Source organism: Trifolium pratense, linkage group LG3 (genome assembly GCF_020283565.1).
Source record: "Trifolium pratense cultivar HEN17-A07 linkage group LG3, ARS_RC_1.1, whole genome shotgun sequence".
Taxonomy (NCBI): Eukaryota; Viridiplantae; Streptophyta; class Magnoliopsida; order Fabales; family Fabaceae; genus Trifolium; species Trifolium pratense.
The window spans coordinates 42,558,591-42,675,660 of NC_060061.1; the positions used below are offsets into that span (position 1 = coordinate 42,558,591).

Below are 117,070 nucleotides of genomic sequence, written 5' to 3' on the forward strand. Positions count from 1 at the left end.
ACAAAAATAGATTATAAAAGTATTAGAACTACTACCATATAAAAATATTTTTGAAGCCCCTAAATAATAGAGCCCCGACACCTTAGGGCACCATGCACACTCTAAGCCCTCGTTTGGTTCTATGGAAAGAAAGTAGGAGGAAAAAAATTACGCAAACCAATGCATGAATTTAGACTATTTTTAGTCCAAGTTCATGCATTGATTTGTGTAATTTTCTTTCCTCCCACTTTATTTCCATAGAACCAAATAGAGACCGTCCCCGAATATTAGGTATGGAGAATTACACTGTTATATTGTATCATTTTATTGAAAGGATCAAACCAATATTTCGATGACAAGTTAAAATAAACCACCTAAATATGATGACAAATTGAACCAATATATTTGTGTACAGTTGGATGGCAAATGCTAATACACAAATAAAACTTACGTATAATTTTAGAGATTAACTTTTTTGTCACTCCTTCTAAAACTAGCAATTGGCTAATCCAGAAGAATAAAGAATTCACTTGATGTATGTGGAAAGATATAGAAGCATCTTTGGTTATGATCATTATGTTCCAATTTGTACATTACTCATTGGTTGAAATTCTTTATCAATTTGTTCTTGTCCGCTACGGACTTCGTACTCTACCAAGTCATTTCAATCAGCATTTAGAGAGATTTATTTTTCCACCCAATCACCTTCTTGTGCCTCCTTTTAGTTTTTTATTCTACTCTTCTGCTGTTAAGTAGTAGATGTGTAAAATATTAAAATTTTCATATTAAAATTTTCATGAACAACACGCCATTCTCCAATTAAATGAGCAGCAGTTGTCGCAACACCCTTCGTCGTGTCTTTGACGCCGTTCCACACCCAATTGTTTCTGTTATGCCATATGCTCCAAGCAATTGTAGCAACAATGCCTGCAATATCATCTGTCTCGATAACCCCACCCAATCCAGCTTCATTCCACACTTGTCTACTCTCACTACATCCAAAAAACACGTGCCAATCATCCTCCGTATTATTTACGCACAATGCACATTCACTTGGACACGGCACATACCTTTCCCGTAACCGGAGTCGAGTTGGCAGACAATCACGATACACTCTCCAAAGTAAGTGTTTTGTCTTTGGGGGTGCCCTGCTTTGCCAAAGAGCTCCCCAATCGCCTTCCAAAGTGTAATTATTATTCACCGACTTATTCTTGATGTAGTGTATGTATCCGGATTTTACTGTGTAGACTCCATGGTTCTCATATTGCCACACTAGGTGATCCTCTTTGATACACAAAGAGGATCAACTATATTTGTAATTTTGATACACAAAAAAAATATGGAATCACCCAATAAAACTTATGAATTATGCAACATCAAAATTAAGAAAAATAGGGTAAACATATGAAAATGTATTTGTAAAAGAACTGCTTGGTATTTCTCATTGTATTCATCGATCAGTATATGCATTTGGATCTTTTGACACTTTTATCCTTTAACTCAAATCAGTTGAACTATCCATCTTATAATTTTATTGTGTCATTTGATAATCACTTGACATATAATATAAGCAGGGCCGTTCCGAGCAATTTGGAGGCCCGATACCAAATATTAAAAATGACCGACTTAATAATAGAAAAACACAGAATAATACTCATTTAAATTGTAAATAACATCAATAACATAAAAAGTAGTCTCCCTTATAACTAATATACAAAATATTTATATTTTAATTAATAGCAACAAAATATCTTCTAGCTAAAAGCACATTCCTTCTAGTAATGAGACGAAAAGGAGAAGATACATGCATTTTGTTTTTGTTTGAGCCATGACAAACCATTTTTTGTTTATTTTATGTGTCTGAAAATTTGACATGGCCACTTTAAATTTGGGGAACAAAAATAGATTATAAAAGTATTAGAACTACTACCATATAAAAATATTTTTGAAGCCCCTAAATAATAGAGCCCCGACACCTTAGGGCACCATGCACACCCTAAGTCTTCGTTTGGTTCTATGGAAATAAAGTATGAGAAAAAAAATTACGCAAATCAATGCATGAATTTAGACTATCTTTAGTCCAAGTTCATGCATTGATTTGCGTAATTTTCTTTCTTCTCACTTTCTTTTCATAGAACCAAACAGAGGCCGCCCCCGAATATAAGGTATGGAGAATTACACGTGTTATATTGTATCATTTTATTGAAAGGATCAAACCAATATTTCGATGACAAGTTAAAATAAACCACCTAAATATGATGACAAATTGAACCAATATTTTTGTGTACAGTTGGATGGCAAATCCTAATATACACAAATAAAAATTACGTATAATTTTAGAGATTAACTTTTTTGTCACTCCTTCTAAAACTAGCAATTGGCTAATAAAAAACTACAATATAAAAGTGGAGGAAAAATAAATTAGGTTTTGGGTTTGCTTGTGTATACAAACTTATAATATAAGAGATAAGTATTTATATTTAGGGACATATATTACAGGGGTTAATCACAATTTTTGAATGAATCTTTATATTACAGGGGGTAATCACAATTTTTTTTTTACAGGGGGTAATGCAAAATTCGTCCATTTTGCAGGGGGGTAAAACCCTATTTACCCCAAAAAAAATATGGAATCACCCGATACAACTTATGAATTATGCAACATCAAAATTAAGAAAAATAGGGTAAACATATGAAAATGTATTTGTAAAAGAACTGCTTGGTATTTCATATTGTATTCATCGATCATTATATGAATTTGGATCTTATGACACTTTTAACCTTTAACCCAAATCAGTTGAACTATCTATCTTATAATTTTATTGTGTCATTTGATAATCATTTGACATATAATATAAGCATGGCTGTTCCGGGCAATTTGGAGGCCCAACACTAAATATTAAAAATGACCGACTTAATAATAGAAAAACGCAAAGAATAATACTCGTTTAAATTGTAAATAACATCAATAACATAAAAAGTAGTCTCCCTTATAACTAATATACAAAATATTTATATTTTAATTAATAACAACAAAATATCTTCTAGCTAAAAGAACATTCCTTCTAGTAATGAGATGAAAAGGAGAAGATACATGCATTTTTATTTGTGTTTGAGCCATATGACAAAACATTTTTTGTTTATTTTATGTGTCCGAAAATTTGACATGGCCACTTTAAATTTGGGGAACAAAAATAGATTATAAAAGTATTAGAACTACTACCATATAAAAATATTTTTGAAGCCCCTAAATAATAGAGCCCCGACACCTTAGGGCACCATGCACACTCTAAGCCCTCGTTTGGTTCTATGGAAAGAAAGTAGGAGGAAAAAAATTACGCAAACCAATGCATGAATTTAGACTATTTTTAGTCCAAGTTCATGCATTGATTTGTGTAATTTTCTTTCCTCCCACTTTATTTCCATAGAACCAAATAGAGACCGTCCCCGAATATTAGGTATGGAGAATTACACTGTTATATTGTATCATTTTATTGAAAGGATCAAACCAATATTTCGATGACAAGTTAAAATAAACCACCTAAATATGATGACAAATTGAACCAATATATTTGTGTACAGTTGGATGGCAAATGCTAATACACAAATAAAACTTACGTATAATTTTAGAGATTAACTTTTTTGTCACTCCTTCTAAAACTAGCAATTGGCTAATCCAGAAGAATAAAGAATTCACTTGATGTATGTGGAAAGATATAGAAGCATCTTTGGTTATGATCATTATGTTCCAATTTGTACATTACTCATTGGTTGAAATTCTTTATCAATTTGTTCTTGTCCGCTACGGACTTCGTACTCTACCAAGTCATTTCAATCAGCATTTAGAGAGATTTATTTTTCCACCCAATCACCTTCTTGTGCCTCCTTTTAGTTTTTTATTCTACTCTTCTGCTGTTAAGTAGTAGATGTGTAAAATATTAAAATTTTCATATTAAAATTTTCATGAACAACACGCCATTCTCCAATTAAATGAGCAGCAGTTGTCGCAACACCCTTCGTCGTGTCTTTGACGCCGTTCCACACCCAATTGTTTCTGTTATGCCATATGCTCCAAGCAATTGTAGCAACAATGCCTGCAATATCATCTGTCTCGATAACCCCACCCAATCCAGCTTCATTCCACACTTGTCTACTCTCACTACATCCAAAAAACACGTGCCAATCATCCTCCGTATTATTTACGCACAATGCACATTCACTTGGACACGGCACATACCTTTCCCGTAACCGGAGTCGAGTTGGCAGACAATCACGATACACTCTCCAAAGTAAGTGTTTTGTCTTTGGGGGTGCCCTGCTTTGCCAAAGAGCTCCCCAATCGCCTTCCAAAGTGTAATTATTATTCACCGACTTATTCTTGATGTAGTGTATGTATCCGGATTTTACTGTGTAGACTCCATGGTTCTCATATTGCCACACTAGGTGATCCTCTTTGATACACAAAGAGGATCAACTATATTTGTAATTTTGATACACAAAAAAAATATGGAATCACCCAATAAAACTTATGAATTATGCAACATCAAAATTAAGAAAAATAGGGTAAACATATGAAAATGTATTTGTAAAAGAACTGCTTGGTATTTCTCATTGTATTCATCGATCAGTATATGCATTTGGATCTTTTGACACTTTTATCCTTTAACTCAAATCAGTTGAACTATCCATCTTATAATTTTATTGTGTCATTTGATAATCACTTGACATATAATATAAGCAGGGCCGTTCCGAGCAATTTGGAGGCCCGATACCAAATATTAAAAATGACCGACTTAATAATAGAAAAACACAGAATAATACTCATTTAAATTGTAAATAACATCAATAACATAAAAAGTAGTCTCCCTTATAACTAATATACAAAATATTTATATTTTAATTAATAACAACAAAATATCTTCTAGCTAAAAGCACATTCCTTCTAGTAATGAGACGAAAAGGAGAAGATACATGCATTTTGTTTTTGTTTGAGCCATGACAAACCATTTTTTGTTTATTTTATGTGTCTGAAAATTTGACATGGCCACTTTAAATTTGGGGAACAAAAATAGATTATAAAAGTATTAGAACTACTACCATATAAAAATATTTTTGAAGCCCCTAAATAATAGAGCCCCGACACCTTAGGGCACCATGCACACCCTAAGTCTTCGTTTGGTTCTATGGAAATAAAGTATGAGAAAAAAAATTACGCAAATCAATGCATGAATTTAGACTATCTTTAGTCCAAGTTCATGCATTGATTTGCGTAATTTTCTTTCTTCTCACTTTCTTTTCATAGAACCAAACAGAGGCCGCCCCCGAATATAAGGTATGGAGAATTACACGTGTTATATTGTATCATTTTATTGAAAGGATCAAACCAATATTTCGATGACAAGTTAAAATAAACCACCTAAATATGATGACAAATTGAACCAATATTTTTGTGTACAGTTGGATGGCAAATCCTAATATACACAAATAAAAATTACGTATAATTTTAGAGATTAACTTTTTTGTCACTCCTTCTAAAACTAGCAATTGGCTAATAAAAAACTACAATATAAAAGTGGAGGAAAAATAAATTAGGTTTTGGGTTTGCTTGTGTATACAAACTTATAATATAAGAGATAAGTATTTATATTTAGGGACATATATTACAGGGGTTAATCACAATTTTTGAATGAATCTTTATATTACAGGGGGTAATCACAATTTTTTTTTTACAGGGGGTAATGCAAAATTCGTCCATTTTGCAGGGGGGTAAAACCCTATTTACCCCAAAAAAAATATGGAATCACCCGATACAACTTATGAATTATGCAACATCAAAATTAAGAAAAATAGGGTAAACATATGAAAATGTATTTGTAAAAGAACTGCTTGGTATTTCATATTGTATTCATCGATCATTATATGAATTTGGATCTTATGACACTTTTAACCTTTAACCCAAATCAGTTGAACTATCTATCTTATAATTTTATTGTGTCATTTGATAATCATTTGACATATAATATAAGCATGGCTGTTCCGGGCAATTTGGAGGCCCAACACTAAATATTAAAAATGACCGACTTAATAATAGAAAAACGCAAAGAATAATACTCGTTTAAATTGTAAATAACATCAATAACATAAAAAGTAGTCTCCCTTATAACTAATATACAAAGTATTTATATTTTAATTAATAACAACAAAATATCTTCTAGCTAAAAGAACATTCCTTCTAGTAATGAGATGAAAAGGAGAAGATACATGCATTTTTATTTGTGTTTGAGCCATATGACAAAACATTTTTTGTTTATTTTATGTGTCCGAAAATTTGACATGGCCACTTTAAATTTGGGGAACAAAAATAGATTATAAAAGTATTAGAACTACTACCATATAAAAATATTTTTGAAGCCCCTAAATAATAGAGCCCCGACACCTTAGGGCACCATGCACACTCTAAGCCCTCGTTTGGTTCTATGGAAAGAAAGTAGGAGGAAAAAAATTACGCAAACCAATGCATGAATTTAGACTATTTTTAGTCCAAGTTCATGCATTGATTTGTGTAATTTTCTTTCCTCCCACTTTATTTCCATAGAACCAAATAGAGACCGTCCCCGAATATTAGGTATGGAGAATTACACTGTTATATTGTATCATTTTATTGAAAGGATCAAACCAATATTTCGATGACAAGTTAAAATAAACCACCTAAATATGATGACAAATTGAACCAATATTTTTGTGTACAGTTGGATGGCAAATGCTAATACACAAATAAAACTTACGTATAATTTTAGAGATTAACTTTTTTGTCACTCCTTCTAAAACTAGCAATTGGCTAATCCAGAAGAATAAAGAATTCACTTGATGTATGTGGAAAGATATAGAAGCATCTTTGGTTATGATCATTATGTTCCAATTTGTACATTACTCATTGGTTGAAATTCTTTATCAATTTGTTCTTGTCCGCTACGGACTTCGTACTCTACCAAGTCATTTCAATCAGCATTTAGAGAGATTTATTTTTCCACCCAATCACCTTCTTGTGCCTCCTTTTAGTTTTTTATTCTACTCTTCTGCTGTTAAGTAGTAGATGTGTAAAATATTAAAATTTTCATATTAAAATTTTCATGAACAACACGCCATTCTCCAATTAAATGAGCAGCAGTTGTCGCAACACCCTTCGTCGTGTCTTTGACGCCGTTCCACACCCAATTGTTTCTGTTATGCCATATGCTCCAAGCAATTGTAGCAACAATGCCTGCAATATCATCTGTCTCGATAACCCCACCCAATCCAGCTTCATTCCACACTTGTCTACTCTCACTACATCCAAAAAACACGTGCCAATCATCCTCCGTATTATTTACGCACAATGCACATTCACTTGGACACGGCACATACCTTTCCCGTAACCGGAGTCGAGTTGGCAGACAATCACGATACACTCTCCAAAGTAAGTGTTTTGTCTTTGGGGGTGCCCTGCTTTGCCAAAGAGCTCCCCAATCGCCTTCCAAAGTGTAATTATTATTCACCGACTTATTCTTGATGTAGTGTATGTATCCGGATTTTACTGTGTAGACTCCATGGTTCTCATATTGCCACACTAGGTGATCCTCTTTGATACACAAAGAGGATCAACTATATTTGTAATTTTGATACACAAAAAAAATATGGAATCACCCAATAAAACTTATGAATTATGCAACATCAAAATTAAGAAAAATAGGGTAAACATATGAAAATGTATTTGTAAAAGAACTGCTTGGTATTTCTCATTGTATTCATCGATCAGTATATGCATTTGGATCTTTTGACACTTTTATCCTTTAACTCAAATCAGTTGAACTATCCATCTTATAATTTTATTGTGTCATTTGATAATCACTTGACATATAATATAAGCAGGGCCGTTCCGAGCAATTTGGAGGCCCGATACCAAATATTAAAAATGACCGACTTAATAATAGAAAAACACAGAATAATACTCATTTAAATTGTAAATAACATCAATAACATAAAAAGTAGTCTCCCTTATAACTAATATACAAAATATTTATATTTTAATTAATAACAACAAAATATCTTCTAGCTAAAAGCACATTCCTTCTAGTAATGAGACGAAAAGGAGAAGATACATGCATTTTGTTTTTGTTTGAGCCATGACAAACCATTTTTTGTTTATTTTATGTGTCTGAAAATTTGACATGGCCACTTTAAATTTGGGGAACAAAAATAGATTATAAAAGTATTAGAACTACTACCATATAAAAATATTTTTGAAGCCCCTAAATAATAGAGCCCCGACACCTTAGGGCACCATGCACACCCTAAGTCTTCGTTTGGTTCTATGGAAATAAAGTATGAGAAAAAAAATTACGCAAATCAATGCATGAATTTAGACTATCTTTAGTCCAAGTTCATGCATTGATTTGCGTAATTTTCTTTCTTCTCACTTTCTTTTCATAGAACCAAACAGAGGCCGCCCCCGAATATAAGGTATGGAGAATTACACGTGTTATATTGTATCATTTTATTGAAAGGATCAAACCAATATTTCGATGACAAGTTAAAATAAACCACCTAAATATGATGACAAATTGAACCAATATTTTTGTGTACAGTTGGATGGCAAATCCTAATATACACAAATAAAAATTACGTATAATTTTAGAGATTAACTTTTTTGTCACTCCTTCTAAAACTAGCAATTGGCTAATAAAAAACTACAATATAAAAGTGGAGGAAAAACAAATTAGGTTTTGGGTTTGCTTGTGTATACAAACTTATAATATAAGAGATAAGTATTTATATTTAGGGACATATATTACAGGGGTTAATCACAATTTTTGAATGAATCTTTATATTACAGGGGGTAATCACAATTTTTTTTTTACAGGGGGTAATGCAAAATTCGTCCATTTTGCAGGGGGGTAAAACCCTATTTACCCCAAAAAAAATATGGAATCACCCGATACAACTTATGAATTATGCAACATCAAAATTAAGAAAAATAGGGTAAACATATGAAAATGTATTTGTAAAAGAACTGCTTGGTATTTCATATTGTATTCATCGATCATTATATGAATTTGGATCTTATGACACTTTTAACCTTTAACCCAAATCAGTTGAACTATCTATCTTATAATTTTATTGTGTCATTTGATAATCATTTGACATATAATATAAGCATGGCTGTTCCGGGCAATTTGGAGGCCCAACACTAAATATTAAAAATGACCGACTTAATAATAGAAAAACGCAAAGAATAATACTCGTTTAAATTGTAAATAACATCAATAACATAAAAAGTAGTCTCCCTTATAACTAATATACAAAATATTTATATTTTAATTAATAACAACAAAATATCTTCTAGCTAAAAGAACATTCCTTCTAGTAATGAGATGAAAAGGAGAAGATACATGCATTTTTATTTGTGTTTGAGCCATATGACAAAACATTTTTTGTTTATTTTATGTGTCCGAAAATTTGACATGGCCACTTTAAATTTGGGGAACAAAAATAGATTATAAAAGTATTAGAACTACTACCATATAAAAATATTTTTGAAGCCCCTAAATAATAGAGCCCCGACACCTTAGGGCACCATGCACACTCTAAGCCCTCGTTTGGTTCTATGGAAAGAAAGTAGGAGGAAAAAAATTACGCAAACCAATGCATGAATTTAGACTATTTTTAGTGCAAGTTCATGCATTGATTTGTGTAATTTTCTTTCCTCCCACTTTATTTCCATAGAACCAAATAGAGACCGTCCCCGAATATTAGGTATGGAGAATTACACTGTTATATTGTATCATTTTATTGAAAGGATCAAACCAATATTTCGATGACAAGTTAAAATAAACCACCTAAATATGATGACAAATTGAACCAATATTTTTGTGTACAGTTGGATGGCAAATGCTAATACACAAATAAAACTTACGTATAATTTTAGAGATTAACTTTTTTGTCACTCCTTCTAAAACTAGCAATTGGCTAATCCAGAAGAATAAAGAATTCACTTGATGTATGTGGAAAGATATAGAAGCATCTTTGGTTATGATCATTATGTTCCAATTTGTACATTACTCATTGGTTGAAATTCTTTATCAATTTGTTCTTGTCCGCTACGGACTTCGTACTCTACCAAGTCATTTCAATCAGCATTTAGAGAGATTTATTTTTCCACCCAATCACCTTCTTGTGCCTCCTTTTAGTTTTTTATTCTACTCTTCTGCTGTTAAGTAGTAGATGTGTAAAATATTAAAATTTTCATATTAAAATTTTCATGAACAACACGCCATTCTCCAATTAAATGAGCAGCAGTTGTCGCAACACCCTTCGTCGTGTCTTTGACGCCGTTCCACACCCAATTGTTTCTGTTATGCCATATGCTCCAAGCAATTGTAGCAACAATGCCTGCAATATCATCTGTCTCGATAACCCCACCCAATCCAGCTTCATTCCACACTTGTCTACTCTCACTACATCCAAAAAACACGTGCCAATCATCCTCCGTATTATTTACGCACAATGCACATTCACTTGGACACGGCACATACCTTTCCCGTAACCGGAGTCGAGTTGGCAGACAATCACGATACACTCTCCAAAGTAAGTGTTTTGTCTTTGGGGGTGCCCTGCTTTGCCAAAGAGCTCCCCAATCGCCTTCCAAAGTGTAATTATTATTCACCGACTTATTCTTGATGTAGTGTATGTATCCGGATTTTACTGTGTAGACTCCATGGTTCTCATATTGCCACACTAGGTGATCCTCTTTGATACACAAAGAGGATCAACTATATTTGTAATTTTGATACACAAAAAAAATATGGAATCACCCAATAAAACTTATGAATTATGCAACATCAAAATTAAGAAAAATAGGGTAAACATATGAAAATGTATTTGTAAAAGAACTGCTTGGTATTTCTCATTGTATTCATCGATCAGTATATGCATTTGGATCTTTTGACACTTTTATCCTTTAACTCAAATCAGTTGAACTATCCATCTTATAATTTTATTGTGTCATTTGATAATCACTTGACATATAATATAAGCAGGGCCGTTCCGAGCAATTTGGAGGCCCGATACCAAATATTAAAAATGACCGACTTAATAATAGAAAAACACAGAATAATACTCATTTAAATTGTAAATAACATCAATAACATAAAAAGTAGTCTCCCTTATAACTAATATACAAAATATTTATATTTTAATTAATAACAACAAAATATCTTCTAGCTAAAAGCACATTCCTTCTAGTAATGAGACGAAAAGGAGAAGATACATGCATTTTGTTTTTGTTTGAGCCATGACAAACCATTTTTTGTTTATTTTATGTGTCTGAAAATTTGACATGGCCACTTTAAATTTGGGGAACAAAAATAGATTATAAAAGTATTAGAACTACTACCATATAAAAATATTTTTGAAGCCCCTAAATAATAGAGCCCCGACACCTTAGGGCACCATGCACACCCTAAGTCTTCGTTTGGTTCTATGGAAATAAAGTATGAGAAAAAAAATTACGCAAATCAATGCATGAATTTAGACTATCTTTAGTCCAAGTTCATGCATTGATTTGCGTAATTTTCTTTCTTCTCACTTTCTTTTCATAGAACCAAACAGAGGCCGCCCCCGAATATAAGGTATGGAGAATTACACGTGTTATATTGTATCATTTTATTGAAAGGATCAAACCAATATTTCGATGACAAGTTAAAATAAACCACCTAAATATGATGACAAATTGAACCAATATTTTTGTGTACAGTTGGATGGCAAATCCTAATATACACAAATAAAAATTACGTATAATTTTAGAGATTAACTTTTTTGTCACTCCTTCTAAAACTAGCAATTGGCTAATAAAAAACTACAATATAAAAGTGGAGGAAAAACAAATTAGGTTTTGGGTTTGCTTGTGTATACAAACTTATAATATAAGAGATAAGTATTTATATTTAGGGACATATATTACAGGGGTTAATCACAATTTTTGAATGAATCTTTATATTACAGGGGGTAATCACAATTTTTTTTTTACAGGGGGTAATGCAAAATTCGTCCATTTTGCAGGGGGGTAAAACCCTATTTACCCCAAAAAAAATATGGAATCACCCGATACAACTTATGAATTATGCAACATCAAAATTAAGAAAAATAGGGTAAACATATGAAAATGTATTTGTAAAAGAACTGCTTGGTATTTCATATTGTATTCATCGATCATTATATGAATTTGGATCTTATGACACTTTTAACCTTTAACCCAAATCAGTTGAACTATCTATCTTATAATTTTATTGTGTCATTTGATAATCATTTGACATATAATATAAGCATGGCTGTTCCGGGCAATTTGGAGGCCCAACACTAAATATTAAAAATGACCGACTTAATAATAGAAAAACGCAAAGAATAATACTCGTTTAAATTGTAAATAACATCAATAACATAAAAAGTAGTCTCCCTTATAACTAATATACAAAATATTTATATTTTAATTAATAACAACAAAATATCTTCTAGCTAAAAGAACATTCCTTCTAGTAATGAGATGAAAAGGAGAAGATACATGCATTTTTATTTGTGTTTGAGCCATATGACAAAACATTTTTTGTTTATTTTATGTGTCCGAAAATTTGACATGGCCACTTTAAATTTGGGGAACAAAAATAGATTATAAAAGTATTAGAACTACTACCATATAAAAATATTTTTGAAGCCCCTAAATAATAGAGCCCCGACACCTTAGGGCACCATGCACACTCTAAGCCCTCGTTTGGTTCTATGGAAAGAAAGTAGGAGGAAAAAAATTACGCAAACCAATGCATGAATTTAGACTATTTTTAGTGCAAGTTCATGCATTGATTTGTGTAATTTTCTTTCCTCCCACTTTATTTCCATAGAACCAAATAGAGACCGTCCCCGAATATTAGGTATGGAGAATTACACTGTTATATTGTATCATTTTATTGAAAGGATCAAACCAATATTTCGATGACAAGTTAAAATAAACCACCTAAATATGATGACAAATTGAACCAATATTTTTGTGTACAGTTGGATGGCAAATGCTAATACACAAATAAAACTTACGTATAATTTTAGAGATTAACTTTTTTGTCACTCCTTCTAAAACTAGCAATTGGCTAATCCAGAAGAATAAAGAATTCACTTGATGTATGTGGAAAGATATAGAAGCATCTTTGGTTATGATCATTATGTTCCAATTTGTACATTACTCATTGGTTGAAATTCTTTATCAATTTGTTCTTGTCCGCTACGGACTTCGTACTCTACCAAGTCATTTCAATCAGCATTTAGAGAGATTTATTTTTCCACCCAATCACCTTCTTGTGCCTCCTTTTAGTTTTTTATTCTACTCTTCTGCTGTTAAGTAGTAGATGTGTAAAATATTAAAATTTTCATATTAAAATTTTCATGAACAACACGCCATTCTCCAATTAAATGAGCAGCAGTTGTCGCAACACCCTTCGTCGTGTCTTTGACGCCGTTCCACACCCAATTGTTTCTGTTATGCCATATGCTCCAAGCAATTGTAGCAACAATGCCTGCAATATCATCTGTCTCGATAACCCCACCCAATCCAGCTTCATTCCACACTTGTCTACTCTCACTACATCCAAAAAACACGTGCCAATCATCCTCCGTATTATTTACGCACAATGCACATTCACTTGGACACGGCACATACCTTTCCCGTAACCGGAGTCGAGTTGGCAGACAATCACGATACACTCTCCAAAGTAAGTGTTTTGTCTTTGGGGGTGCCCTGCTTTGCCAAAGAGCTCCCCAATCGCCTTCCAAAGTGTAATTATTATTCACCGACTTATTCTTGATGTAGTGTATGTATCCGGATTTTACTGTGTAGACTCCATGGTTCTCATATTGCCACACTAGGTGATCCTCTTTGATACACAAAGAGGATCAACTATATTTGTAATTTTGATACACAAAAAAAATATGGAATCACCCAATAAAACTTATGAATTATGCAACATCAAAATTAAGAAAAATAGGGTAAACATATGAAAATGTATTTGTAAAAGAACTGCTTGGTATTTCTCATTGTATTCATCGATCAGTATATGCATTTGGATCTTTTGACACTTTTATCCTTTAACTCAAATCAGTTGAACTATCCATCTTATAATTTTATTGTGTCATTTGATAATCACTTGACATATAATATAAGCAGGGCCGTTCCGAGCAATTTGGAGGCCCGATACCAAATATTAAAAATGACCGACTTAATAATAGAAAAACACAGAATAATACTCATTTAAATTGTAAATAACATCAATAACATAAAAAGTAGTCTCCCTTATAACTAATATACAAAATATTTATATTTTAATTAATAACAACAAAATATCTTCTAGCTAAAAGCACATTCCTTCTAGTAATGAGACGAAAAGGAGAAGATACATGCATTTTGTTTTTGTTTGAGCCATGACAAACCATTTTTTGTTTATTTTATGTGTCTGAAAATTTGACATGGCCACTTTAAATTTGGGGAACAAAAATAGATTATAAAAGTATTAGAACTACTACCATATAAAAATATTTTTGAAGCTCCTAAATAATAGAGCCCCGACACCTTAGGGCACCATGCACACCCTAAGTCTTCGTTTGGTTCTATGGAAATAAAGTATGAGAAAAAAAATTACGCAAATCAATGCATGAATTTAGACTATCTTTAGTCCAAGTTCATGCATTGATTTGCGTAATTTTCTTTCTTCTCACTTTCTTTTCATAGAACCAAACAGATCGAGGCCGCCCCCGAATATAAGGTATGGAGAATTACACGTGTTATATTGTATCATTTTATTGAAAGGATCAAACCAATATTTCGATGACAAGTTAAAATAAACCACCTAAATATGATGACAAATTGAACCAATATTTTTGTGTACAGTTGGATGGCAAATCCTAATATACACAAATAAAAATTACGTATAATTTTAGAGATTAACTTTTTTGTCACTCCTTCTAAAACTAGCAATTGGCTAATCCAGAAGAATAAAGAATTCACTTGATGTATGTGGAAAGATATAGAAGCATCTTTGGTTATGATCATTATGTTCCAATTTGTACATTACTCATTGGTTGAAATTCTTTATCAATTTGTTCTTGTCCGCTACGGACTTCGTACTCTACCAAGTCATTTCAATCAGCATTTAGAGAGATTTATTTTTCCACCCAATCACCTTCTTGTGCCTCCTTTTAATTTTTTTATTCTACTCTTCTGTTATTAAGTAGTAGGCGTGTAAAATATTAAAATTTTCATATTAAAATGATGTTTTTTCTTTCAAATATTTCATTTTTATAATGTCCGCTACTTAAATAATAAACATGGATATTTTAATAATTTTATAGTGGGTTTCTTGAAGAAACTCTTATTTCTCATAAGAAACTCTCAATTCTGACTATGATTCATATTCATATAAGATATTAGAACCAAGTTGTCTCGGTTTATTTTTTCTGAAGGACTAAACAAAAATTTTATATTTTTGGAGACTAAGGGGGGTGTATTGGATTAAGATTTCACAAGACAATTTTAGGAAAAAAAATCTTGAAGATTTTAAAAGACTTTGTGAGATTGTATTGATTTTATGAGATTTTAGAAGACTTTTTTGAATGACTTTTTCAATCAAGATTCTTAACACAAGAATTTGTTAGACTTTATGACACAGACTTTTGAGATTTTGAAGTACTTTATAGACTTTTAAGATTTAAATGAGTCAATAAATTCGATATAAATTCCTTCTAAAATAATAATGAATCAATCAATGAAAATTAATTTTTCCTTAAAAAAATCAACAATCATTAATATAATAAAAAAAATCAATGAATAAAATTCTACCAAACAAAATCAATGAATAAACAAAAAAACAATTTATACAAAATTGTGTATAAATTGCCGTAAAAAGTATGAAAATAAATAAATAATGTGTTTAGGAAGTTGCCGTAAAAAGTATGAAAAGCTAAACAAAATGACAAAATTTGTTTGTGGTTAAAATTTTATTTATACATTTGTGGTTAAAAAAAATATGACGAACAAGGTTCTGTTGTTATTGTTGAAACATGTTGTTGTATATATTTTCAATGTCTATATCTTATAATGAATCGTGACACTATCTATGGTAGCAGGACCACCATGAAGAGGAAACGTGATAGAGAGGTAGGGAGAAAATATAAGTGATTATAAAAAACATGAGATAATCAGGAAACATGAAATAGAAATATGAGGAAAGGTGAAAGAAATAAAAAAAAATGAGAATCCATCAAAATCTCATGATATGAGGAAAGACTTTTTGTAGCTCAAAATTTACTAAAAAGTCCATCAAAATCCATTCAAATCCTATTTTTTAAACAATCCATCGAAATTAGAATACTTTTGAATACCACAAGACTTTTTGTAAGTTGTAAAGAGTCTTGATTGAATACCACTAGACTTTTTTAAAGTCTTTTAAAATCCTAATTGAATACCACTAGAATTTTTTAAAGTCTTTTAAAATCCTAATTGAATACCACAGGATTTTGTCAACATAAAAAAGTCTTTTAAAATCCATTGAAATCCTAATTGAATACACCCCCCTAAAATTGAGTCTCAAATTTTCAAATTTTATGTACCAGAATAAATCTTGGATTTGGATTCCCTACATTTGATCTCCCTAAATTCATCTGCATTCAACCAAAATTTAACTACGAAAGAAAATTGGTTAAAAAAAAAACTAAGAAAAATATGGCATATGTAAGTACATTGATTTATGTTTGTGTGTTAACTTTGTGTTAGATTTGCTAAATGTTAGATCACAAACTTGTATGTGTGTCTCAGACAAATCTAGTACTTAGTGTACTGCAGTACATTGTTCAAATGCCTGTTTGCTCTATATATTAGACTTTCTACAATTTGTTAAGAATGCAGAAATAATTGAGTAATCATACATATATAAATATATATTGCTTTCAATAAAATTGTAAGCATGCATCAAATAAAAATACATAAGATATGAAATTCTTACAACTGAAAATTCTTAAATGATTGAGACAAAACAAGACAAACAAAAATTTCATGTCAAAAAGCTGTTGGTCTTTCATCCATCACATGTCTTCTTGCCACATATCAATGGAGGGACTTTAGGGAAACCAACAAACAACGAAGATGACTCTACCTGTACAATGCATAATCATAATACAATTAGTGCTTTAACATTTCAAAATACAATCCAATAAAATACAGTATACCAATATGGAAGGAAATTAATTTGGCAGCAATTTCCATCGGCAAAAAGATAGTGTCTTTGGTGTCTATAGGGAAGATATGAAAATTGATTTTTCCTTCAATGATTTGACTGGAAGTGGCTTTTATTAGTTTGAAAAAAATTATACTTCAGAGTATAAATACAAAGCAGAAGACGGCGCCAACTTAAAGTTTGAACTAACCTGTTTCTCCTGGGTTTTGGAACAATCAACCCTCTCTTCTCTATGCTTTTATACCGGTCCTTTAGAAGGGTGCAACAACCCTACATGTACACCAATAAAAGTAGGAAAACTTATTGCATGTTTAAATAAAGAATCAATAATTTTATCAAAATATAATTTACAAGTCTACCTTAAGCTTTCGGATCGATCCATTTATCTCTTCGCTTAATAGAACTTGAACGGGAGCAGGCTGAAACCTGTTACAATAATGGAATTGATGTTAAACAAATTTTGTTGTAGAAATGGAGTAATTCACTAGAACGTTACACTAAAAATCGAACAACTACACCTGTTCCCATAAATATGACAAAGGAAGCACAAAAAAGACTGCTTACTTGTGCTTTCCTAAGCGGGGTGGACATGCTTTTAACTTCTCTTGTTTAGCAACTTGTCGCCTCAGATGTCTTCTCTTTTTTTCCTTATCTTCATGCTTAATTTCCTGAAAGATTTTTGGGATGCTGCATCCAGAAGAACCAGAGATGCGTAAATATCATCTCATATTTTAGTAGGGGAGAGAGAGAGAGAGAGAGAGAGAGAGAGAGAAGAGGAAGTGAGGGAGGATGAGAGAATGGTCATATTACCTATCAATTTCTTTCGACAAAATCTTCAGCTTCTTTGCTTCAGCTTCTTTTCTCAATTGTTCTCTGCGCCGAACTCTCTTATTCAACTCAACTCTAGTCACTTTTTTTGTTTTAACCGGCCTGTCCCATAGTGATTCAAACAATACAAATACATCAGATGTTTAGACATTATTGGGTTTAGAAAATAATAAGCTGCAGAATTATATGATTGAATATATTATTTACAAACAGATCAAGTGGAGCTATTTTCCAGTATTCAAAATGAAATTGAGACATCAAAATGAAATTTGACATTCACATCCTTCTTTCAAAAGAAGAATAGCGGCCACGGGGTCTTCATAAATAAAAAATTAGACAACTAAGAAGTTTAATTTAACATTAGCCATCAACATGCATTTGCATGTCTTAATTCAAATTATACACGAAAGCTTGAGCAGAAAAGAACAACGAAAGAGTTTGAATGTTATTTATTTAACCTGATTGGTAGTGTAAACAGTTATAAAAAACTGGGCAAAAATATCATTAAGAAAGTGTTTAAACTGAGGCTAACTAAGGTTATGATAGTCTTACTTTTTCTCTGACGCAGCATCTCCATTTTCCCCATCATTGTCATTATCACCTTCATCATCCTCACTCCCATCATCCACATCAAGAAAATACATCTGACCAAAAAGCAAGGTTACTGAATAAGCAAGAATAGAGACTCGAGACATAAATTCACATATCAACAGCTTCATAAATCATAAATGGGGAAAACTTTTCACAAGTACAGTATTTACATTTACATATTACATATATTGAAAACAATGAGACTCACATCTTCTTCGGAAATGAGTTCTCCAGGAACAGTTAAAGGCACCGGTTCAGGGCCCAATTCATTTTTGTAGACTTTAATCATTTCTTCCGCAACAGCAGTAGCTAATGTATCCTGATTAAACAATAAAGTTGTTAAATTTCTTCACCATAAATCATAACAAGACAAATATCCCTAACAGAAAAGGAACAATAATTTCTCTAAAAAAACTACCTGATGACTTTCATGTGTAGGATTAAATGAGCATCCTGGAGGATCAACCTCAACTGCTGGAATATGAGCAGGCTTTGACATCTGTAAATCAGGCAGCAATGATATTATCAATATCAACTGAAACACTAAATGTGCAGCAACAATGAAATGGATTAAGATACTCTAATGCAATAATGTGTACCTTTTTCACCTTCTTGTTTTCCTCATCTGCATGACAATATAAAAGAATCATAAGGTTAACATCCCATTAATTTATTATTAACCAAAAGTATACTAAATGCTTTAGAATAAGTACCTTTATCACCCCACATATCAAACACGTCAGATTCTAACTCTGAAGCATCCTGATATAGATTATTTAAGGTTAAAATAATCAATAAACAAATTTAAAAGAGATTTGTGATGAAAAGAAAAAAGGAGTAATTGCCCCATTTTGTAAAAAAATTCAAATATGATTGCAACTGAGAACATTATACATCCTTGCTGTATTATCGAACAACTTACTGACCTTATTACTATCTTGATTGGCAACTAAACTTTTAGGCACCACTTTCCGGTTTTTCAAACGTTTCTTTAGAGTAGAAGATGGCACTGGCTTAACAAACTGGTTTTTTTCTAACACGCTATCAACCCGAAGCACTTTTTCTCTATGCTTTTCAATCTTCTTCTTTACAGCAAGATCTAGCCATATGAAATTTCACATAAGTTCACATCCAAGGATTAATAATAATGCAAATTCAGGTTAATTTTTTCTACAAATACAGCAATCTCCAACCAACAAACCAAGCAGGAACTAGAAACACAGTTAATTATAACTCATCATCATCTTCCACAACAACATAAAAAAAGCCTTATCCCACTAAGTGAAGTTGGCTACATGGATCAAACTGCACCATAATGTTCTATCATGTAGCATGTTTCTATTTAACTCATTAATCTAATTCTTCATCTTCCACATAAACTAAAATTATAAATCTTTCATGGAAATACACATACATCTACAGTAAGTCAGCTTCCACATAAAGGCCTAGTTTGGATGAACAATTTAACTAAGAGCCCGTTTGGATTGACTTATTTTTGAACTTATGTGAAACAGCTTATGCAAATAAATAAGCTTTTATGTATTATTGTAAGTTTTTCAAGGAAAGACACAATTTTTGTTAGTGAAAACTAAGGAATAAACAAAAAAGTTTATTTATTTGCATAAGCTATTTTAATAAGCTCAAAAATAAGCCAAATTCAAACGGGCCCAAATAAGCACTTATCATATAAGCTATTTCTATAACAAAACATCAAAGAGAGTCAAACTGATTTCATACAAATTATAAATTTTTTCATAAGCTATCTTAGATAGTAAAATATAGCTCTCTCTCTCTCTCTCTCTCTCTCTCTCTCTCTCTCTCTCTCTCTCTCTCTCTCTTTCTCTCTCTCAAACCGCCGTGGACGTGCTAAAGCCACTAGATAAAAGCTCGAAAAATTCAATCCAAACAGTTAATGCCACTAGGTAAGCTCAAATAATCCAATCTAAACTAAAAATGGCTTTCATATACAAGCTTATGTAATCGATTACAAAACAAATAATCATCATATAAATTACAAGTCCATAGTAACAACATCTTGAGCTAATTAAAAACCTAATTTACTAAAAATGACAACAATAATGATAAAATTTGTACCTTTGGATTTGTCCTCAAAAAAGAGAGAATGACTTTCAAGTGCTTGAACAGAACCACCAGAAAGAGCATCTTTTGTTGATTTCTCAAAGAAATCTTCAATTTCTTCAGTGCTTATGTTAGTTCTCCATTCTTTCTTACCCTTCCTTGAACTCTTCGATTTTTTCCCCATTTCTGATTCAACGATTTGACGAGAGAGAGAGAGAGAGTCGAAAGGGAACGGAAAATTTGAGAAAAGGCGGTGGTTTTAGGGTTGGTTGGGAGAAGTAGATAGTCACTCACTCACTGTGTTGTTGACTTGAGTGGTGGGCTGAGTCATCAAGGCCCATTTATCCAATGAGGAGAAGAGAATTTCTTTTCGCACCTCCTATTGGTTTCAATTATATATCCCCTCGTTATTTAACTTGTGAGTGTGTAATACAATAAATAAAGTGGTTAGAATATTTGGTCTGTGGTAACAATAAATGGTCTTTGATCGGAATCGGAGTGGTTTTTACATGACATCAATCAATCAATCACATGTATTCAAAAATTTTATAAATTCAAACTTTTCTTTTATCTCATTCTCATTTGTCTTAGTTATTTTGTTTAGTTTTCTTTTTCTTCGTTATTTCAAGCCTAAACGATCGTATAGTGCATTATCAAAAAAATAAAAAATAAACGATTGTATAGTGCGGTGTCAGTTGGTCATAACGATTTTATCTATCATCCTTAGTGATAGTGATTGAGAGTATTATGCTAATCCACGATAGACTTTTTGGGGTCTACGAGGATTGTTATGACTAACGGGGAGGGGGATTACTGAATGTTGCATCCCCCAAAAGTGGCAATTTGACCTCCATCATCTTGCACTCCTAGATGGAGATGTCAATGACGAATACGTCTTTATCACTATTATTATACTTTTGATTATTTTCTTGTTAGTTTATTTTACGTTGTAATAAACATAGTTGATAGTTCAATGTAATTTTTCTTTCTATTGTAATGAAATCAATAAACAATATTCATATTCAATCTGCAATTACTTTGCTGATATTTTTGCTGGTTTTTGACATCAACCTTAGGTTTTTTTTTGTTCTTTTCTTGGTTTTATATCAACTATAATAACAAAAAAATAAATAAATAAATAAATTTTTTAGTGTTGTTGAATATATTGTTGTGTTGTTGCGGTTTGTTTGAAGTCCCACATTGCTTAGGTTCCCGAGAGGTGTATAAATATGTGAGGACAACCTCACCCTTTGAGCTAGCTTTTGAGATGAGATCCTATTCCCAGCATATTTAACAAGTGTTATAGTAGTTTGCTACTTAGCGAAATGTTCCATAATGGTTCTTAAGACAACTTGTGAATTGTACCAGTACAAAAAACTTGACGTGAGGAAAATGAAAAGTATGAGAAATTGAATGAGGAACATTTTTTTTTTTTTTTTGATAAAGAATGAGGAAGGTTTTAGATTGACATTACTTTTGTATTCAGCTCAATGTGATATTTGTGGAGTCTCTTCATACTTGGATTGTGTGTTGGAAACAAGATTTCTTAAAAAATGGAGTGATTTTGGAGGATTTGGAGTGGAGGAAACATGTTGGTTTGAGCCTTTGAGGCCTCACAATTCAATTGGTTTTACGTAACATGTTCAATTTTTAAATACATGAATTTTGAGTGATATTTGAACTGATCAAGTCTTAGTGTGCAAATTAACTCCCAAATCCATGGAAAAAGTGGAACATCTGGTGGTAAACAAACAATGTTGGGAAGAGGAGCAAAGTGGGAAAATGGTTTGATATTGCTTTTCTCTTTGAATTTTGTCACTACCTCTATAAACTGGTTTCTGTTGTCATCCTTTATTTCAAATCGTCCACCGACTTGAATAGATTTTTCACGTCATTCATGCCATTTTTTCATAAGTTTTTCAATTTCTTCAGCTCTTGTTTAACTTGTTCAACCTAGTCTAGCGAGTTATCTCGTTTAGGAATCAGCTCTTTCTTTTCATTTTCAAGATCTTTGATGAATTTATTAACAAAAAGGCATTGTTTCACTAGTTGTTTTATTGGTCCGGCCAAAAGCGTTTTGGCTAAAGGTTTGGTCGGACCAGCAAAACAACTAGTGGAACAATGCTTTGTGTTGATTAATTCATCAAAAATCTTGAGAATGAAAAGAAATAGTTGATTTCTGAACAAGATAATTAGCTGTTCTAGGTTGAACAAATCAAACAAGGCCTGAAGAAATTGAGAAACATATGAAAAAATAGGATGAATGACATGAGAAATCTACTCAAGGAGGTGGTTGATTTGGAATGATGACAATAGAAATTAGTTGCTTGCCAAACTTGAAAAGTATATATTTGAATTGTCTGGCAAGTTTTATTGATGTCTGCAATGGTTTGAAGTTAAAGGCGGTGAAACTTGAAATAGCCAAAATGTTGAATGTCTTAAGGCTATTGCAAGTTTGATAGAAATTCAAGTGACTTCTCTTTCAACATATAACGTTTTTACTTGCTCATATTTTGTTTTTTCCGAAGAGGATTCACAGGACTTGAATTTATGTTGCATTGGGCTCAAAACCGTGCGATGTTTTGTTTGCTTCTCTGTTTATCTTCAAAACATGTTGAGAAAGTATTATAAATGAGCCAAAAATAAAATTGGACTTTTAAAAGTAAAAACTGGGTGAAATTGTGCGAGTTTTATTGCCGGAGTAGCTTCCTTAAAAGGCGAAAAGACAAAATTGAGGAACTCCGGAGAACTAGGGCAAATAGGAAGGACAAGAGGCGGATTGATGTTTAACATTTAGATAGAGCTAGTTATATGATTTCATATTTAATTTTCAGTGCAGAGGGCATGATTAGTTTGTTTCCAATTATACACCAATTCAACTGCATTATTGTTTTAAATTATGACAACTTGTTGATAATCGGATGAATTATCTCTTTATCAAGAGTTTTGCTTGATTTGTGTCATTTGTGCTCCAGAGTTGCGCCTGAGTGCAGATTAGACAGTAACCCCAGACCCAGAGTCATATGCGCCTCAGGCGCTATGAGGGCATGCTTGGGAGCCGACATGACAGTGACACCAAAGTCAAACCAAATTAGCATCAACACAGTCAAACCCCACATAACCCTCAGCTAAATAAAGAGATGTTTGTCTCAGTCATTGCTTGTGAGAGACCATATATACTATCACTCATACTTTGGTGAAAATGAAATTTGTTATTTATGAAACTGTGAGTAAGAAAGATCATCAAACAAATTTGTTTAACTTGATGTGTACCCTTTTAAAAATCATGAAAATCAATGTTTTTTAAAGCAAACAAACTTAACTCATTTCATTATTCAAAAACGGAAGAATTCAAAGAGAAGCATAATCATAAATGTTGCAGCTAGCATAAGAAATGACCGCTCTTGTAAGAATGTGAGCTGCCATATTCGCTTTTTGCTGGACAAACTTGACCTCAACAAAGTTGTTATTTAAAACTAAAAAGTTTCTAATACTAGTAACCATGATATTAAACTATAAACTGCCCTCAGAATTTGATTTAATAGCATCTATGATCAAGCAGCCAACACATAGCATTTAGCATGACAGTCGCTTCACCTTCTGTTACTGCTTGAATAAAAGCTCCATTTCTCTGTTGCAAGCAGCCACCGTAACATGTTAGTCTCTTTGCTTGAAGGAAACTAGCATCCACATTACATTGGTATTCTTTCTGCATCACTTTAGTTCTATTTCCTGCCGTTGTATCAGTACCACCAATGTTTTTAGCAGCTTGGCATTCCATCCATAGCCTTAGCCCCGAGTGTACAATCTGGTTTGCTGCCAACCGTTGCTGTCCCATATTAAGCCCTTCTGGTGCTGCCATATACTCCAAATTAGCATCAACACACGGCTTATTATCTCTTCTGTTTTATGTCCAAAATAACTGCTCTACCGAGGCCAGGTTCTGCATACGCGCTTGCATAATCGACTCCAGCCCTGCTACATTCCAGCATTGCAAACATATAGTGCATTGAAAAAATATGTGCCAATCACATTCAATCTGATCTTCACAGATTTCACAATGCACCGGGCAGTCACATGCCTCTACAAATTCTCCAAATTAAATTACAAACTTTTGGAGGAACTTGTGCCTTCCACACACTATTCCACTCCTCCTCCACAGACCTCTTTTCCGCATTCATTATTGCTTTCATCGCTAAACTGGTTTTAAACTGAACTGAAACCGGTGTGAAAATTAACCAGTTCAAATGTTAATTGATTTTTTACAAAGTGACTTTAGGAATTGAACCAAACCATTAATTAATATTGTTAAGTTGAGGTTGGTTTATGAATCATGCACATAACAATCACCAAATTTATTGGAATCCGCTTCTTTGAAGTGAATTATGCATCAAGCAACTTATATATTATTGCATGGCTAGTATAATTCATCCCTTAAATATCTTAATCCCTATCTAACAATTATGAAAATCACTAGTATTACATAGAAACTAAATTACATGAACCAATCTACAACCCACAAATAAAGTAACCATTATCAAGGGCTAATAATGTCATTAACCTTTTCCACTAATTTTCTCACTTATGATACCTTCAAATGATCCAATAAATCCCACCATTGTGACAAGAAAACAAGCAAAGCTAAATATCCTTAGAACAATCCATTTTCTAGTCCATGCTCCAACTTTCTTCTGTACAAAGTACATTTCCACTGGAAAATATATAGCCAATGGCCAGAAATTTATGGCTCCTAATACTCCTAAGACTTGGTTGAAGTAAGGAAATAAAATTGCAAGTCCTGTTGTTGAAATCACATAGCTTGTTCTAAAACAGAACCTGAAAAGATTGATTTGAAAAGCTGGTAAAAGTGGAAGTTTCACTTTGTGAAAATCATTCACAAAGCCACTGTTAGGGTATTTTTTTGAGAACCATCTATCAGCTGTACTATATATTGGTTGACTGTATATCTGTTGACAAAAACATAAAAATGTTTTAGTTAGTACATAAGTAAAAGTTAATCTATAACTAAATGGCAATCATCATAAAACAAAATCATAGTACAGCATAGTTTGGTTTTTTGTATATAACTGCACATGTTTGTGTCAGATTACAGGCAGAACTATGTTCCAACTATGTCTCTTATGTTATTTATTTAATACTTTTCTCGTACCGTTTATTTAATATATAATCTAGTTGGCTACTCAACTGCATGCTGTGATGTACTAACACAGACATGATACCGCGATATTGACACATCGACATATGAATAATATGTGCCAGTGTCGTATTAGTGTCAGAAACCAGCGACATTCAATCAGAAGTGTCGGAAATGCTGAGACTGCATGTTGCAATTTGCAAATAATTGTACTTTTCGGATGAGCAAAGCAAGCACAACCCATGATTATATTGTAAAAATGTGGCAATTTTGATTGATAAGAGTAGTACCTGATATCCTCCAACCAAATGAATGATAATGCAAACATTCGCGAGGTCAATAAGCCAAAAAGGCTCGTAAAATCCAAACCCTGTCAAGAGATTTCCTGGTGTAGCATCTCCAAAAGCTGCATATCCAAAGCATCCACAACATAGGTAGAAGAATGTTGTAATGAAAATTGCAATCATGGAAGCCTTTTTCATTGTTTGATTCTCTGGTGGAGGTGACTCTAGAGTGTCTTGTATCTCAAGAAGGAGAATCGAGTATGGATATGAAAATGCAACATCACCAAGTGCTTGGAAGATTAACCAGATTTTATCAGCAACACTAGCAGTTTGTACTCCTGTCACACTTCCCATAATTCTTCCATTTTCTGAAAATGCAACACAAGTCCTATGAAGTATGAACCAATACATAGTAACATAATATGAATTTTCGGTTACTAATATTTTTCTTTCTTCATGATGTTGTCTCTTGATTTAAATGATATATTTTCATTTATCGACAAGTTCATTATCCGTGATAAGTTATATTCAGGAACTAAATTGACCGACCAAAAAACCAATCATTAGTTGGTTCAGTGTTGATTGATGTTGAACTTGGTAGGAAGGATCACGGTTCAATACCTTGCAACTACGATCCGGAGGGGGCTGGAATCACCTGATGCCAGAACCGACCCCCGAAAAGACAAAGATTAATGTGATCTTACTCGAAGTCTATGATTTCAGGGACTAAACTTGTGATTCAAACATTTTTTACAAATGTGACAAAGATTATGGGACGGAAAGAGTAACAAATAATCAGAAATTGAGTGAAGACGAAGCTTACTTATGACCGTTGATATGCCAAGTCCTAGTCCAATGAATGAATACGTAAAGGACATTATTGCAGCAACAACAGAAACCCATGCCATGTTATGGAGATCTGGTATGAATGACATTACAATCTGAACAAGTCCAAACAACATCATATACAAATTACCACTATAACTACAAGGATATTGGTGCCCTTTCTTGTGATAACAATTTGATTTCATAATAGCCCTGTATTAATCAGTAAACATGTTTCATTAGCTTGTTACCAATAAAAAGTAAATCAATAAAGGGACCTAATATCACATTAAGGGCTTTTTTAGATTGAGTTATTTAAGCTTAGCTACTAATATAAGCACTTGAGAGACTGTTTGAGGCCTTGTTTCTTAGACAACTTCATCAAGCGCTTATGACATAATTGCTTATCATATAAGTGCTTATGTAGACTATTTTTATAACGAAAGATAAAATAAAGTTAAATTGTTTTCATATAAGCTATTTTCATAAGTAATTTTGGAGAGCTTATGTAAATAAGCTGAAAACAACTTATGGACATGTTATAAGTTGTTTTCATATGCTCTCCCAAATAGTCTCATAAGTGCTTATCCTGTTAGCTAATTTCAAATAAGTCAATCCAAACGGTAAAAAAAAAAAAAAGTCAATCCAAACAGACTCCTAGAGAACTTACCAAAACAACTTATGACATGTTCATAAGTTATTTTTATCTTATTTCTATAAGCTCTCCAGTATAGCTTATGAAAATAAGTACGTTCAAATAAGTCAATCCAAATAGACTCTAAGAGAACTTATCAAAACAACTTATGACATGTCCATAAGTTGTTTTTAGCTTATTTCCATAAGCTCTCCAGTATATCTTATGAAAACAGCTTATAGCTTATACGAGTTTTACTTTATTTTATCTTTTGTATAAATTCTTAATTAAGCTGTTAAGCCAAACAAGGCCTAAAAAGAAAAGAAAAAAGATTATTTCCATTTGACAAGTAGTTGAACAGGAGAAGTACCCCAAACAGGTTGCTGTAGTAATTACATAAGCAGTACCAGTTCCATACAAGGTCAAAAACTGAAGGAAACCAGCCACATAAGTCCTTTTATTACCTGAAAACCATTTTGAACTTATAACTGTTAAGGTAGAGTTCATGAAAAAACATATATCTATGTTTTCTACATAGTGAAGAGTTTAATATAATGTGTTATTACCAAGATTAACTCTAACAGCATCCATGTAAGAGTAGTTTCTTTTCCCAGTTACAGAATCAGGATTTCTATAACAATCAGATAACAGGAATGAAGAAATATAAGTAACTATTGCACAACAAAGTAAGGCAACTGGCCCTCCAATCCATCCTAATTGAGCAGTACTCCATGCCAATGACAAAACACCGGAGCCGATAACCGCCGTTATGATATGAGCCACAGCACTCTTTAAATTTCCTGCAGAACAAAAAAAACATCACTGTTCAAATTCATGTATATAACAGAAAAAATGAGTTGGTTATTTATGATGCTATAGGGAATTTTCTTTTACCTGTTCTTTTGGCATGTCCATCATCATCATAAGCACCAGAAGCTTTTGTTATTTGAAGAGAGTTTTTCACATCCATTTTAACCAAGCTTATAATTCAATGGAAGCTTATGAAGTTTTCTGCATATATGATGGAAACAGCTTGAGCCAAAAATTATAAAGACAAACTACTAGGCTGCATCTACATTAAATTGAAGTTTATTTATATACTCTCTCCGGTCATTTTTATCAGATACATCAGTTATTCAATGAATCTAAAAAGTCAACTATTTCTTATAAGGACAACAGACGTAGTATATAATATAATTTGGTATGTATGGGACAAACTGACACAAGTTTATGCATATGGTTATGTGATTGGACAGCTATACTAAAGTTTACTGTTTAATTAAAATAACAGCACATGGTAAGATTGTTTGATTGATAGTTCAAGTTTAATCTCAATTATGCTAAAAACATGTGTTTGTTTGGCTTGTGTATTATCAATAATCAATATGTTAGGTGAGCAACTAAATAGGACATTTAATAATCTTTGGAACTTGGAAGACAATAGTATTTTTTTTCTTAACTAAAGTTGTGTGAAATAAGTTACCTTGGCACAGCAGAAAAATCAGGAAAATGTCTTTGTACTTGAACCAATGCAAATGGTTTTATTTGCATATAAAATTATACTACTATAGTAATTATATTTATATAGGCTTGTAGGAAAATAAGATGATAAGGCTGACGTAATTTATATGAAGCTACATGATGTATGATTATGAGGCAATTATTATAAAAGGCTTCAATGTAGATAAATTTTGAGATTGACTGATCATAGTTACTGGTAAGTGATCAAGTTACTTCAGTACTTTTTAGGGTCTGTTTGGTTCAACATAGGGGGAGGGGAGGGGAGGTATTTTAATGAAGGGGAAGGGAGGTGAGGTGAGGGGAGGTGAAATTTGTACTTACACATATGTTTGGTTCAAAAGAAGGAAGGGGAGGGGAGGTGAGGGATTTTAATTAGATATATGTTTGGTTCAAGAGGGGGAGGAGAGAGATTTTAAAACTAATTTACTTTTTTATCCTTATAATTTTCATGTAGTCCGAAAATTTTATAGCTACTTGGTGCAAATTAACCTATATATCCACAATATTTTCTCAATTTTTATGATTGATCTAACCCAAAAATAATATTTATAAGTTTAAATTACCTATAAATATATTTAAAAGAATTTTTTGATAATTATTAAAAAAAAAACCTTGTACTAATACTAATATTGTATAAAAAAAGTAATATTTATTTATAAGTATAAGGATCTTGTACTAATACTAATATTGTAAAAAAAAAAAAAAAACTCTTGTATTATAAGTTATAACGTAACAAACTTAATGATATTTTAAAAAATATAATAGTGCATATAAATACTAATATGATGCGGGTACAAAGTAAGTAACAACGTTGATTTTCTATAAAAAAAATAGCAACGTTGATTCAAAAAATTATATGAACTTTACAAGATAACAATGTAATACAAAAAAAATTAGCACAATAATTTATGAATATAAAAAGACATGCGTAACAATCAAAAAAAGTTTGGAAAAAAAATATTAGAACTAAAAAATGTATAATTTTGGCATTTTAAAATAATTATGAGGACAATTATGTCAAAATAATTAAAATGGTAATGATATCTTTCTCCTTCCCTCCCCTCCCCTCCCCTCCAAATCCCCCCAATTTGGGGGGAAGCAAAAATTGGGATTTGGAGGTATTTTGCTCACCTCCTCTCACCTCCCCTCCCCTCCTAAAAATTGAACCAAACACAATTAATTTAAAATTTCCCCTCACCTCCCCTCCCCTCCCCTCCAAAACCCCCGAACCAACCAGACCGTACGGTTTAGAGGTAATACTGTAATCTGGACTGTATTATAATTTAAATACATGTTTCATTGAATAATGAATGGATTTGGCCTAAAATATAAGTCAGATTCATTCATTATTCAATGAATATGGAAAGTGAATTTTTGCTCATATTTAAAACTAGAGGGGGTATATCCTAAGTTTGAAATAATAGAAAGGATATGCAGTAATATGGACTGTATTATAATTTAAATACATGTTTCATTGAATAATAAATGGACTTGGCCTAAAATATAAGTCAGATTCATTCATTATTCAATGAATCTGGAAAATGAATTTTTGCTTATATTTAAAACTAGAGTGGGTATATCCTAAGTTTGAAATATAATAGAAAGGATATGCAGTAATCTGGACTGTATTATAATTTAAATACATGTTTCATTGAATAATGAATGAACTTGGCCTAAAATATAAGTCAAATTCATTCATTATTCAATGAATTTGGAAAGTGAATTTTTGCTTATATTTAAAACTAGAGGGGATATATCCTAAGTTTGAAATAATAAAAAGGATATGCAGTCCTAAACGTAAGTACAATTAGTCGAACTTTGTTATCAAGCATCGCATATTATTTTTTTTGTATCTTTATTGAGGATTATTAATGTTCTAACCGTAGCCTTGTTTTATCAGCAAATACAATGCATGCTATTCAAGATATGGAGGAATCAGGTCTTATATTCACTATGGAATTATTTTATTAAATCTATTATTATTTTGAATCTTATTTTGTATTGGAAATAGTTGAAAGGTTCAGCATCTATGGACCAAATTGCTAAGTAGACTTCAAAAAACTAAGTGGTTAAAAATCAAACATTTTTATGACCATAGAATTGAAAGCAAACCAATCCTTGTAGATCATACTGATAAATCAAAGTTGTCTTATGCTGTAATGGAAGTTGGTTTCAAACCTATCCTCATCATACTTTAGATAGCATCTTTTACCATAGAAGGAGCTAGCACAGAATCTTGGATAATATATTTCAAAAATTTAAGTACAATCTTTGGCCTAAAGGCAACAACTTTATTCATTTGTGTCACATCTTGTATTTGTGTTGAGCTTCAAAGTGATTGAATGGAATATCATTTGATTTATGTCATTTTCTCCTAATTAATAGGAAGTCATTGGCCTAATTTCTAGAAGTTTTTTTCAACTCTTCCCCCAAGCTTATTTTGCAGATACGAAAATTGCAAATAAAAAACTTGTGAAATTTGATCACAAAGTTCGACCAATTTATGTTTAAATACTACAATTCAATTTACAAGTTTGTCGACCACGCTTATAACTAGGCCTAATATTGAGCTTTCGCCTTTTTACTATGTTAATTCAGAAACCCACATGGATTGGTCAGGTGGTGAAGATTTGGATTTTAGAGTGCGATCATCTTAAAGTCTCAGATTTAAATCCTCATGTTCTGGTGTCGCTTCATGTACTAGGTCAGTCCATATAGAATGGTGCTCTGACTTTAAATGGTCCCCTCATTAGTGGATAGTGGGATTGATGTCCATCAGATTAGTCGGTTCTTGAACTGAATCCCGTCTTAAAAAAACACTATGTTAGTTCCTTGCATGCCAAATGGGACCATCTTATTAGATATATCACCGGCTAAGTAGAGAATCTGATGCTAGATTCTATTGGAATTTGGCACAATGCTTTGTGCATTTCACTCTAAAAGTTTCTATTGTTGATGAATCAAAATTTGTCAGAAATTTTAGCCTATAAAGCATGTTGGTCCCGGACCTGGAACATGGACCATTTGTTAATTATAGTGATAAACTCTATTAAGGTCTATATGTTACTTCAAGAAAAGGCAACCGCTACATGATATGTTGATTTAGATCATTTTTAATGGTTGGAATTAATTTGAGTTCTTAACTCTTTTTTAGTTGAATTACAAATACATGACACATGATCTGCTATGTGTTTTTTGTTTCCAGCATATTGAGGATAGTGCACACCTTTTCTTCTCGTGCCATTTTAGTAATGGAGTATGGAACAAAGTTTTATCTTGGTTTCAAAACTCTCTTCCTTTGGGAGTGGCAGGAATCGACCATTTTATGGCATTTGGCGAGTTGTTCAATGTTAAAGATAAGGGGCGTATTCATCATTTGGTTTGGTTGGCCACCACTTGGAATTTATGGAAAGTCCGTAACAACGTTATTTTCAACGGTGGCATTATGGATGCGTCAACGCTTTTGGAAGAGATTAAGCTTACTTCTTGGTTATGGTTCTCCCGTCGGTTTGGTCGTAAAGCTTGTATTCCTTTTTCTAGTTGGTGTTTAGATCCGTTGTCGTGTATCTATAACTCTTGAGTACTTGTTCTTCGTTGTAAGGGTTTGAGTAACCCTTATATTATAATATAATATCATTTGATTATAAAAAAAAAAAAAACAAATACATGACACATGAGTTTAAACCTATTAGCTTGTATAGCCCAACTTAAATTCTTAATTTACTTTTAGAAATAAAAGTAGTTACTTTTGGTTGACCAAATAGGTAGCTTATCGTTTCTCTACTAACTTTGTATATAGGACGCTTGATGTAGTTTTTATTTACCATCTTATATCAATCAATTAATGTGAATTTTAAGAAATTTTTCTCTTCATCAATACTCTGAAATTTACCCGATCGTTAGTTGGTTTAATGATTATTAACACTGAACTTAGTAGGGAGGACTTCAGTTCGATAATCTGCAACTGCGATCGGGAGGAAACTGGAACCACTTGATGCCATAACAGAACTGACTATAAAACGAGATTAGGCGGTCTAGTGGACCAGATACCAGTGATGAAAAAAGAAAAAAAAAACTCAAACTTTTTTTTGACAGTAAAAAAAATAAAAGACATCTAGATAAGTGTTGCTTGTTAATACAGTTACCATTTGCTGCAAATGAAAGAAAATAGAAGCCACCTATTAATAATTAATTAATAAATCTAATATCAAATCCACATCAAAGTGTAGTCTCACTCTGAAAAATAATCCTCAATCAACCAACCACTATTTATTTTATGGTCATAACCATGCTAAAGAACAATAGGCATGCCAAACATCATAATCTAAGTGGTCACCCCAATCCCTCCCATTTCAAAATTCATCTCCAAATATTGTAGTTTTCATTTTCAAGCAGAGGTCCAGCATATGCTTTTTGTGTGCTGTTAGAATATACAATATGAAGAATGAGTGGTGCATATTAATATGGACATGGTGCTACAAAAGTAGTTTTACAAGGACTTTAGACCCCTTTTTCTTTCTTTCCTTAGGTGTGTTTTGAAATGAATAAGAATATTTGCTTTCGAGCATAACGGTCCAAGAACTTTTATGTTTAGGGGTTGTTGGCACGTGGATTTGGTTATGTGTTGGCGGATACATTCGTTAAGTTTTAAACCCTTTATTATCTTGCTGATGCTCTCACTTTTCATCTTTTTTTGTAACTTGGTTTCGCGTCTTTACACGGGTTCGCTGAGTTGTGCTCGTGATGAGTATTTGTATTGGTATGATTGATTAGGGATGTTCGACTTGGTTTTGTATGATCACGATGTATTCCAAATTAAATATTCTCTATCTTTTTTTTCACTATATGATGTTGCCAATTCTTTCCTTTAACAATCTCTCCTCTCACTTTCTTTCATTTCACTTTCATTTGTGATCCAAACAAAGCCTAAAAGACTACATGAGAAGATTTTTGGACATTCAACTTCTTTTGTGCGAAAGAGTTATAAAATTTAGAAAGAAAAAGAGTAAAATAGAAGTGTAGGTTTCCATGATTAAAAAAAAAGTGTAGGCTTTGTTTGGATGAGAAGAGAAAGTTAAAGAAAAGAAAGTAAAAGGAAAAAATGTTGAAGGAATGAATATGAGTAGAAAGTGAATGAAAAATGAGATGCTTATTTAGTTGTTTGGTATGAGTAAAAGTGAATAAAAAGTGAGAGGAAAGAATGTAATATTATTTGATAAATGACATAAAAAGCTATTAGTGACAAACTATTATAACCATTTCATCTTCCTTAAGTCTTTCCTTCCACAATCAATTCTTCCCCTTTTTCTTAAACCAAACATGCTATTAGTGACAAACTAAATCTCAAACTAACTAACAATTTAGTCATATAATTATATTTTAAAATAGTTGATGAATTTTAAAATCATCTATCATACTAGTCATTTTATTATCTAATGACGATTTTTTTAAAACTGTTTAAATTAATCTCTAAAATTATATGAAAGTGATCGGTATAGTATAATTACAAATTTTCAGAGAAATTAACGACATCTATAATTTCAAAAAATAAATTGAAGATTTGTGCGAATTGACAATAATTGACCTTCGAAATTGTAAATTTAGTCAAAATAGTCAATGCTTTTGACAAATTGACAAATATATCTAGGCTTAAATGATCAATTCATCCCTGTTTGCAAGTTTTTCGTTTTCGTCTATGTATCTTTTTTTAAATTAAAATAGTCTCTGAATGTTTAAATTCTTTTGGTTTTAGTTCCTAACGTTAAGTGCCGTTTCAAAAATGATGACGTGGAAACCAGAGACTAGCGTGGCAACGTGTGACATGACAAACGAGGATGATGTGTCAATGATGATGCCCAATCATCCACTAAGAGGACCAAATCCAAAAATAAAATTGCAGAGAGGGGTCAAAACCAAAAAAGCGAAATTAAACCCAAAAACATATTTTTCTTCTTTTTTCTCTAAACTCGGAAATTGACTCATATTTCTCTGAACCCATAAATTGCAAAACATGTTTTAATTGATGCGATTTGAGAGATTCAAAAGAAAAAAAAAAGGAATAAAACCGAGTCATTTTATCTTAAAAGTTTGTGAATTTTTTGGTTGACATTTGAGGATATAATGGAACTCAAATTTTACAATATATAAAGTTGTTTGATTAAAAATTCATGTCAAATTTTGAAGATGGTGATTAGTAAATTAGTCTTTTGATTAAATCAAAATAAATGGTGTATCAGGAAACTCAATTTTTTGTTGGTTAAAAAGTTGGCTTAATTACACTTTTAGTCCTTTATCTTTATTTTAGGTTTCAAGTTGGTCCCTTATCTTTTAAAAGTTTTAAGTTGGTCCCTTATCTTTTATGCAGGTTTCAAGTTGGTCCCTGCCGTCAAATTTTTTAGGCTTAATTAGTCTTTTGGTCCCTTAAAGATATTTTAGGTTTCACAATGGTCCCTTAAAGAAAAAAAGGTCAGGATTGGTCTCTTAAAGACACATCTATTTTTCAATTGGTCATTTCCGTCAATTTTTTACAAAAAACGTTAGTTTTAGTAGACTGAATTGTGGATGTCATTAAGTGTAAGTGGTCCACCAAAAACCTTATTAATTTTAAAAATTTTAACCATTGGAATTTTTTGTTATATTTGGAGTTAAAATTTAACGGAAAGGACCAATATGACAAAAATATATGTCTTTAAGGGACCAATCCAGACATTTTTTCTTTAAGGGACCAATCCAGACATTTTTTTCTTTAAGGGATCATGGTAAAACCTAAAATGTTTTTAAGGGACCAATAAACTAATTAAGCCAATTTTTTACTATTACCGTTAAATTTGGACACGTGTCATCTTTTCAAGTGTGATTTCGTTTGCCACGTGTCAAAATTTAACGGTAATAGTGAAAAATTTGACGGGATGGACCAACATAAAACCTGTAGAAAAGATACAGGACCAATTTAAAACTTTTAAAAGATAAGGGACCAACTTGAAACATAAAATAAAGATAAGTGACCAAAATTGCAATTAAGCCTAAAACGTTTTATGGAATTTTAGGTTGGGGAGAAGAAAGAAGAAGAAAATATCGTTTTAGTACATTCAACACAAATTTCTAGATTTAGAGAAATATGAGTTCATTTTTGGGTTTAGAGAAAAAAAGAAAAAAAAATGATTTTGGGTTTAATTTCGTTTTTTTGGTTTTGATCCCTCTCTTCAATTTTATTTTTGGATTTGGTCCCTCTAAGTGGATGACTGGGCATCATTGTTGACACATCATCCTCGTTTTCCACGTCGCATATTGCCACGCCAGCCTCTGTTTGCCACGTCATCATTTTTGTAACGACACTTAACGTTAGAGACTAAAACCAAATGAATTTGCACATTCAGGGACTATTTTATAACAAAAAAAGACAAAGGGATGAAAACCAAAAACTCACAAACTTACAGGAATGAATTGATCATTTATGCCATATATCTATCAGTGAAAATGTTCAATCTGTTAAATTCTTATTGAAAAATATGATGTGACACGTTAACCGAATATGTGACCCTTAATATCACACCAATGTTATAGAGACTAATTAATTTGTCCAAAATTTTTTTTTGAATGAAAGTACACTAGTTACAGTACGATGGAGTATTTTGAGTGACAATCATCTTATAGTTTCAAAAATAATGATTTTTTTTAGATAGACGAAATACTCAAAACTAACCCACTCAAATGAAAGAAATTGAGGTTTAAACTCTCGATTATAACATTTAACCTAACAATCTTAACATTTTTGGGAAATGATTTATGGTCAATGAAAAATTATTTTAATCAATATATTTACAAATTTTTTGGACCAATATTCATGTAATTCAACGCTAAAATCGTCACGTTCAACAAAATAAGGCCATGCTTTGGACAGGTTGACTTAAGAGTCTTTAATTTAGATAGGTAGGCTGAATATCTGACCTCAGAAACACATAATTTACGGACCCAGTGTTCCTTTACAATGACTTGTGAGTATGGGTTGGTTGAATTGAATATTATTCAGAGTCTTCATTGAAGAAGACAAAATAAAACAGGTCCCAATCATATTCAAATTTCTCATTTTTAAGTCCATGCACCATATGTCTATTCTCGATTCGATTATTGCCTTAGCGTATAAATTTCAATGTTCCCATTCACACCACTTGTATCCTCTATTTTTTTTATCGGTATCGATCTAAGGACCGACTAATCTAAATGACATTAATCTCACCGTCTATTAACCGGTGTCTATTAAAGTCAAAGGTTTATTCTATATAGATTAACCTAATACGAAAGAAAAGTAACACGAAGATAATTTGAATTTGAAATCTGTTTCAAAAAAAAAAATGAATTTGAAACTTTGAGAAAAGTACACTATAAAATTTCATACGTAACTTTATCGCTAGATCAACTCATGTTGTTCCACTTGTGTCATGTTTTTTGAAAACAGCCAAATTGTATTGATGTCTCATGATCAAAGAAGGACAAGGGATGCTCAAGTATGTACATGCATCACCTTAATTATATGGGACTAATTATATTTCACCTTAGTACAAACATTTTTTTTTGCGTGTGTTGATAATTAAGATTAATACAAACATATCTATTTTAACATCAAATTATTATAAAAAACACAGCACCTTTCAATAAGTATATTCCTTACATATATATTTGAATGAAGGGTTCATAAACCCACCCTCCATTCACACCACTTTGTCCTATTGATTTGTATCAAAGAGACAAGAGAAGACAGCCCTAGTGGCAGTCCTATTCAAATAAATTTCCTTCATATTTTTTATTTTTCCCTTATCATCAAATCACTTCGCACGCATCTAAAATATGTAAGTCCTATAAGAGTTTCACTTATAATTTTGAGGAATATAGTTCAAAGCAAGAGGATATTCTCTCCAGAGGAGTTTCACTGGATATTATCCGGTGTAAATCTACACCATATAAATAACGCTTAAATAATTTTGGTTGTCGGTGATGCACATGATGGACAACCAACATTGAACTGCATACAAAATATCACCGTAGAGAATCCTTACCCTAATTAAAAATCCACATGATTCATTTGTGATATTGTTATTAATAATATTTTTTTCTTTTCTAATTTAAATAACCTCAAATTATAAAAGGGTAGTTTAGAAAAAACCAATATAAACCCATTCTACACGTATTGTTCTTTTCTCTATTTTTTAATCTCTATTTTCTCCTTAGCTAATAGCTACACCATTTTTTATCATAATAAAGGAATCACACATTTACACGTAATAATAGATATTAATCATTAAATTGAGATAGAACAACTCCTATTATACAACAGTTAAATCTTTGGCCTCGATTACTTTTTTATAAGAAAAAAGAATATATGCACTATTTTTTTAATAAACCAAGTGTCAACCATGCATAAGTAACTATGTATTCCACCACTTTATCACATTTTCATGACATGACAAAGAATATTAGACAATTTTTATTGAATGTCACTATAAAACTATGCGGATTGATGAGGTAACATAATAGAATAACCATTGGTAAGTGATAATGTGCATAAACCTTTTTTCTAGCTAAGTTTAGCACGTATGATTCCTTCAAATGACCCAATAAATCCCATCATTGTGACAAGAAAGCAAACAAAGCTAAATAATCTGAGAACAATCCATTGTGTACTCCAAGCTTCAATCTTCTTCTGTACAAAGTACATTTCCACTGGAAAATATATAGCCAATGGCCAGAAATTTATGCCTCCTAATACTCCTAGAACTTGGTTGAAGTAAGGAAATAAAATTGCAAGTCCAGTGGTTGAAATCACATAGCTTGTTCTACAACAGAACCTGAATAGATTTATCTTAAAAGCAGGTAATAGAGGAAGTTTCACTTTGTGAAAATCATTCACAAAGGTACTCTTAGGGAATTTTCTTGAACACCATCTATCAATAGTACTATATATTGGTTGACTGTATATCTGTTCACAAGATCATACAAATGAGAAAACAGTGAATATAATTTTTCTATACTCCTTCCTTCTGGTCTCATATATAAGCAAAAATTTCATTTTCAGGTTCATTGAATAACTGATATATATATATATATATATGGTTAGTGATATAGACCAGATACACATATTATTCAATGAACCTGAAAAAAGAATCTTTATTTACATTATTTACCTGATATCCTCCAACCAAATGAATGATAATGCAAACATTGGCAAAGTCGATAAGCCAGAAAGGCTCGTAAAACCCAAACCCTGTCAAGAGATTTCCTGGTGTACCATCTCCAAAAGCTGCATATCCAAAGCCTCCGCAACATAGGTAGAAGAATGTTGTAATGAAGATTGAAATCATGGAGGCCTTTTTCATCGTTTTATTCTCTGCTGGAGGAGACTCTAGAGTGTCCTTTAATCAACAAAATTCAATAATTTGTTTCAGATATAGTCTTTTTTCTTTCTGCTTTATATCAAGCACCCTTTACTTATTCAATTTGAATATGAAATGTTTTGTTACCTGTATCTCAAGAAAAAGCATTGAGTATGGATAGGAAAAGCTAATGTCACCAAGTGCCTGGAAGATTAACCAGATTTTGTCGGTAACATTTGCAGTCTGTACTCCTGTCATACTTCCCATAAATCGTCCGTTTTCTGCATCAATATAGTAGCACGATATGGATTTTAAGATAATAATATTTTTCATAAATCTTTAATTGATTCAAAAAAGAAATTGAGTGAAGATTAGGCTTACTTATGATTGTCGCTAAGCCAAGTCCAAGTCCAATTGACGAGTATGCAAAGGACATTATTGTAGCAACAACAGAAACCCATACCATGCTATGGAGATCTGGTATAAATGACATTACAACCTGAACTAGTCCAAACAACATCATATACACATTACCACCATATTTACAAGGTGCATGATGCCCTTCCTCGTGATAACAATTCGATCTCATAATAGCCCTGTATTAATTAGTAGCATAAACATGTGTCATTATCTTGTTGGCAAAAAAATAACATATAGTTCTTCTTTTGGTATTAACCCTCTAGTTTCCAGGGGAAAGGGCCCCCGGTAATCCAGAGTTTGGCAGTAAAGTAAATAAAGCCACACCAAAAATTGTTCCCACCAGCATTTGATGAGTGGTCCAACAGGAGAATTACCTCATACTTGTTGCCGCTGTAATTACATAGGCAGTACTAGTCACATACAAGCTCAAAATTTGAAGGAAACCAACTGCATATGTCCTTTTCTCACCTGAACAAACATTAAACTCAATTTGAAGTTATAATTTGTTGGTAGTTCATGAAAAGCATATCTGTGTTAGCATAGTGATTGCAAATAGTGAAGAGTTTAATGTGTTCTTACCAAGATTTACTCTAACAGCATCCATAAAAGAGTAGTTTCTTTTCCCAGTTATAGAGTCAGGATTTCTGTAACAATCAGCCAAAAGACATGAAGAAACATATGTAGCTATTGCACAACAAAGCAAGGCAATTGGCCCTCCAATCCATCCTAATTGAGCAATACTCCACGCCAAAGACAAAACACCGGAACCTATAACCGCGGTTATGATATGAGCCACGGCACTCTGTAAATTTCCTGCAGAATAAAAAAAACTTCAATGTTCAAATTCTTGTATATAATAATTCAATGGTTATATGCTGTAGAGAACTTCACCGGTTCTTTTCGGACGTCCATCATCATCATAGGCACCGGAAGTAGTCGTTAATTGGAGAGAGTTTTTCACGTCCATCTTTATTCAAGTATATAATTCAATGGAAGTTCATGCAGTTTGCTGCATATGATAGAAAAGCCTGAGCTAAAAACTATAAAGACATAGTAAAGTTAATATGAATTATGCTAAAGACATTATTCTCTCTTCTTTTTCTTTGTTTTGTTTTTTTAATTTTGTGGTTCAATTAACCATTGGATTAGAAAAAAAAAATGAGCGAGGACTAAATATAAAAAAGGCAAATTCTATGGTACATGTGATAATTCTTAATGTACCGGTATATCAGGTAATTAAATTAATATGTAAATGAATATTTTTTAAAGGAAATCATTTTTCTTATCATTAAAATGATTATAGTAACTAAATATTATTCATCAAAATTGGCAAAAATATTAAATTTGATATTTTTTGAATTTTTATTCATCATTATAGTCAATATTGAATTTTTTTTCTAAGAAAATATTAGAAAAATTAGTATCATGCTTATAAACAATATATCGTGTTTTTTCTTGTGATATTATTATTTTTAAAATATAATAATCGGTTAATAGTTTTTTAATTCATAAAAATAATCGTTAATTTATCAATTTACTGACTTGATGTACCGATACATTCAAATTATTCGAATGTACCGTAGAAGCTCCCTATAAAAAAACCGGAGAGGATCCAAATCTTCCCGCTTTCAACAAAAACTATACTTATAGTAAAATAAAAATAAAAGGTTCAGAATCAATTATTTGAATGGTCAAGATTAACCCTGTCGTCACTTTTGAGTTTTGGCCGAAGGAATCTATATCGAATTTAGATTCTCTACATTCAAAAATTGTAAATTCACCTAGATTCACTTGTGAGAATGGAGAATAACTTGTTTGAGTATGTAATGTAACATTAAAAATTGCATATGAAGTTGCTTGAAACATAAAATGCCTATAATTAGATTAACCTGTCAACCAGATCGGTTACTAGTTGGTGTGATTCCATATTTCCATTTCAGAAAAAACAAAATGATTGAGAGATCCATATTTCCATTTTTTAATTAATTTAGTTATCATAATATTTTTATTTAGTATATTTTTAGTCACATAGTGAATTTTTTGAAATCCTTTTATTATAAAAAAATGTAAAACAGTAAATTCAAATGAAGTTTTTCTTTTCCTTTCTACAATAATCTTTCTCGATTATATTAGAGCCAATCAGATATGAATTTAGATCGTGACTTAAATTAAAATTTAAAATGAAGGAATAATGCCTGGGCCCAAAATGGGAAGATCTTAGACTCACACAAACACAATGAAGTCTCATGTTCCTCATCATGCTGCCATGATGTTAACCTTTCATCTAACACTTCCTTCAAAAAAAAAAACCTTTCATCCAACACTTCCTCTCTCTGTTTTTATTTTTTTGGTACAAATACTTTTTTTTATTTTTATTAATTTTATTTTGTGGCTTAATTAACCATTGGATTAGAAGAAAAAATAAATGAGGGAGAAATGATTATAAAAAAACTGGAGAGGATCCATATCTTCTGGCTTACGACGAAAACTATCCTTATAAAACAAAAGTTCAGAATTAATTCTTTTAATGATCGAGATTAACCCCTGCTGTCACTTCTGAGTTTTGACCGCAGAAATCTAAATCCACTGTAATTGTGAATTTGTGATGGTGTAACATTTTATAATATATTAAGTAATTTTTTTTGTCTTAGATGAAGTGGTAAATCCACTGAAATTAAACTCACATAATTGTGACTTGTGAGATCCCGGTTCGAATCCGGGTCACGATATCCAGCCTAACAATTTCGGCATTTTTTGCCAGTTGAGCTAAGATTTATGGGACTATATTAAGTAATATTAATACCAATGACAATAACAAAGGAGAAAAGATGGAGCATAAAACCATATTGAAAAATAACTCATTCGAAGTTTGAACAATGTAAATAAATTTGCATGCGACAATTCATAGTTTAAGTTTAATCAAACAATGCACATTTATTTTCATAAACACTACTCACTTGGAATTCTTTCTCCCCCGTTTTCTTTATCCCCTTTCTAGCTCTGTTTTTTATATTTTATTTTCTAATTTTAAACTTTGAGTTTCTTGCTCTTATGGAAAACTGTTGGATATGGCACTCAAGTACCGTTTTTATATCCCTCTCTTTGTTTTTTAAATCATCAGATATCTCTGTTATCTTATTTTTAGGAAATTTTGGTTAATGACATTTAATTAATCAATTCTCCAGATTTTCATCTCCATATATTAAGTGTATTAATTAACTTATGTTTGTATTTTATAGGTCATTTGTTGTGCCTTGTGTGTGCCTAAATTTAAACTATTTTAGTACTACTCCGTCCCAAAATATAAGCAAAAATAGGTCAACAAAAGTTGATGAATTTGGTTTAAAATTTAGTCCATATACATTCACTTTTGTTGACCTACTTTTGCTTATATTTTGGGACGGAGGGAGTATTTTGTTACGTAAGCATTTGTTAGTTAGCACATGAAATATACAAAGATAGAAAGAGTAAACATGAAATTTTAAAATTCGTCACATTTCCTCATGAAATTTGGAAATAGGCAAATACTCCCTGAAATTTTTAAAAGTCAATCAAATTGCCCCCCGGCGGTACCAGTCAGAGTCCACGCCAGGGGGCAATTTGAGTGGTTTTTTAAAATTTCAGGGGAGCATTTGCCTATTTTCAAATTTCATGGGGTATTTGACGAATTTTAAAATTCCAGGGGGTATTTGATAGTTTACTCATATAGAAAAGTAAACTCAATATATTAATGGTGGAAAACCACAGCCTGTAAATTACAAGTAGCAAATACAGAATATAGTAAGAGAGAAAAAAAGTCTGGGAAGATTTAACCAATATTTCTAGGTACTATATATCATCTCTTTCTCAACTGGACACTTCTCAGGCGCATCACACATTCACACCTCATTATGCCATGATCAATAGATTCCCTCCTATTAGGCAATCTCTCATAACAACTTCAGTCCATTTTGGACCTGGGTTTGAATTAGGGGTGTCGTAGTGCGGTGCGGTTTGGTTCGGTTTCCTAACAGCGAGATAAAAATGTATGCGGTTCGGTTTAATTCGGTTGATTTTTAAAAATTCATCCAAACCAAACCAATGAGGTTAGGGATGGTTCGATTTGTGCGGTTTAGCAAATTTTAATTTATTGTTTACATGATTATGCATATACAAAATTGGATATACATAAGAATTTATTTTTAATACCAGCAATATAGTTCTGGATCGCTTGAAATGATATGTTTTGACAGCCTACTGTTTTATGACTCAATTTAGGTTGGACTTCCTAAGTTGGACTAGGTAATAGGTTGATTGCTACTAGTAGATAGAGTTAAGTTAAATATTGCGGGTTTGGTTTTCTGAAATGAAAACTGCAAACCAGACCACGCGATTTAGAAGAAAAATGATCCGTGCGGTTCACATTAAATGTAGTTTTGGTTTTTATTGTCTTCGGTTTGCGGTTTTACTTTTGGATTGATTCGGATACGATCACCCTTTTCACAAAAATCATTTTTTTATTTTTACAAAATGATGATTTTTTTTTTGTTTACAACGTCAATGAGGATCGAACCCAAGACCTCATGCATACTACCCAAATCTCTCATCACTAAACCAAATCTAATGGTTTAAATGATGAAATATTTAAAGCGACATTACAAGATAAGCTATTTAAATCAATTTTTCATTGATTGTAAAAAAAAAATCAATTTTTCATTTGAAACTTTTATAAAAAAATTCTTTATTAAAATGTGGAGGATGAGGGTGAGAGATGGCGTAGGCGTCTCTTTGCTTGAATGGAGGAGTTGATTAGGGAGCGTTGTGCTATTTTGCAACATGTATTTTGCAGGAGTTGGTTAGGTAGCGTGGTGGTATTTTGCAACATGTATTTTTTGCAGGTCAACGTCCAAGATAAGTGAATTTGACTACCTGACCCTGACTTTGAATATTCAGTGAGATGCACTTATCAATTATTATCTCATGTTGTCCCTTCTATGATGTACGAGGATAAAGAGGTTATATGGAATAAGGTTGTCCCGTTGAAGATGTCGACCTTTGCTTGGAGGCTGTTAAACCAGTGGCAGAGCCAGGACCCTGGTTCTGGGGTGCAAACTTTAATTCAAAAAGTTATACCATACTCAAAATTACTTACATATTATACAATTGTCCTATGCGCAATTTCAGGTTCTGAAATAAAAAATAATCAACTCATTATCAGTGTTGTTGAACATAAGCAAGCCATTAGGAAGAAAATTTTGGAATACCGTAAATTTTATATAAACTAATTATTGTTGAATCATGCTTTGCAATTTTGTAATTCTTTTGTGTTTGGCAAAGAAGTTCATTCGGGTATTCAAGTTGTGTGGTTGACTAGTTGTTGGATCATTTGGAAAGAAAAAAATAATGGAGTTTTTGCTCACAAGCAAGTACCGGTCGAGGTGCCTCTTGATAAGGTGAAAACTATATCTCGGTGGTGGTTGAAGTCTAGCAAAAAGGCTTTAGTTACGATTTGAATGTGTACCAAACAAAATATCGGGGTACCATTCGATTAAGCCCAATACGCCCAAACGGGCCACTTTAGAGGAGGCCCAAAAAGACTAAGTTAAGATACTCGCCTAGGGTATCAACGAAATATCCCTAACCCTGAGAAGATAAGACCGAAGTTATAGCTCACGTGGGATAACTAAAACTCCTAGAATAATGGAGTTAGTGGCTCCAGGATGCAGGAGAGGGTGTCTCGCCTGGGACCATTGTATCCTAGCTTATATACAGGACCCCTATTATCTCTAAATGATCACGCCATTCTACATACATGCATACATACTCTCAGACTTAGATCTAGAACACCATCTAGCTAAGTGTATACCCCGCAAAATCATTAAAGGGGATTGATTGTTCGTGCTGTTTTGCACTGTGAATTTCTTATATTATTTGTTAGGCCCCGTGCCCATTTTCTACGTATTTAGTAAGCAATTCCGACGTTGTACCTCAAGATCTTCTCTATCTCCTTTTTAGTAGATTTTTTGCCTAGGAATCGAACCACGTAACAAGTACATGTTCAATACTTCTGCACTTTGCATCTTTTGTATCATACCAAATTTTACACTTTTTTTTTTAATATAACTACCAAAATATATTTTGTCAAAAAACTACCAAAATATATAAAATGTAAATATAAGCAAACAAAAAATAGCTAGTACAATGATAATTAAAACTTTTGGTGGAACTTTTTCTTTGAAGATAATGATGCATCAAGCAACTCGAATTATTTCATAGCTTAATACGTTTCTAACTCTGGAAAACACTAATATTACATGATATGAAACAAACTTACAGGAATCACTCTATAACCAAAATAAAATAACCATTGGCAAGTGATAATGTGCATAAACCTTTTTTTAGCTAAGTTTAGCACGTATGATTCCTTCAAATGACCCAATAAATCCCATCACTGTGACAAGAAAGCAAGCAAAGCTAAATAATCTGAGAACAATCCATTGTGTACTCCAAGCTTCAATCTTCTTCTGTACAAAGTACATCTCAACTGGAAAATATATCGCCAATGGCCAAAAATTTATGCCTCCTAATACTCCTAAGATTTGGTTGAAGTAAGGAAATAAAATTGCAAGTCCTGTTGTTGAAATCACATAGCTTGTTCTACAACAAAACCTGAATAGATTGATCTTAAAAGCAGGTAATAGAGGAAGTTTCACTTTGTGAAAATCATTCACAAAGCCACTCTTGGGGAATCTTTTTGAACACCATCTATCAATAGTACTATATATTGGTTGACTGTATATCTGTTGAGAAGATCATACAAATGAAGCATATGTAATAGGTAACATAAGAAAACAGTGAATATAATTGTTCTATATTCCTGGTCTCATATATAAGTAAATATTCATTTTTCATGTTATATCTGGTCCGTATTACGGACCAGATCCATCAATTATTCAATGAACCTTAAAGAAGAATCTTTGCGTATATATGAGACCGGGAGGAGTATATTAGTAATTTATTTACATTATTTACCTGGTATCCTCCAACCAAATGAATGATAATGCAAACATTGGCAAAGTCGATAAGCCAGAAAGGCTCGTAAAACCCAAACCCTGTCAAGAGATTTCCTGGTGTAGCATCTCCAAAAGCTGCATATCCAAAGCCTCCGCAACATAGGTAGAAGAATGTTGTAATCAAGATTGACATCATGGAGGCCTTTTTCATCGTTTTATTCTCTGCTGGAGGAGACTCTAGAGTGTCCTTTAATCAACAAAAATCAATAATTTGTTTCAGATGTAGTTTTTTTTCGGTCTGCTTTATATCAACCACCCTTTACGTATCCAATTTGAATATGAAATATTTCATTACCTGTATCTCAAGAAAAAGCATTGAGTATGGATAGGAAAAACTAATGTCACCAAGTGCCTGGAAGATTAACCAGATTTTGTCAGCAACAGTTGCAGTCTGTACTCCAGTCATACTTCCCATAAATCTTCCATTTTCTGCATCAATACAGTAGCATGATATGGATTTTAGAATACTAATATTTTTCTTTCTTATGTCGCTTTAATTAAACAATTGGTTGACCGACCAAATGATTCATGACAGTTCATATTCATGACCTAAAGTGACCGGTCCCCAAAAACTAATGCAATAAAACTCAACATCTATAACTTTGGGACTAAATTAGTGATTCACTCTAACATTGTTTGACTTATGTAGCCAACTCATTTAGTGAGAAAAGGGTTTTGTTGTTATATGATGTTGCTTTAATTATCAAGAGGCTTGAAATTAACAAATAAGCATAATCTTTAATTGACAGAAATTGAGTGAAGAGGACACTTACTTATGACTGTGGCTAACCCAAGTCCAAGTCCGATTGACGAGTATGCAAAGGACATTATTGTAGCAACAACAGAAACCCATACCATGCTATGTAGATCTGGTATAAATGACATTACAACCTGAACTAGTCCAAACAACATCATATACACATTACCACCATATTTACACGGAGCATTGTGCCCTTCCTCGTGATAACAGTTTGATCTCATAATAGCCCTGTATTAATTAGTAGCATAAACATGTGTCATTAGCTTGTTGGGAAAGGAATATGGAATTGAATTTGATGAGGGGTCCAATAGGAGAATTACCTCATACTTGTTGCTGTGGTAATTACATAGGCAATACAAGTCACATACAAGCTCACAATTTGAAGAAAACCAACCGCATATGTCCTTTTCTCACCTGAATGCATTAAAATCAATTTGAAGTTATAATTTGTTGGTAGTGATTGCAAATAGTGAAGGGTTTAATATGTTCTTACCAAGATTTACTCTAACAGCATCCATAAAAGAGTAGTTTCTTTTCCCAGTTACAGAATCAGGATTTCTGTAACAATCAGCCAAAAGACATGAAGAAACATATGTAGCTATTGCACAACAAAGCAAGGCAATCGGCCCTCCAATCCATCCTAATTGAGCAACACTCCATGCCAAAGACAAAACACCAGAACCTATAACCGCGGTTATGATATGAGCCACAGCACTCTTTAAATTTCCTGCAGAATAAAAAAAATCTTCAATGTTCAAATTCATGTATATAACAGAGAAAATGAGTTGGTTATTTATTATGGTACAGAGAATTTCACCAGTTCTTTTCGGACGTCCATCATCATCATAGGCACCGGAAGTAGTCGTTAATTGGAGAGAGTTTTTGACATCCATCTTTATCCAAGTATATAATAATTCAATGGAAGTTCATGTACTTCGCTGCATATGATAGAAAAGCGTGAGCTAAAAACAATAAAGACAAACTAAGTCGCATCTACACACACGCACGCATAGCACATAGTAAAGATAATATGAATTATGCTAAAGAACATGTTGTTTGGTTTGTGTATTATGAACAGTCGAAAAGTGTTGAATCATTTGTTAGCAATGTCGAGTAGTATCATTCCATAAAATGGTCATCGATCAATTTGAAAGCATAAAAAATTACAGATTAAACATTATTGAGTACCTGGAGAATATCCATTGTCGTATAAGAGGTAAATTACATTGAAAAATGGAATTCATAGCCTCAATGTAGCTGCTGGTCATTTTCAAGCTTTGGAACTGCAAATGTAACGGACTAATAGCTACAAAACCGACCAAGCCGACAAACCAAACTAAACTAAACCAAAAAACTCGGATAAAAAACCGAACCGAAGAAAATTGAATTAGTTTGCTTTAACTATCGGTTTTCAATTTTAAAAATAGGTGAATTGCCCACACCAAACCTCTTACTAATAATCTTTTTTAGTCTAGGGTCATGCCCAACACAGACACCTCACTCAAAACCCAACCCAATACCTAACACTACCATAGTCAGTAACACAACTGACAAACTGAACTCTTCACTTCTTCTTTGTCAACAAAATAAATCCAAGCTAGCTGTCGCAGCTGATCTGCTTCGTCTGTTGTTTTCTCTGCGCTGTCACCGCCTTCTGTTGGATGTATTTGTCTTTGATGGTGAACTATGATTTTGGGGATGTAGTATGGTTTTATTTTATTTAAATGCAACATGCATGTATTGTGAAGTTGTTTAAAAAATATAGGTTCCCTTTGACCTGAATGTACCATGTTTAGTGGTCAAAGAATTTCAGTTTTTGTTCTGTCTCATGGCCCCCAGTTTGTCCAGGACTGGGGACATTTTAAAATCAAACAAGTTGTCCTGTCAGGTGCTTTACTTTTCAAGAGATCAAACGCACTCATAGAGCACATTAAATATATTAGTTTGTTTGAGTACTCAGAGAATCCAAATATTAATTTATTATAATTTTTATAATCGTGACGAATCAGCCAACTAGATCAAACCAAATAAGTTAGTTTGGTTTCATCTCACTTCTGAAAAAATAAAAATAAAAACAAATATTGAAACCAGAACAGATGTAGATCTCATCAGTTCAAACATTTTTGTCACATAGTGAAATTTTTTGGAATCCTTTCATAAAACACAAAAATTATTATAAAAAACGTAAATTTTTTACTTCCTAAAAAAATTATTGTTTGTTACATTATAGCTAATGAGGTTTAAACCCAGAAGCACTGCATACTACCGAAATCCCTACCGAATAGAACAAAACTACTTGTTTAAAATAAACATAGAATGCATGACCAAAAAAAAAAACATAGAATGAAGGGATAATGTCCCTGTCAAAAATAGGAAGATCAATTATCATAGACTCAAATGAAGTCTTTGCATGTCAATGTTCTTCCCATTTTCAACTAAAACTATACTTGTAGAAACAAAAAAGTTCAGATTTAATTCTTTGAACGATCGAGATTAAGCAATAATCACAATAACAATAACAAAGGAGAAAATAGATTGTTCAAATTTGCATAAAACCATTAAAAGATGGAGCATAAAACCATAATGAAAAAAAACTCATTTGAAGTTTGAACAATCTAAATTTGCATTCATGTAACAACAATTCATCATAATTTTCATATATATATTACTCACCTGGAATTCTTTCTCCCCTGTTTTCTGTATCCTCTTCTAGCTCTGTTTTTTTTTTTTTAAATATTTGAGTTCTTGCTCTTTTGAAAAACGGTTTGGATATATATGGCACTCAACTTAAGTACCGTTTTTATATATCTCTCTAGTTGTTTGTTTTTTTAACAAAAAACAATGCGATATCTCTGTTTACTTAATTTTAGGAAATTTGTTTTAGTATTTGCTCAATTAAAGGAATTTTTAGTTAATGACATTCAATTAATACTTCTCCAGATTTTCATGTCCATATTTAATGTATTGTTGACGAGTGTGATAAAATTAATGGATTGCTCCAATTAGGTGTCATCTTTACCATGTATCCCGCGTGCACCATCATCTCTCTATTAGAGTATATCCTCCAAGATCAATTGTCAGAAATGTCAAAATTGCAAGTGTCAGACGTTTTGATCGGAGTTCGATTTCCGATCCTCCACTATGTGCGTGTAAGTTTTCAATGACTTGTCATTTCGTCTATGCATAAAAAAAAAGGCAAATGCTAAATAGTACCTCAGAGGCACTAGTTTTTTTTTTTGAACCAACCTCAGAGGCACTAGTTAATAATTCAAATGTAGAAAGTTTAACTTGAGTATTGTGTAGTCAACAGTCAACACATGAAAAGTCTAAATTTTTATTTTTTCAATACATAACTTCTCTTTTATTTTCTCTTTTAGTTCCTTAACTAGTGCCCCGAGCACTAGTTAGCACTTAGCAAGACCCAAAAAAAAATATGTTACACCATTATCCATTAATTATTTTATTTTTTGTCAAGACACCATTATCCATTATTATATATATGGAAAAATAAACAAAATTATTACTTGAATATTCGCGGTACGGTTTGAATAGGTTTTGAGACAAAACATTTATTCAATTTTTTTGACAATAACATTTATTCAATTTTAAAAAAAACTTATATGCAATTCGTTTCAGTTTTAGATGACTCTTCAATAAAAAATAAAATTTGATATGATCAAATTTAATGCTTAGAAAAAATGAATGGTCAATTTTTTTATTGTGACAAATGGTCAATTTTTTTTAGAAGGTCAATTATGTTTATAACATTTAGAAAACAATTAAGGAATTAATTAATTTTAAATAATAAATATTACTAAAAAATAAAAAACTACAATAACAAATACTTATTTCACCAAAAACAAAATATATAAACTAATATAATATATCATACTGATAAAAAATAAACAAGTACTAATATTTATATATGTTGTTTGGTTCAATTTTGAAAAGACAATCCATTATAAAAATAAAAATAAAAGTTGTTTGGCTCAGCTTCAAAAAGACAATCCATCATAAAAAATAAAAAGAAGAAAAGGGAATCAAAAATTAAATCCAATTCGAGTGGTTTAACAAAGATACAATACAACTAATAAAATTTGATTTTTGTACAAGATACTAGATTTGATCTATCAATGTGGAGTTTAAATAGTATCCTAGATGTTTTGGGTTTGATCCTCAACTTCATTATAGAAAAAATTGATTTTTGTACGATTTTTAGTTTTTATAAATCGGTTTGGAAGTACTACCCTAGCTAATTCTTTTTTATAATGAATAACCATGATTATTATTATTTGACAAAATCTGAGTTTAATTTTTTTGAAGGAATAATTTCTAATAAATTTTTACTTATTTCATCACTAAACTTTAGAATGTGAACTTTTTCTTATGAAAATCTAAGGAGGTATAATATTTTTTTTTGTCTAATAGTTTAGTGGCTAGAAATTTTCCCTTTATGATGGATACGTGAGATGACGGGGTTCAAATCTCGACCCCCTGCATATATAATGCAATGTCCTGCCAACTAAACTAAACTCGCTTATCCACTTTAAAAATGTGAAATTCTACCACTTTTTAAAATAGTCTATCGTGGATCAGTGTTTAAAAAATACTCATTCCGGTCCTTTTTTATTAACTCTCCGATTTTCTGAGGAAGAGGCTACGGTAATCCAGAATTCGTATTTAAAACTTTAACGACGACTTACTTTAATGACGACATACATTGCTGTTTAGAAATCTAGCAAATCATCAAATCATATATTTTCTTAGTGTTTTATTTTTCGAAAATATTTATATTTTTTTATCCTAATTCAATATTTTTTACTAATTAACTAAACATGTTAACCATTTGCTTAGTATTTTTTTTACGGAAAGAAAAAAATCATTGGACTTAAAAGTTACTTTTTTTAACTAAACATGCTAAGAATAATATACTTTTTTATGTCTTTCTGAACTTAAAAGTTTGTTCATGTTGAAGAGTATGATTGATCGTATTACTGCAAATATATATATATCAATGTGATATTTATGCAAATAGTAGTTGACTCCAGGTATATATCAACGCGACTATATTATTAATTACGAAAAAATCACTGATTCACATTTGTTTCTTTTGCTAACAATGTATCCTAACCTTTCCGGATCAAAGAAGATTGTTTTCTGAGTGGGTTTTGAGTGTTGGCGATGGAGAAATTGAAGATGACAACGACGATGATTTAGAACTTGACATTCCATCAGATTTATTAATTCCAAATTCAGGTGATCCTCTTGCTTCTATCATTGAAAACACATATCCCCAAAATAGAGATATAACGTGTTTCCAAAATAGAGATATATTAGCTCCTAAAAATTCAATAGTCGACACAATAAATGATTATATGTTGGATTTAATTCCCGGTGAAGAAAAAACTTATTTGAGTTATGATACTCCACTCGCACAGAATGTAGATGGTCAAACAGTGGATAATGTTCATACTCTCGAATTTTTTAACACGATTTCTACTTCGGGACTCCTAAATCACAAGTTGAGGCTTAAAATTAGAGTTCCTGTTATGCTATTAAGGAATTTGAATCATAAACTAGGATTATGCAATGGAACAAGACTTATTATTACAAGATTGGGAAAACGTGCTCTTGAAGGAAAAATTATTTCAGGAAGTAATATTGGTGATCAGGTTTTCATACCTAGATTTTCTCTGACACTATCTGACGTAAAAATTCCTTTTATATTTTAACGGAGACAATTTCCTTTAATGATTTCTTTTGTGATGACTATTAATAAGAGTCAGGGACAATCTTTAAAGCATGTTGGGATATTTTCGTCGCTAGTGTTTTCACATGGTCAGCTGTATGTTGCGATTAAGAGTTACTTCTAGAGAAGGATTAAAAATATTGATCATCGACGAAGACAGCGAAGATACGACTAAGACTTCGAATGTAGTTTATAAGGAAGTCTTCCGTAATGTACCTTCCTTTGTATGAATATTTATCCAATATTATTATTGAACTATCGTTTAATGTTACTAAAAAATTTTCATATACCTTATATTATTGCAATTATCATATCGTAATTTAAAATTACATATCTTACATTTTCATATACCTTATATTATTTCAATTATCATATCGTAATTTATAATTATATATCTTACAGCTAATTAGACCCGTGCACCGCACGAATCAATGTTCTAGTATATTCTAAGCTTATTCCAATACGATAACCCTAAACCTAATCTTTTTCCCACTCATTTTCCTTTTTTTTCTATTGCAGTTTTAAATATAAAAAAAATTTAATTTGTCTACGGTGTGAATCAAACCTGCATCATTTGCTAATAATAAAGTTTTTTTTTTAAAATACCTTTTAGTATTACATTTTTTTAGTTCATGCGTTTTAATATAATTTTATTTAGCTTTTTAAATTATTTTTTTTATATTTTTTTTAACACAACTAGAACTAGTAATTGAAATGAGCTATGCTATTTATCGCGAAGAAAATCCCACGAAATTTTCACGAAGGAACAAAACGCTTGGTTGACTAACCGTTTGACTGTTTCTTTTCCATTCTGATTTTTAGCACTCCAATTGCAAACATCTTCCAACTTTTTCCCCTATTAAGCTTAAAGCACCACTTCCACCCCCAAGTCTATGAATTTCATCATCAGTAAAGGAATAAATGGCCATGGATGTGTAACATCACATGTTTCTGGGAGCTTAATTTAAGATGTTTGTTGCTTTCAGCCAACAGAAACACAAATATGACAAATTTATTCTATTTAATTCTGATTCCAAAGTGAAAATAATAAAATTAAGCCATTAAGGAAGAATTGTATATCCCCTTCATTTCACCATATAGCACAAGATTCTTAAAAGTCACTTCGAATTTGAGTCAAGACCCAAATCTGGAAATTGTATGCCATGGAAGCATGGAAATGGAACTATGGAAACTAAAGCGGTGTTGAAGAAGAAATAAGAAATAAATAAATAATTGAAAAAATTGGAGAAAGAAACAAAACGCGTGGTAGCTAAGTTGTGCACTTGTCTTGCCACCTGGTTCGTGATTTTCTCGCGAAACGGTTTTCGCTACATTGAGCATTTCCCAATTGAAATACAACATAGTGTGACACAAGTGGTAGATACTTGAGTCCCTTAACCATTTGGTCCTGAGTTCGATCCCTGACTAGTGCGTATGGAGAAACATTTGTTGGGAGATATCAATCCCTTAAATGAATTTCAGTTATCTCGAGGGGATTAGTCTTTACAGTTCGTAAAGGATACCTTTGATTTAAAAAAAAAAAAAACTAGTAATTGAAATGTAAGATTGAAAAGGCGAACCATTTTGTTGATTGTTGAGAAATGTAATGATGACATTAGGCAGGTAGCTTAATTATAACCAATAAATTAATGAAAGAAACTAACCAAAATAAAATGAATGAAAGAGATTTGCTTACTCATACATAAATACTTCATTGGAGGGAGGGTACTATTGCTTCAATGTCATCATTATTAGAGAATTGAAGAGTGCACACACTTCAAACACTATTCATGGCTCATAGTAATGCTACCGCCAGCAAGTCGGATTCTAGGATGGGAGATCATGATAGGTCTCACACCAATGAGTCATGCGTTTTGTAGATCGGATTGAATGTGTACGTGATATTAGGCGGATTCTAGGGTGGGAGACCCTGATAGGTCTCTCACCGATGAGTCATGTGTTTTGTGGACTGGATTGAATGTGTACATGATATTATGATGTACTGTCAATTTAAATGAGGGATTTCAGGCCAAAATTGAGTCTAAACCACTTCACCGGTATTTCAAGAAGAAGAGAAAAGTGATGGCAACTAAGAAAAAGATGGGAAAAATGTTTGTTCTATTTTTTTTTGTTTGACTGAAATGTTCGTTCCAAAAATACTATAATAAAAGAAAATGTGAATATTCATTTGTATGATCTTGTCAACCGATATACAGTCAACCAATATAGAGTATTTTTGTTGACCAATCCAAAGTTTTGTATAGGAATCGGGACAGATTAACTTCTGTGATGTGCTCGTATCGTAGAACTCATGCTTGTGTCTATTTTTAATATATCTTCTTTGGCTTTTTCAAAAAAAAAATTCACATATATTTTTGAAAAATATGTAAGTTTTTTTTTTTGTTGCAATTATTCTTTTCTTTGTGTTCATCTTAAAGAATTCTTAGAATACTTTGTACCTATAGTTGTGTACAATTCCGATTTTATTTTAAAAATAAATAAGTTAATAAATCAAATATTTAATATTTAAACTACCACTCCCTTTTCCCGCAACCCTTCAGTGCAAGGCAATATTTTCAACCATTATGACAAGTATACCAATTGTGATTAAAATTATGTGCAATAATTGATGCAAATAGTAGTTGACTCCGGGTATATATCAACGCGACTATATTATTAATTACGAAAAAAATCACTGATTCACATTTGTTTTTTTTTTCTAACAATGTATCCTAACATTTCCGGATCAAAGAAAATTGTTTTCTGAATGGGTTTTGAGTGTTAGCGATGGAGAAATTGAAGATGACAACGACGATGATTTAGAACTTGACATTCCATCAGATTTATTAATTCCAAATTCAGGTGATCCTCTTGCTTCTATCATTGAAAACACATATCCCCAAAATAGAGATATAACGTGTTTCCAAAATAGAGATATATTAGCTCCTAAAAATTCAATAGTCGACACAATAAATGATTATATGTTGGATTTAATTCCCGGTGAAGAAAAAACTTATTTGAGTTATGATACTCCACTCGCACAGAATGTAGATGGTCAAACAGTGGATAATGTTCATACTCTCGAATTTTTTAACACGATTTCTACTTCGGGACTCCTAAATCACAAGTTGAGGCTTAAAATTAGAGTTCCTGTTATGCTATTAAGGAATTTGAATCATAAACTAGGATTATGCAATGGAACAAGACTTATTATTACAAGATTGGGAAAACGTGCTCTTGAAGGAAAAATTATTTCAGGAAGTAATATTGGTGATCAGGTTTTCATACCTAGATTTTCTCTGACACTGTCTGACGTAAAAATTCATTTTAAATTTTAACGGAGACAATTTCCTTTAATGATTTCTTTTGTGATGACTATTAATAAGAGTCAGGGACAATCTTTAAAGCATGTTGGGATATTTTCGTCGCTAGTGTTTTCACATGGTCAGCTGTATGTTGCGATTAAGAGTAACTTCTAGAGAAGGATTAAAAATATTGATCATCGACGATGACGGTGAAGATACGACTAAGACTTCGAATGTGGTCTATAAGGAAGTCTTCCGTAATGTACCTTCCTTTGTATGAATATTTATCCAATATTATTATTGAACTATCGTTTAATGTTACTCAAAAATTTTCATATATCTTACAACTAATTAGACTCGTGCACCGCACGAGTCGATGTTCTAGTATATTCTAAGCTTATTCCAATACGATAACCCTAAACCTAATCTTTTCCCCGCTCATTTTCCCTCTTTTTCTATTGCAGTTTTAAATATATAAAAAAAAAAAATTGTCTATGGTGTGAATCAAACCTGCATTGCTAACAATAAAGTTTTTTTTTTTTTTTAAATACCTTTTAATATTACATTTTTTTATTTACATATTAAGCTAATTAGACCCGTGCACCGCAATGGTCGGAGTTCTAGTGTGATATATTTTTTAGTTCATGCGTTTTCATATAATTTTATTTAGCTTCTTAAATTATTTTTTATATATTTTTTTTTAACACAAGTAGAACTAGTAATTGAAATACAACATAGTGTGACATAAGTGGTAGATACTTGGGTCTCTTAACCATTTGGTCCTGAGTTCGATCCCTGACTAGTACATATGGAGAAATATTTGTTGGGAGATATCAACCCCTTAAATGAATTTCAGTTACATCGAGGGGATTAGTCTCTGCAGCTCGCAGAGATACCTTTGATTTTTTTTTTTAAAAAAAATAACTAGTAATTGAAATGTAAGATTGAAAAGGCGAACCATTTTGTTGATTGTTGAGAAATGTAATGATGACATTAGGCAGGTAGCTTAATTATAACCATTAATAAATTAATGAAAGAAACTAACCAAAATAAAATGAATGAAAGAGATTTGCTTACTCATAAATACTTGGCTTAACTATATATTTGGTTCCTTACGTTTATTTTAGGTTTTAATTTGGTCCCTTACGTTTAAAAAGTATCAATTTGGTCCCTTACGTTTATTTTAGATTTCAAGTTGGTCCTTTCCGTCAATTTTGTCACATGTGGCAGTCAATTTGCATACGTGGACTGACACGTGGCACTTGGACACGCTGACACGTGTACTATTCAAACGGTGTTAATGACAAAACTAACGGAAAGGACTAACTTGAAACTTAAAATAAACGTAAGGGACCAAATTGATAATTTTTAAACGTAAGGGACCAAATTGAAACCTAAAATAAACGTAAGGGACCAAATATGTAGTTAAACCTGAATACTTCATTGGAGGGAGGGTACTATAGCTTCAATGTCATCATTATTAGAGAATTGAAGAGTGGACACACTTCAAACACTATTCATGGCTCAGAGTAATGCTACCTTACCAATCCGTTTCTCAAGATCATCCTCCAAACTAATCTTCAAAGACTTGTAAGCATTTCTATTTAAGCTTTTACCATACTATATAAAATGTTATTTAGATGAGTTATTTGACACCTTTTTGCTTAGTGACCTAAAGGGGTTCACTACAAGAATATATCAGATTAGCTACGAAAATTTCCCTACCAAATCTAGTTGTGGTTAATTTCAAGTTACAAAAGTGACTTTTTACTAGGAAAAAAAAGTAGTTATAAGTTTGTTATGATTTGTTAGCTGTTATCAGTTATTTGACACCTTTTTGCTTAGTGACCTAAAGGTTCGATGTACTCATACTTGGTCAAAATGCGATAGAAATAGACTATATGATCCTTCATCTGACACTGATGATGATGAAAATGACAATGTTGGTGATAGTGATGATGAATCAGTTGAGATTCTGGATGCAAAGGACAATGTTGATCATAGTGATGACGAATCGGTTGAGATTTTGGATGAATGGCTTAATCGGAAGAAGACTAAACAAAGGTCGCCATTAGTTTCTCCTCGACCACATAAGAAAGTAACATGTATGAATTTCATTTTCTGTATAATGTACAATCAAATTATTAGAGAAAAATATTCAAAATGATACTAAGTTTCCTCTCTTTGTTATACATTCCTCACATATATGCAGGTGAGATTAAGAAGACTAGTCAAAGAACAGCTTCATCAATGAATTGGCCAAAGGGAGCTAAAGCTCAGGAAGTAACTAAAAATTTCAACTCAAGCAATCCTTTTTTCACAATTCTCATAAAGCCTATTAATCTGGTAGAAAATCGGGTGGTACGTAAGTTCAAACACACGACATTTATTAGTATATGTTATGGAATGATTATAAATTATGATGATTGATAATACTATTATACTATGCAGTATGTACCAAGTTTAAAAGGGGTTATTGAGAACAAGGATAAGAATGTGAAGCTGCAGATGTAATGTGAAATTGCTCCGTTTTTATGATACTACAAATCATGGCCGTCGCTTTTCAGCCGCTTGGTCATTGTTTGCATGTGAAAGTGGACTGAAACCAGGAGATGTTTGTGTGTTTGAACTGATAAACAAGACTGATTTAGTTTTTAAAGTTCATGTTTTCTAAAGGGAAAAAATTAATGTATGTCTATTTTGGAATCTATTGTTTTGAGGGATAGTAACACTTCAACTTTGGTTATATATAGAAGCCATTTGAACCTTAGTTGTGGACTTGTGAGTTAGTGGTTGGTCTAGTGACTACGGAGCTCATATAAAGATGTAATCAGTTCTCTAGTGACAACATTCTACTACGGTGCCACAAATTCGCAAACTGATCCTAAGTAATCATTGTTGTTCATTAGATTCCGGAGGAGCTACTTCGACGAAAAAGGTCTAACCATCTGTCAGGAAAAAAGAACGATCGGCTTTTTTAGATCTCTCAGAAATCTTTTTTCCTTTTGGACCACATTTACCATTCTCATCAAAGAATATTTCAAAGGAGATTTTAAATTCTACTCAATTGTCACTCCTAAATGCAATGGTGTTACTTTTTTATTTTGAACTTTTTGCTAAAACTTCTGAAAACTTCAAAATATTCGTCTTGGTATCTTGATAAATCGTCAATAGTTGCAACCATGTCCTTTAACACTTATGCTTATGATCAATGTGCAACAACTAGTGAGGTTTTCGTGAAGTAACAAATGCTTTTGAATGAAAATGGTTTGACTGGTGTCTGGCTTGCAGTAGCCACAAGTTTTATTGATGTAACTGAGTTTAGTGATGCATGGTGCGGAGCATGTCAATGCAATCGAGCAATTGTTGCGAAATAAATTCGGAGTTGATTTGATTTAATTGTGCAAAGCCGCAGTCCAATGTAGACCGCCTATTTAATACTCCCTCCGTCCCGAAATATAAGGGAAAATGGGTCAACAAAAGTTGATGTATTTAGCCCAAATTTTTAACCAAATACATCAATTTTTGTTGACCCATTTTCCCTTATATTTCGGGACGGAGGGAGTATGTAACTAAATTCACAACTCAAACCTAGTCATCATCCATCCATAATTCATTTTTCTTTTTAACAAATGACATATACTATGAATGTTAATTCAACCTTTCTAAGATATAATAAATTTGACAGAAATATAAAAAACTTATCATTCTTAATGGACAAAAGAGTATTCCTTCAAATATTTCAAAATCAAGTTCAACTACAAACAAAGCTAAAGGGCATTTCACTCACCAATTTAATGGAAAGGAAAGTGCTACTATTACTCAAAATAGGTACCCCTACATTAAATTTGTCCCCTTTTGAAAACATGAACTTTAAAAACTAAATCATTCTTGTTTATCAGTTCAAAGACACAAACATCTCCTGGTTTCAGTCCACTTTCACTTGCAAACATGCACCAACCGCCTGAAAGGCGACGCCCTTTTTCCCCGTCATTACAACGAAGCAGTTTCACATTCCATGATCTTTTTCCAATCTGCAGCATCACAAACTTGTCTTTGTTCTGAGTAACACCTTTTAAACTTGGTATCCACTGCATAAAATAACCACCAAATATATAACATATATGTTATACATAGCACTGCATGAAATAATCCAAATTTAGTGTTTGAAACCTTACCAGCTGACCCTTTAACAGATGACAAGGCTTTATGAGAATTGTGAAAAAAGGATTGCTTGAGATGAATTTTGCAGCTATTTCCTGACCTCTAGCTTCCCTTGGCCTATTCAGTGATGAAGTTCTTTTAGTAGTGTTCTCAGTCTCACCTGCATTTATGTGTGCAATATAAAACAATTAAGAAAATTTCATCAAAACAATATATAATACAAAGAAACACAAAATGAAATTCATACATACCTCTAACTTTCTTATGCGGTCGAGGAGATCGACCTATTGGTGACTTTTGTTTGTTCTTCTTCCGTTTAAGACATTCATCCAAAATCTCAACTGATTCATCATCACTATGATCAATACTATTGTTCTTCTCATCTACAATCTTAACCGATTCATCATCATCAGTGTCAGATGAAGAACCATAGTCTATTTCCATTGCATTCTGGCCAAGTATGAGTACATTGAAGTTCGAAGTTCCTTTTCTATATTTAAATAACACCAAACAACCTTGTTGTAGAGAGTAATTTTCAGTAAAATCTTTCCAACCCTTTTCAAACCAAATCTCACCATTGACTTTTTTCCAATAAACTTTCCAGTTGGTGCCATCAGGAGGCTTGATCAACACTGGATTTGATAGACTAACTCCATAACTCTTTGTAAACTTATTTGGTATTTTCTGTAAAAATTAAATAACCCCTTTTTTAGTCACTAAGCAAAACGTATCAAACATGACTTTGTCTAACATGCACACCTGAGACAAGTCTTTCACCGTGCACAAATTTGTTTTCATCAGTGGATCAATAAGTTCTACCGCTGGATCAATATGACATATTACATCTCATTTGATCCAATGGTGAGATGTATCGATCAAATAGTAAAATCAAACTTATGCATGGTGAAAAACTTGTCTCGTACTATGGACTTAACTTAGCCATCAAATATAGGTATTCCTACTAGGAATGCAACACTCATGTAAACATTCATGCGTGATGTGTATAAGTAATAAAATTTGTAGTACTAAAATAAACAGAACATATGTGAAATGTATGACAAAATGTATGTGTAGTTTATTACATGATAGAAGTTTTAAGTAAACAGTACTAATAGTAATATGAATGCTTACAAGTCTTCGAAGATTAGTTTGGAGGATGATCTTGAAGAAACGGATGGAGAGAGTAGCATTTCTCCTAGCCATGGATGATGGAGTTTGAAGTGGAGACTGGAGAGTGAGTGAATAATGTGTTGTTTGATTGATTGTTTCATACAGTACACTCCAATGACATTATGGTGGTCAGAGCAAGCAAAGCTCTTTCATTTATGAATGCTTATAATTAAGCTACCTGCCTAATGTCATTATTATATCTCATGACTCATGCGGCTCTTCCTATTTAGGCTCTGAGTGAGAAGCCAAAAAAGCTAATTTTAGTTTTTGTCTATGGTTTATATGTTAAAAGATCTGGTTGGTAACAGTCTTTTTAGAAAGAACTTTTAGGTTTTTTACCGACTTATAAATTCTTTGTCAAAAGTATTTTAAGTAGTTTCTGAGCTTATAGTTTCTAACTTTTCATTTTTTCTTTTTACTCTTATTATTTTAACTAAAATCCATATTTACCATTTATAATTTATTATCGTTAGAATTTAAAATAAAATAAGTAAATGCATGTTTTAACGTTACTTCTTTTAAAATCACATGTATATAGTATGTTTTAACGTTACTTTATTATCTATTTTCAAATATGAAGGCTAAAGCATATTTTTTTTTTCAATTCATAGGTACGTACCTTACTATAATTTTTTTTTTAAACAACGTACCTTACTATAATTAACCATTATACTATATTGTGAATATATTTTGTTGTTATTTTTTCAAAAAATATATCAATTGAAAGGAAAATAACTTTTTTTAAAAAATTCAGCATATAAAAATTAGTTTAATAATAATAATATTTGAAAGATATATTTATTGAATTAATAAAGTTAAAATATTGTAAAAAAAAATAAATTAAATTCTAAGTATCTTAAATAGTATTAATTTGATAAAAAAAATTATTGAATTAAAGATGTCATTTTACATTTATCAGTCAGTTGAACCGTTAATTTTACCAAACACTTCAACCAGCTTATCAGCTAGAAGCTATCAGCCATCAGCCATAAGCTATCAACTATCTTATCGACCATAAACTATTTTTGTTAATCAGAGCCTTAGCCTTTCACATTTTTATTACAATTACAATAGCACATCCACTCAATCAAAATCACCTCATGTTTTTCTTAAATAGATGAAATGACATGCAATTGAAAATTTACACACACAAAGTAAATGAATGAAGGTTCGAACTTTGGTCATGGTGTCCGACACTAGCAATTTCGATATTTCTACCTGTTAAGTTGGGATTTGTTAAAAATTTACCTCATGTTATACCTCGGCTATTCAATTCTTTTCAAAAATTATTATTATTTGAGTGAACGGTACACAATAAAAGTCCCCCCGTCTCAAAAAGATTGTTATTGAAAGTTGTTTCACAAATATTAGGAAATGTAATGACGTTGTTAAAAGATATAATATTTTTAGTAAATCACCCTTGTAAATTATAGGTTTTTTTTTTGGGTCCAGTTATAGGTTTGTTTCCTTGAGAATAATGCATATAGTAATTATTAGGGGTATAATTGAAAAATATTACATTGAAAAGTGATAATGACAATTATTTTGAGACAAAATTTTATTCCTAAAGTGACAATTATTTTAAGACGAAGAGAGTATATCTCAGCTATTCAATTTTAACATCAAGTGGTTTCAGACTCCTTATTATCGCAATTACAAGTTTTAAGTTTAATCCTTAAAAAAAGTTTTTCTTTTTTAATCCTTATTTACATTTTCTACGGACTATTTCGAGAGACTTAAAATATCTATTTTTTAATTAAAAAAATATATCTTCCGGTCCCATATACACGAAAAGTATTAGTTTTTAGGTTTATTGTAAAATGGATGTATTTAGACTATAATATAATCTAGATTCATCCATTTTACAATGAACCTAAAAACTAAAACTTTTCTTATATATAAGATCGGAGGGAGTATAAACTATTCTTATTTACGGCAATATTATGGGGGAATAAATTACCATTAAAATTTAATAAAGATTAAACTCAGAATAACTTAATTTTATTGGAACTACCAACAGCTTAAATTTCAAGATATGTCAAAAAAACAAAGCAAAAAACTTTAAATTCCAAGAAAATAGTATTTCTACTTGCCTTCATAACATTGCCCTATTTTCCTTTAATATAAACAAGGTTTAGATGTATTTGTCACTCCCTACTTTAAAAAATAAATTAAATTTTAGTCCTGTATTTTGAAAATCACTTCATTTTTTAAAAATATAGGATGATGAAAAATGTATTTTAAACTTATATATATGCGAAATGAAAAATGGCATTGAAGCCCAATACTCCCTCCGATCCTTAATATAAGAGGAGATTCACTTTTTAGATACATTAAAAAATAAATGTATTTAGTCTATAATATAGTCTAAATATATTCATTTTTTAATGTATCTAAAAAGTAATTATCCTCTCGTACATAAACATTGCTTATTACTTTTTTTTGGGTACATAGTATTGCTAACTAGTGTTTGAAGATTAGGTTTTGGGATGATGTTGAAGAAACGGAATGAGTTGGGTAGAACATTTCTCATAGCTGGATGGAGTTTGAACTTTGAACTTGATGGAGTTAACGTGTCTATATTGTGTATGTCAATTTTTTTCACCAGTGACATTGATGTAGCAAATCAATCATACCCACGAATGATTACCTAGCTATGTAGTAGCGGTAATTAAGAGTAAGCAAAGCTACCTGCCTAGCTAGTGTAATTACTTACATAGTAGGAGTAGTTACATTTATCAACAAAATCGTAATATCGGTTTAATTACCTCAAAATTATAGGTTTAGTCCGCAGAGACTTTTCAAGTGGTGCATGATACATAAGTTATAAATAATATTATAACGAATACGAATCTTACAAGATTTAATGTTGAATTATCTTTAAAAAAATAAAAAAAAAATTGACATGTAATTGAGACCCATTAAAATTAATGGTTTAAAGTTTTTATTGAATACCTTAAAAACACATATTTCATTGGTTAGGGTTGTTTAGTTTGAGAGAATGAAAGATGAAAGAAAAACACATAAACCAATGAATGAACTTGAAAAATACCAAAAAAATATAGTTAAATATATACAAGTTATCGCAATAACAAAACAAAAAAAGAGCGGATAAATGGGCACGAGAGTTTTCGTATGCACACCAAACTGAGAGGGACGTGGATTTTGCAAGCATGTTTATGTACGAAATTACGCCGTCATAACATACTTATGTTATTGGTTGACAACACCATATTCTCCAATAAAGCCAAAAACTATGTTGATCTCAGCTACCTTGTGTACTTAAGGACCTTGAGTTGGTCAACACATACGCCTGAGGCCCCTCCTGCATTGTCATTCCTCTACTGAGAACTAAGCAATGCCATCGTCCCAAAGTGCAAATATTTGGCAAGGTCCCATCAGGGGCGTTTCTAAGATTTTGGTGGCTTAAGAGAGAATTTACAATTTGGACCTTAATTAATAATTGTAGTATAAAAAATTTGAATTCTCAAAAAACACTAAACTTTTTATTTAATATCAAAATACTCTTATAAAACAATTCCTACCACCATTTCTAAATGCAATCATGCAAAGTCATTAATAATTGTGTTTAAATCAATATGTTATATAAAAGAAAACTAGGAATGACGGATGAGTTGGAGACTTGTAGATAGAAATATAGATGAAGACGATGAGTGTGTGTTGATATGCAGTGAGATTGCTAGAAGAAAAAAATTTGTATACGTGTATTGATGAAAAGTAGTACGAAGGTGGTTTCACAGAGAATTTGATACTTCATATGAGTATATATAAGAGATATGTACGCATAGAGAATTTGATCATTGATACTTACGTAATACTCCCTCCGGTCCTTTTTATAAGGAACACTTTGAAAAAATCACACAGACCAATAAAACACATTTAACATAGTTATTTTCAATTAATACTCTTATAAATTTAAATTTATTCCATGTATACCCTTATTTAATTACTCTTTATTCAACTAACTTACTTATTTTTAAATTCTCTCTCATAATAAATAAGGGCATAAGTGAAATTGAACATTTAAAACATCTGAAAATTGGTCAAGATTTCTTATAAAAATGACCAAATTTTTTGCCCTAAGTGTTCCTTATAAAAAGGACCGGAGGGAGTATTGTATCAATTCTAGTGGTGTTGGCTTGAGTCCTTGGAGTTTGCTCCTCTCAAGGTCTCAGGTTAGATTCCCCCTGGTGCCAATTTCGGTGGACTAAGTCCATACAGAGCAAAAAACTCTGGCTTTAAATGGGGCCCCCTCAAGTGAGCGGTGGGACTGGTCCCCTTGGATTAGTCGGTCTTAAGGCCGGATACCAAATTTACAAAAAAAAATATATTGTATCAATTCATCAATTATCAACCAAATCAAATATCATTGTACCAAAATTCATAATTTTTTTTTGAACAAGCCAAAATGATATATATATATATATATATATATATATATATATATATATATATATATATATATTAAGAAAAATCTTCCCAGCACAAGGCGTTCCAAGAGAGACTGAGTAAGGATACAATAGAGTCAAAATACAAAACCGAAAGAAACTATACAAGACCCAAGCAAAGCATAGGACTAGACCACCAACTATGGCAGTTCAAAGCTAAGGAACTACTCGTCGCTTTCAACCACCTGTAGGAAAAAGTCTTGATCTTGTCCAACATAGAATGTAAAGAGTTTGCCGAGCCTTTGAATAACTTGTAGTTTCTTTCGGTCCACACAACCCATACACAAGCAATCCATATGAGTTGCATGAAGGAACGTCGAGCTCGAAGACCACCCTTCCAAAATTCATAATTGATACTTGATACAATTATATGTTCACCGAGAGAGAATAAGAAGCGACGGATAAAACTAAGAATTTCGTATATATTTTTTGTTGGGTCTATTAGTCCCCTAAAAAATATTGGGGCCCAAATTTTAAAGTTTTTTTTATGGACCTAGGGCGGTCGCCCTCTTCGCCCTCCCTCAGATACGACCCTGAGTCCCATTTGACTGGTCTCCGTTTCGGTTAGTCATATCGTTTTCAATTTGACCACAAAATATCTCTCGCCGATTACCACAACGTTGCCAACCATGATGACTAAATAACACTGGTTGGATCTACTTGAGTAACCGAAGACAGACTATGTCACCGTTTATACGAAGCAATGAAAAATTAACACAAAAAAATGTAAAATTCGAAAGTACGAGAGAATGGGAGAGAATGAGTGAATTTGTTTTTGGCATAAATGCTGTCAATTTATAGAATTCAACAAGCAATTAGTTTCATTGGTTGAAGCTATGTCATAGCCATACACGTGGTTAATCACATTTTGTCACATGTTGACACTGTTTGACTGCATGGGACTGTTTTTTTTACAGTCGACATGTTCGCTATCTAAAATGCAAATTTTGCAGGCATTGTAGGCAACAAACTTTTTTACTTTAGCCATCAAATATAGGTATTCCTTCTAGGAATACAACACTCATTTAAACATTCATGGGTGGTGTGTATACGGATAATAAAATTTCTAGTACTAAAATAAACAAAACATATGTGAAATGCAATATGCCATAATGTATGTCTAGTTATTACATGTATATATATATAGGATAGAAGTTTGAAGTAAATAGTACTAATTTGAATGCTTACAAGTCTTTGAAGATTAGTTTGGAGGATGATCTTGAAGAAACGGATGGAGGGAGTAGCATTTCTCCTAGCCATATGGATGAGAGAGTTTGAAGTGAAGAGTGAATGAATAATGTGATGTTTGATTGTGTGTCATACACTCCAATTACTACCTATATATATGATGGTCGGTCAGAGGAGCAAGCAAAGCTCTTTCATTTGTTAGTGGTTATAATTAAGCTACCTAACCTGCCTGTCATTATTACATCTCTAAACAAACTTATGACCCATGCGGCTCTTCATATTTGATCTTGCACATTTTTATTAGTATACCTCCCTTGCAAATACACTAGAGTTCAATAACTATTTTATAGATCAAATATATACTTAAATGAATATAAAATATGAATTTTTTTATTTTATTTATTTATTTATTTTTTTTATAAAAAGAGTTAGATGTAGTACTTGTTTAAAATTGTTTCACATAAATTAAGAAAAGGGTCGTGCTACGTAGTAAAAAAAAATAATAGTTAAGAAAATTATAATAAGTAAATTTTGTATTGAAAATAATATTTTTTATATTTTTAAAAGGTTAATCGCATAAATTTTAAGACCATTTAGCTAGTACTTCTTATATTTTTATATTTTTTATATTTTTTATATTTGTATTGATTCTTTAACTAGTACTTCAGGAACACTAGTTAACATTTTTCTTAAGAAAAACTATAAATAAATAAATGTTGTAATTTTACAAAACTCCCCACAACTATGAAGCTCCGATACTTCAAAAATGATGAAGTATCGTGTCCGACATGTATTCGATACCGATATGTGTCTGATACTTCCCGATACGCGTATCGGAGAAGTATCAGACAATTAATAATATTTTTTTTAAAAAAATGATCAATACGTGTCAGATACTTCTCTGATACACATATCGATCCGATACGCGTATCGGAGAAGTAACGGGCAATTAATGTTCTTTGATGTCAGAAACGGAGGAGAGGAGACTGATACAATCCATGTTTCACTACTTTTCGTGTTTCCTTAAGTAGTAGTGAATGTTAGAGTATGATGTTCTTTATGAATAACTAACTACTCCCTCCGTCCCAAAATGAATGCGCCATTTTGAATATATGTACTATTCACATATATTGCTTTGAGAATATTTTCTACTAATAAATAAAAATAAATATTAACATATAAGATGTTGTTAGGTTCGTCCCAATGAGTATTTTCAAAATATCAATTTTTTATAATTTATACTATTATACAATTAAAGATATTAGTCGCCAAAGTTATGCATTGACATCTTGTTTAAAAAAAAAGTTATGCATTGACATGCGTGTCTCGGTCAACTGCTAACTCATTTTGGGACGGAGGGAGTATGTCCTTTTTGGGTAGTACACTAGAACTGATGTTTTTTTTTGGATGATACTAATTATATGTCCTTTTGGGGTAGTACTTGATTTAAAATATGTAATTGTTACTTGTTTGCTCATTTTGAGTTATTTGAATGTGAATTTATTATTACTAACGATTTTAGTTACGTTTACATATTGTGCATTTATATATTTAACTTTAAAGTTAATTTTTAAATAACGTATCATGACCATATCGTATCGAAAATTTAGAAAAATTTCCGTATCGCCGAATCGGTATTGTGTCACGTTTCTGTGCTTTATAGCCCCACAATAGTTATTAAGGGTGGATGGCAAAACAGTAATTTTAAAGAGAAGTAATTTATTAATAATTTAGGTATTAATAGTATTTATATTATTAGTTGGACTTTACTTCACTACAAGAAATCAGCAATTTATTAGGGGCCAAAAGCCATCTATAAGTGGAATTTTTTTTTCTAGCACAACAATTGTCAATCTACCCCAACAATAATTTTGAATGGACGAATTTGCCCTCATATATAAACTAAAACCCTGAAGAAAAAAATTTGGTTACCGGAACACTTTGGAAAAAAATGTTCTGATATGTAAATTTTTTTTGGTTACCGGAACACTTTGGAAAAAAGTGTTCAGGTATATAAAATTTTTTTAATTTTTTTTTTACCCGAACAATTTGAAAAAAGTGTGTAGGTATGTCAAATTTTTCCAAATTTATTTTGTTACCTACACACTTTGGAAAAAAGTGTTCAGGTATGTAAAATTTTTCTAATTTTTTTTTGTTACCTGAACACTTTGAAAAAAAGTGTGTAGGTAAGTAAAATTTTTCCAAATTTAATAAAAGAGAAGAGTTGTGACTTGTTGGATGTTTGTGTTCCTCCATCACTTAGTGAAGAAAGAATATGAGATCTGACCCTTTTTTTTTTAAACATTTTGCAAGGGTCAAGGCCGCCACTAAATTATGGGATTGCAAAATTTACTGGCAGTTTAGGCCGCCACTAAGTTATCGGCGGCTTAAGCCGCCACTAAGTTATACGTCCTTTAAAAAACATTATTTTTTAATCTTGTGAGGGTTTTGTCTCACTTACTAAGGGTGTAGACCGCCAGTAACTTCCTGAGGGCTTAAACCCTCTATAAGTGTTATTTAAAACCGTCAATAAATGAATGTATTCTTGTAGTGGTTGAATTGTTAGTTAATTGGGTTTTTAGACCCATCTAAGGTTTTATCCATTTAGAAGTAGTATAAATGTAGTGTGTTGAACACAAATCAAACCAATGAATGAAAATGAATAAGTTATCTTTTATTGTCTTTTAGTATTTCTTAGAGTAATTTTTAATGTCTTTTACTTAGTTTAGTGTAGAACCCTAGCTTCTTAGCTTGATAGGATTATCTTCTTAGTAGTTTATATGGGAAAATTGACTTACAAATTATTAAATTTATGCAATTCAACTAACTTATAATTTTTTTTTTTTTTATTTTGCATGTAGATTTTGGCCTCTGAAAACAGTTGATACTTTCTTGGTGGTTACTTGAAAAGTGAAAGACAGGCTGTTGAGGATTTGGCAATGAAGCATGGCTTTATGTGAACTCAACTGCAGTACTGATCAGAAACACCGTGTATATATTTTGATTTTAGTGGCTACGTACAGTTGATGACATGAAGAGAAGAGATTGTTTGAGTTATGATAAAGCAATACTTGTTAAGAATTACAATAAGATGTTATAGTGCTTTACTAGCTAATTACATTAAATGTTACTCTACTGATGAATGTTACTATGATGAGGCAGTACAGTCAGATTTAACTTTTGAGGGATCATTTTATGCAGGTTTAACTTTTGAAGATTGTGAAATTTTATTTCTGCCTTTTCTCATTACATATGGAGTTGCTTAGTGGTTGTTGCAAGTTGATGTATCTAAGAGCATTCCTTCAAATATTTCAAAATCAAGTTCAACTACATCCAAAGCTAAAGGGCATTTCAATTCACCCATTTAATGGAAAGGAAAGTGCTACTATTATTCAAAATAGGTACCCCTAGATTAACTGTATCCCCCCTTTAGAAAACATGAACTTTAAAAACTAAATCTTTCTTGTTTATCAGTTCAAACACACAAACATCTCCTAGTTTCAGACCACTTTCACTTGCAAACAAGCGCCAACCGGCTGAAAGGCGACGCCCTTTTTTTCCGTCATTACAACGAAGCAGTTTCACATTCCATGATCTTTTTCCAATCTGCAGCATCACATACTTCTCTTTGTTCTCAGTAACACCTTTTAAACCTGGTATCCACTGCATAATATAACCACCAAATATATAACATATATGTTATACATAGCACTGCATGAAATAATCCAAATTTAGTGTTTGAAACCTTACCAGCAGTCCCTTTACCAGATGACAAGGCTTTATGAGAATTGTGAAAAAAGGATTGCTTGAGTTGAATTTTGCAGCAACTTCCTGAGCTCTTATCTCCCTTTGGCCAATTAAAGCATGAACTTCTTTTAGTAATGTTCTCAGTCTCACCTGGCATTTATATGTGGAATGTAAAACAATTAAGAAACCCTTGGAGAACATTGAGAGTTTTGAAGAATACTTCTGTTAGAGAATATATCTTTGGTAACTCTAACAAAATATATGTAATATTGTAAATACATGCAAATGAAATCAATACATACTTCTAACTTTCTTATGTGGTCGAGTAGAACCTAATGGTGATCTTTGTCGATTCTTCTTCCGTTTAAGCCTTTCATCCAAAATCTCAACTGATTCATCATCACTGTGATCAATACTATTGTTCTTTTCATCCAAAATCTGAACTGATTCATCATCACTATCACCAACATTGTCATTTTCATCATCATCAGTGTCACATGAAGGATCATAATCTATTTCTACTGCATTCTGGCCAAGTATGAGTACATTGAAGTTGGAAGTTCCTTTTCTATATTTAAATAACACCAAATAACCTTGTTGTAGAGAGTAACTTTGAGTAAAATCTTTCCAACCCTTTTCAAACCAAATCTCACCATTGACTTTTTTCCAATAAACTTTCCAGTTGGTGCCATCAGGAGGCTTGATCAACACTGGATTTGATAGACTAACTCCATAACTCTTTGTAAACTTATTTGGTATTTTCTGTAAAAATTAAATAACCCCTTTTTTGGTCACTAAGCAAAAGGTATCAAACATGACTTTGTCTAACATGCACACCTGAGACAAGTCTTTCACCATGCACAAATTTGTTTTCATCACTGGATCAATAAGTTTTACCGCTGGATCAATATGACATATTACATCTCATTTGATCCAATGGTGAGATGTACTTATGCATGGTGAAAAACTTGTCTCGTACTATGGACTTAGCCATCAAATATAGGTATTCCTTCTAGGAATACAACACTCATGTAAACATTCATGCGTGATGTGTATAAGTAATAAAATTTGTAGTACTAAAATAAACAGACCATATGTGAAATGCAAATATATGACATAATATTACAGAATATCATAGAAATTTGATGTAAAAAATAGTACTAATATGAATGCTTACAAGTCTTTGAAGAGTAGTTTGGAGGATGATCTTGAAGAAACGGATGGAGAGAGTAGCATTTCTCCTAGCCATGGATGATGGAGTTTGAAGTGGAGACTGGAGACTGAGTGAATAATGTGTTGTTTGATTGATTGTTTCATACAGTACACTCCAATGACATTATGGTGGTCAGAGCAAGCAAAGCTCTTTCATTTATGAATGCTTATAATTAAGCTACCTAACCTGCCTAATGTCATTATTACATCTCTAAACAAACTCATGACTCATTCGGCTCTTCATATTTGATCTTGCACATTTTTATTAGAGTTCAATAATTTATGTTTTTTTGTCAAGTAGTCTAGTGGTTAGAAAATCCACCTTAAAGATGAATAAGTTGAGTGTTCGGAGTTTGAACCCCGACTCCTACACATATAGTGTGATGTCCCTGCCAATTGAGCTAAGCGACATAATTTATGTATTTTATAGGGTTATTAAATGAATATAAAATATGAATAAAACGAGTCGGATTGTTTAGGATTGTCACATATAAATTAAGAAAGGAAAATGCTAAACAGTGTCAGGTTTTCGCGAAGTAACAAATGGTTTGAATGGTGCTTGGCTTGCGGTAGCAACGAGTTTTATTGATGTGACTGAGTTTAGTGATGCATATATATATATGAATGTGAGTTCAGCCTTTCTAGGATTTAATAAATTTGATAGAAATAAAAGAAACTTGTCATTCATGATGATGGGCAATTGAGTATTCCTTCAAATATTTCAAAATCAAGTTCAACTACAACCAAAGCTAAAGGGCATTTCACTCACCCATTTAATGGAAAGGAAAGTGCTACTATTACTCAAAATAGGTACCCCTACATTAACTTTGTCCCCTTTAGAAAACATGAACTTTAAAAACTAAATCATTCTTGTTTATCAGTTCAAACACACAAACATCTCCTGGTTTCAGTCCACTTTCACTTGCAAACAAATTCCAACCGGCTGAAAGGCGACGTCCTTTTTCTTCGTCATTACAACGAAGCAGTTTCACATTCCATGATCTTTTTCCAATCTGCAGCATCACATACTTCTCTTTGTGCTCAGTAACACCTTTTAAACTCGGTACATACTGCATAATATAAGCACCAATATATAACATATATATATGTTATACATAGCATAGCACTGCATGAAATAAACCAAATTTAGTGTTTGAAACCTTACCAGCTGACCTTTTACCAGATGATAAGGCTTTATGAGAATTGTGAAAAAAGGATTGCTTGAGATGAATTTTGCAGCTACTTCCTGAGCTCTTTTAGTAATGTTCTCAGTCTCACCTGCATTTATGTGTGCAATGTAAAACAATTAAGAAACTCTTTGAGAACATATTGAGAATTTTGAAGAATCATGCAACTAAGAATATATCTTTTGTTAACCCTTCATTTTAAATGGAAAGTTTTATAGAAAATTTCATCAAACTAATATATAATACAAAGACACAGAAAATGAAATCCATACATACCCCTAACTTTCTTATGTGGTCGAGGAGATCGACCTATTGGTGACATTTGTTTGTTCTTCTTCCGTTTAAGCCATTCATCCAAAATCTTAACTGATTCATCATCACTATGATCAATACTATTGTTCTTTCCATCTATAATCTTAACCGATTCATCATCACTATCACCAACATTGTCATTTTCATCATCATCAGTGTCAGATGAAGAACCATAGTCTATTTCCATTGCATTCTGGCCAAGTATTAGTACATTGAAGTTGGAAGTTCCTTTTCTATATTTGAATAACACCAAATAACCTTGTTGTAGAGAGTAATTTTGAGTAAAATCTTTCCAACCTTTTTCAAACCAAATCTCACCATTGACTTTTTTCCAATAAACTTTCCATTTGGTGCCATCAGGAGGATTGATCAACACTGGATTTGATAGACTCACTCCATGTCTCCTTGTAAACTTATTTGGTATTTTCTGTGAAATTAAAAGAACCCCTTTTGGTCAGTACACAAAAATAATCAAATATTCAATCCAGAAATACAACACTCATCTAAGTTGAGGAATATGGTAGATCAGAACAATGAAATTTAATAGAAATGTGAAAAACTGCAATTTAATAGATAAACAAAAAAATATGTGATAATCAACTTCTAACTATATATATATAATCAAATTTCTATTGCTTATATGTATGTGTCTGTAAGAGTAATAAACTGCAATTTAATAGATAAACAAAAAAATATGTGAATAATAAAGTAGTAGTAATTAATAGAAATGCTTACAAGTCTTTGAAGATTAGTTTGGAGGATAATCTTGAAGAAACGGATGGGGAGTTGGGTAGGACTTGTTCTAGCCATGGATGATAGAGTGAATAATGTATAGTTTGTTTGTGTATCTTTTATAGAACTACTAGTATTAGTATAGTGACATTGAAGCTTGCTAGCAAAGTTCTTCATTTATGAATTGTTGTGCTAGTAATTATAACCTACCTGCCTCTTGTCATTATTACTTCTATTCCATCAACAAAATCTTTCGACTTCTCATACTCCCTCTGTCCCAAATTAAGTGACACAGTTGACTGTTTCACGCATGCTGATACATAACTTTGACGATTAATATTTTTAATTATATATTATAGTAAAAATTATAAAAATTTGATAATTTTAAAAATACTCATCCAAACAAATCCAACAACATTTTATATACTAATATTTATTTTTATTTATTCGTTGAAAAATATGGTCAAAACAATATGTGTAAATAGTGCAATATAGTCAACTTTGTCACTCAATTTGGAACGAAAGAAGTATTTACTAGTAGTAATAATCTTCGCATTAATTTATCTTGGGAGATAAAAGGTTAAGAATTATTATTGAAGAATATTTTTTAACAAAATAAACACAATAATTACGTTACATATACAGTATTGTTTTTAATATGTGAAAATTTTTAAAAAAAGATTATAATTAAAAAAAAATTCTAGTGAGTTCCATAAATTTTTAAACAATTTAATTGCTTCAATTGAATTTTCTTCAATTATGAAAAATGATAAAGACCAATTTGTCATTTTTTGAAAATTTATAGAGATCAATTTGTTATACTTAAAAATGTATAGAGTCCAATTTAACAATTTGAAATTCCCTAATTTAATTTTGAAAAAACACCTCATAAATCGTTTCATTTTTTTTTTAAGTAATCATGGAAACAATGTAATTTACATAGAGAATTTAAATTACTCACAAAATTTAAACGAGATTAAAGGATATAAACAGACAGAGGAAAACAATGTTACACAAACAATCAATAATGTTTTATCTTTCTGTCTCATCACCCCACTCATGTATGGTTATTTTGAAACTACTTATATGACATGAAAGAGTGATGAATTCTCATTGGATGTCTGTGTAAACTTTCATTACATAGACTGCTTATCATCTTTAAACTCAATTTAAATTACCTAAAATAATTCTTTCATCCACACACGCACTCTAATGAAGTCTTTAACTAGTCTATAAAAGTTTGTCAAAAAAAAAACTAGTCTATAAAAGTACTCTCTTTAGTCTCAAATATAAAGAATTTTTTTTATAATATAATTAAAATAGAAGATAATAATATATAGTAGGAGTATAAGTTTGTTTTGAGCTCAAGATCCATCTTTTATAGCACTTAGACTAAAAGACTAAATTTTAAGTTAGTTATTTTTTCATCCTTGAATTAATTTGTACTTCTATATAGTATTTCTATATGATATTCTTCATTATTTAATTTATAATAGTTAAGTACAAAAAATATTTAAAATTAGAACTATACTATTTTTTTTTACGAGTTAATCCCTACGTCTCAAAATAATAGTTGCATTTGACTATTGTACACTTGCTGATGCACAATTTTGATCATTAATTTCTTTAGTTGTATATTACTATTAAAAATTATGGAAAATTGATATTTTGATAAAACTCCTTGAGACAAATCTATCAAGATCCTTTATTTGGCCCGTTCTATTGGAGGTGATCCGAGGCGTTTAGGTTTTTGGGAATCGATCTTGGATCGTTTAAAGAATCGTTTTTGGGAATCGATTTTGGTGGTCGTCTAGTTCTGCTTCGATATATATTATTTTAGCTTGTTAAAAAAAAATCTTATATGTTAATATTTGTCTTTATATATTAATAAAAAAATTGGTAAAATAGCTTGCATGAATAGTGCATATGGGGTCAAATTGTGACAATTAGTTTTGAAACGGAGGGAGTAACATTTTTCTTATATAATGTTGATGTAGGAGGACTAGCTACGAGCATCGAAGAAGTTGCGCGTCATCAGAAACATATGAGCTCTTACCCCGCTTATTAGGATTAGTTGTTTTTATATTTTTAAGTTTGTTTTATGTTCAATATTATTAGTTGTTAAACCGGGTTTGTCTAGTGGTGTTGGCTTGAGTCCTTGGAGTATGCTCCTCTTAAGGTCTCAAGTTCGATTCCCCCTGGTGCCAATTTCGGTGGGCTAAGTCCATACAAAGCAACTCTGACTTTAAATGGGGCCCTACAAGTGAGCGGTGAGATTGGTCCCCTTAGATTAGTTGGTCCTACAGCCGGATACCAATTTTTTTTTAAAAAAATTATTAGTTGTTATTATCCTTTTTTTATAGTTTGTTATTACTATTAGGATAGTTATCTTTAAAATTTTAAAAGATAATAGATTTAGAATAAGTTAGTTGTTATCTTTTTAAAGTTTGTTTTTATTGTAAGCCTATTTAAAAACATAAAGAGTAAATATTTTTAGAAATAAAGTAAGTTATGGTGATCATCGGAGAGTTATTAGCGTAATTTTGGCGGGAATTTTTCTTAGCGTGAAACCCTAACGGTGTGAAGAAGAAGAAGAAATGCGGCGGCCGGAGAATAGGATAAGCAAATTACCGAAAGAGATTCTATGCCGCATTCTCTCTTTCCTCCCCACCAAAGAAGCTGTTGCAACAAGCATTTTATCCAAGAGATGGATTCGTCTCTGGATCTCTGTTCCCAATCTCAACTTCACCAACATCACAATCAATAGCATCAAATCCAATAACAAATTTAACGAATCTGTTTACTCCGTTTTAGCCTCTCGTGACGGTGCTGGTTATAATCTGGACAGTTTCCATCTCGACATTCAATACGTTAATCATCACTTTGCTTATCATCGCAGTTTTCCACATGTAGTCAGATGGATCAACGTCGTTGTTCGACGCAATCTAAAGCATCTTAATCTCAATCATGACATTGATGAACCAGATACTTACGATCCTGAACGAGACGCTTACTTACCTCAACTGCCTAAGAGCATTCTCACATGTAGAACCCTTGTAAGTCTTAAACTCTGTCGATTCAGTGTGGAGGGTCTTTTGTTTGTTTCTAAAGTTGAATTTGGATTTCCCTGTCTCAAAACACTTCATTTCGATGATATTTACTTCGGTTATGGTCGAAATTTTGTTTTGCTTCTATCTGGATGTCCAATTCTTGAGGATCTACAATTATTGAATAGTTGTCACACTTTGAGTTCTAGAGATTCTGAGGTTATTCAAATGTTTCAAAGCTTAAGCTTACCCAAATTGACTAGAGCTGAAATCATGGAGAGTTTGTGGTCTCATTTTCCACTGAAAGCACTTTCAACTGTTAAGTCTCTTAGCTTAGATACATTGAAGTTGAACACATATGACCAGACAGACGATAAAGATGATGAGGTCTGTTTTATTATGAATATGATATGATGAATGCTACGTCAATCTACTTAACACCGACACAAGTGATTACATTAAATAATTTTTGTTGGTAGTTTTGCCATGATTTGATGGTTTGTTTTTTTATATAATTTAGGAGAATCCGAAGCAGCGCACTTACATTGACATTCCTATCTTTCATAATTTGATCTACTTGAAGCTCAACAATAGTTGGAAGTTGGTGGTAAAAATGCTCCATCACTGCCCTAAGCTTCAAAGTCTTGAACTTTCCAAGGTTTGTTAAGTGTAAGAATCACATTTGATTTATCTTTTGTCATCACACCTTTATGTTTTGTTTTAATTTATGTGTACTATTAATAGGGCTCAAGATATATCAGTGTTGATGATCAAGAAAATTCGGTAGAAGAACCAGAGTTAGTTCCAGAATGTGTTTCATCTTGCCTTAAAACTTGCACTATTCGGGATATAGGAGGCCTAGAAAGTGAGCTTATCTTACCAACATTTATTTTGAAGAATGCAAGAATTTTAAAAACCATGAAAGTATGGAGCGGATGGATGCAAAAAAAGTCTGAAATAGAAGAGAAATTGTCCCCATGCCCGAAAGCCTCTGCAACTTGTCAACTTTTTGTGTATTGATAACATATAGACCATGTAAGTTAGATAGAAAATTGTCCCCATCCTGCTGTTCGTTACATTAGCTTCAAACGTCCAACTGCTGGATTTGGTGGTTTGAATTTTTAGCTATTTTGAGGTCATGACTTTGTCTCGTTGCACATGTTCAGAAAAAATGGTCTTTAAGGGATTGAGTTAGTACTCGTCTTCTTGTTTATGACTTCAATTAGATCAACTGTTATCATATTTTCTGGGAATTTGTATGTTAAATTCCAAGTTTTAACTAGCCTTCATTTTTTCAGCTTTAATTTTGTCCCTGTGTGATACTGATTTTGGTACATATTTGGCTCTAATATTTTGTCAATTCCATTGGTATTAAAAATGTGGTGGCATGTTAATTTTCTGCTGACACACTGATTGACCTGCAAACGGTTGTCTTCCGATTGACGAAATAATCGGAAAATGTAAGATATAGGACAATGTTATACTTACATGTCTCTAATTATCAATTGCAATGGATAATAGGCCAACAACCGGTGTGTGAAATACATGTCTGTTTTCACCACTCAAGGGTCTCGTGTTGCATGATATAAAAAGGATCTAGCAATGACATGTTATCTCTGTGATGTAGGGAGTAAGCACAAAGAAAGAATAGAACTATATCTTGCTATTTCCCAACTGTTTATTTGTCAGCAGGAACTGTATTAGCTTTGATTCTCATTGCAGTGTTGTCCATGGTCCATGGAATTGTTCTTCCAAACAGTTTGTGGAGTGGTTACTCTTGTTTCCACTTCTGCATTCATTTTTATGTCTCAGTTCTCTATAGACGTGTCTAATTTACAATATATAGTTTGCTTGATCTTTCTAGTAATAAGGACTTTATAGTTTATGATATTGCCTAATGCTAATATCTACATTGTTCTCACTCTCAATGGTTAATGGTCATTTACTTTGATCTAATATGGAATCAGTCCCCATATTAGGTGTACCATGAGAAAATGTGGTCCACATATATATGTTAAATGGACAGAGACTAGAGAGTGCTGAAAAGTATGTATTAATGGTTACCCTGGTTGCAAGAATATTGTTAGGTAGAAGATGAAGATTCTAAAGAACTAACTTTCGATATGTGTAATTTCATGAGTGATTTCGATATGTTTAATTTCATGAGTGATTTCACTAAAGAACTAAATTACAAACTGCAAGAGTGAATAATGCAATAGAACTTGCTCCAATTTGCCCTTTACAATCATCCTTCATATATAAGCTATGTACTTCTGCTGCAACGTTTTTGCTTGCTACCATACGTAGTGGTTCCTGATTCAAGTACTTTCAAATATGTTGTCAACTGCTCCTACTGCTATGATCAAAATCTTGTTATAGATAGATAGTTTGAAAAATGCAGTCAAATGATGTTCTGCCAAGAAATGGAATAGCCCCTACCTCTGCTATGATTCTTCTACTGTTCATTCCGGTAACCAGTTTTCTTATGCCGGTTGTCTCTGGATGTTAGTTGAACCAGTTGCCACATTTGCTACCAGAAATAGCATTCTCATCCTTGGGCCTCTTGCTGCTACTCTATTGTGTTAGTGGTTGGCTCATTCAATGAGACATTATTTTCATAGCACCTAATAATTCTAAAATTTTATGTGTTATTTCAAAACTAACCTTAGACCAGCATGTAAAATAAGTCACTCTAATTAATGCACTAGCATTGGAATGAATTATTTGACTTTTTTTTTTTTTAATAATGGTACAATTAGAATTATGTATTTATAATAAAGAATAAATTTAAAGAGTGTTTTTTATTAAAATGACCAAGTAGACTAATGGCTAGAAATTTCACTTTAAAGATGAATAAGTGAAGTGTCCGGAATTCGAACCCCAACTCTTATACATACAGTACGATATCCCTACTAACTGAGCTAAACTCACATAGACAAGTGTCCAAATACTTTATTGGTATAATACAAGTAATTATTTTGTAAGAAGCAGAATAAGACATAACTTGATGGAGAAGAGAGCACTTAGGTGGCAACTGGCAACGATATTTTTTATTTTTTTTTATTTTCACCTTTTGGTTCATAGAGGAAGGGGATCCTAGTAATTCAGAGTTCTGGGTGAGTTCTGAGATAGAAACGAATTATATGATGTTAGTGCCTTAACCCAATAATTACTGTTGATTTTTTGATAAAAAATGAATAGTTGAATTCGAAACTTTACAAAACTGTACTTAGTGAATTATAACCATTATCACTTTCTAATGGTTGGGATTAACTACTTTGTACAACTGTGTGCTGCACTTAGGTGAACCATATGTATGAGATCTCTAATGTGTGATATTGAAATGGGTCATTTAATTACATGATATCAACTTCTTGTCTTTTTGCATATTTCTAAAAATTGAAGATCAACATCTCTTTATCAAAAAAGTTATAACATTTTTACAAATATAATAAAACAATATCTAAAACATCATTTCTAAACATACATAATTAATCAATCAATTCAATACATGTAGCAAAATATCTTGTTGAGCTTACAAAATTATAATTTACATACACACTTCAAAATTTAATAAATCCCACAATTCTTATTTTTGCAAAAACTCAATCATGATGTTCCCTATAATAACCTCTCCTTTACCTATCTTAGGGACCAAAGTGACCACCAAATCATCATCTTCATCAACTTCCAAATTCTCCAACACTTTTGATATACCTAACTTAAACTTTGTACTAATTTTACCATTATGCCCATGGTGCAAACTAACAAAACTACCCACAAATTCTGTTTGATCAGGATCACTCAACTCATCTTCATCATCATTAACATGAACATCAAATTTTATAGATTTATCACTTCCAAATTCAATACCTTCTATCACTAAAACCTCTTCTTCTTGTTCTTTCTCTACCTTACTCCTTAACTTCTTAGGCCTCTTCACAATGACACTTTTTATTGAATCCAAAGCTAAAGGAAAAAATGTCTTTTCCTTTGACATCAAAATTTTAGCTTTATTAGCTTCCCTTAGTTTCTTACTCTTAATTTTTGATGTAGGTTTAAAATTTAACCATGGCATATTAACATCTTGATAAACATATCCTAATTTTTTTGTATCAATAGAATCTCTTATCTTCACACGAACAAGATTGGCATTTTCATCATAAAAGAAAAAATTAAAATCTAACCAATCTAGATCATCACTATAATCTTTTCTTCCTTGTTCCAAATTTTTCCACACAGCCCACAATCTATCTAGGTTTGTATGATGAGGATAAAAAATTGGATCTCTAGCAGCTGTATAGAATGTTCCCATGTCTTCATTGTTTGGTGTATCAGAAGCACCAACCCATTTATGAACGGTGTTATGAGGAGCACTTTCAACGGAACCAATACCTGTTAGATCAATTATTTAATTAATCGAATCGACAATAATCCATTATTAAAAATTACTCCCTTCGATTTTATATATATAAGTAAAACTTAATTTTTTAGATTCATTGAAAAATTAATGTATCTAGCTAGTTTATATTACAAACTAGATATATCAAATTTTCAATGAATCTAAAAAGTTAACTTTTGCTGATATATGAAATCAGAGGGATTACGAGGATTTAAAGAATACAATTAACTTGTATCTATGTTAAATCATTCAATATACCTGGATGAGACTCATCTCCAAGTCTAAGAGGACTTCCCATGAATAATTCTTTTGTAGAAGCTAAAACCATTTGTTTGTACATAGTGGCATGGTTCAAAGAAATTTGTTTTAAAGGAGGGACAAAACTGTCATTTAGATTATAGTTAAGATCAACAACATGTGGTGGCATGTGGTTGTAGTGTCTAAGTTTATGATAAAGTGAAGAATTTAGGGGTGTGAAATATTTTGGCATTTGCATCCCTTCTATTGAGTCCCAATTCCAAAAAGGTAATGCATAATTTGGATCACCAATTAAATTTCCTAAGATTCTCTCAAAAAAATAAAGGTACATACGGTGGAAAGGAAAAAAAAGCCATGATCTATGAATGTCAACTTTTAGATTCTCAAAAGGATATTGTTGATGATAAGCACCATTACAATAAGCACAATGGATTTTGGATTGTTGATAAAAACTACGTGGGTCATCTTTAGGTAGTGCTTTCATTAGAGCAATGCCTTTTTCAAATTTGGCTATAACCTCTTCACCAACTAAGTGAAATGGTTTTCTAACTTTAAGAGGACTATTTGAAGATGCAAAGTCTTTGAAATCTTTGAATTTAAAGGGTGATGGTATAGGTGGACAACAATTGGTGTGTGTTATAGCATCATGAGGTAAACTAGCTAGAAAACACTTGCTTGCATTGAGGGAAATTGAACGGTTATGGAAAGTCGAGGGGGGTTCTGGGAGCAACAACGGATTAATGGAAGCCGGATCTTCAATGTTTTTGAAGCCAATGAAGGGATATCTCCAATTGGATCTCTTTAGAGAAAGTTTGAAGCTTTGCACTATATTGCTTTCTTGCTTATTATTGGATTGGTGGTTTGATTTTTCATGAAAGGAAGCAAAGAAATTTGACAAGGTTTCAATGGTGAAGAAATTTGAAAAGTTTGTATTCAAAGGGATCAATAATAAAATAATTAGAGCAAATAATAAAGGGAGAACAAGCTTTGAAGGAGAGGTCATGGCTGCCTTAGCTTTAAACTTCTCTACTTAATTGTTCTCAAAATGTGCATAAAATATATAGAGTATTTTTTTTTCTTTGTTACAATAATATTGTGAATTTTTTTTTGTTTTGATGTAACTTGTGAATTTGTTAGAAACGTGTAATGCGTGCGTCCTTAAAATGAAAATGAATCCTCTCCTGGTGTGATTTTTACCGGAGGGATTAATGTTAGATTTTGACATTCCATCCCTTTTTTTTACACCATGGTCAACTTGAAACAAAAAAAAAAACTTGCGGCTAGGATTTGACTGGACCCACTTTATAATTATAATGTTTTATCATTTGTATCCTTATAAAAACTAAAAAAATTCATTAAATTTTGTTATTGTTAATAAAATAAACGTAAAAATAACTTAACTTATCAATATTTATTAATTCTTAATCTATGTACAAAATTCTAAAAGGATCAGAAATAAATTTGGGATCGGAGAAGTTTTTTAATATTGATGTTAAGCTTGACATTTCAAAGGTTAACAAATAAAAAAAAACTAGGCATTTCAAATTCACCATTAGATGCGGGGTTGGTGGCTTTATTGGTGGATATTATATATCTACGTACGACGTACGACAAAAAAAAAAAAAATTAATTTTGGCGTTGAGGTGGGTTCTTCTATTTACCATCTCCTCCAAAGGTAAATCTCAACTCAATTTCTAACATCTTTCTGCATTAATTATATATTATATATAGATATTAAAATTTAGTATTTTTGTTTTTGGTTAGATTTTAAAATTTAGTCTTGAAAGAACACATATGTTTAACAAAATATTGATATTAAAATTTTAATAAAATTGTCACCATAAACTTAACACAGTTGATACAGACATTGCATTTTATGTGCAAAGTCGGATTTAAACCTTGAACATACACTGTATATCTCAGTTTGTAATACAGAGTGAGCCACGGGTACCAAAACTGCAGCTAAATCATTGTCCTTTTCGTTTTTGCCTTTGAATGGACATGAATTCATATGCACTTAGACTAGACGATAAATGTCCCCAATGTTGTTGTCCAATCATTTAATTTTTCTAATGTTATGTTTTTATTTAATATTTTTTTAATAAGAGAAGGGGTTACCCCAATAAATAAGGCCAAAAAAAGCTAACAAAGAAACCAAGAAGCCTCCTGAAAGGGGTGGCCAGATTTTATCAGCTAAGATAGCCCAAGAACAAGAAGAAAACCAAAAAACTATGGAGTAAACGTTAGATAAGAGAAAACCAAAAAACGAGAATAATATTGGTTTTATAATTCAAACATTGTAGTTAACGGTTAGTTAGTTGTTAGTTGTTAAGTACAGTTACACTTGTGTTAGCTAGCTAGTTTGCTATGTACAGTTGTAATTCGTTAGTTTTGTTTTATCTTAGGTAGTTATCTTGTATTTGAAGCAAAAATCTCTTGTATATAAACTACTAGGCCATTTGTGAAACAATAAGATTTTTTACTCTTTTTCTTTAATCAATTTCTGCTTATTCAATAATTCATATTCTCTCATTGTTCATTCTTCATTTTCGTTCATTCTTTGTTCATAGTGGTTAAGTAATTAACCCCAACAAATATTGCAACATTATTTTACCTTCGTCCCTAATTATAAGACTCCATTGAAAAATTGTGGATATTAAGAAAGTGAATTGTGACTTTAAATTTGTTGACAATTGGTATTGTTTTTACAATTGGGTCATGCTAACCGGTGTCTTTTAAGAAAGATAATTAGTTCTTGTTTTTCTAAAGTATTTATTATAGATTGTAGAAAAATATGCAATTTAATAGGAGTATGTTGGTAAAAAATAATTAATGCCCTTGAAAATTTGAAAGATGTCTTATAAAAAGGAACAAAAAAAAATGTAAAGAATGTCTTATATTTAGGGACAAATGTAGTAATGAGAATGAGAAAATTATTAACTATTAAAATAACCAAATAAAGTGGCTAGAATTTTTATTAGAATGAACAAAGTTTGACTTGTCAAAAGCTTACAAGACACTATGTCTACTAACTTAAAAATTCAATAACATAAGTTATATTATCGTACACTTTCCTTCAAACTCTCAATATGTCATATATGTTGATTCATCGTGAGTTTGAAGGAAAATGTTAGACAATAGAATTTATGTTATTGGGTTTTTAGTTTAGTTATCCATTAAGCTTTTCACAATCAAGTTTTGCTCATTCTATAATATAAAGTAAACTCTAGCCTCCTTTCTTTGGTTATTTCAATTGTTAACATATATCATAACTGGATTAAAGATTGCAATGTGGACAGTTGACTAGACTCATGCTAGACGTGAGAGTGAGTATTAAATATGTAGTTGTATTGTTAAAGTTTTTGGAAGTTTCATATTGTTTAGGGGAATTTCCGAACTATTAAATATTAAATATATAGATATGTAAGGACAACCCACCCTTCATCTAAAATTGAAAACACATGTCTTAATCCTTCCCCAAAATATTTCTTGCACTAAAATGAAAATCCACAAACTAAGACATGTCTTAATCTCCACTCTTATCATTTTTCACATAATAACCTCTCGATGATTGAGAAGCCAAGTTTGGTCATCATATATACTACCAAAATTCTACTATACAGACCTCCAAACACTAGAATCCAACCGACAGTTCCTAAGAATGTGCATTACATATTGGTTTAGAAGATATGCACGGTCTGTGTAAATTAACATTATACTGACAACCAATAAAAATGCTTCAATTTTCCATATCGACATATAAAGAAATTGTGGGGTTAAGTCGCGATGTTGTGGCGATTTTTTTATGATAGAGTGAAATTAGTCCCGTTATAACATTATTTCTTCAGTAAAGATCGTCGTCTCTTGCATAATAGTGATATTTGTAATATTTATTAGTGCCAACTTTTTCATATATGAATAATATTGAACCAAGTGTGGACCCATAGAGTATCACTCCGGACTTACAGATTATTGGTTCTTGGAGTGACGCAATGACAGACTCGGATTACATTCAAGATCCCCCATCTTGGTGTGGTACGACTTCTTCCAACTTCACTGCTTCTGATGTTGTTTTAAATCCCCGTGTTGCTCATGACTTAGAGATTTTAAGAGCTTGGAAGGATAATGAGGTCCTCGTAGAAATTATAAAAAAAAAAAACATGTGTATTAATATAGGAGTAGAGATATAGGTCCTCGTAAAAATTATAAAAAAAATAAACACTTGATAACGCCGTGATTTTTTTATCGTAGGGAGAATATTATATAGTTCGCATATTGATTTAAAAGCATGGACTAAAATTTGTGAAGAAAAATATTTGGGGTTATGAAAAAAATAGGTAATATTTAAGTAGAAATATTATTCCCCATAGAAATTATAAAAAAATAAATAAAAAAATAGGCATGCGATTAATATATGAGTAGAAATATAGATCCCCGCAGAAATTATAAAAAAAAGTAGGCATGCATATTAATATATGAGTAGAAATATAGGTAGTCCATAGAAATTTTAAAAAATAAAAATAAATAGGCATGCGTATTAATATATGAGTAGTAAAATAGGTCAGCGTAGAAATTATTATAAAAAGTTGACACTTTGTATTTATATGAGTAGAAATATAGATCCACGTGGAATTTATCAAAAGACATATATATTAATATATGAGTAGAAATATACATAAATTATAAAAGATAGACGCTTGTACAAATAATATATGAATATATAAATATAGGTCACACATAAATTATCAAAAAATAGTCAACCTTACTAATATATAATATAAGTCTCATAGAAATAACCAAAACAATTAGGTCATTGCATCAAATAGATCAAAATAAATATAAGTCTCATAGAAACTATCATAAATAGACAATCGTATAATTAATATATGAGTAAAAATATAGGTCTCATATAAATAGATATAAAAATAATGTGTAATAGAGTATAATGATTATAATAATATTATTTTAATAAAATGTAGTATATATGAAAAGACTTAAATATCCCTCAATTTAATAATGTGTCAAAATTTTAAAAAATGGAAAAAGAATAAAAATAGAAAAATGATAGAAAAGTAAAATCACAAGTATCTTCCTTTAATAGATTTCATAGAAGTCAAAGTTTTTGCGTCCACTATTTCCATTTTACTTTATTTGAACCAAAGTGTGGAATTTACTCTTCTTTCTTTTTGCGTCAAAAATTCTTAGATATTTCAGGGATAGGAATAACAATTAGACCGGATGAATATTCACAAAAATACTTACAAGAAATTGTGTATGGATGTGGTTACTTTAGTATCAACCCACTCTATACCCCTATAATATATATTTATTATTATATAAAAATATATGTATATCAAGTAAAAATACAACACTATTAAATTATTATACACTTTTAACCAAAAAAAAAATTTATAAATTATATATATATAGGGGAGGGATCAAATTACACCGGTGTAACATTTAAGTAATGTTACACCGCTCAATAACGCTTTAACGAATATAAATTTTACAAAATCCTCCGTTGGATTGAAAGCTTATATCGTATAGATCATATATGTTGAATTGTATAAAAATCTAAAATTGTTTGATATGTTTTTGAGATAGATCAAGATTAACGGTATTCAATAAAAACGCATAAACCATTAATCTTCATCGGTCTCAATAACATATCAAACGATTTTAGATTTTTGTAAAATTCAACATGGATGATCTATACGATATAATCTTTCAATCCAACGGTGAATTTTGTAAAATTTGAATTCGTTAAAGCGTTATTGAGCGGTGTAACATTACTCAAATGTTATACACTAGTGTAATTTGATCCCTCCCCATATATATATATATATATATATATATATATATATATATATATATATATATATATATAAATTAATTACATATGAACAAAAGGTATACGGACAACAAGCCCTCGAACTCGAAAGCATCCTAGAACAGTCATACCACGAACTGGAGTCCACCTTCCAATGATTACATAAAGCTCGATGTGGATGCTCACCCTTTAAGCGATGGTCGTTGGGGTTTAGGGTTTATATGAGGGATGGAATTAACGTTGGAGCTACGACGAAGATGGTTCGGTGTTCTGATGATATGTTAACGACAGAAGCCACGGGACTCAATGTAGCAGGGCAATTGATGCAATGTTGTAGTTCTTATGAGTTGGCTGCATTTTAAAGGTAAAACAACTTGTGCAAGAACAAGATGTGCAGATGCAACATGTTGAAAAAGATGTGTCAGACATCTTATTAAGGGGGAGATACATGTACGTGCAACATGTTGAACAGGATGTCCCAAACAATGGTGTAGGACATCTTGCCCCTGTACAGCAGGCTGAAGAACATAAAAGATTATCCAAAGCGCGATTCTCTCCAAAGTTTGTTACAAGCGCGAATTCAAGATTTCCAGCTGTTTAATGGTGAGATAATAGAAGTTTGTTATCAAACCTATGTGTTAGATATGATTGGGGATCATAACTAACTTTGATAAAGGATGAGATTAAATCTTTTATCTAATGAATTAGTTTTTTAAACAAAGATTGTTTTAAAACTGAATCATATGAGCTTGCATCTCACGATCTCTATAATCAAGAGGAGATGCAGAAAGATTAACTCGAATCTTTTATCTTATGAAGCAAGTTTAAAGAAAAGTTTGTTTTTAAACCAAAACCCCTATTAGCGTGCATCTCAAACAAATCAAAAGGAGGAGCATGCCTATAAATAGAGACTCAAGCATACGTTTTCAAGCACTGCAATAACTGAAGATTATGAGTTAAAGACCTTGTACCCACTGTGCAAGGATTATACCAGCCTCTAAAGCTTAGGTGTCAAGGTTTAGTTGTTAGGTTGTTGTTGAATGTTTATTCAACATTATTTGTAAACGACAAAGAAGAAGATCCATCACTTATGATAGTGGGGTGAGAGGAAGGTAAGCAGTAACTCATATCTAGGAGAGTAGACTCTTAGGTAGAAAGTCATTGGGTAGTTTTAGTAGTAGGCTTTGAATAAAGGTGAAATCTGGCACGTAGTGAACAGATGCTACGCAAGATGCTATAAATCGATAAATAGCAGTAAAGTAAATAACACATATCGTTTGTTAACTCAGTTCAGTGCAACGTCACCTACTCTAGGGGATACAAATCCAAGCATGAATCCACTATAATAGCTCTAGTTCAAAGCCCTCGACCAACACCCGATACTTGACTTATCGCCTAGACATTACACGTGCAATCCTACCTAGGACCTCCTAGATATGAGACCCCCGTCCCAATTCCTTCTAACAGCACTTACTGTGTTGCTGTCAACTTTATAACGATCAAAGATGGAGACACCCTCCTAAGAAACTAGACTTCACTCTCGCTTAAAAGGTCTTGAGTGAAACACACAAACTAACTCCGTACTTCAAAGCTTAGGAGTAGTCCACAATTAAAACCCAAGACACAGTCCTAAACTTGCATCAAAGTGACACAAGAAAGGCTCACAATTAACAAAAAACTCTAAACCCTAAAACTCACACTTTAGGTAGAACACGTTTTAGATTACATGAGAAAAATAGGTCTGAGTCTTCATGTATTTATAGTCTTCAATTGTCTTGATGTGCAAGCTAGGTTTTCAGACACACACAACTGGAGAAATTGCGGTCAGCCCTAGATTGTTTTAAAAATAAAACAATATTTGATTTAATACAAAAATATATCACGTTATATTTTTGTTTCAAATAAAACACATAAACCGCATTTCAGAAACTTGGACAGCAAGACTTCAAATAAACAGCTGGAATCTTCATTGGCCAGCTCACAAGATTTACTTCAAAATAATTCTTCAACAAAGATTTACTCCAAAAAACTATTTGATGCATTCCAAAAATATTGAGTCATATTTTTGGAGTAAATAAAATAAACAAGCCGCCTTTAGAGACTTGTGGGACAAGGCACGTCTTGGCTTGTTAGATAAGCACAAAATTATATCTGAAACAAATCTTCCAAAAATAGGATATAAAAATTAGCGCGCTTCAGGTCAGCATTAATGTTGTACTCACATGCTATAACATCTTGTCTAGCATCTGGCTAGAGTTGGTTTTTGCAAAATGTAGTCAATCACAAAAACCCAACAAAAGGGTTTATTCATATAAGACCGGTAGGATAAGAATTACTAATAGTGAATTTCCTTTCCTGGATTGGTATCCCCAACCCAGAGTAGGTGTGGTTTGCACTGAACTGGGTTAACAATTACTTGTGTCGTTTATTGTTTTCAGTATTTACTTCAGTATTATTAAGTTGATCTTGCGATCCAGTTGTCAAACAAATTGTCTGAGACATCTGACAATCTACACAGTTGTCCCAGACATCGTGTAAGACATTTGTCCTGCCGAAAACAGAATTTTTAAATGTTTCGACGAAAGTTATATATTCCTAGATTGTATTGGGGAAGTTTAGCTATACATTGTGGGGATTATTTGGACAAAAACCCTATAGCTTCAATTAACAGGGGAAGACGTTTAAGGAATAAGGTTGCTCGTGAGTTGAAGTATGGCTAAATATTGTTAATTCAGAGTTTAGTCGGGAAGTAAGTAAAGTATGGCTAAATATTTATATAAACAAATTTTAATATAATATGATAAATTAATAATGAAATATAAACTTTTTTGGTTACATAATAATGAAATATAATTCATTTAAAGTTTTTTTTAATATATCATTTCTCGTTTTCAAACTATCTTTACTTTGTGGTCAAAGAAAAATTATCTTTTATGTTTTTTATAATGTTCTTTTTTACTCAAAACATTTTTTTTTTGTTTTTTTACACAAAACTATCTTATTATTTATTGAGTTGAGATCCTCTCCATTTTTATGGTAGTTGACTAAAAAGCTAGTTCAGTGCACCAAATCAACATGTCATACCACCTTAGTAAACACTACAAATGGCATGTAATTAATGATTTAAATATACTTTTGCACTTATATTATATGGAAAGAAACAAAAATATCAAGTCTTATATATTTTAATTTGAGGTCTTTTTGCTTCTCTATATATTTCAATCACTGTCTGAGACTGATTGAAATCAAGAGCCTTCATTAGGATCTAAAACTGAGAGGTATGTTTATAATTTCTTTAAAATTAATACTACGTACATGTCTTCTTATACATTTTATTAATGTGTAATGAAATCCTCCCTCTATCTATTGTGAATTTTAAGTTCATTGTTGTCTAATTATCGTTTTTGTTTTTCGTTAGATCTAATATTTGCATTAGGGGTATTGTTGTCACACCTCATATTTACATAGGATCTTCTAATTTTTTATTTTCAAAGTGTTCATTACCAGTGGCGGAGCCATAAATTCTTAATAGTGGGGGCATTAAATACATAAATTTTTAGCATAAAATATATATACTCTCAAATTTTAATTTTTTTTATATATGGACCCAATTTTATAATTTCATATTCATTAAATGCTTAAGGATTAAAAGTTGATGAGTGTTCTGAACTTTACTTTCTTTTGACAAAAAATTTCATAGCTTATTATTAGATTTTTTTTTTACCAAATTAAAACTATGTTCAAATCATACACACATGCACTATATATATAGATCTCGCATCATATTCAATAATCTCAATTAAGCAATATCAAACTCTAACAATGAAGTTTTCATTTTTCTAAAAAAAAAAATAGAAGTTTTCACAATTAACACAAACTCAAGGACAATTATTATTAAAATAATGATAGTCTCTAAGATGCTAGATTTAAACGTGTATAGTACAAAATTAGGGACTAATTTGTTGGTTTTTTAAATATGGATCATATTTTTAGTGAGAATTAAGAAAGCAAATTTATAATTGTCTTTTATATGTAACATGTGTGTTATCTATAATGAGTTAAATTGAGGTTACTTTCAATTTGTGATAGATTAATGTGGGAAGATTCTATCATTTTGACCCATGTAATGTTAGCGAAGTTTAATTTATCCCCCATTGACCATGTCACGTCATTATTTATGTGAAATCTTAATTAATTCAACATATTCTATGAGGGGGTAAATGACAGAATCTTCACAGTACATGGGGTAATCGGAAAATATATATATATTATAGGGGATAAACCAAAATTCGCGCACATTGCAGGGGTAAACATCTATTAACCCTATTATTATAAGTTCAACTATAATTGATCCATTTTTGTTTGATTTAGTTTTTTAGCTTGAATATCCATGATATATTCTCAATTAGTTATAATTTATTAAAACCTTTATGTGAAACATTTAATGTCTTCATATAATAACTCATGCAGGAAACATTGAAACATGAAGAAAATTATTTCGGGTAACAAATATTCAAATGATCACCTAATCTATGAGATTTTGGTAATAATCTTTACAACCCTTAGTGTTGTAGACCTTGCAATAGCTTCTATGGTTTGCAAATCATGGAACTTAGCAAGTCGTTCCCCTAAACTATGGAAAAAGCTTGATTTAAGTATATTGAGCTTAAAAGGAATGAATGAACCATTGAGACCATTTGCTTGGATGGACCAATATTCAAGTCAAAAAATAACTCAATTCCTGAAGTATACTTCAAGTTTGAGTGGTGGAACCATAAGTTGCATAATATTTAATTATAATGTCTACTTGAGAGATATGCACTTAATCTCGATTGCTGAAAGGTAATATTTTTAACTTATTATTCTGTGTTTTTTATGATTGTGGTTGAATCTTTTTTTTGTACTTGGAAAATATTTAACTTTATTGTTGTAAGGGTTGAAATATCTTTTGTACTCTTCTTAATATATTTTACTTAATTCTAAAAAACAAAAAACATGTAATATAGTATTGAAATTAATTGTATTTTTTTATAACTTATACGCACCATGCACCATGGTTCATATTAGAATTTTCCTGTTAAGTATATATGTTCTTTAATGTGCAGGACTCCAAATCTAAAAAGGTTAGTTCTTCCTATATCCGGAAACATATCAAAAATTGGAATAGAAACCGCATTGAGATCATGGAGAGGTCTCAAATCCATTACAATCACCTCAATGGTCCATTATATTAACTTGTTTGATGCGATTGAAAAATATTGCACGAACATTGTTTGCTTAAAGTTCACATATTGTTTTGAACAAGATCATGCTAAATCGTTGGTTAAATACACTCCTAACCTAAAGGTTTTGAGTATTCGGAGCATGAGGGTAAACATGAGAGGTTTATGTTATGTGCTTAATAATTTGGAACATTTGAAAGTGGTTAATTTACGCCATAGTATTATATTGGACAAATTCGATGATGAACTTCGTATATATTCAATATTTGATGTATTAAGTCGTGTCAATATCTCTTGTAAGATTATTGTTTGTCAAAGAAGATCATGCCTTAGATGCAAGAATGAGAATATGAGAAATTCTAGAAGACTATCGAATGGGTCCTTGGAGGAAATTTGGCGTGAAGATGAGATTATATGTCTTGCACATTAATTCTATTAAATTATGTTGAATATTGCATGAACCTTATAATTTTTCAACCATTAATAATACTTTCCTTTTCTTATTGTTGGCAATGTTTCATAAATATTGTGCTCATTTTGAACTGGAATCGTGTTTGGAAACATTGTATGGCTTGTAGTTGTTTGGTTAGGGTCGTGTTAACATATGTCTTTGTGTTTTAAGGCAACATATGTTAAGGTAACTAAATATAGAAGTTTTGCATAAAATATTGAATACACAATTTTTCAAGAATTTTTTCTATAGTTGCTCCCTTCAAGAGAGAGCAATTAAATTTGGGTCTAGGCTTTCAAATGATTTTTTTTTCTAGACAATTTTATTAATCTGAGAGTTTTTCTTACAAAAAAAAGGCTTATGCTAGAAGCTTAGATAGTAAATAGGGATGTTTGCAAGTCTTTGAAGATTAGTAGTTTGGAGGATGATCCTCAAGATTAGTAGTTTCTCTAGCCATAATGTGTTTGTTTGAATTAATTAATGTGTCACTCCAATAACTATATGGTAGTCGGAGCAAGCAAAGTTCTATACATCTATTAGGGAAGAGCTTTTTCGTAAGAAAATTTAAACAGAAGTATTGCAAGAATATATCTTCACCTTTATAGAAATAATTTTTGTTTAGTCTTTATTTATGTTATGGCCGAACTATAAATATTTCATCCATCATGCTACACTTTTAATTATCAATGCATTAAAAAAATAGCGTTCCATTTTCCTATTTGTTTTTTTTTTTCAACAAGCTAAATTAACTCCTCCAAATTGGCATGAGAGAGAATAAACATGAGAAATTAATGAGGAGCACACTCTCAGGTCCCAAACCAATACCACCAAACCAACCAAGTGGTTCATTTTCATATTTGTTACTAATACCAATGTTATTAAAACATGACCTCACCCGCCGGTTCAACCGGTTCACACGAGAACCAAACCTAGCACCAGTTCGAACATATGTGCAAAACCAAAAATCTTGGAAATTGCTAAAATACCGCTGCAAAAAGATATGATCATGTACGAATCGGGAAAACCGGTGAACCGGTCCCCGTTATGGTTAACCATCCTTGAGTCAAATAAATTAAGAAATCAAAAAATATTTAAAAAAATGGTAATATTATTTTATATATATATATATATATAATATAATTTATAGATAATAAAAAATTGAGTCGAACATTAATTTTGACAAAAAATAGAGTCAAATATATACAGTGTCGCACATATTATTTGTATTACCTCCAATTTTAAATAAAAAAGTTAAATTAATAAAAATTAATATATTATATATTTTGATATTCAAATTTAAATAATATTTTTATAAAAAAATAATTCAAATAATATAACTAGGGATGGCAACGGGTAGAGTCGGGTGCGGGTTTTACATTTCCCAAACCTGCATCCGAAACCACCACCCGAACCCGAACTCAAACCCAAATGTTGTTCGGGTGGAAAAACAAAACTCACACCCACACCTATTGGGTAAAACTCGAACCCGCAGCAAGAACACGCAAAATTAATTACCTTCCCGAATTCTCAATTGTTTAGCGGTTTCTAGTGCAAGCAATTCTCAATTGTTTAACGGTTTCTTCAAACTTTTCATCCTTTTTGGTGTAGCACTCAAAAATGCTACACTATCCCGAATTTTTTCTACCTCATCCTTAGGTAATTTAACATCTAATCGGGTGTGGTTTCGGGTTTTGGGTGCTGGTGTAAGTGATGTCAAACCCGGACCCGTGGTATCGGGTTTCGTGGCTTTTGCCCATTAAATCGGGTTCAAGTTCGAGTGGACCCGCGGGTACGGGCTTACCTACCATCCCTAAATATTATAATAATAATAATAATAATAATAATAATAATAATAATAATAATAATAATAAAGTAAAAAGAATAACATCATATTCTGACCAAAAAACCTGCTGCCAAGCAGAGAAAGGAATAAGATGTTCTCGCACATTACACACGCAATTAAAAAAAGAACTTGAATTTTTTTTGTCCTTTTTAAATTATTTATTTATATATTTTTTTCAAGCTTTTTTTCATTTCATTTTTACTTTTAATTTTTATGTAGCTCTCTTCTTCTGACAAGTCTTCATATTCACTTTCCTTTTCATTTCTGAAACTCAACTCAAAAGTTGTTTCTTTTCTGTTCTATTTTTCTCTTCCATTCCTCAAAGAAAATCTTTTCCATCGTGGCACGATGGCTTGTCATCGTGGCACGATGATGACTTTAAAAATACGCAGAAAATTCTGAGAAGATCTTCCATCGCACCATGATAGGATCCATCATGGCCACGATGAGGCGAAAATACATGTCATCGTGGCCACGATGGGTGCGCAGAAAAAGCCCAAACCCAGCTAAAAAACTATAAATAGAGTCTCCTTCCTCCACTATTTTCATTCATAAATATTGAGACATGTTCAATATTCACTCTAGAGTAGGAGAACTCTAAGGAGAAGGCAATGAGGCCAAGGAACTCCAAGGCAAACAAGGTTCCTTTCTTTCTGCTTGTGTAATTTATTTTCATCCATCATGCTACACTTTTAATTATCAATGCATTAAAAAAATAGTGTTTCATTTTCCTATTTATTTTGTTTCATCTGCAAAATATAAGTATTTGACATAATAGTACAAGATAAATGTTTAAGGTATTGAATTTTTTTATCTTGTACTTTGGTGGACAAAATATTATTTTGATATTTTAGACAAGTTGTACAAAGAACAAAAAGTTCTCCTGTGGTCTAATGAGGAACAAACATTTCAATTTTTTGTCAGGTCTTCCAATTTATCAAGTCTAAGAACAGTTTTAAAATTAAATAGGTAATTACAGTTATCTTATGCGGTCTTTATTTTTAGTAGATCAAACACACGCTAGAGTATATACTTCACAATTTCGATCAAAATTGACCGAAAATTACTTTTTAGGCCCCCTTATGTTACTCTAAGGCCCCGAACGTGACAAAAATGCCTTTACAAAGTGTTTGGGTTTTATGTACCGAAATGTGGTTAATTTCAATAGAAATAACAATTTCGGTAGGTAACGGAAAAAAACACTAAGGTTCGGTAACCATATGCCGAAAATGCTTAATTTTGCATGGTTTTGGGTTCTACATACCAAACCTGTAAAATTTATGCCATTTTGGTTAGTGCGAACCAAGCCTGTAATACTTCGGTTTGTAGAAACCAAAACCAGAAAAAACATGAACTCAATTATATATTCCTACACTTGGTACACATATTATTTGTAGAAATTATTTGGTTTGTTCTCGAATGAACCACACCTTCAGTTGCTCCGAACTCCAAGTTTCTCTCAATGGTGCTAAGACTGAATCCCACCATATTCAAATATACTTCTGTCAAATTTTACGGCATCTATATGCACCCACTTTCCTGTTAAATTTTCTTCGCTGCAATATACTTCTGCCCAAAATCATTTCTTGCTTTTCGTTTTATCTGAGTTCGTTTGAAGGAAGCGTCTAATGGATTCGTGTGTCTGAATCGTGTTGCTTTTACTGAATCGCATTTGAAACGAATGAACTGGCTTTTCTGTGTTTATTATTATAACTTATAACAGAGGCATTCGGTTTCAGCCGAATCTTAGCGTTTTCGGTTTTTATATACCAAAATTAAGCGGTTTTGGGTTCTACACCCGGAATTCAAGTTATTGAGGGGCCTGAGGCCAAATCCAGGGATATTTTGAGATTTTTGGGGGACTGAGGCAATCTTAAGAGGCCTAAAGAGCAAGAAAATTGCTTTTTTCGCCCCCCATGTTCCTCTTAAACCCCCCAAAAATCCTAAAATAACCTTGAATTTGGGGGGTTAAGGAAGCTATGGATCCTAGGATCCGAAATATATTATGTGTGGTTCGTGGGATCCGAAACAAGCCAATTATAGATGGGAACACGTTTTGGGGGGGGGGGGGGGGGGGGGGGGGCGAAAATTGTGCTTATACGTTGGTTTGGAGTCTACAATCCAAAATCAATTATGTTCGGATTCTGCGAACCGAAATGGTCACGAAAATCACAGGTTTGGATCCTGCGAACCGAAATGGTCACGAAAATCACAGGTTTGGATCATGCGAACCGAAATAGTCACGAAAATCATAGGTTTGGATCCTGCGAACCGAAATGGTCACTAAAATTACAGGTTTGGAGTGTACAGTCCAAAATCAAGTTTTCTGCAGAATTTTTTTACAGTTTTACAGGCCAACATTATGCATGTTCGGAATTTGCTCTTTTGCGGGTTCAACTACATTAGGTTGTGCAATGTCGGGTTCATCGATGTTCGGTTTCATTTCAAACGGAGGTTCGGCCATCACAATAAATTTCAAAATTTTAAAAAGCTGTCCAGTTTGGCATGTGGGATCCGAAATGGGTTCGGATTGTATGAGCCAAACGCGACTGCGATCATAAAACCATGAAAATTGAAAAAATTAACGGTTTAAAGTGCTTATTACCTCTTGTATGACTCCGATTGAGTATTGCGCCCCTCTTTGAGTGAATAAACGTTGCTTTCAAGTCTCTGATACGCCAAAAAAATCGCCCTAGCTCCAAAGCTCCCAATTGAGTGTCCAAGTGGTTATGAAAGTGCAACTTCTGAAATATAGGCTATATAGACTCTATTCGGATCCTACACACCGAATATGAGCGTTTCCGGTTGGTAGAATCCGAAATGATGCAAAATTTTAAAAATCAAAGCATTTCGGATTGTACAGTCCAAAATCAAGTTTTCCTGGGCAAATCATCAACGATGTACAAGGCAGGCATAGCCAGCCAATGGCTTGTTTAAACTGGTTTCGGATTGTATGGTCCATATCAAACAAGTTTCGGCTTCCATACTCCAAAACCGTTAAAAATAAGGACATTCGGATTGTACAATCCAAACCTAGGTTTTCCTGGGCAAAACATCACGTACAAGGCAGACATAACCAGCCAATTGCTTGTTTAAACTGATTTCGGATTGTATGGACCATAACAAACAAATTTCGGATTCTAGAGTCCAAACGCATTTATAGGGTCAAAATGGTCACTTTGGGGGGGCCTTGGAGGAAACAATGGGGGGGAAAAAAGCAATTTTCAAAGAGCAATTTTCAAATTGACCACTAGTACTGGGTGTTGGCCTAGCCCACGGACAACCATCTCGAAACTTTGGGCTTGTTGGACTGGTAGCCCATTTTAATTGGCTTCTGTAGGTCTCAGCAAATAGTTTCCTTTTAAAACTCCACGTGAGAGTGAACTTTAATTAGTTACTCTGCAAAAAAGTCGTAATTAGTTGTTCCTAATTATTAATTGGAACCCTAAGCTTTTAAATAATTTGGAATTGAGTTCATGCTTACTGACAAGTTCAAGACCTAACGACTCATTTGGACAGGGCTGATTTTTTGAGTTTATGAAAATAATTTATGCAAATATATAAATTTTTATGTTGATTAATATATTTTTATTAACAAAAAAATGTATCTTTATAAGTTATTTTCTTATAAATTACCTTGAAAAAAAACTGATAATAATACATAAAATTTTATTTATTTGTTTGAGATGTTTCGCATAAACTTAAAAATAAGGCAACTCAAACGGACCATTAGTTGCAATTATATAAAACTAAGGACGAATGTCACTAACAATAAATTGGTCCAAGTGTTAGAGTCTTGATTTTTTTAAATATGTGATCAGAGTTTGATTTCTGACTCATTTGTATGAATATTATAGTAAAAAAATACCATGAATGTTGAGAGCCTCTATTCTTTATAGTTGTTTTGCTATCATATGCATCATATAATGCCTAAAAAAATATCTATGCACCTTAATTTAATTTCTCCTACTTTTCCATGCATATGGCATTGACATTGAATCAATTTATAATGGTCAAATGTAGACAATTATTTTCATTGCAGTTCATAGTTAGTCTGCTTCGAGGAGTGAGTAATGACGCCCCACTTTGACAATTTTTTTCTTTTTTGTTGATAAGTACCCCACTTTTTGACAGTTGATAACAATAGGAAATAATCTTAGAATATTTTATTTTTTATTTAATTAATTAATAAGAGGAAATAATTAAGTAATCGTAATTTGTTAACACTAATCAACATTCAGCAGCGTGTATGTATGGATAGCATAGCGTGTGAGAGTTGTTGAATAAATAAACTAAATTTTAATGAATACTTCCTTTGGTACTTACTCCTATATGAGAAATTTTACCTCTTTAAGTTTAATGAAAAACTAATATATTTGGACCATATTAAAATTTAGTGAGAGTAAAAATCAATTTTACTTTTAAATTTTTCAATAAACTTTGAAATTAAATTTTATTTTATAAGAAAATATTAGAGAGTGTCCACAAATCTCAACTCAACTGATAAAAATGTCAAAATTATTAAGTCGGACATCAAAGACCATGGTTCGAACACTAAATTCTTTATTTTGCTTATGTAAATTTTCAATAACTTACCATTTTATCTATATAAAAAATAAAAAAAATTAAAAAACAGCGAAAGAATAGTATATATTATTATTTGTGTTAGGATTGGTTAGCTTGTATCATAAGTGTTATGTTTGTATCTCTGTGTGTCAGATATGATCACACAAGGTGTATATTTGTATGCAAATAGTTAATATACAAAAGGAAACAATATCAATTACAGTAATTACTAATTGAATATCAATCAATCCTAATTGATTGATAACGAATTCTTAACACTCCCCCTCAAGCCGGATCGTAGATATTGTATGATCCGAGCTTGTTACAAATATAATTCACTCGAGAACCCTTGAGAGACTTGGTAAACATATCAGCCAATTGGTCTTCAGATTTGACAAATTCTGTGGTTATTTCTCTTGACAGTACCTTGTCTCTTACATAGTGACAGTCTATTTCTATGTGTTTGGTCCGTTCATGGAAAACTGGATTGGACGCAATGTGAAGTGCCGCCTGATTGTCGCATATGAGTTTTGTGGTCTGAAGGTCACTGAACTTAAGTTCCGAGAGCAAATTCTTAAGCCATGCAAGTTCTTTTGAGGCTGCTGCCATAGCACGATATTCAGCTTCAGCACTAGATAGTGCAACTGTGTTTTGTTTCTTGCTCCTCCATGAGATCATATTTCCTCCAATAAGAACACAATATCCAGAGGTGGATCTTCTATCCGACGGTGATCCTGCCCAGTCTGCATCTGAATAACAAATGATTTTAGCATCACCCTTATCTTCATATAATAGGCCTCTTCCTGGTGCATTCTTTATATATCTGAGAATCCGAATAACTGCATTCCAATGAGTATCACAAGGAGCATTCAGGAATTGGCTCACAATGCTCACTGCAAAAGTAATATCCGGTCTGGTGACGGTAAGATAATTGAGTCTACCCACTAGATGTCGATATCTTCCCGGGTCTTTCAACAGCTCCCCCTGACCCGGAAGAAGCTTGGCGTTTAGATCCATAGGAGTATCAATTGGACGACAATCAATCATACCAGTTTCAGTTAGGATGTCTATTGCATACTTACGTTGGTTAATTGCAATGCCTGACGAGGATTGAGCAACTTCAATACCTAAGAAGTATCTTAGTGGACCCAAATCTTTTGTCTGAAAGTTTTTGAAAAGATGAGTTTTGAGACGCTGGATACCCTCTATATCGTCTCCAGTGATAACAATGTCATCAACATAAACCACAAGAAAAATACGCTGACCGGTGGAAGAGTGAAGGAAGAAAACAGAGTGATCTGCTTCACATCTAGTCATACCAAACTGTATCAAGGCAGAGTTGAAGCGACCAAACCAAGCACGTGGAGACTGTTTCAGCCCATAAAGAGATCGATGAAGCCGACAAACAAGTCTTGAATTACCAGGAATAGTAAAACCGGGAGGTTGATCCATATACACTTCCTCCTCCAATTCTCCGTGTAAGAATGCATTTTTAATATCCAACTGATGAAGCGACCAATGATTAATAGCAGCCATTGCAAGGAAGAGACGGACTGAACTAATCTTCGCCACTGGAGAAAAAGTGTCACCATAATCAAGGCCAAATATCTGTGTGTATCCCTTGGCGACTAAACGAGCTTTAAAACGATCAATCTGACCATCTGGGCCAACTTTCACTGTATAAACCCATCGACATCCCACTGTAGTTTTGTCTGAAGGCAAAGGAACAATGTCCCAAGTGTTATTTGAATGCAATGCAGCCATCTCTTCTATCATCGCCTGACGCCAATTGGGATCAGTCATAGCTTCACCTGTAGACTTAGGAATAGACACAGAATCCAAAGCAGACACAAAAGAAACATACGAAGTAGAGAGACGGTCATAATTTAAAACACAAACATATTTAGGATTTGGATTATGAGATCGAATACCTTTTCGTAATGCTATTGGAAGGTTAAGTTCAGGTGACGTAGCTGGAGGAACTGTTGGAGTAGGACATGGTGTTGGTGGATCAATATCATCTCTAACTTCTGATGGACGCGGTGTGCGTCGCTGATATACCTGCAAAGGAGGTTTAATGGGTGTGGGGATGACAGAAGGGATATCTTGATCATCTAAATTACAAGTCTCATCGGGTGACGAAGAGACAGAGAAAAAAGGAGAACCTTCAAAGAATGTAACATCGGAGGAGACAATGTACCGTTGAAGTTGAGGACAAAAACAACGATATCCCTTTTGTATACATGAGTAACCTAGAAAAACACATTTGAGAGATTTAGCGGAAAGTTTGTCTTTACCTGGACTAAGATCATGAACAAAGCATGTGCAACCAAACACGCGAAGGGGAATGGGATAGAGATCATATTGCGGATTCAAGATAGAGTATGGAATCTTGTCTTGAAGGACCGATGAAGGCATTCGGTTGATAAGGTGACATGCAGTGAGGAGAGCATCACCCCAAAAACGAGAGGGTACATTGTGGTGAAGTAAAAGAGTCCGCGCGGTTTCAACTAAATGACGATTCTTCCGTTCAGCAACACCGTTCTGTTGTGATGTATGAGCACATGATGATTGGTGAATAATTCCATGTAATGTTAAAAAAGATTGAAACTGGGATGACATATATTCACGAGCATTATCAGTGCGGAAAATTTTAATGGAAGTGTTAAACTGATTTTTAATTTCAGCATAAAACTCTTGGAAGATACGGAAAACATCTGAACGATTTTTCATTAGAAATAACCAAGTGCATCGTGAGTAATCATCGATGAAAGTTACAAAGTAATAGTATCCTAAAGTAGACTTCACATGACTAGGACCCCAAATATCAGAGTGAACTAAAGCAAAAGGTGATGCAACACTTTTATTTACTCGTTGACAATAAGTATTACGAGATGTTTTCCTAATTGACAAGACTGACACTCAAAAGACGAAAGCTTAGAAAGACTAGGAACTAAAAGACGCATTTTATTAAGACTCGGGTGACCCAAACGTTGATGTGTGAGTTCTTGAGAAGAAATAGGAGCACATGCCGCCGGTGGAGAAAGATGATATAATCCCCCAGCTTCACTCCCTGCTCCAATCGTTCGTCCTGTACGTCGATCCTGGATAGACACAGAATTATTATTAAAAAGGATTGAGCAATCAAGAGTATGAATAAGCTTATGAACAGATATTAGATTAAAGGGACAGCCAGGAATGTAAAGGACAGACTCTAAAGACAAGTTTGGAAGTGGATGTGCCTGACCAAGGCCTTGAACTTTGATTTTAGAACCATCCGCCACAGTAACAGAAGGCAAAGAATCAGAATAAGACAAGTGAGATAAAAGAGATTTATTACCAGTCATATGATCAGAGGCACCAGAGTCAAGGACCCAAGGACCAAGAGAAGATGTAGAGACAAAGGCTACAGGATTACCCGACTGAGCAACAGCGGCAGATGATGATTGTTGATGGGCTGCTTTGTATTGAAGAAAATCATTGTAATCAGCAGCGGGAATAGTGACATCTTTAGTGATATCCGGTTGAGCGACGGCAGCGATCCGTGGTTGTCGTTGTTGTTCTCTTGCCTTTGTACGACAATCGGCTTCAATGTGACCGTAACGATTGCAATAGTTACAGCGAATACTTTGACGTCCACCCCGTCCTCCGGTTCGTCCACCACGACCGTGATAGTGGGAAGCGAGCGCAGATGATTCAGTGGGAGATGATGTAGGAACCGATCCAAAAACATGAGGTGTAGCCAAGCGTAACAGTTGTTCACTAACTGCTTCATAGTTAGGAACATTGGTTCCTGATAAAATCTGATTTCGAACGGAATCAAGTTCAGATGGTAGTCCAGCAAGTGCCATGACCATGAAGTACTTACTTTGTTGTTCAGCATAAATTGTTGCATCTGTTGTAAAGGGCATTAAGGTTGTGAAATTTGCCTTTAACGTATCAAGCTTAGTCAGATAGCCTTGCACATCCATATTCTCCAATTTCAAAGAGCGGAGTTTGGTGATGACACTGTAAAGATTATGGACATCATTTGAGAAGACTTTCTTAGCTTTTTCCCAAACCTCGTAGCAAGTGGTAAAGGCTTGGTACTGTGCTTGGAGATTAGTTGCTATGGAAAACCATAACACAGTGCATAGAGAAGCATCGGTTTGTTTCCACTTATCGCGTTTGGCGGCGGAAATAGTATCGGCTTTTGTAGTTAAGTGATCCTCATATCCCTGACCGTGAAACCACATCTTGACAGCACCAGCCCATATGTTGTAGTTGGCTGTTCCGGTCAGTTTCTCACATGGAATAAGTGGAATCTTAGTGTTGGTGTTTTGATTGGCTACATTTTGCAAAAGTCAACCAGCCAGATGCTGGACAAAGATGCTGCAGCATCCTCGTACAGCATCCTGATGCTCTGTTTTAAGTGCAGAATTTTTTCTGTCAATCTCGTTCAAGATTTGCTTCAAATATTAATTCCAGCACGTGTGTATATGCAAGACGAGACTTACTGCACAAGAATTGTCCAAGTCGGCCTAAGGAAAGTTATTAAAAACAAAAATATAATTATATTATATTTTTGTTCGTTTTTTTTGTTTGGTACAACACAAAACATATTTTCAATTTTAATCTAGGTTTGGCCGCAGCTGTTGCAAGGGTTTTCGTCTGCAACCCTAGCTTGCCCATCAAGACATTGAAGACTATAAATATGTGAAGCCTCAAGCTATTATTTTCATGTATTTTCTAAACCGTGTATTACTAAAGCGTGAGTTTTTTTAAGGTTTAGTGTGTCCTTTTTGTCAGCCTTTCTTGTGTCACTTTGATGCAAGTTTAGGACTGTGTTTTGGTTGTTAATTGTAAGCTACTCCTAAGCTTTGAAGCACGGAGTTAGCGTGTGTGATTCACTCAAAAGCCTTTAAGCAAGAGTGTGGTCTAGTTTTTAGGAGAGTGTCTCCATCTTGATTATTATTATTGACAGCAACATGGTACGTGTTGTTAGAGGGAATTTGGGACGGGGTCTCATTATCTAAGAGGTTCTTAGGTAGGATTGCACGGGTAGTGTCTAGGTGATAAGTCAAGTACCGGGTGTTGGTCGAGGGCTTTGAACTAGAGCTATTATAGTGGATTCATTCCTGGATTGGTATCCCCCAGAGTAGGTGACGTTGCACTGAACTGGGTTAACAATTTCCTGTCTTATTTATTGTTCTGCAATTTATTTATTTATTTACTGTGTTCTGCGACTGTCTTGCTGCAACGTGTGCTATAGCATCTTGTGCAGCATTGTGTTCACTGCGTGCCAGATTTCAATTGGTATCAGAGCAGGCACCCTTTCTGGTTATAGGGTGAGCTCCAGGGAGAATGTCTGGCAACATTGAAAAAGAAGGAGGGCTTGTAAGCAGACCACCGCTTCTAGTTGGTGTCTCCAACTATGATTATTGGAAATCACGCATGATTGCTTTCCTAAAATCTATGGATAGCAAAACTTGGAAGGCTGTTCTGAAAGGATGGGACCCCCCTGTGGTCATGGACAAGGATGGAAAGCCAACATCTGAACTAAAAGCTGAGGAGGACTGGTCTAAAGAAGAGGATGAGCTTGCTTTGGGAAACTCAAAAGCATTATATGCATTATACAATGGGGTAGATAAGCACATCTTCAAACTAATCAAGCAATGTGTCTCAGCAAAGGAAGCTTGAAAGATTCTTGAAACTGTTCATGAAGGTACTCCTCAGGTAAAAATGTCTAAATTACAGATTCTTACTACTCAGTTTGAAAATTTACGTATGAAGGAGGAGGAAACAATTCAAGATTTTCATATGACTATTCTAGACTATGATAATCAATTTGATGCTTTGGGTGAGAAAATTCCCGAAGAAAAGTTAGTAAGAAAAATGCTTAGATCACTTCCAAAGAAATTTGATATGAAAGTCACAGCTATAGAAGAAGCCAAAAACATATCTGAGATGAAGCTGGATGAACTGGTTGGATCACTCCAAACTTTTGAAAGTGTTGCAAATGGAAGAAGTGAAAAGAAAAATAAGAGCATTGCCTTCTCATCTAAAAATAATGAAGAAGAACTGGAGGATGAAGAAGAATCTAATGAGAGTATCTCTGAGGCCATGGTGTTATTGGGAAAACAATTCAATAGAGTTCTGAAACGAATGGATAAGAGACCCAGATCAAATTTCAAAAACAATGCTCCAAGCACTATACGCAGCAATGAAGGTCAAGGAAAACCAAAAGGTGATGAAAAATCAAACTTAAACAGAAACATTCGATGTCACGAATGTGAAGGATATGGTCACATCAGACCGGAGTGCCCAACATATCAGAAGAGAGCAAAGAAAGGGCTAACTGTCAGTTGGTCTGAGGATGATGACTCAGAAGATGATACAGCATCTGTAACTGCTAAACATATCTCAGTCTTAACAGGTATTGTTACATCTGATACAGAATCTGATGATGGAGAGGTAACCTATGAAGAACTTGCTGCATCCTACAAGGAACTTTGTCTTAAAAGTGAAGAAATCTGCAGGGTTATTGAGAAACAAAAGGTAACCATCAATGAGTTAAAAGCAGAAAAATCTGAGAATATCTCAAAAATAGAGGAACTTCAAAAGAAGGTAAATTTTCTGTCCTCTGATCTTGAGATCTGCAGGGTTATTGAGAAACAAAAGGTAACCATCAATGAGTTAAAAGCAGAAAAATTTGAGAATATCTCAAAGATGGAGGAACTTCAAAAGAAGGTAAATTATCTATCCTCTGATCTTGAAGAAGCTAAAGGAGTCATTGAAAAATTAAATACTGACATTTGGCGGCTGAGAAAATTCTCTGACATGTTGTATAAAGATGATGAGCATCTTGACAAACTTCATAAGGCTGATGGACAACTGGAGGAAATCTTAGAGAAAAATGTTCGAAAGCCTAGAAATATTGGGCTTAGCTATGAGAATGTCAATAAATTCAAAAATTACAGTCCTGAACTCATGTACATGGAGCCTAAAGAAACTCAAAAGCAAAGGATGCCTTATCAGAAGCCGCAGCATCATCAGCAGCATCCCATGTCAAGAAATAGAAGAAAGCACCATGCTTGGAGATGTCATTACTGTGGTAGAAAAGGGCACATAAGGCCTTACTGCTACAAGCTATATGGGTACCCTAACAGACGTCCTCAGCACAAACCTGTTTCCACAACTGCTCCTACTCAACAAGAATGGAAACCTAAAGGAGAAAATGAGAAGAAAAGTGATACAACTCAACCTGAAGAAGAGATTACTGCTCTGATTGCTCACACATCACTTAGAGCTTCATCAAGGGAAGACTGGTATTTCGATAGTGGCTGTTCAAGACACATGACCGGAATAAGTAAATTTCTTGTTGGAATAAAGTCTTATTCAGCTAGCTTTGTTACCTTTGGTGATGGTGCAAAAGGAGAAATTGTTGGGATAGGGGAGCTCAGAAGTAATAGCTTGCCTAAACTAAACAATGTGTTGTTAGTAAGAGGATTGACTGCAAATTTGATAAGTATTAGTCAACTATGTGACCAAGGAATGAAAGTAAACTTCACCAAGTCTGAATGTTTGGTTACAAATAACGAAGGTGAGATTTTGATGAAAGGTGTCAGATCAAAAGACAACTGCTATCTATGGGTTCCTCAAGAAGAAGCAAATGTGTCAACATGCTTAATCACTAAAGAAGATGAAGTAAAACTGTGGCACCAAAAGCTTGGCCATCTTAATCTAAGAAGCATGAAGAAAGCAATATCTAAAGAAGCCATCAGAGGACTACCAAACCTCAAAATTGAAGAAGGTAGCATATGTGGAGACTGTCAAATTGGAAAACAAACCAAGATGCCTCATCCAAAGCTGCAGCATCTTACCACCACCAGAGTTCTTGAACTTCTACACATGGACTTGATGGGTCCTATGCAAACTGAAAGCTTAGGAGGAAAAAGGTACGCATATGTTGTTGTTGATGACTTTTCTAGATACACCTGGATAAATTTTATTAGAAAGAAATCAGAAACCTTTGATGTATTCAAAGATCTATGTATTCAACTTCAAAGGGAGAAAAACAATGTTGTATTAAGGATCAGGAGTGATCATGGTAAGGAGTTTGAAAACTCCAGGTTCTCTGACTTTTGTGCCTCTGAAGGCATCATACATGAATTCTCATCTCCCATTACACCACAACAAAATGGTGTAGTAGAAAGGAAAAATAGAACTATACAAGAGTCTGCAAGGGTAATGTTACATGCAAAGAAGCTTTCACATGGTTTTTGGGCAGAAGCTATGAATACTGCCTGCTATATTCATAATCGTGTCACCCTGAGATCTGGAACTACAACTACTCTGTACGAATTATGGAAAGAGAGGAAACCTACTGTTAAGCACTTCCATGTGTTTGGTAGTAAATGCTACATCTTGTCTGATAGAGAACCAAGAACCAAAATGGACCCTAAAAGTGATGAGGGCATATTCTTGGGATACTCAACAAATAGTAGAGCCTACAGAGTATATAATAATAGAACCAAAACCATGATGGAGTCTATAAATGTGGTAATAGATGACACTTCAAGTGAAACTGCTGAAGATGATGCAGAAGATGCTACAGCATCTATAACAGGTGGTGTAGATTGTGAAACTACTAATGAATCAAAGAATGATACAGAGGTTACTGCATCTGAACAAATCTCTGCTACTCCAAAGAAAGGACCTTCTACTCGTACTCAAAAGAATCATCCTACAGACCTGATTATTGGTAATCCCAATCAAGGAATTACTACTAGAAGGACACTTGACTTAGTTTCTAATGCTTGTTTTGTGTCTAAATTTGAGCCAAAAAATGTGAAGGAAGCTCTGACTGATGAGTTCTGGATAAATGCTATGCAAGAAGAGCTAAATCAGTTCAAGAGGAATGAAGTTTGGGACTTGGTTCCTAGACCTGAAAATGCAAATGTAATTGGTACCAAATGGGTCTACAAGAACAAGTCTGATGAAAGTGGAACTGTGACCAGAAACAAGGCAAGGCTGGTTGCACAAGGATACTCACAGATTGAAGGGATAGATTTTGATGAGACTTTTGCTCCGGTTGCTCGTCTTGAATCCATTAGATTACTTCTAGGAGTGGCATGCATTCTAAAATTCAAGTTATTCCAAATGGATGTGAAAAGTGCCTTCCTCAATGGATACTTAAATGAAGAAGTGTATGTGGAACAACCAAAGGGGTTTGTTGATCCAAGCTTTCCAAATCATGTTTACAAATTAAAGAAAGCTCTTTATGGATTAAAACAAGCACCTCGAGCATGGTATGAAAGATTGACTGAGTTCCTTATTAGTCAAGGCTACAGGAAAGGAGGAAATGACAAGACTCTATTTGTGAAAGAAGATCAAGGCAAATTTCTAATAGCACAAATCTATGTTGATGACATTGTCTTTGGAGGAATGTCTAGTGAGATGGTACAGCATTTCGTGCAGCAAATGCAGTCTGAGTTTGAGATGAGTCTTGTAGGTGAACTAACCTACTTTCTTGGGCTCCAAGTAAAGCAGATGGAAGATACTATTTTTATCTCCCAAAGCAAGTATGCAAGAAATATAGTGAAAAAGTTTGGTATGGAAAGTGCTGCTCATAAAAGAACACCTGCAGCAACCCATTTAAAGCTTACCAAAGATGAAAAGGGAGTTGATGTAGATCAAAGTCTTTATAGAAGCATGATAGGAAGCTTATTATACCTTACAGCCAGCAGGCCTGATATTACTTTTGCTGTAGGAGTATGTGCTAGGTACCAAGCTGAGCCAAAGATGAGTCATCTTGCTCAAGTGAAAAGAATTTTGAAGTATGTGAATGGTACATGTGATTATGGGATCTTGTATACTCATGGTGAGAACTCTATGCTAGTAGGATATTGTGATGCTGATTGGGCAGGTTGTGCAGATGATAGAAAAAGCACCTCAGGAGCTTGTTTCTTTTTGGGCAACAACCTTATATCTTGGTTCAGCAAGAAACAGAATTGTGTATCCTTATCTACAGCTGAAGCAGAGTACATAGCTGCTGGTAGCAGCTGCTCCCAGCTATTATGGATGAAACAAATGTTGCTGGAGTACAATGTGGTACAAGATGCTATGGCATTGTACTGTGACAATCTTAGTGCCATCAATATTTCAAAGAATCCTATCCAACATAGCAGGACGAAGCATATTGATATTAGACACCACTTTATTAGAGACCTAGTTGAAGAAGGTATTGTGACTCTTGAGCATATTGCCACTGAAGAACAACTGGCTGATATTTTTACTAAGGCTCTAGATGCGGTCCAATTTGAAAAATTGCGAGGCAAACTTGGGATTTGCCTATCTGAAGAGTTATAGCAATTATTGCAAGTGTGGCGTGCAGTTTTCTCTTCAACTTATTTAGTAATGCACGCTGTTATGGGTAATGTTGAAACATCTGAAGATTTGGTAAGAATTGTGTGTTTGTTGATGATAAGGATGTTTCTTGTGGTGAGAAAGTATTTGTCAGAGAAAGTTATGTGGTGTTCTCCCCTGCTGTGTTTAACATTTGTTGGTAATGATATTAGCGCTCCAACTGAGGTCAAAGATGACTTTGTGTTGGAACATGTCAAGAAGAGTGTTCCTGAGAAAGATGCTGCACATGATGCTACAACATCTGCAGCACGGGAAAATTTGGATAACATCGTGATACCCGAGTCTCCAGATGATGTTATTGTTCCTGACAAAGAAAAGGGTTCTGAAGCAACTACTACTGATAATGTTTTTGTTCATGATATCTATGTGATCCCTTATGTTGATGATAGTGGTAAAACTATGTTTGTTCCTTTGAATGTTGATGAATCTGCTGAGAAAGATTCAAATGTTACTTATGTGGACAATCTCAACCTTATTGAGAGGACTCCTGCTTCTAGTACTAGGAAGTTAAGGAGCAATGCTGGTAAAGGTGTAGTTGTTTCTAATGTTCATGTCAAGACTGCCAAGGAAAAGAAAATCTATGGTCTTAAAAGACAGTGGAGTAAGATTACTGGGCCCTCTGAGCCAAAGAAGAAGGTTTTGAGGAGCTTGCTGTGGAAAGGAATTTAAGTGAAATTTTTCTTACAATGCCAAAAGCTTGTTGATTTGATTAATGCAGCTGGATTGATGAAAACTGCAACTGGGCTCCAACTACTCATTCCAATACTGTGGCTACAGGTTTGGCTAGATTTATATATGTTGTAGGGACCAGATCACCTTTTGCCTTTGGTTCTTATATTCTTGATGAAACTGTTCTGCTTGATTGTTTGAGGGTACACATGCTGCAGACTGTGCTGCATCATCTGTCAATTAGTCAACTGATGTTTTGCCTAGGAAGCAAATGATTGTTGACCTCAAGGTGTTTTCCAATGTCAATCCTGGTGTTCTTAATGACATTGCAGGTGGTGATACTGAGGTAGAGGAGGAGGACTCTGACGCAAGTCCTTCTATGTGACCTGCTTATGCTTTATTTGCATGTCCTTTTGGATTTTAATTTGTGGGCTACGCCCTGATGCTCTCTGGATTGCAACATGCATAATCCATGTCTTTGGGTCCGATACTCCAGGTTTTCTATGCCCTGATGGTCTGTCATATGCACTTTATGAGTTCCTATGCTCTGATACTCTCTACACTGTGTGTTTCTCTATGCTCTGATAACTTTGTGGAAGTTCTGCTCCTACTGTGAGATACTGACTTTATTTGTCAGAATTTATGGCTAAAAAGGGGGAGTAATATTTGTTGTGCATGGTGTGATGAAGAATGCTATAGCATCTAGTATAACATGTTTGTTTTATGATGCATATTTTGAGGGGGAGTGAAGTTTATGCATGCTTTGAGGGGGAGTAGGTAGAATTTATTTTTCTACTACTTATAATAAGCATGATTATATAGGAATTTATTTTCCTATTCTCTGTGGCGCTGCTCAACTATTAAGGAGTTTATTTCTCCGATCTTGAATCCACTATGTGAGAGTTTATTTCTCTCTGTCTGTACTTTGAGGCTAAGATGTGTTATGTTCCGCTGTTGCATGCCTCTGATGCTTACGTGCTAGCTATCTATTCATCTGGTGAATTTATTTACTTTCTTTCCTAGTTGTGTGCGTATGTTGACTCGAAGGAAAGTTTAAAATAGCTTAGCATCGTTCTACTTTCTTTCCTAGTTGTGTGCTTATGTTGACTCGAAGGGAAGTTTAGACTGTATCTCTCTATGCACTGGCCTAAGGTTGTTTTAGCCAAAATTTGCCAAAGGGGGAGATTGTTGGTGTTTTGATTGGCTACATTTTGCAAAAGTCAACCAGCCAGATGCTGGACAAAGATGCTGCAGCATCCTCGTACAGCATCCTGATGCTCTGTTTTAAGTGCAGAATTTTTTCTGTCAATCTCGTTCAAGATTTGCTTCAAATATTAATTCCAGCACGTGTGTATATGCAAGACGAGACTTACTGCACAAGAATTGTCCAAGTCGGCCTAAGGAAAGTTATTAAAAACAAAAATATAATTATATTATATTTTTGTTCGTTTTTTTTGTTTGGTACAACACAAAACATATTTTCAATTTTAATCTAGGTTTGGCCGCAGCTGTTGCAAGGGTTTTCGTCTGCAACCCTAGCTTGCCCATCAAGACATTGAAGACTATAAATATGTGAAGCCTCAAGCTATTATTTTCATGTATTTTCTAAACCGTGTATTACTAAAGCGTGAGTTTTTTTAAGGTTTAGTGTGTCCTTTTTGTCAGCCTTTCTTGTGTCACTTTGATGCAAGTTTAGGACTGTGTTTTGGTTGTTAATTGTAAGCTACTCCTAAGCTTTGAAGCACGGAGTTAGCGTGTGTGATTCACTCAAAAGCCTTTAAGCAAGAGTGTGGTCTAGTTTTTAGGAGAGTGTCTCCATCTTGATTATTATTATTGACAGCAACATGGTACGTGTTGTTAGAGGGAATTTGGGACGGGGTCTCATTATCTAAGAGGTTCTTAGGTAGGATTGCACGGGTAGTGTCTAGGTGATAAGTCAAGTACCGGGTGTTGGTCGAGGGCTTTGAACTAGAGCTATTATAGTGGATTCATTCCTGGATTGGTATCCCCCAGAGTAGGTGACGTTGCACTGAACTGGGTTAACAATTTCCTGTCTTATTTATTGTTCTGCAATTTATTTATTTATTTACTGTGTTCTGCGACTGTCTTGCTGCAACGTGTGCTATAGCATCTTGTGCAGCATTGTGTTCACTGCGTGCCAGATTTCACTTAGTGAACGTGACGGAATCGGTATCTCCCATGATATTTGATGGGTTGGAACGGAAAAACCGAGAGCAGATCAGGAAAGGGGAACGGAAAACGAGTCCGGCGAGAAAAACGGAGGCGGCAGTGGCGGCGCTGTTGGTGGCCGGAAAAAAAAAAAAAAAAAAAGAAGAAAAAGAAATTTCGTGAAAGACAGTAGGTCAACCAGCTCTAGATACCATGTTATGTTTGTATCTCTGTGTGTCAAATATGATCACACAAGGTGTATATTTGTATGCAAATAGTTAATATACAAAAGGAAACAATATCAATTACAGTAATTACTAATTGAATATCAATCAATCCTAATTGATTGATAACGGATTCTTAACAATAAGAAATTGGCTGCAGCCTAAGCCAAGCCAAGCCTGCTGGCCTGCAGATGTGCGCACGCGTGCCTAAGCTTGGCCTGCCTTGCCTTGCCTGCAGGCTTGCACAGCCAACTGGTTGGCTTGAGCTGCAAGCTATTGTACTTTGCCTATAAAAGGTTTTATGATCAATGAATAAAATGAGCTGATTACCCCAAAAAACAACAATTTGTCTCCCGATCCCATTCAACAATTTTCTTTTCTGCGTAAAAAAGAAATTCCATTCAACAAAAAAGAAGATTATTTATATGATCAACGTTAGGCAGCGAGCACCGGTGGTTGCATCAGCATGTGAGAATTGTTGGATATATTGTTAGATTTTTTTTTGTATGCAAAAATAGAATTTGGGACTTGATTTGTACCAAAAAAAAAAAAGAATTTGGGACTTGATATTAAACGAGGCCGAGTCTTGTTTAGCCTGCCTCGAGTAGAGCAATATAGTTTTTTATCCAACTAAGACCAATCAAGTTTAATCGCATTTTATATGTGATTACTAAAGAATGCTACGGTAGTGATTCACCGTGGACAAGTGATCTACTGAACATGAATTTTATGAAATTCATTGTTGAATTGAAAGTTTATATTATATAGATCATTCATAAATTTTTTAAAATTTTTTAAAAATCATTTGATATGTTATTGAGACTCATCAAGATTTACGTTATTTAATAAACCGTTAATCTTGATGTGTCTCAATAACATATCAAATGATTTTCAATTTTTCTAAATTTTTCTATAGATGATCTATATGTATAAACTTTCAATCCAACGATAAATTTTATAAAATTCGTATTTATTATAATGTTATTGATGACTGATTGATAAAGTAGTCCATATTAAAATTTATCAAAATTTCTAATTCTATATCGGGGTGACCGAGAGAGAGAGAGTATTAATATGAGATTCCTTCTAGAAGGCCTAGCAATATGGTACACCCACTGTGTACGTGTAGGGCACTGCCTACTGAAAATGAGTTTGTATTGTATGATTCTCATTTTGGGTCCAACTTTACATTTGTTTGTTTGTTACTTTGTTTGCAGGGTTCTCCACAATCCGTGTCGACCCTCTATTTTACAGCTCACAACCTCACATCGAGGTATGACAAGTACTGCCGGCATATTATCATTATTCATCATTACTAGTAGTAGTATTACTGCTATCTCTAGCTAGAAGAAGAGTATAAAAAACCTTCTAGAAACAAACCCTCTCCTCCACATAACAATTCCTTTTGTACGCCAAGATCTTTTCACTTTCTTTTTTCAACATTATTATTCTTGAAATGAATATGACAAGTTGAGCTTGTTTTAGGGTTTTCGAACATGATCATGCTAACCAGTGTCCTCGGAGCACTAGTTAAGAATATCAAAAGAGTAATTTTTGCCTTGAAAAGAGCATGTTTGCATTTTTCTTAATGGCAAAATAATATATTAAAAATAAAAAGAAATTTGAGTTACCTACTACTGCGAGGTTGTGGGATTGATTTAGCTCTTTGCGTTTTGCTTTCCAAAAAAAAAAACTCAAAGAAAAAAGATACAACTTTACTATTTTTTTTTTCATTACTTTTTTTCTTTCTATTTTTTTTATTCTAGATTGGTGATTGGAATGAACTATTTCGAAATTTAAATGATGAATCAAAAAATGGTAACCATCGGTATGGTTTGTAAGACCACGACTGATCCATAAAGGAATGATTGGAAAAAGCAGCATGTCGTATTGATGGTGGCTTTGCAAGTGCACAAAATCGCAACCAAGTAATAAAGTGATAAATTATCGTTCTCCACAAGGATTGTGCCAAAATTACTAGTTTCGCTTAGGAATAGTTTTGCATTCGCTTTGTTGTTTAGAGATAGTTGTGCGGGTAAAAGTAAATTGCAGGAAAGTAAATTACGGTAAAAGTAAAATTGTGTGTGTGTGTCCACGCGAGGTGGTTAAGTGTTTTCGAATTCCTCCCTTACTCTTGCTTGGTGGTTAATTCCCTTGTTCCCCTCTATCAGGATTAGTCTTATAAAATAGATTCAGAAGCACTCGTTCCCTATTTCTATTACAAATTGGTCAGAGCCTAGTTTAGGTTGACTAACTCTGCTTAATTATCATTGCCCCAGTTAGTTCCACTTTTCGTTTAGACTTAGGTATCCTTACCCTTATCGTTCTTGACTAAGTTTTCTAATCCTACACTAAGACATCAGATACTAAATTTAATGGTCTCATATTGAATCTTAGCGCATCGTCCTTCGTTCGGGATAATTAGCTTCGTTTCCTATCCGATATCCACTAATTTCCTTAGAGTTTATTCTAATGTGATCAATATTAAAATAAAGAATAAAAACCAAAAAATAAAAGAGTTTCAATAGGTACAATTGAATTTAAACCCAAATTATACAAAACCAAGCATTCGTAAGGGAGTTCATCGACTCTACCTAACCTAGGAAAAATAAATTACAAAGACAATAAAGAAAAGAACCTTATTGGCCTTGGAGTTCCTTGGCCCTCCTTGCCTCCTCCTTAGAGTTCTCCTAACTCTAGAGTGAATATTTAATATCTCTGAATATTTTGGAATGAATAATAGTGAAGGAGGAAGACTATGTTTATAGTTTTTCAACTAGGTTTGAGCTTTTTCTGCGCGTCCATCGCACTCATCGTGGCCACGATGGCGTGTAATTTCGCCTCATCGTGGCCACGATGGATCATATTGTGGTACGATAAAAGATCTTCTTCAGATTTTCTGCTTTCTTCAACCGTCTTTCATCGTGCCACACTGACAAGTCATCGTGG

General features: G+C 32.7%; 10 protein-coding genes and 1 pseudogene across 12 annotated transcripts; 3 read left to right on the forward strand and 8 right to left on the reverse strand.

The window, feature by feature from the left end:
- Positions 1 to 16,960: 16,960 nt before the first annotated feature.
- On the reverse strand, positions 16,961 to 21,087 carry LOC123912854 (ribosome biogenesis protein NOP53). Its single transcript, XM_045963430.1, has 12 exons — positions 20,796 to 21,087; positions 19,628 to 19,800; positions 19,415 to 19,463; positions 19,301 to 19,326; positions 19,120 to 19,200; positions 18,910 to 19,020; positions 18,663 to 18,754; positions 18,093 to 18,212; positions 17,847 to 17,969; positions 17,642 to 17,708; positions 17,473 to 17,552; positions 16,961 to 17,201 (listed from the first exon to the last, which is right to left on the reverse strand). Exons 1-12 carry the CDS (start codon positions 20,962 to 20,964, stop codon positions 17,198 to 17,200), a joined length of 1,095 nt encoding a protein of 364 aa, XP_045819386.1. The 5' UTR covers positions 20,965 to 21,087; the 3' UTR covers positions 16,961 to 17,197.
- A 4,024-nt stretch (positions 21,088 to 25,111) lies between these two features.
- On the reverse strand, positions 25,112 to 29,314 carry LOC123912851 (probable amino acid permease 7). The gene is made up of 7 exons (XM_045963427.1): positions 29,162 to 29,314; positions 28,573 to 28,689; positions 28,245 to 28,478; positions 28,049 to 28,142; positions 27,043 to 27,257; positions 26,226 to 26,587; positions 25,112 to 25,747 (listed from the first exon to the last, which is right to left on the reverse strand). Exons 2-7 carry the CDS (start codon positions 28,646 to 28,648, stop codon positions 25,337 to 25,339), a joined length of 1,392 nt encoding a protein of 463 aa, XP_045819383.1. The 5' UTR covers positions 28,649 to 28,689; positions 29,162 to 29,314; the 3' UTR covers positions 25,112 to 25,336.
- Positions 29,315 to 38,657: 9,343 nt separating this feature from the next.
- Positions 38,658 to 41,150, reverse strand: LOC123912853 (probable amino acid permease 7). Its single transcript, XM_045963429.1, has 7 exons — positions 40,878 to 41,150; positions 40,566 to 40,799; positions 40,361 to 40,454; positions 39,948 to 40,162; positions 39,714 to 39,847; positions 39,378 to 39,605; positions 38,658 to 39,172 (listed from the first exon to the last, which is right to left on the reverse strand). The coding sequence occupies exons 1-7, from the start codon at positions 40,951 to 40,953 to the stop codon at positions 38,771 to 38,773; spliced, it is 1,383 nt and encodes a 460-aa protein (XP_045819385.1). The 5' UTR covers positions 40,954 to 41,150; the 3' UTR covers positions 38,658 to 38,770.
- A 5,023-nt stretch (positions 41,151 to 46,173) lies between these two features.
- On the reverse strand, positions 46,174 to 50,814 carry LOC123912856 (probable amino acid permease 7). 2 transcript variants are annotated; one of them, XM_045963431.1, is made up of 9 exons: positions 50,472 to 50,814; positions 48,987 to 49,081; positions 48,616 to 48,736; positions 48,292 to 48,525; positions 48,119 to 48,212; positions 47,812 to 48,026; positions 47,334 to 47,467; positions 46,998 to 47,225; positions 46,174 to 46,765 (listed from the first exon to the last, which is right to left on the reverse strand). In XM_045963431.1, the coding sequence occupies exons 3-9, from the start codon at positions 48,689 to 48,691 to the stop codon at positions 46,364 to 46,366; spliced, it is 1,383 nt and encodes a 460-aa protein (XP_045819387.1). In that variant the 5' UTR covers positions 48,692 to 48,736; positions 48,987 to 49,081; positions 50,472 to 50,814; the 3' UTR covers positions 46,174 to 46,363. The 2 variants fall into 2 exon arrangements, with proteins under 2 accessions (XP_045819387.1, XP_045819388.1); XM_045963432.1 differs by lacking the exon at positions 48,987 to 49,081.
- Positions 50,815 to 58,371: 7,557 nt separating this feature from the next.
- Positions 58,372 to 59,539, forward strand: LOC123915145 (annotated as a pseudogene).
- Positions 59,540 to 60,611: 1,072 nt separating this feature from the next.
- On the reverse strand, positions 60,612 to 62,254 carry LOC123912857 (B3 domain-containing transcription factor VRN1-like). Its single transcript, XM_045963433.1, has 4 exons — positions 62,148 to 62,254; positions 61,268 to 61,700; positions 61,031 to 61,176; positions 60,612 to 60,943 (listed from the first exon to the last, which is right to left on the reverse strand). Exons 1-4 carry the CDS (start codon positions 62,217 to 62,219, stop codon positions 60,695 to 60,697), a joined length of 900 nt encoding a protein of 299 aa, XP_045819389.1. The 5' UTR covers positions 62,220 to 62,254; the 3' UTR covers positions 60,612 to 60,694.
- A 9,018-nt stretch (positions 62,255 to 71,272) lies between these two features.
- On the reverse strand, positions 71,273 to 72,893 carry LOC123915146 (B3 domain-containing transcription factor VRN1-like). Its single transcript, XM_045966295.1, has 4 exons — positions 72,768 to 72,893; positions 71,893 to 72,352; positions 71,589 to 71,740; positions 71,273 to 71,506 (listed from the first exon to the last, which is right to left on the reverse strand). The coding sequence occupies exons 1-4, from the start codon at positions 72,837 to 72,839 to the stop codon at positions 71,273 to 71,275; spliced, it is 918 nt and encodes a 305-aa protein (XP_045822251.1). The 5' UTR covers positions 72,840 to 72,893.
- Positions 72,894 to 73,539: 646 nt separating this feature from the next.
- On the reverse strand, positions 73,540 to 75,161 carry LOC123912858 (B3 domain-containing transcription factor VRN1-like). The gene is made up of 4 exons (XM_045963434.1): positions 75,037 to 75,161; positions 74,266 to 74,728; positions 73,968 to 74,080; positions 73,540 to 73,872 (listed from the first exon to the last, which is right to left on the reverse strand). Exons 1-4 carry the CDS (start codon positions 75,109 to 75,111, stop codon positions 73,639 to 73,641), a joined length of 885 nt encoding a protein of 294 aa, XP_045819390.1. The 5' UTR covers positions 75,112 to 75,161; the 3' UTR covers positions 73,540 to 73,638.
- A 2,377-nt stretch (positions 75,162 to 77,538) lies between these two features.
- Positions 77,539 to 79,405, forward strand: LOC123912859 (probable FBD-associated F-box protein At5g38565). Of its 2 annotated transcripts, none has more exons than XM_045963438.1 (3): positions 77,539 to 78,467; positions 78,604 to 78,738; positions 78,825 to 79,405. In XM_045963438.1, the coding sequence occupies exons 1-3, from the start codon at positions 77,631 to 77,633 to the stop codon at positions 79,098 to 79,100; spliced, it is 1,248 nt and encodes a 415-aa protein (XP_045819394.1). In that variant the 5' UTR covers positions 77,539 to 77,630; the 3' UTR covers positions 79,101 to 79,405. The 2 variants fall into 2 exon arrangements, with proteins under 2 accessions (XP_045819394.1, XP_045819393.1); XM_045963437.1 differs by having other exon boundaries at positions 77,540 to 78,467; positions 78,601 to 78,738.
- A 2,146-nt stretch (positions 79,406 to 81,551) lies between these two features.
- LOC123912860 (polyphenol oxidase I, chloroplastic-like) lies at positions 81,552 to 83,866 on the reverse strand. The gene is made up of 2 exons (XM_045963439.1): positions 82,741 to 83,866; positions 81,552 to 82,475 (listed from the first exon to the last, which is right to left on the reverse strand). The coding sequence occupies exons 1-2, from the start codon at positions 83,741 to 83,743 to the stop codon at positions 81,670 to 81,672; spliced, it is 1,809 nt and encodes a 602-aa protein (XP_045819395.1). The 5' UTR covers positions 83,744 to 83,866; the 3' UTR covers positions 81,552 to 81,669.
- A 9,187-nt stretch (positions 83,867 to 93,053) lies between these two features.
- LOC123915147 (F-box/LRR-repeat protein At3g48880-like) lies at positions 93,054 to 94,222 on the forward strand. Its single transcript, XM_045966296.1, has 2 exons — positions 93,054 to 93,412; positions 93,676 to 94,222. Exons 1-2 carry the CDS (start codon positions 93,054 to 93,056, stop codon positions 94,220 to 94,222), a joined length of 906 nt encoding a protein of 301 aa, XP_045822252.1.
- Positions 94,223 to 117,070: the final 22,848 nt, after the last annotated feature.

Bases quoted from the DNA above. Each gene is read 5' to 3' on its own strand.
- LOC123912854 (XM_045963430.1), bottom strand. From the start codon at position 20,964: ATGGGGAAAAAATCGAAGAGTTCAAGGAAGGGTAAGAAAGAATGGAGA. The intron at 18,755-18,909 runs GTGAGTCTCATT...CTTTTTGGTCAG, and splicing joins AACTCATTTCCGAAGAAGAT to ATGTATTTTCTTGATGTGGA. The intron at 18,213-18,662 runs GTAAGACTATCA...ACTATGGGACAG, and splicing joins GATGCTGCGTCAGAGAAAAA to GCCGGTTAAAACAAAAAAAG.
- LOC123912851 (XM_045963427.1), bottom strand. From the start codon at position 28,648: ATGGATGTGAAAAACTCTCTTCAAATAACAAAAGCTTCTGGTGCTTAT. The intron at 27,258-28,048 runs GTACTTCTCCTG...TGATTAATACAG, and splicing joins ACTACAGCAACCTGTTTGGG to GGCTATTATGAAATCAAATT. The intron at 26,588-27,042 runs GTAAGCTTCGTC...TTGCATTTTCAG, and splicing joins TGGCATATCAACGGTCATAA to AAAATGGAAGAATTATGGGA.
- LOC123912853 (XM_045963429.1), bottom strand. From the start codon at position 40,953: ATGGACGTGAAAAACTCTCTCCAATTAACGACTACTTCCGGTGCCTAT. The intron at 40,800-40,877 runs GTGAAGTTCTCT...TTTATTCTGCAG, and splicing joins TGGACGTCCGAAAAGAACCG to GAAATTTACAGAGTGCCGTG. The intron at 39,606-39,713 runs GTAACAAAACAT...TGTTGATTAAAG, and splicing joins TGCTTTTTCTTGAGATACAG to GACACTCTAGAGTCTCCTCC.
- LOC123912856 (XM_045963432.1), bottom strand. From the start codon at position 48,691: ATGGATGTCAAAAACTCTCTCCAATTAACGACTACTTCCGGTGCCTAT. The intron at 47,226-47,333 runs GTAATGAAATAT...TGTTGATTAAAG, and splicing joins TGCTTTTTCTTGAGATACAG to GACACTCTAGAGTCTCCTCC. The intron at 46,766-46,997 runs GTAAATAATGTA...TCTTCTCAACAG, and splicing joins ATTTGGTTGGAGGATACCAG to ATATACAGTCAACCAATATA.
- LOC123912857 (XM_045963433.1), bottom strand. From the start codon at position 62,219: ATGGCTAGGAGAAATGCTACTCTCTCCATCCGTTTCTTCAAGATCATC. The intron at 61,701-62,147 runs GTAAGCATTCAT...TAATTTTTACAG, and splicing joins AAACTAATCTTCGAAGACTT to AAAATACCAAATAAGTTTAC. The intron at 61,177-61,267 runs GTATGTATGAAT...ACATAAATGCAG, and splicing joins ACCGCATAAGAAAGTTAGAG to GTGAGACTGAGAACACTACT.
- LOC123915146 (XM_045966295.1), bottom strand. From the start codon at position 72,839: ATGGCTAGGAGAAATGCTACTCTCTCCATCCGTTTCTTCAAGATCATC. The intron at 71,741-71,892 runs GTATGTATTGAT...TATAAATGCCAG, and splicing joins ACCACATAAGAAAGTTAGAA to GTGAGACTGAGAACATTACT. The intron at 71,507-71,588 runs GTTTCAAACACT...TATATTATGCAG, and splicing joins GTAAAGGGACTGCTGGTAAG to TGGATACCAGGTTTAAAAGG.
- LOC123912858 (XM_045963434.1), bottom strand. From the start codon at position 75,111: ATGGCTAGAACAAGTCCTACCCAACTCCCCATCCGTTTCTTCAAGATT. The intron at 74,729-75,036 runs GTAAGCATTTCT...TTAATTTCACAG, and splicing joins AAACTAATCTTCAAAGACTT to AAAATACCAAATAAGTTTAC. The intron at 73,873-73,967 runs GTAAGGTTTCAA...TATATTATGCAG, and splicing joins ATCTGGTAAAAGGTCAGCTG to TATGTACCGAGTTTAAAAGG.
- LOC123912859 (XM_045963437.1), top strand. From the start codon at position 77,631: ATGCGGCGGCCGGAGAATAGGATAAGCAAATTACCGAAAGAGATTCTA. The intron at 78,468-78,600 runs GTCTGTTTTATT...TATATAATTTAG, and splicing joins CAGACGATAAAGATGATGAG to GAGAATCCGAAGCAGCGCAC. The intron at 78,739-78,824 runs GTTTGTTAAGTG...TACTATTAATAG, and splicing joins AAAGTCTTGAACTTTCCAAG to GGCTCAAGATATATCAGTGT.
- LOC123912860 (XM_045963439.1), bottom strand. From the start codon at position 83,743: ATGACCTCTCCTTCAAAGCTTGTTCTCCCTTTATTATTTGCTCTAATT. The intron at 82,476-82,740 runs GTATATTGAATG...TTGATCTAACAG, and splicing joins TGGAGATGAGTCTCATCCAG to GTATTGGTTCCGTTGAAAGT.
- LOC123915147 (XM_045966296.1), top strand. From the start codon at position 93,054: ATGAAGAAAATTATTTCGGGTAACAAATATTCAAATGATCACCTAATC. The intron at 93,413-93,675 runs GTAATATTTTTA...TTTAATGTGCAG, and splicing joins TTAATCTCGATTGCTGAAAG to GACTCCAAATCTAAAAAGGT.